The 144,179-nt window shown below is 40.9% G+C and overlaps 2 protein-coding genes across 2 annotated transcripts; one reads left to right on the forward strand and one right to left on the reverse strand.

The window, feature by feature from the left end:
• Window positions 1-1,106: 1,106 nt before the first annotated feature.
• Window positions 1,107-69,020, reverse strand: pdzd7a (PDZ domain containing 7a). Its single transcript, XM_052027686.1, has 17 exons — window positions 68,972-69,020; window positions 66,174-66,620; window positions 60,966-61,115; window positions 59,973-60,147; window positions 55,266-55,439; window positions 52,981-53,128; window positions 48,717-48,777; window positions 46,761-47,258; window positions 42,739-42,918; window positions 40,474-40,515; window positions 39,869-40,032; window positions 37,769-37,860; window positions 35,447-35,538; window positions 29,182-29,253; window positions 27,849-28,538; window positions 25,824-25,924; window positions 1,107-1,308 (listed from the first exon to the last, which is right to left on the reverse strand). Exons 2-17 carry the CDS (start codon window positions 66,352-66,354, stop codon window positions 1,165-1,167), a joined length of 2,964 nt encoding a protein of 987 aa, XP_051883646.1. The 5' UTR covers window positions 66,355-66,620; window positions 68,972-69,020; the 3' UTR covers window positions 1,107-1,164.
• Window positions 69,021-92,272: 23,252 nt separating this feature from the next.
• Window positions 92,273-131,428, forward strand: sfxn3 (sideroflexin 3). The gene is made up of 11 exons (XM_052027629.1): window positions 92,273-92,403; window positions 99,713-99,882; window positions 104,193-104,363; window positions 107,828-107,926; window positions 109,386-109,461; window positions 112,642-112,727; window positions 114,976-115,103; window positions 116,763-116,812; window positions 119,071-119,120; window positions 122,449-122,496; window positions 126,546-131,428. The coding sequence occupies exons 2-11, from the start codon at window positions 99,719-99,721 to the stop codon at window positions 126,640-126,642; spliced, it is 969 nt and encodes a 322-aa protein (XP_051883589.1). The 5' UTR covers window positions 92,273-92,403; window positions 99,713-99,718; the 3' UTR covers window positions 126,643-131,428.
• The last annotated feature ends 12,751 nt before the right edge of the window (window positions 131,429-144,179 follow it).

Genomic DNA, 144,179 nt, shown 5'->3' on the forward strand with positions numbered 1-144,179 from the left:
AAAAAGAACCCCCCAACCCCCACCACCGCCATCACCCCCTGCCTCCTAGAACCAGGCCAGTTTTGGTCCCAATTTACCAACTTGCCTTGCATTATTTAGTTATCCCTTGGGCTCTAACTTTTTGGTCCAGTCTCCCATGTGGGACCTTGCCAAAGGCCTTTTTGAAGTCCATCCATATCACATCAGCCGTATTTCCCTCATCAATATATAATCTGCATCAATAGTTAAAATCAAAAGCAATCATGTCAATATAGAAAAAGCTCACAAAACCCAAGCTGACCTCTTTCCAACAAAATACGCACTAACGCAATGGATTTCTTTTCTGTAATGGTGGTAAACTGGCCAATTTGATGGCGTCATAAAGTCTTCATTGAGATCCTGTGTGAATTACAAGGGCAAGATAAATGTGGGGAATGGGAGCTTCAACTAAGAACAACATTTCTCTTCCACTTATACTGCTGAAAGGAACATTTGCTAAATAGTGTGGGCACATGCTTCTCTGTGAGTTAATGCTTTCTGAAAAGATCAAGGTGAGGTATTAGCATCCAACTGAGATCTTTATCTTTATCCTCCTTTATCCTAAACAAGTGGAGGTACACAAACAGTCAGGTAAAATAGCTTCCTGAAGAATAAGAGCTCCTGCCAGAATTAGCAGGTAGACTTTGTGTGCATATGAACTATATCCCAGATGGAAGATTAATGGTCCCCATAAACCAAATAAACTAAGCTAATCATTAAAATCAATAGTTCATGTCCAACTTTTAAACATTTGGTGCACTGTGATGGATGTTATGCACCATTATACAGCAGATATCCAAAATTTAGCCTTAATCATGATATGAAAATTACAATACGTTTTCCACAAAATAAGTTAAAGACTGCATGCCTATAAAGGATCTGTGTAAGATACAGCTCTGGAAATTCTGTATTTTCAGAGTAATGATCCATTGACATAGTCATCAGTGTCCATTCACTGTATGGAATGTTCAACTTCCAATTGAAGTATTTAGGGTCTAAAATGGTTCACAGGTTTCAAATAAATTGAAACTCTGTAGAAAGATCGTCATTCATTTTTCATTTCCTCATTTTATCATTCACTTCTGCATTGTGCAGTAATCAGGAATTATACTCCGTGAGTCTATCATGTCCTGACAGATTTAGTCTTCAGCTGTTCTTGGGTACCTTAACCACAAACACCATCGGGTCCAGCGATTTGTTACTGAAGGATTGACGAATTATATCCACTGCTTGTCGGTGGGTGACGTTTTGTAGGCTTTCTTCATCAACTGAAACCAATTCATAACCAGCCTGCACAAAGGTAACAAAACATCACAATTACTGTTCAATACTATTTATCCAGCTGGTTCCCCATCAACAGCATCCGGACAAATGAGTGAAGAATATTCTTCCATTGAAGTATCAGGTCAAAACCAATGAGGAGCTTTGACATCACACAAACCACTGGAGGAACTCAGTGAGTCAGACAGTATCTGTGGAGGGAAATGGACAGTTGATGTTTTAGGTCAAGATCCATTCAGATGAAGGGTCTCGACCTGAAACACTGACTGTCCATTTCCCTCCACAGATACTGCCTGACCCGCTGAGTTCCTCTAGTGCTTTGTGTGTTGCTCCAGATTCCAGCATCTGCAGTCTCTTGTGACTCTAGGACCTTTAACGTGACTGTTTGAATCGGAGAAGAATAATCCTGGAAGGAATTGAGCATCTCTGGTCCCCTTGACAGGAGCTCATGGGGGCCATGCACACAATATCCACCCACCCATCATACCACCTGCTCCATTCTGCCCAGAGTCTGTGGATCCAGCATAGCCCCTACCAGCTAGATCAGTTCCCTCAGAACTAGAACTGCAATGGAAGCATGTAACCCTACCTCAAGGGTCTACTTAGAAAGGGTAAAGATAAAGATTGGCAAGCTGCGACGAATGGGATATTGCAGGGATCAGTACTTGGACTCCCTATTCATGATTTTTATCAATGATTTGGCTAAGGGAACGAAATGTCTTTTTTCCAAAGGATTCTAAGTAGGGAGGAGGATGTAAAAAGGCTTCAAGAAGACAGCAACAAGCTGACTGAGTGGGCGAGACAATACAATGTGGAAAAATGTGAAGTTATCCACTTTGCTTCTGTATTTTCTGCACCAGAATATTTTTCAAATGGCGAGAGTTATAGGAAAGACGTGGTTAAACTGGAAAGAGTGCAGTAAAGATTTACGAGGATGCTGCCAGGACTAGAGGGCCTGAGTTATAGGGAGGAGTTGGCCAGGCTAGGTCTTTATTCTTGGAACGTAGGAGATTGAGGGGGCGACCTTATAGAGGTGTTTAAAATTATAAGAGGTATAGATAAGGTGGACGGTAACAGTCTTTTCACCAGGGTAGGGAAGCCCAAAACTAGGGAGCATAGGTTTAGGGTGAGAAGGAAAGATTTAAAAGGGACCTGAGGGGCAACTTTTGTGGAATGAGCTGCCAGAGGAAGTGGTTGAGGCAGGTACAATAGTATCACTTAAGAAGCACTTGGAGGGGCGGGGCTAAGGGTGATATGGGCCGAATGCAAGAAATTGGGACTAGTTGAACATGGTCAGCATGGACTGGTTGGGCCAAAGGGCCTCTACCTGTGCTGTATTGCTCTATGACTCTAAGATCAGGTAAGGTTGCTGCTCAGAAGGACCCAGGTATCCTGAGACACTAGTCATTGAAAGCCAACATACAGGTGCAGCAGGCAATTAGGAATTAGCAAATGATAATGTTAGCCTTTATTATGAAAGGACTGGAGTATAAGAGCAAAGATATCTTACTATAATTATATACAACCTTCTGATGAGGCTGTACCTTAAGTATTGTGTGCTGCTTTGGTCTCCTTACACTTGCCCCAGAAGGAGTAGAGTGAAGGTTCATTAAACTGGTTCCAGGGATGGCAGACTTGCTGTGTGAGAACGTGATTAGACTAGGCCTGCATTCTCTAATGTAAAGAAAAATGAGAGATCTCATTGAAATTCTTACAAGGCTCAACATGGAGGATGTTTCCCTGGCTGAGAAATCTAGAAGCAGAGGTTATAGTCTCAATGCAAAGAGTAGGCTACTATGGACTGAAATGAGGACAAATTGCTTTACTCAAAGGATGGCGAATGTTTGGAGGGCTGTGGAGACTCAGGCATTGAGTTGATTCAAATCAGAATTTGGTAGATTTCTGGATATTCAGGGAATATGGGAATAGTGTAGGAAATTGGTACAGGTCCTCCCCACGTTATGAGCACCCAACTTATGTACAGCCCATGCATATGAACAGGCATTTGGGAGACCAGCGGGATGTACTTGCCGGCTGCTGCGGGGCTGCAGGCATTTGCTGCCGTGTGGAAACTCAGGTTCACAGCCGCCTTTCCGACTTGCGAAGTGTCTGGGTTACGAACAGTTCACAGGAACGGAACCCTGCCGTACGACCTGGGCAGAACTTACACCGAGGCAGAAGATCAGCCATGACCTTGATGAATGGCAGAATAGATTGAAGGGACAAATGGTGTCCTCCTGTTCCTACAGCTTTATGAAAGGAGCATTAATGGAGATTGTCTGAACATTGATGTTCTAAATGTCCTAAACATTTTCTAAACGGAGTTCAAGGAGAATTGCATTCACTGAAGTTCAATACTGCAGTTTCCAGGTGCTGCTCTAAATACCTCTGCAGGTTGAGGTCCAATAGAACTGGAGGGAGGAATCAGTCGATAAAGACACAGTGGGAAATTACCATCAGAATTTTTTGGATTAGCTTTATAATTTTTTCTGAAATTATTATTTTTAAACTGTAAGTTTCAGAAAGCTGTCGGGGCAAATCCTAATTTTCCTTCGTACTACTTTCTTACCCTTCTATCCAAATAAAATCTGGCAGTGCTTCCAACATAACAAGTGAGCTATCCTTTTTACATTATTTCAATGATTAATTCTGTCTTGGAATCTGCCATGACTTAAAGCAATGGAATACGGATACATTAGAACTAATTTCAGGTTTAAATTGGCAAGTAAATTAATATAACAGTAATGGAACAGTCAAAACATCTCATACAGGAGTTGTGAAACTTTAATCTCTTATTTGTAACTGTGTTAGTAAATCTACGAAACAATCAATTTTTAGAGAGAACAATTTTCCCTTATTTCATCATTTACATGTTTGTGTATAATATGGATCGAGAGGTGTTGTTTCTCTCAGTGCTACATGATCCACATTTGATTTTATCCAGAGTAAATTGCATCAGCAGCAAATGAAAATCCAAAAAAAAGAACTGCGGATGCTGAAAATCTGGAGGTCTTTGACCTGAAATGTTAGCTCTGTTTCTCTTTCCACAGATGTCTGAATCATAGAGTGTTTCCAGCATTTGCTGTTTTAATTTTAGATTTCCTGCATCACTTACGTGCCTAGTGTAAACTGTAATATAATACATGCTTTAGCCCTTTCTGATACACATTGGTGCTCAAACCTCCAAACAAAGACTATAGTGCAACAGTCACAGGAGAACTAGGAGCATAACTACACCTGCAATTGGTTCATTCCAGTTTGTGCATGGAATACTTCAAGCTTGCTGTTCACAGGTATTTCATATAAATTATTCCATGTTTGCAATTTCATTGCTTAGGTGCTGACTGACAGCACCCCTACAATTTTGCAACACAGTTGTGTCCCTTCTGTTATTTCAGGGAACTCCACCGTTGATTTCTAGGGGACAGTCATGTGGATCCATGCAGCAGGTTGCAAAGGTGCGATTGCCTGCAAGTGCGGGACAACCACACTGCATCAGGACCACCACTTCCCACACTGCCCCCGCTGCCCTCTGCTTACTAGATTAATTTTGTGGAGCAGCCGATGATTCTGTTCAGAGCAACCAGCTACTGACGCTGAGTTGGAGAGTGGGACAGCTTGCCAAACTAGGAGGTACATGTGTCCTCACAATCTAGGCTTAAACTTTAAAGTTAAGTCCTGGAGATGGTATTAGGGGACATCAGGACTCAATAGTATAGAAGGGCAGGTGCAAACACGTGCTAAAAGGAAGGATAAAATGAACTTCTACTGGACATATTGAGTTATTGCAGGGTCCAAACTAAAATACTTCATGTTCCTTGTGGGAGAGAACACCAATCTTGTTGTCAGAAGTCCGTTTGGTCTGCAAAAACTCAATGAAAAACTTCTATAACATACACTGTACATTCTTTTACCTTGGGCATTTACTGTGAAGTTCTATTTCTCACAATAGTACATACAGCTTTATTTGATGGAAAAGAGCTCTGGGCATTTCAAAGCACAGAGAATGGATTTTTTTTCAATCATTTGTATTTGTCAGCAGGGTATCTTTGAAAGCAGTGTGAGTTATGGCAATTATTCATACTACTGCATGAATATTACTTCACCTACTGCCCCTAAATCAACCCAAAGGCCTAACTTGGAACTTGGCCCAAACACCATTAACACATGGTTTCTTTCTCCATAAACCACTGGCTTAGCCGTCATTGTAATTCTCGAAGTTAAAAGAAATCTCATTTCCATCAATTTCATTTGTTAGTGACTCATTAAAGTGAGGGATGCAAAATTGCATTGGCAAGCACAGTGACAGATGGGCTATATTGTATGGAGCACAAAAGGAAACTGCTGGGTAAAGATGCCAATTTCCATAATCATTTCTGATTTGGAAGTAAAATCTGTTCCGTGCAATGCTATCACTTCAGTGGGGAGACCTGTCAGGGGCAATTGTGGTGGAATTATTAGATCTTCATCAAGTTAACAATTACCCAAGAATATTTTGGACTTAAATAAAAGCAGAAGAGTGCTTTTGTCAGTTATTTTTACATGAAAGTTTTATAAAGTGTAAGTTAAAATCTGTGATTATGGGTGTGCGCCAATAAGAAAGATTATTGCAATGCAACTCAGCGTGAGACCATTATTCTAACACTTGCTGAGTGATGATTCCCAAACAAAAAAAGGGGGCAGCTGTTGGTTGAAGATCAACTGTAATGCATCAAAGCAAAATCACAGCTGATGAAGTCTTGCTGTCGCTAGGTCTCTGCATCATCCATCTGAGTATGCCTGCCGCCTCTCATGTGTACTTAGGGGCAGGTAAGGTTACAAAGTGACTCTACAGGACCAAAACAAGAATCATGGATATAGAAGATATAAGATCATAAGTAGGAGCTGTAGGAGCTGATTAAGGCCATTCAGCCCATTGAGTCTGTTTCACCATTCAATCATGGGCATATCTCTTTCTCCCTGTAACCCTTAACCCAACGACTTGGCCTCCACAGCCCTCTGTGGCAACGAATTCCACAGATTCGCCACCTGCTGGCTGAAGAAATTCCTCCTCTTCTCAGTTTAAAAGGGATGTCCCTTTATTCTGAGGCTGTGCCCTCAGATCCCAGACTCTCCTACTGATGGAAGCATCCTCTCCACATCCACTCTGTCCAGACCTTTCAGTATTCGGTGGGTTTCAATGAGATCCCCCCTCAACCTTCTGATCTGCATCAAGTACAGGCCTGGAGATATCAAACACTCCTCCGCCTTTCATTTCTGGGATCATTCTTGTGAACCTCCTGTGGATCCTCTCCAGGGCCAGCACATCCTTCCTTATATGAAACTTATCTGTGATCATTTCTGTATTAACAGCAAAGTTATGGCAACATTTTTTTAGATTCCATCACTGGATGTGTCACTGCCAAGACCCATATTTAATGGCCACCCCCAATTTACCTGAGACAATGTAGACCTTGTAGAAGAGGTGCTCCCATTGTTCTGTGGGGAAGCAAGTTCCACCTTTTTGACCCAGCAACAGGAAGTTTATTTCCAACTTGCAGGTAGTGATAATCTATGATCTGTCCTTGCCCTTAAAACTATTTCTTTTGCTACAACAAAGGGCAGCAAAGTGGTGCAGTGCTGCCTCACAGTTCCAGTGACTCAGGTTCGATCCTGACCTCAGGCACTCTGTGTGTGTGTGTGTGTGTGTGTGTGTGTGTGTGTGTGTGTGTGTGTGTGTGTGTGTGCGCCTGTGTGTGTGTGTGCGCCTGTGTATAGAGTTTGCAATATTCTCTCTGTGACCATGTTGTTTTCCCCAGATGCTCCGGTTTTCTCCCACATCCCAAAGACATTAGGATTGATAGGTTATTTTGCCAGTGTAAACTGCCCCTATTGATTGGTGGGTGGTAGAATCGGGCAGTTGATGGGAATATTTGGAAATAAAATGGAATTAGTAAAGGATTTGTGGAAATGGGTACCTGGGTAATGGGATAAAGGCTTGTTTCTTTTCAAGCTGACATTACGACTCTGACTTTCCCCATCACTCTCTGCCTTGAACCAAAGAAAGTCTTGCCACAGATAGTATATTAATTTTTCCAGGGCTGAAATGGTTGGCACAAGAGGACACAGGTTTAAGCTGCTGGGGAGTAGGTACAGAGGAGATGTCAGGGGTAAGTTTTTTTACTCAAAGAGTGGTGAGTGCGTGGAATGGGCTGCCGGCAACGGTGGTGGAGGTGGATACAATAGGGTCTTTTAAGAGACTTTTGGATAGGTACATGGAGCTTTGAAAAATAGAGGGCTATGGGTAAGCCTAGTAATTTCTAAAGTAGGGACATGTTCGGCACAACTTTGTGGGCCGAAGGGCCTGAATTGTGCTGTAGGTTTTCGATGTTTTTATGTTTCTATTAATTGCTAAAGGGTTATCCCGTGCTTCTTCGCCCCCAATCAATCCACCTGATATCCTTGTTTTCTTTTTGTCCAAGTGAAGTAGCAGATGTTGTAACAACAACCAACATCAAACATCTTAGGAAATGATATCAGGTTTTGGCTGAGCAAAAAATATTAAGCAGCATCTTCCCTCCAAAGGAAGCCTCAAGTAAGATATTTGATTAAACTTGGCTTTGGAATAGCATTACATGATACTGAGATAAATCGATTAATGGCAGATAGGGATTTTTTAAAATTGAAGTGGTAAGGTATGCACATGATCAACAATATTTTTTTAACAAAGATCTCAAGGTAGAATGTTACAGACGGAACTGCAATCTGACAATGCCAAATTAAGGGGCACTACTCTTCTTGGACATAGTAATTGAAACATGCTGTCAGGTTTAATTCAACGGTTATATAGGCTTCTTTACCCAACACTAATGCTTGTGGCTTTATCCTTGTCCTTCAAGAAACCTTGGTCAGGCAGTCTCTAATATTAACAGAATTAACTGTAGGCAGCTATTACCTGCAGTTTTCAGCCTGCTTTAAGATTTTGATAATTTAAGTCATGAATCTCTGATCAGTTTTAACTGCAGCTATTTGAGGCAACTGTGGTGAGATTATCAAATTAACTAAGTAACAGCCCTGAACATCAAACAATGCAATGTAATTTTCTGCTTTCAGACAAATACATACAGTATATTGATTCTTCAAAGGGAGTTCAGGTTTCCTGACAGCCAGAGATCCCCTTGGGATCTGCAGAGTAGTTATCTTCCTTTCCCAATAGTTATAATTAGCTAACATCCACTGGCATTATCATTTTAATCTAATCTTTTAATTGTGAGCAGTGAGGTAATTTTACCTCATTGAATAGCTCTCAATTTGATTAAATTACTGCATGTGGCTGAGAGTCCTGAGAGTCCCTATTTATATAATGTGGTTACGAAAAAAAGAGCTATTTTTCATTCACACTCTGCCCTTTTCACTACTGTACCTGGACTTAGTATTTTAAACATATTAAAAATTTAGGTATTACTGCTGTCAGGTTTAATTCAATGGTTATTTAGGTTTCTTTATCTAACACAAATGCCTATGGATTTATCCCTGTCCTTCAAGAAACCTTAGTCAGACTCTGATGTTGACACAGCTTATGTTCCTTCAGGGAGTGATAACTCTGCACCTGCAAGCAAATGGGCTCACAGTAATTAAGCAATATATCTTCAACTCCAAACCTTTAAAATTACACGGCCTAAAATTATCTTCATGAATAATTGAGAAATATTTAATCATTCTTCTTTTGTTAATAAATTGTAATCTGTCATACTCACATGCAGAGTTCATTAAGCTGCAAAGACAGAAGCCAAGTGATTCAACCTACTTTCATTACTTGCAGAAATAAGGACATGTCTGGCTGTGGCTTGTATCTACTTCTAACTTTAGGACTGATGATGACAATTTGGCAGATAATCTATACCAATCAGGAATGACAATTCACAGCATTTATTCACCTCATTCACTCCATTACTGGTAATGCCTTTTCCCATCTTCATAACATCAGCCACTCTGCTTCTGCTTCTCGTTTTGGTTACCTCGAGTTGATTTCCTCAATTTATCTCTTAGTTTTGCTGATGACGTGGAATAAAGTGGGATTTGAAGCAATGAGGAAGATGCAAAGAGGCACGGTGAAGATACAGACAAGGTGGGTGACTGGGTAACAATGTGGAGAAGTGCAAGATTATTCACTTCAGCAGAAATAGGAGAAATACTGAGTGATTGTTAAATAGTGAGAGGTTTGTTAAATGAGAAATGTAGATGTTCAAAGGAACCTGGGTGTCCTTGCAGGTCATGGAAACATGCAAGTGTTGCAGGCCCTTTCGAAGGCAAATGGTACACTGATATTTATCTCTGGAGGATTTGATTACAAGACTAAAGGCGTTTTACTTTAATTATATAGAGCCTCGGTGAGTCAAAACCAAGAATCTGCAGTTTGGTTAGGCCACGCTTGGAGTATTGTGTGCAGTTCTGGTCGCCCCATTACAGGAAGGATGTGGAGGCTTTGGAGAGGGTGCAGAAGAGATTTATCAGGATGCAGCCTGGATTAGAAGGAATTAGCTATTAGGAGAGGTTGTGTTGTTTTCTCTGGAGCATCAGAGGCTGAGGGGAGACCTGACAGAAGTTTATAAAATTATGAGAAGCATTGATAGGGTAGATAGTCAAAATCTATTACCCAGGGTAGAAATGTCATAGCTTTAAGGTGAGATGGGGGAAAGTTTAAAGGAGATGTGCAGGACAAGTCTTTTTAGACAAAGAGTGGTAGGTGCCTGGAATGTGCTGCCAGGGGTAGTGATGGAAGCAGATACAATAGTGGGGTTTAAGAGGCTTTTAGATAGACACACGAATATGCAGGGAAGGGAGGGATATAGATCATGTGCGGGCAGAAGGGGCTAGTTTAAATTGGCATCGTGTTCGGTACAGATGTTGTGGGCCAAAGGGCCTGTTACTGTGCTGTACTGTTCTATGTTCTGTTCATACAATTTGGATTTCTTAGAAAGGATGTACTTGTTATAGGGGAACTTCAGCAAAGCATTAGCAGACTGGGAAGGCAGTTCTGTCTTAGGTGAGGTTAGCAGGCTAGACCTCTTATGAGTTTAGAACAATGACAGGTGACTTCATAAATTATTAGAGGGCTTGAGAAGGTAGATGCAAAGAGGATGTTTCCTCTGGATGAGGAATCCAGAGCCAGGGATCCCAGTCTCAGAATAAGGGAAAGGCCATTTTGGACTGAGAAGAGGAGGAAATGGAGTGAATTATCTACCCCTGAGGGCTGTGGAAGCTCAGTCATCGTTTGCATTCTGAACTGGGATTGGCATGGCATGGTAGTATAGTGGTTAGCGTAACGCTATTGCAGCACCAGCGACCCGGGTTCAATTCCAGCCGCTGTCTGTAAGGAGTTTGTACGTTCTCCCCATGTCTGCGTGGGTTTCCTCCGGGTGCTCCACTTTCCTCCCACATTCCAAAGACATACAGGTTAGGAAGTTGTGGGCATGCTGTTGGCGCCGGAAGCGTGGCGACACTTGCGGGCTGCCCCCCAGAACACTCTACGCCAAAGATGCATTTCGCTGTGTGTTTCTATGTACATGTGACTAGTAAAGATATCTTACATTGGTGCTTCTGCACGTTACAGCAATCAAGTCATATGGGGATAGGGCAGGAAAATGATCTTGAAGTAGAAAATCAGCCACAAGCTTGTTGAATGGCAGAGCAAGTGGGGGGAGAATGGCAGAGAGGGGTTTCAGGGTGTACTCCGGATCCTACTTTTTATGTTCCTAAGTTCATTGGCATCTCTACAAATGACACCTCTTTCAGATTGCACAACACCCACATAAAGTACTTCCAATAGTTGAGTCTTTTATGAACTCCATATCTAAACCCTGACATGCAAGAGGCATCAAAATCTTGTCTTAACCTTTCAGTGTCTCCACCACCTCACTCCATCATCTTCTTCATTTTCATGCAATCATTTTGGTTTTTATTCCCCTCTCTCCAACCCGTTTGCTCCTTTGGCAGCTATTCTTTCAAACACCAATTTTTAACACCTTCATAAAACTCCCCGTCTACTAAAAGCTTCATTGTCTTACACACCCTACCACTAATTCTATTCTACCTGATTCTTCCCTCCAAGTAGAATCAAAAAGATTCTACTTGATCTTCATTTTGTCCTTCCCCTGAATAGCTGTTCAAATAGATGTAAATTGTTATTACTTCAAAAAACCCTGGTTCATAACTTGAAGGGTGAGAGCTTCATAAATCAGAGATGGCAAAATGCAGAAGAAATTCAAAAACAGAATGTCATATTTATACCGAGCTGTTCCTATGTATTAACAAGTTCATACACTCGTAGGCAATTTATTTTATGATTAAATGCCTGGTTTAATCTTATACTGCGTCTGAGCCTATATTCTGATAGTGCTCATATTGATATAACACATTCACCAATGAACAAACTTGTTAGACGTTCAAAATAACACCATACTGACTGGAGAATAATTGTCGAATCATAAAGCAGAATTGTACTGAAGTTACGTTGGGGGATATGAGAAGTTGAATCTGATCTTCCGAAATTTCTTTAATTGATCAGGGATGTTGAAGGGAGTACGGGAAACAGATTCTTGGTGAGTTTAAAAGACCCACAGGAAACAGAACCCTGGTGAGTGAAAGGATCCTGGGAGAAAAAGTCCTGGAGAGTTTAAAAGGATTTCAGGAAGCAGAGCCCTCAGTGAGTTGAAGCAAGCATTTGGTATAAACAAGGATCTAGGGAATTAAAAGGTTTCTGCAGGGTAATTTAAGCAATAAGCAATCTAATAATAAAAGTACTTTAGTTGAAGTAATCTCATAAACAGACATGGTGGTGTATCTCATACCCATGGAATGCACATCCTATCCCATGTGGCAACTCCAGGTGGCGACTCATATCTTGGACAACTGCAGGTGTTAGAAATGCCATCAGCTGGAGGACTTTGAGCACTGGGTTTTGGACCAAGAGCAATAGCTGATGGATATATCAGGTTAAGTGTGTTGTGGACTGCACATTTCAGGAGGTGGTCAAGAGGGTACAGTCAGAGAGGGAATGGTTAACTACCAGGCAAGAATTAGCAGGGAGATGGCTAAGGCGATGCCTGAAGGTATTTTACTCTCTAACCAGTATTTACTTTTGAGGACTTATGGGGTGCGGTTTACTTTGGGGAGTGTATCCAGATGCCAAGATCAGAACACCGTAGGTGGCACAGTTAATGTTGCTGCCTTGGGTTATAAGGATGTTGACCTTGGGTGTTGCCTGCATAGAGTTTACGCCTTTTTCCTGTGACCACAAGGGTTTCCCTTGAGTGCTCTGGTTTCCTCCCACATCCCAAGGAGATGTATGTTGGTAGATTGGCTTGTGTCAATGGGTGGTGGGAGAATTGGGGGGGGGGGGGGAAATGCAGAAGTTACAATTAAATAAGTGGGGAAATAGGATTGATGGGATTTCTTGGAGAGCCAGTGATGATTTGATGGCTCCTACATCATGAGAAAGTTCGAGAAATAATGGGAAAAGGTAGGTGGCGGGGTGGTGGGGAGGGAGCAGAAAGGTCAAGAGAGCAACATGTATAGGGGATTCTGTAGTTAGGGGGGAAGACAAGCATTTCTGTAGGTGCAGGGGTGATTATAGAATGGCATTTTACTTCCCTAGCACCAGAATTAAGGCTGCAGAAAATACTGGAGCAGAAGGAAGAACAGCCAGAGGTTATGGTCCATATCAGGTTATAGAGCAGAGAAACAGGCCTTCGGCCCAGCTCGATGACAATTAAGATTCCCATCTAAGCTAGTCCCATTTGCCCACATTTGGCCCATATCCCTCTAAACCTTTCCTATCCATGTACCTGTCCAGGTACCTTTTAAATGTTGTTAATGTACCTGCCTCAACCACTTCTTCTGGCAGCTCGTTCCATATACTGACCACTCTCTGTGGAAAAAGTTGCCCCGCAGGTCCCTATTAAATCTCTCCCCTCTCACCTCAACCCTATGCCCTCTAGTTCTTGATTCCCCAAGTCAATGAAAAAATCACCCTATCTATGCCCCTTATAAATTTTATACATATCAATACCAATAACAGAGGCATTTAAAGGGGTGATATCCTGCAGGCAGATTTTAGAGAGTTAGGAAAGAAATTTAGAAGGAGAAGGTCAAAGTTCTCCAGATTACTTCCTGTCCTGTGATGACAGAAGTAGGAAACACGGTTAAATGGTGGCTGGGGAGATGGTGTAGGAAAATGGGCTATAGATTCCTGGAGCACTGGGGCAGGAAGGATCTCTACAGAGACACAAGAAATTCTGCAGACACTGGAATCTGGAGCAATACACAAAAAGTGCTGGAGGAACTCAGCAGGTCAGGCAGCATCCATGGAGGGAAATAAACGGTCGACATTTCGGGCCGAGACCCTTCATCAGGACTGGAAAGGAAGAGGGCAGAAGCCAGAATAAGATGGTAGGAGGAGGGGGAGGAGCACACGCAGGCAGGGGATAGGTGAGTCCAGGTGAGAGGGGGAAAGGAGGTGGGTGGGGGAGAGAGGGGGAAGATGTAATAAGCTGAGAGGTGATAGATAGGAGAGGCAAAGGGCTGAAGAAGGAGGAATCCGGTAGGACAGGACAGTGGACCATGGAATAAAGAATGGAGGAGGGGAGGAGAGGAGGTGGGCAGGGGGAAGCGAGCCACAGGAATAAGGAAAGACAAAGGAGTTGGGGGGGGAGTGGGGGGAAAGAAAAAGGGGAGGGGTTACCAGAAGTTAGAGAAATCAACGTTGGGGCCATCATGTTGGAGACTCCCAAGGCGGAATATGAGGTGTTGTTCCTCCAACCTGCGTCTGGCCTCAACGTGGCAGTAGAGGAGGCCGTGGATAGACGTGTCAGTGTGGGAGTGGGATGTGGAATTGAAGTGGGTGGCCGCTAGGAGGTCCTGGCTGTTGTGGTGAATAGGCTGGATGGATTGCACCTCAACAGAGCTGGGATCAATAACAACATGGGAAACTTTGCTAAACCTATGCCAATAGGTTGGGCACAGGAAGGCAGCATTGAAAAGGGAAAGGATGCAAAAAGGGTTGGGTACAAATAGCAGAACAAGAAATGGGGTTCTTCCATATTGGACCAGAGTAAAAGATCATACAAGGTCTAATATAGGTTTACACTGCCTGCATGAATTAAGTGTATTAAATAAGGTTGCTGAACTACAGCTGCAGTTAACTGCATGAAGTTACAGCATTGTGACTGTGACAGAGAGCTGGCTAATTAAGGACTGGAGTGTGTGCTAAATATTCCTAGACACAAGGTAATTGGAAAGATGGGGAAGAGAGGGAAGGAGAGGGAGTGGCAGCACTATTTGGGGAAATAACTTTTTGGTGGTTAATGAGGGAAATGTGGTCAACGTGTACATGGGCCTCCGAAAACGTGACAAAATGTCACAATACAAACTTATCATGAAGTATGAATACCATGTAATAAAAAGGGTTGTAGCAGCATGAAAAGAAAACTGGCTAATCAGCAGGAAATAGGGCTGAAAGTGAAAAAAAAAATGCAGATGTTGGAAATCTAAAATAAAAACAGGAAATGCTGGAGATACTCAGCAGGTCAGACCACAGAAGAAACAAAGGACTGCAGATGCTGGAACCCAGACGAAAAGGCAACAAGGTGCTGGAGGAACTCAGCAGGTCAGGCAGCATCCGTGGAGAAAAGCAGACGGTCAACGTTTTGGGGTCAGGACCCTTCTTCAGGACTGGCCCAAAACGTTGACCGTCTGCTTTTCTCCATGGATGCTGCCTAACCTGTTGAGTTCCTCCAGCATTTTGTTGTTTTTTCGTTCGGGTCAGACCACATCTGTGGGAAGAGAGACAGAGTTAACATTGCAGGAAGAGTCAGCGGCGTGAATCTTCAATGCTGTTCCTCTTCCCTCAGGTGCAGCCTGGTCTGATGAGTATTTCCAGCATTTTCTGTTTTTATTTTACAATAGTAGTGAAGGGTTGTTTTCCGATAGAAGTCTGCAATGGAGTTCTCCAAGGGTCAGTATTTGGACCATTGCTTTTTACTATACTAATAATTTGGACTTTACTGGGCACAATTTCCAAATCTGCAGATAACAAAACTTGGAGGCATAGTGAACTTTGAGGAAGACAATAACAGACTTCAAGGAGATGGCTGGCAGAATGGGTAGATAAGTGGCAGATGAAATTTAATGCTGAGAGATGTGAAGTGCTGCACTTTGGTACGGATAATGAGAAAAGACAGTATCATATAGAGGATGCCATTCTAAGAGAGGTACAAACATGTATTGGCAGGCCCAGTTGAGGAAGTGCACTCACACACACGGAATGCTGGAGGAACTCAGCAGGTCAGGCAGCGTCCATGGAGGGAAATAAACAGTCGACGTTTTGGGTCGAGACCCTTCATCGGGACAGGAAAGGAAGAGGGCAGAAGCCAGAATAAAAGGGTACGGGGAAGAGTACGAGCTGGCAGGTGATAGATGAGTCCAGGTGAGGGGGGGCGGGAAGGTAGGTAGGTGATGTGAGGGTAGGTAAAGGGAATGATGTGAGAAGTTGGGAGGTGATGGGTGGAAGAGGCAAAGGGCTGAAGAAGGAGGAGTTTGATAGGAGAGAACAGTAGGACAAAGAGAAGGTGGGCAGGTTGTGAGGATGGGGGAGGGGAAAGAGGGGTGAAGGGGCCACAGGAATGGAGGGGAAATCAAAGGGGGTGGAAGGAAGATAGATGGGAGTTGTTACTGGAAGTTAGAGAAATTGATGTTGATGCCGTCAGGTTGGACCAAAACAGAATATGAGGTGTTGCTCCTCAGGACTTTATTTAGTCAGGGAGTGCAAGGGTGAGAAATCCATTGTGAATCTTCATAAAACATTTGTCTGATCAATGAAATATTGTGCCCAGATCTGGTGCCACATTTCAGGAAAGGTTTACAAAACTGATTCCAGGAGTGAAGGACTGGTGAAGCTGGCTTTGTTCTTCTTTGAAGAGGAGTTGTGATGAGGTCTGGCAGAGGTATTTAAAATCATGAACTGGATTACTCACACACATTGCTGGGCTGAATGTCCTCCTTCCAGCTTTCTGTGATTCTATTTAGATAGACTGATGCCTCTGTAATGGATAGCTGGATTTTAAATGTGTTAAGCCACAAGAGGCTGGTGCATAAATTGCCCAAGGTATTGGAGGAAGTAAGTTAGCATGGATTGAAAAGTGGCTGTCACACAGAAAATAAAGAGTTGGAATAAATGGGTAAAGAAAGAAGGGACTGCAGATGCTGGAATCTAGATGAAAAACACGATGATGCTGGAGGAACTCAGCAGACCGGGCAGCGTCCGTGGAGAAAAGCAGGCAGTTAACGTTTCGGGTCAGGACCCTTCTTCAGGACTGAAGATAGGAAAAGGGGAAGCCCAATATATAGGAGGGAAAAGCAGAGCAGTGATAGGTGGACAAAAGAGGGGAGGTGGGGTGGGCACAAGGTGGTGGTAGGTAGGTGCAGGTAAGAGATAGTGATGGGCAGGTGCAGGGGAGGAGGGGAGAGCAGATCCACCGGGGGATGGGTCAAAGGGAAGGAGAGAGAAAAAAGGGGGTAGAAAAAAGAGAGGCTAGGAAAGGGCAGGAAAGAAGAGGCAAGGCTGGGGGGGGGGGGGGGGTGGTGAAGGGGCATGGGGATTACTTAAAGTGGGAGAATTCAATGTTCATGCTGTTAGGCTGCAAGGTTCCAAGACGGAAAACGAGGTGCTGGTCCTCCAGTTTGCGCTTGGAATTCTCCTGGCAGTGGAGGAGGCCGAGGACTGACATTATCAGTGATGGTGTGGGAGAGGAAGTTGAAGTGACTGGCAAATGGGTGATTGTCAGGCTGGAATTCAAATAACTAGTGGAGTACCTCAGGGATCAGTAGTTAAAAAGGCACACAGCATTTTGGCCTATATTGCAAAGGGATTGGAGTTTAAGAATAGGGAGGTTTAGTTACAGTTGTACAGAGTGTTGGCGAGGCCACACCCGGAATATGGTGTGGAGTTTTGGTCTCCTTACCTAAAAGATAGGTAGCATTGCAGGCAGTCGAGAGAAGATTCACTGGGCTAATGTCTGGGAATGAGAGGGTTGTCCTATCAGGAGAAGCTAGACAGTTTGGAGTTCAGAAGAATGAAGCTTGACCTTATTCAGACAGATAACATCCTAAGGGGGCATGATAGCATAGATGTTTTCACTAGTGGGAGAGTCACGGACAAGGTGACATAGGTACAATATAAGGGGCCAGTCATTTAAAACTGAGGTGCATTGAAATTTCTTCTCTCAAAGGGTAGTGAATCACTCGTATTCTCTGCCCTTGAGGGTGGTGGAGACCAGGTCGTTAGATATACTTAAGATGGAGATAGATGCATATTTGAAAGATTGAGGAACTGAGTTCTGAAGAGGAGTTGAGGCCAGCATGGATCAGCCATGATTATATTGAATGGTGGGACAGGCTTGAGGGACCTGGTGGCCTACTCCTGCTCCTATTTTCTTGTGTTGTGTATACCAGCCTCCTACACAGTAATTTTAATTTCACTGGAACATCAAATTGTCATATGGTTAAGAAAGCACCAACACTAACCATTAATTCTTCCAGACAAAATATTTGTTGTGCATTTTAGATTTTACAGCATTTGGTTTATATGTTTTACCTTTGGAAATTAAAGGATACAGGTAAAAGTGATTCAAGTAGAGAAAAAGCCCTTTTATACTAGTTTAAATTGTCCATTTTTAATTGTGGATCACATTTCTTTAAAGCTCTTTGTCATTGCAACTGCAATTTACAAATAAGAACCTGTGCTCTCACCCATCTAAATAAATAAATCCTTTTGCCTTTTTTTGTCTTGGACTATTGTAATATATGAAGAAAATTCTACATTTTCTCCGAGAAGCTGTTGACGTTTAGCTGTGAAACAGGAACCCTACTATTGTTGTGTCATAGACACACTTGGCAGTGTTTACATCATGTGTAAACGATCACTGATGTAAAAGTTTTCCAATTAACTTAGTATTTATTTTACACACCAATCTGTTGTGAAAATTTTTTTGGTAAACTTTAGGTTTCTTTCTAGTTTCACACAAGGTTGCCTGAGTCCTCACAGACTCTTTTCTTTCTTTACTTCTACTTTTGCCAATTTATATACTGTATACCTGTAAGTAAATTTCAATGCAGCTCCATGAGACTAATTCTTTTTTGGAAAATAACAGGTTATCTTAAATCAGGTTTTTTTCAAGATGAGACTGAATTAAAAAGACTAACTTCACTTGGATATTATTACAAATGAAGCTTCAATGATAAAGGCTATGATATCACATAGATAGTGTTATTACCAAACTGTATGGAAAAAAGTATTAAGAAAAAAACATTGGGAGAACTTCATTCAAATTATAGATAAAAATATTTTTCGTTTCTTTTCTTTATACATATTTTTAAACTATCTTTAGTAAATGCACAAAGACGGTGCAATTACATTCATGCAAATGTTTAGGAGCATCTGGACATGCAGACAGAAATGATGAAAGCTGGAAATGTTACTCATACAGATTGTGGGGCAACAATCAATCTGCTGGAGGAATACAGTGGGTTTATACAGACTGCAGATCTGTTGGGTTTTCCTGTATGTCTCAGGAAATTTGCCATTAGCCTTCCTATTTTCAGTAAATAAAATGTCTCATGTTGATGGCTGGCTAGCCTACAAAGCTGCAAAAGATGGATGTTACAGTAATTGTGAAATATCTACACTCTGTGCCTTTCCCATCTGTGTTATTAAACCTCTGAATGTCCTTGAATTTTCTTACCTTGGGACCTTTTTGTTTGGCATTAGTTTCTTGATCATAATACATTTTTTTTCAAGTACTTGGAATCCTGTCAAAGACTTTATATCAGCATGCAACTTAAACCACATTGTCTTGGTGAAGCAGCCAGCATAATCAAAGACCCCACCCACCCAGGCCATTCTCTCTTCTCTCCTCTTCCATTGGGTAGAAGATACAGGAGCCTGAGGGCATGTAACACCAGACTTAAGGACAGCTTCTACCCCACTGTGATAAGACTATTGAACGGTTCCCTTACACAATGAGATGGACTATGACCTTGCGATCTACCTTGTGACCTTGTACCTTATTGCACTGCACTTTCTCTGTAGCGGTGACACTTTGTTCTGTACTGTTATTGTTTTTACCTGTACTGCATCAATGTACTCTGTACTAACTCAATGTAACTGCACTGTGTAATGAATTGACCCGTACAATCAGTATGCAACACAAGTTTTTCACTGTACCTTGGTACAAGTGACAATAATAAACCAATACCAATACCAAAGAAAAACCATCACTGTGTCAAAGACATATTTGACATTTGATTAATTCAGCAGTAAAACAATTACTAATGTAACAGCATTCCAATTAACTATTTTAAATGCCAATCTGTTGTGAATCTTTCTTTGGTAAAGATATATATTTTAATTAGCTGAAAATAGTATTCTAAATTGGAGTTTTCTTATTAAATTTGCATGCACCCTGATATTCAATCCATCCTCATTGCTGATTCACATTTTACTGAGCTCTCAGAATGACTGTGAATTACCTCTGTTGCATTTTTAATTAAGTAACCATTCACTGTATCAGGACAGTCAGTTAGAAACTAATTATGTTGTACAAAATTTGAACAAAGGGCTCTTTACAGAACAATTATTAGTCACACTGATTCTTTCTCAGTTATTGAAAGAAGACTGAAGCTTGCAAAAAGTGACAATAACTAAGTAGTACCTGTATTCTAGGCGACATTCCTTTATTCGTGGTCACACAAGAGACTGCAGATGCTGGAATTTGAAGCTAAAATTAAACTGCTCGAGGAACTCAGCAGGTGAAACAGCATCTGGTGGAATCCAAGGGATGGTCAACATTTCAAGTCAGCCCAAACCATTGACCATCCCTTTGCCTCCATAGATGCTGCTTGACCCGTTGAGTTCCTTCAGCAGTTTGTTGTTATTCATGGCAGCCACTTGACAGTCTAACATACCATCACAGCAATCTCAAGTCACAGGTTTCATTCAAGACAGTTTTGCTATGACCTCAATCAATGTTATTTTAGTTCTTTTCATCTATGTATAAACTTTATTCTTTAAAAATTAAGTGAAAATCCCAGTTTCTTGCCAAAGACTTGGTTCTTAACTTATAGTATGTATGTAACTAGAGAGGATAGAAAACAATACTCAAACAGAATTCAAAAGAACCGTTTAAGTGCTATCATGAACCAAATCAAGGATCAAACAAATACTTACAGATGCAATCCTAACTTCATACTGTACCTTACTACAACAGGCATTCTCAACATAATATCTTTAATAGTGGATGCCCACTCTGCATTTCAACAATGTGTGTATTATTTTCATGGCCGGGTATCATTTGATAAGCTGCCAGCATTCACTGAACTTTCACAGGCAGTTTAGATGTGGTGGTCAGAGGAGTAATCTGGTAACTCCTTCATGGAGTCAAGCCAGCTTGCTGAATTAGTGGTAATTAGATGGGGTGAGGGCAAGGATGAGTGGTGGGCAGGAAAATTTCTATGGGGCTCCGACTCAGGTTGAAAAGATAGCAAACAGCCTGGTTCAGCTTGAGGAGATAATCCGGAGGGGATGTAACCAGTGGTAGGGGTCCAGTGCTTTTAATGGTTCTTGGTTTTTCAGACATTTCCAACATCCTGTTCCATATTGTCTCCTCGACTGAACCATTTCCTCCCTCCCCAACCCCTATCACCTCCATGAACATCAACTGGTCCTATCCAATATCTTCTTGACTGACCCCTACTGAACCTATTCCTGCTGATCAACTATCTCTCCTTGTTCCTGTGACAGGTTGCCCCAGTCTCTCCAGAACCGCACAATGCTTCCTGAGTTCACTCTTAGCTTTGTGGAGCTAATTTATAGAAGGAATTCCTTCATGCAGAAGATGGTTCTATTGTACTTGAGGCTTTCTTCTCCCTAAACAAAACTGGCAATGAACCCACATGCACAGAAACACTTTAATGCACATCTGAAATGCTTTATAATTTCTAGCCCCATTTGCTTTACTTTTTTTTAGAATAAGCCTTCATTAGTCGGGGTATTGAGTTCAAGAGCCACGAGGTAATGTTGCAGCTCTATAGAACTCCGGTTAGACCACACTTGGAATATTGTGTTCAGTTCTGGTCACCTCATTATCGGGAGGATGTGGAAGCTTTAGAGGGGGTGCAGAGGAGATTTACCAGGATGCTGCTTGGATTGGAGAGCATGCCTTATATGGATTGGTTGAGTAACCTAGGGCTCTTCTCTTTGGAGAGAAGGAGGATGAGAGGTGACTTGATAGAAGTGTACAAGATGATGAGGCATTGATCAAGTGGACAGTCAGAGACTTTTTCCCAGGGCGAAAATGGCTAACACGAGGGGGCATAATTTTAAGGTGATTGGAGAAAGGTATAAGGGGGATGTTAGGGTTAAGTGTTTTTTTTTTACACACAGAGAGTGGTGGGTGCATGGAATGCACTGCCGGCAGAGGGTGTGGGGGCAGATACATTAAGGACATTTAAGAGACTCTTAGATAGCCACATGAATGATAGAGAAATGGAGGGCTATGTGGGAGGGAAGGGTTAGATAGATATTAGAACAGGTTAAATGTTGGCACAACATCGTGGGCCGAAGGGCCTGTACTGTGCTATAATAGTCTATGTTAATAAATTCTTACAAATTACAAGCTGTGTTGATTCCACAAAACTGTCACTGAAAGCCATAACATACACTTTGTTATTGTCGGGTTCAGAGGAAAATAATCTTATATACTTAATACCTTTTTTTTTCCAAATTAATGATATTCCTGTGTTTTAATTATTGTATTAATTGGAACTGTTCAAGTTAATTGGAACTTTAAATACAAAATTCCCTGTTCCAACAGAAGGGATCTGCATTATCTATACTTCCAATTGTGCTTTCAATTCTCAGTTATCCAAGGATTTTCACAGGAATGGTGGGGTTGAGTTTTCCCAGTGGACTGATGTAAGTGAGCAAGACGACGTCAGCTAAGAATCACAGTGTCTGGAGTTGGGCTGCCACAAATATTGCTTCTCAAAATGATCGGGTTAAATGCTTCATGGCAATGGTCCTCCAGCTATGCAGATCATCTGTTCCTGCAGCAAGTGAACAGTCAGGTTGCAAGATGCACATTAACCTCATGCAGCCACTGATACAAGACCTGGCACAAACTTGAGAGCTAGCCAAAAACACGGTGTTGGCACCTCTCTGGAGATTGGCATTCAAAAAGCTGTAGATGGAACTGCTAGAGAAGAGCACATGGATGACCCATTGTTGCTGGGAGGCTGCAGTTATTGAACTAGAGTGTTTTCATAAGTCTATATGAAGTCAGACAGTTGGACTCACACAGAGGTGTGACTGATTAGCTGTAATAGCTGGTGGATCAAGTGGTGGGCCATCAGTCAATATTACTGACAGATGCAACATAGATTGGAGGTAAGGCATTCAAAATTCAGGACAATCAGCTGTTTAATTAGGGTGCTTCTGACCTGCCAATTTCCATTATCTTCCACATGGGCCCTCTGCAACGTGGCCAAAATTTGTTCCTGAATATTATAGGAGAAACAGAAACTGGAATGCTTGCTATTGCCTTTCAGTCTTCCTTTTGTTACTGTGTTTTATGTTTTGAGACTCACATAACATTAATGTAACGTGGCAGAACGTTGTTATCTTGTAATTGAGACAGTTATTTTTCACTTCCTTTAGAAAGGTAAAATTCAATACTAATTTAAACCCTACAGGATCAATGCCTTTCAGTTGTTCACAGGAATGCAAAAATAAGAGGCAAAATAAGCAGTGCAGTCATTTAAAAAGAAAAGAAAGACATACTAGTGGCCAATATTTCAAAGAAAACAAATCCAGGATCTAAAAATGGTCATTTATATATAAAGAGGTATCAAAGTGTTGCTGTCCGAGAAACTCATGCAAGGTACCCTCAGCAGCAGAATTCTATTCTACTGATTATGCCTTGGTAGAATGGATCAGAGGTACAAAGTCATGATTGGGAGGGACTGGAGAAAGAAAAGTCATAGGATCAAAGAGTCATACAGCACGGAAGCAGGCCCTTCAGCCCAACTGGTCCATGCTGACCAAGATTCCCATCTAAACTAGTCCCACTTGCCCGCGTTTGGCCCATATCCCTCTAAACCCTTCCTATCCATGTACCTGTTTTAAATGTTGTTAATGTACCTGCCTCAACCACTTCCACTGGCAGCTCGTTCCATCTACTGACCATTGTCTGGATGAAAAAGGTGCCCCTCAGGTTCCTATTAAATCTCTCCAGGGTTGAGTGGTTGAGAATAGGGCGGAGCAGGGATTGCTGTGTGAGGAGCAGGAGATTGGTAAAGAGGATCCTGCCAGAGTTGGAGAAGTTGGGGTAGACTGGAGAGAGGAACAGGCTGGGATTGGTTGAAGGAGGCACGAGTTTGGTGATCGGATTGGAAATGGTCAAAGTTTGGGGAATGGCAGAAATGTGACGAGATGGTCAGAGCCGATCAAGGGATGGTTGGGCTAAGATCAAAGTCTCTGAGGAAATGACAGTGAGGCGATGGACTGGGAGCTTACACAAAGAGATCCTTCTAGCAATACGGATCAGGTCTCAAACTCCTGGCAGTGGTCAGGTAAGGTCTGGCCCTCTTTAGTTAAAGCCAAAGCAGGGCTCAAACTTCCAATTAGTACTAGCTGCAGTGTCCCACACCTACACCACTTGCAGGCCATATATGTACAGAACAATTTGTGGAGGTGATGTTAAAATGTTCAATGAATACAATTCGGTGTCACTGTGCATCAAATGTTGGAGGTTTTGGAATAAGTTTACAGAAGTGTAGAACAGGCACAATAAGTACCCGAGTACATTTAGCCAGTGGTTTTATGATAAAATCTATTCACGTCACACACATGAATACTGATTGCACAAGGGAATTTCCAGGCCTAGGTTTATTTATTCCTTGAAAGTTATGAGCGACTGAAGTCTCCTTTGCAAAATAGGTCAGAGTTTGGCTAGTTCTAAACACAGTACAACCAATTTCACTAAAAATAACTGTTCAATCTGGGACTGCAACAATTTGAAGAACTTATTCCACTTCATGTTTTCCTGCACAACTGACAAAGGAGCAAAATTAATGTGCCTCATGGCAGTTTATTCATTTTAATTCTCCAAATACAACAAAACTCAAAACTTCAGATAAAGGTTAATAATTTCATTGCTTCTTGGTGGCACAGATCTTCGGCTGACTGGCAAGCTGCCCAAGCTTGCTAATCGCCTGCCCCATGAAACCTGCCCTTACCTGGGAAGCTGGCTCCCAACTGATCAGTAAGGTTGCTGCTTTTAGACCTGCTTAAGCCCTGCCCCCAGGCTTTCTGGTTGTCAAATCCACCAAAGAGATTGGACGCTGATTGAATTTGAATCAAATGCATTCAAAATTTAAAAGTATTATGACGTTTGAAAATTAAATAAAAATATTCAATTGTTAAAAAAACTTGGAAATTTTAAAACATACAAGTGACCAATATTCCAAAGAAAACAACCACCACTAGATTTAAACCAGCTTGGTTAAATAACAACATAGAAAATGACCTTGTACTCATCCTTCTGTCCACTACCATTTCATCCAGAGGAAATGAAAGGGCTCTGCAGGACTTGCACAGGTTCATTGGATGTCCTGGGAAATGTGCCAGGAAATCTATGGAAGTTTATGCCTTTTTGTTGGAATCCACGAGGAGTCCAATGGCACAATGCAGTTGTACTGGGATCCGCAATCATCTGAGTGAAAGCTTGGGACTTCTTAATTCATTTGGGAGTCCTGAATTTCTGCCTATTTCAAAGCAGAACTGCCAGCTTTTAATTGCAAAATCGAGATCATTCTGTTCCTTCAGTCTTAACTCAATACCATCTGGATTAACGTTGGGAAGATCATTTTACTTGGTTGTATCCATTGTCTAATCACATCGTCATCGGTTAAAAACTGGCCAAAAATTATGGTGATATCAAGGTCAAGACTAAATTAGAATTGAGAATTAAGTCCTTTTTTAGTAAAACATCATTTGGGATAAATTGTTGCTTTATGTGATAATGTAAAGCCTGTTTTACATTACTTTAGAGTTTTATTTCTATTGCGCCCACTTGGAAAGAATTTGAATTTGCAGTTTTGTGATCCCTTTGATGAAAAATGAATTGCAAAGGACAATTCAAATGGGGACAAGTTTTAAAATGGAAGAGTTATATAATGTTTTTCAAGTCAAATGATGATGCTACAAACAAGGTTAATATTTTACACTAAGCTATTCATCCTTTAATACATCAGCAACACATGCAAAATGTGTTTCTACTGTGGGACTATAGATTCTATGAACTTTTTAGAGATTTATTTTATCAACGCAATTGTAGACAGGCATTATCAATCTTTTAAAGAACAGTCCAACATACTTATAAGGTTTAGTTACCTCTATGCAGAGAAGCAGAACTGTTCAATAACTGTTTTACCTTAAGGGTTTCACTGACTGACGCAGCCCCTCCTGGAAAAATCTTCTCGATTTTCACCACGGGTTGAACTTTAGACTCAATGCCACCTGAAATGCTGATTCCTAAAATTAGAAGTCAAAGCAGAAGAACTGTTTTAAGTTGTAAATGTTGTACTCATGAAAATAAGCAAAATAGCTGAAAGTTCCAAGCTTTGAAATGGGCCAATCAGACCACAAATGAATTTGAACCGTTATAGCCTCATTCACTTGTATTCTCTAAGGTCTGAAGCAGAACTTTTCCAGAGAAATAGAAAGACAAACGAAGGGTTTTGCAGGAGTCAGAAAAAAATAAAAGTAAAACAACAGTTACTCTGTCAGCTTTTTAATAGGGCTAGACAAACAATGCGGGAGGGATGTTTCCCCTGGCTGGGGTGTCTAGAACAATGGATCACAGTTGCAGCTTACAGGGCAAGAGATTTAGGACTGAGATGAAAAGAAATTTCTTCACTCAAGGGACTGTGAAATAGTGGAATTCACAACCACTGAGGGAAAGTTGGAGAATATTTTTAAAGGAGATATTTAAATCTCTAGAGGCAAAAGGCATCAAGGTGTACAGGAAGAGCACTGGACTACAATATTGAGATAGGTGAACATCCAGGATCATAGTGAAGGGCAGAGCAAGCTTGAAGGGCCGAATGGCCTATGCTTGCTTTATTTTCTGTTTCTATGTCATTATCCACAGAAAAATTGAATACCACAGTAATTATATTCGCTTCCTTAGTCCTTCACACTTCTCATTCATTTCCCTAAATGCACCCAGCCAATAACAGAGAGGACAGGCTGACACTTGGATCACAGATGCTGCATCAAAATCTTTTCAGTACATAAGGGGAGTGACCATACCCACTGAGATGTGGGGCCATATCTTCTTGTAAAGATATCTAAAGAGGATGTGCATTTAACTTCACAGAAATAAATAGTTCATGGTGTTGAGTAGCTACTTGTTACACCTCTTAGAATAAATTGGGCAAGTAATTAAAAATTAAATCTGCTATTAACTTATAAAGTATGTTAACTCCCCCAGTAAAGTGCATTGCGTACAGAAATTGCTAAAACTTTTTTATTATGTTTTAAAACTAGCCATGTCACTGAAAAATACCTTCACAAAGAAACGGGCGGGATGATCATTGCCTCTGTTTCAAAACTTATTAATTTATAATTTAGCACATTGAAGTGTCATAGAGCAAAGGAGCCTATTCTTGCTTTTCCTTTATATTTAGCCAAGGTCAAAGGTTATTGCCAGATGTGATACTTGTCAATCAAGTGAAAACTCTAGAGAAGAAAGGACTAAAATAATCACTGCGCAGAAATGAACAGCTGTTTACTTTTGTTCAGCAAGTGCCCTTAAAATAACTGAAATAAGAGCTTCTTCATTTCTGTTCGGATAGATCAGCTGGCTTATGAACAGCAAGGTGTGGGTCAAAGTTATATGCCTAAGAAGATCCCAGAATTGAATTCCATTGGGGTAATAGTTAGTGCATTACATTTAGATCTGGTACTACCCAGAATAAGGAAGAACAAATAAAATTGGTGTATGTTGTTAGATGAGTATGTATTGATGAGTGTAGTATGGTGTGTATGTGTGTGCTGTGTGCAATGCAAGTGTACTCATATATAATCATCTGTATCCTCCGGACAGAGGGTCCAGATGAAGGGTCTCAACCCTAAACGTCGACTGTCCATTTCCCTCCAAAGATGCTGCCTGACCCGCTGAGTTCCTCCACCAGCACTTATGTTGCTCCAGATTCCGGCAACTGCAGTCTCTTGTCTCTACACCTATATTTTGTACCATTGAATTCTGCCCTATACCCCACAAATATTTGGTAAAGGCATGTGCTAAGGGTGGACAATGGGGTACACCAATGTTTGTGGAATGACACCTTGTCAAGTGCCTGCAGTGGAAAAATGATTAAAATACAAAACATAGGAGAGAATCAATGAAGAGTTATTTTGTCAGTTTCTGGATGATGCAAGGTGAAATCCATACCTAATGACTGTTTCATCTTGGACACTTTGACTGTCACCAGCTCAAATTCTTGAACTTTATTTTCTGTGCTTTTCACTGTTTTTGTTTTAATTCCATCATTGATGTTTTTTCTTTCTTCATGACCATTTTCCAAGAATTCCTTAATCTCTGCATAAATCGGTTCTTCCTTGAGCTCATCTTGACCATCTATGGTTGTGTTCACCCTGTGTAAGGTTCCCTTGCTACTGGGCAAAGTTTCTCCAAACACCTGATCTAAAACAGGCCTTGTTTTTTTGGATTTGTTCACCACTGAATACAATGGCAGGTCTTTATTTTTCTCAGTTTTCTCTTTTTCAGTTTTGTGATGGTTTGACTTTGTTGTTCCTCTAGTTTTGCCATTACCAGACTGTTTGTCCAACACCTCAGATTCGGTTGTATTGGCATTTTGCTTTGCAGCAGATGGTAGTTCTGCAGTCCTGTAGGACTCTGCCAACAACCAGTTTGACCTCACTGGACTGCGGGAAACAGGTTTAAATGAAGTACTATCGATGTCATACTTATCCACAGGTACATCTTCTAAAGCCGTGAATGGTTTACGGTTATTTTCTTGCCGGAGTGAAGCTGAGATCTTTAACCTCTCGATTTCCTCCATCATCATTCTTTCGTTTTCATAATCCTGAAATGGTTTCAGGTGGAAACCACCTCTATAATCTGTAAAGAAGAGAAAATATTTCAGATCAATAACTTTAAATTTTAAGAACACCAATGAGGAACCAAAAGACCATAAATTTGAAGAATATAGGACAGTAAATGGCTATAGCTCATCCACTGTTTAGTAAGGAAATGGATAGTTTAGGTTGGGAATGGGAAGGAATTGATTTATTTTCTAGGGATTTGCTGTACTCTAAAGATGCTTGCAAAATATGTGACACCATTTTGACTTGGGCCAATTTTCAAACATCCAAAGGCAGCTACTTAAAGCAAGCTTAAGCCCACTGTATATAAGTAATGAGTCCCACATCACTTAAGGACCCATCTGAGAAACTGGGCTTCTCTGTGGAGCAGGTGTTGGACCTGCACTGCTCAGGTCTGTGTGCCAGGTGTCCATAAGGACAAAAAAGGCACTGTGACCAGAACAACTAATTTTATTTTTGTACTTTGATCAGCAACCAGAAGGAACAGGAGTGGTACTGCACAGGGTTTCAGTACTAGAACTGCCAAGAGCAATCAAAATTTGTAGAACTGTGCAGCAATTTTAAATTGAGCAGTAGACATTAACAATGTATTATCTTTGACACCACAGATTGGACATTAAGTAATCGGGAACTGAAGCTACACCTCGCATGGTACTAACCTGGAATTGGTGTAATCAGGTGTCTCTTTGGGGTCAATCTATAATCAGCTTGCCTAAGCACTGGAGATCTCCCTGGAAGAAATATTTCATTGACAATAAATTAATCAACATCACAAAATATGCAGCTTATATATGGGTGATGTATTTTCACTAAGTGCAAAAGTAATTTCATGGTTGGTTAGATTGTACTTTGCTAAAGCACTGGCAATATTATGGTAATTGCCATGTGAAGATTATTTTCAGCACTGGTTCTCTTCATAACCCTGTTACAACTGCATTTTTATTGTAGTAAGCATATGTAAAATATAGCATAAAGTTTTAAAACGTAGACTCAGCAAGTTTTAACTCTAAGATTCATACTGAATTGGAGCAAAATATATTCAAGAATATAAATAAAATATATAAACGTTGCACAACATCACAGAATCTACTCTTTACTCATAATTCTTCTTATATTTTTCCAATTTCTTCTCAGAGTTGATGTTAAATCCACTCTCACCATTTGTTCACCCTCTCCAAAGCATTGATTCTCTTCCTACCTGTGGCCAGCATTAAACACAGGAGCTGAGAAAGTGGTCTGCGTTAGTTCCCATTGTTTATACACCACGTGGTCCAATTTCAACTTTACCTGGAGGAGGTCTTTCCGGAGATAATTCCTGTGTGGTATCCTGCCAGAAATGAAACTGGATCAGGCAGCACTTTCTCCCCACATATGTGGCCGTACCTTTGTTTCAATTTGTCTGTGTCATTTTGTTCCAACTGCTGGTTTTTAAAGATTTGTTAACTTGAATTTTGGTCTGCCTGGTGAGAATGGCGCAGATTGTAATGCTGGAAACGCTCAGCACGTCAGGATGTAATTGTCGAAGGTTGAGCTGAAACGTTGACTCTGTTTTTCTTCCCACAGATGCTGCCTGACCTGCTGAGTGTTTCCAGCACCACAATCTTTGCACCATTCTGCTGTTTTGCACTTCTAGTTGTATTTGTATTTATAATTACCATGTATACCATTTACTCTGTGAGCTTCATGTGAACAAGGGATGTCCTGGTTACATGACAATAACTAATCTAATCATTTTCCGATTTTATTTTAGTTATCCAGAATCTGCAGTTTTTATGATTTTCACTGGGTCTGCAGGTCATCTGTTCTCTCCACCTCTCTCTCTCTGAGACCTATAATAAGCTTGTCTTCTCACTTTTCAGTTCTGATGAAGGGTTCTCAACCTATAACATTCTCTGTATTTGCTTCAGATTTGCAACATCTGCAGTGTTTTGCTCCAACTTCCATATTCTATTGAAGACAGCAAGACCAATATTCTTCTATCATCAGACATAGCTGGGGCCCATGCGATGCCTCCCTTTTCATTGGTTATGTTGAACAGTCTCTGTTCCAAGCCTACTCTGGCCCCATTCCTCAATTCTTTCTCCACTATATTGACGACTGCATTGGTGTCACCTCTTGCGGAACTCGACAGTTTCATAAATTTCGCCACTAGTTTTCACCCAGCTCTCCAATTCACTTGGACTATCTCTGATACCTCTCTCTCTCCTTTCTCAACCTCTCTATCTCCATCTCAGGAGATTCTTTATCCACCGACATCTACAAACCCACTGATGCCCACAGCTACCTCGATTACAGCTCCTCTCACCCTGTCTCTTGCGAGGACACCATCCCTTTCTCTCAATTTCTCTGCCTCTGCTGCATCTGCTCCCACGATGAGGCTTTCCACTCTAAGACATCTGAGATGTCCAACTTCTTTACTAACTGTGGCTTCCCCCCTAATGTGGTTGAGAGAGCTCGCACCCACACCTCCGCCATTTCTCACACCTCTGTTCTCACTCCCATCCCTCCCAGACCCAACAGGGATAGAGTCCCCCTTGTCCTCACATTTCATCCCACCAGCCTATGTATCCAACACATCATTCTCTGCCACTTCCGCCATCTCCAAAGGGACCCCACCACCAAACACATCTTCCCATCCCCACGCCTTTCTGCCTTTCACAGGGACCGCTCTCTCCGCGACTCCCTAGTTCAGTCCTCCCTCCCCACCCATCCCACTCCCACCCCGGGCACTTTCCATTGCCCCCACCATAGGTGTAACACCTGCCCCTACCCACCTCCATCCAGGGACCCAAACAGTCCTTTCAGGTGAGGCAGAGATTTACCTGCACCTCCCCTACTATCGGTGCTCCAAGTGTGGCCTCCTCTACATTGGCAAGACCAAACGCAGACTACGTGACTGTTTCGTAGAACACTTGCGCTCTGTCCGTAACCACAATCTGCATCTCCCCGTTGCCAGTCACATCAATTCCCCTTCCCACTCCATCACTGATATGACAGTCCTCGGCCTCCTCCACTGCCAGGAGAATTCCAAACACAAACTGGAGGAACAGCACCTCATTTTCTGTCTTGGGACCTTTATAGCCTAGTGGTATGAACATTAAATTCTCCCACTTTAAGGGACCTAAACCCCCACTGCCGTACCCACCCCCCCCCAACCATGCCTCTTCTTTTCTTCCCTTTCCTAGACTCTCTCTCTTTTCTTTCCTCGCCTAAATCTTTATTTTCCTCTCCTCCCCACCCCCCATGGGGCACCTGCCTCCAGACCTGTGACCCATCACCCAGTGGATCTGCTCTTCCTTCCTCCCCTGCACCTGCCCATCACTCTCTTACCTGCATCTACCTATCACCACCTTGTGCCCACCCCACCTCCCCTCTTTTGTCCACCTATCACTGCTCTGTTTCTCCCCCCCTGTATATTGGGCTTCCCCTTTTCCTATCATCAGTCCTGAAGGAGGGTCCTGAGCTGAAATGTTCACTCTGTTTTTCTCCACGGATGCTGCCTGGCCTGCTGAGTTCCTCCAGCATTTTGTGTGTGTTGCTCCAGATTCCAGCTCTACAGAATCTCTTGCGTCTGGAGGAGTGGATCCTATTTTCTGCCTACTCCCATCACTCCCCCCAAAATTTACCACTCACCTACACGCTAGGGGTAATTTGCAGTTAGAAACTAACCCACCAATTTGCACTTTTTGGGATGCAGGAGGAATCTGGAGCACCCAGGTGAAACCCACATGGCCACAGGGAGAACATGCAAATGCTACATAGACAGCACTGGAGGTCAGGACTGTACCTGGGAACTCTGATTTACTATGCCTGTTAATTTTAAATTATGTATAAACTTGGTGCAGAATACTGTGCAACACTGTTAATCCCTTTCAACTACTATGAATAATTGTGCAAGGTTTCAGATGGAGTGCTTTCTTGAGTTGGAAGGTTGTGAATTCAAATCGCACTCCAAACACTGAGCTGACACACCAGCACTGTGCCAATACACTCTACCAGAGATCCCGTCTTTCAGAAGAGATCCAATCTGCTATGTGAAAGGTCCCATTGCATTATTTCACAGAGGGGTGTTATCTCCAGTGTCTGAGCCAATATTTATCCCTCAGTCAAAATCCATAAAACAGATTGGGGTTGACATTTGCCTCATTCACTGAATGTACAGCACCATGGCGGCTTCAGAAATTCAATCCCATTGACTTCACCTGTTGATGATAAACTACCAGGCATCCAGCTCCATGGAGTACCAGCTTTGTACAAGGTCATCTGGCAGTAAAATTCCATCATACCAAAGCTCTAAGCATCATACACAATAGAAAAGACATTGTATTCTTTGTAAAAAGACTAAGGCCTTTCTTCTGCTAACTCATATACATGTAGGACTCAGACTGAACTTGCAGTAGAACACTATGTGTAAATGAAGCACCTGATAATATTTAGCAAAAGTGATCAGCTAAAATTCACACGGGTAGCACACGATAACATATCACAACGCGAGAGAATTTCTAGCCCAACATCTTCTGAAAGTCACATTTTACTGCAGATAACTCCATTCAATAAATTAATTGCTTCCTTATGGAACTTTTCCAGATTTGTTAAGCCTAGTTTTCCTTTTGTGAAATCTGCAGCTCTGTACCTGATTAGTTTCTTCTTATTTAGGTAGTTAATAATTTCATCTTTAATTAAATATTCTAAACTTTTCCCCACCATGGACGTTAATCTAACTAGCCTATTTAACCTTAATTCCCTTTTTGAAAATGAGCATTACATGAGCTACTGCTCAACCATCTGGTACACAGACACACTCAATAGATCTCCTAAGTACAATGCTAAGGGCCTCAAGTTTGTGCTCTGTTCTCTTCAGGGTCTTTGAATTTATCTGATCAGATTCTGACACTGTGTTCTCTTTTAGCTGAACCTGCTTCTTCATCAATTATGTTGGACCTTTGTCTGATTTATGTTGGACTTCACTGAGAAGCATGTAAAAGGAAGCATATTCAAAAAGAGAAAAAGTGATTTGACTACGTTTCCATTAGCTTGTAATTTATGAAGAACTGTGATCTTGATGACATGTTAATTTCTTTTTGACTGTTTAATTTACATATAAATTTAAGGCATTATTTCTGAAATAGATACAAAATCTCATGCTGTTTTAGCAGCTGAGAAGATAATATTACATTAATACATAATTTGCAAAATTCATGCAGCATCATAATGAACACAAGAAAAAAAACCATACAGACTCAGTCAGAAGTATGTGTGTAGAAATATGGATTTGTGTTTAATTAGTAACTATTTTTTACCTTTTTATATTCATGTTAATACAAACTAATTGACCCAGAGAAGAGTCTGGGCCCATTTTCAGCAATAACCCACAAAATTTGATTGAAATTTGTCCTTGGGCTCCATCAATATACTAGGCTTGAGATGCCAACACTCATCATACTTCTACAGGTAGCTAGGTGAACACATCAGTGCCTTGGGCCTCAGCTAAGACCTGAGAAAAAAATGGAGGAGATGGGAATAGGACTATTCTGCTCCAGATCCTGCTGACAAATATTAAAAGGAGGCGTCATGGAGATAATTTGCATGGGAGGGGTTTGGAGGGATATGGCTCTGGGTGCAGGTAGATGGGACTAGGCAGAAGATCAGATCGGCATGGACTAGGTGGGCTGAAGGGCCTGTTTCTGTGTTGCAGTGTCTATGACTGTCCTCTGGAAGACTTTCCAACCTCTAAAACCCACAACCTGCTAGAGAACTGTTCCAAGGTCTAATCACCCAAAGATTTTGTTCCCCACCCACCTACATAGAGACACAGTCATAGAGTCATACAGCATGGAAACAGGTCCTTTGGTTCAACATCCATGCTGACTGTGTTGCCCAGCGAGCTAGTCCCATCTGCCCATGTTTGGCCCATAGCCTCTAAACCTCTCCTATCCATGTACTTATCTAGATGGCTTTTAAATGTCGCTAATGTGCCCGCCTCAACCACTATTTCTGGCAGCTCATTCCAAATACACACCACCCTTTGCATGAAGAAGCAGCCCCTGATCTTCCTTTTAAACCTCTCGCCTCTGATCTTAAACCTTTGCCCTCTTGTTTTTGCAGCCCCTCCCTGGGAAAAAGACTATGTACTTTCGCTCTGTCTATGCCCCCCATGATCTTGTATACCTCTGTCAGGTCACCCCTCAATCTCCTACATTCCAAGGAATAAAGTGTAGTTTACATAACCTCTCTTTGTAACTCAGGCCCCCAAGTCCAGGCAACATCCTGGTAAATCTTTCCTGCACTGTTACTGGTGTAATAACATCTTTCCTATAACAGGGTGACCAAAACCGTACACAATATTCCAAGTGCGGTCTTACCAATGTCTTATATAACTGCAACATAAACAATGACATAATTGCAATGACATAATCCTTCCTAACTCCAACTGGGATCTAGGTACAGTTCTTGTGAGACCTTTGAGTTAAAATCTCCAATCCCTCATGATAACTGCACATTTCAGTGCCTGCTTAGATACCAGGACACACAATCAATGCCCCAAACTTAAAACTGTTTGCTGAAACCTCTGAAATCTTCAGATCATTATCCAGATAGGAACAGCAAGGCTGTTGATGATGATCCAAAAGAACCTTAGTTATTCTCAAGTTTACTTGAAACTGCCATCATCCATCCAAATATCAGGTGACACATAAGAGTTTAGAACTCATTGAAAGATGTGTTAAACCTTCACTGTCAATGTACAGACATGTCCATGTGCACAGAAGATTCAGAATATATTAAGCCACCTTCAAATATCAAGCAAAGCTATTTTACGATGCCAGAGAATTTCTAAGTCAAGAACTCAAAATATTTCAACTGCTTTGTTGACTGTAAGCGATCGTTCTCTCATAATTTCTCACCACTCTTGTACAACTTTCCCACCTGCTCTGATCTTCAGAATATCATATGCTTCCAGTTCATAAGGCATGACCATACTGTCGAACCTCCCTAGGTCAGTTGGTCCAATGATGGTCCTTTGGAGATAGAAAAGATACAATAAAACACAGTCAGAGACAAGGATATCCATCAGGTAAATACCAGAACTTTACAGAGGTGTGAAGGTGCTTTACTTAAGAAAATGTACAGCAGAAGAATAATAATTAAACATATTAAATCATATTTATAACAGATTCAGACAATAATTACAAACATTTCTGGAGTGCTCCAACTTTTAGGATGATATTTGTCACGTATAATTGCTCCAGGTTACCAATTACTCTGCTAAATGTTTCTTTCCCAAATACAAACAGAAAGATGAAAATAGGCAAACTTAACATAAAACTCCATTTGACCCCTTTCAAATCTCTCAGTTCCCCACCTTCTGGGCCATGTAATCTTTTCGCAATACCATCAGGCAGGAGGTACAGAGCCTGACGTCCCACACCACCAGATTCAAGAACAGTTACTTCCCCTCAACCATTCTGTTCTTGAACCAGCTAGCAAAACCCTAATCACTACAGTTTAGCAACACTATGACCACTTTGTGCTAAAATGGACTTTTTTTTGTTCTAATTGCGTTCTTTCTTGTAAACATTGTGCATAATTTAAGTTTAATTTACGTTTTTCTTGTGAATGCTGCTTATGTGATGCTCTGTGCCTGTGATGCTGCTGCAAGTACAATATTTTATTGCACCTATGCACACATGTACTTGTGCAGATGACAATAAACTTGACTTTGACTGAGAGATTCTTGAAATGACTGAAGACAGGTGTCTCGGGCTATTCAATTCTCTATCATTTCATTGACAATGACATTAATCTTTTACCCAATGAGTGGTGGTTTAAATTGGAGCAATTTCACACCGCATCAGTTTTCTAGTGGAGAGAATATATCGTGCTGAAAAGAGGTAACACACCAATTTTCCCCACTGAATTAATTTCAACTACGCTTGACAAATTTTAGTGGCACACATCCCTCAGACACATGGAATCAATCAGTGCTCTATGAAGTGGGTATCTTTATTATCTGAAGCATGATTAGGAGGTAAAGCCCATCAAAATCATGAAACTATTTTGAAATAATAAATTGTTAATTTTATCTTTCACAAAATGTTTGTTTGGTCTAATAATTTGTGGTAAGTTCTTATAAATAAAGTTATTTGAATTCAAAGTTAAACATTTTCTTTAATGAAGAGGTAGTTTCAACAAAAAATTCGTCAAATTAAAAAAACTGTTAGGCATTTTGTACAGCTTGTCTCATAGAAACTATACAACACTGTAATTACCACTGCCCTTGCATAAATTGGTCTTTTATTTCCTTCATTGATGAAAGGTGCAGAGTTTATTATTTCTCGAAAAAATTCAAGACCAATAATTTTCATGTTTGTGCAAATGAGTGATGTTTAAAATAAGCCATTGGGTGAGACATATTGGTATATGAATTACTTGAATATTTAAATACTGCAGTAAATTATTCAAAGATCTTGCTGATTATCATGACCTTCGCTGAGTGGTAGCACTCGCCTCTGAGTCATAAGGTTGGGGTTCCAATTCCAATCCAAAGAGGTGCACGAAATCTGCACCAACACTGCTGAAGGAGAGCTGCACCATCAGAGGTACACAGTCTTTTAGATGAGACATTTAAGAAGAGAACATCTGATGAAAAAGATTAATGGAGATTTTTTCCCCCCATGAGTTGCTTTCTCAACCTGCACTAAAACAAATAGACTGCCACGTCTCCCCACATTACTGAAGTAACCACACTTCATTGCAAACAATTACTCTGATAGGATCTTGGAAAATCCTTCAGCTTTGAAGCAATATGAATGCAAGTTGCATTCTTCCTTAAAACCACACAGCCCTATGCATCAACCTGCAAAAGGCATTCTTTTTTCTTGGCAGGAAAGCCATTATTCCAACCTATTACAGTTGACACCTGTACATACACAAGAAAAATTCAAACCACTTCCAAAAAAAATGTATTAAAATGAACAAGAGTTCATCATATGTGGAGTTAGAGTGTAAATCCTCTCCTACCCTTATCCTGCATGGTGCATTGATACTTTATGCAACCTCTTGTGACCATTAATTCACAAACGTTTATGTGATTTAATGTAGATAAATTTGTTTGCAGTCAGTATGAAAGGTTGTCCTTGTCTCAAATAAATAATTATTCAACACTTTTGTCCTTTATTAAACATAAAGGGAACACTAAAATTGTTATGTTATTCATAGTTATATCCTGCATTGCACTTTTTCTCTTACCTGATTTCTCGCAGTATCAGCAGCTTCTCTGGTTTATCTAATATATGAAGTAGAGGTCGCACCAGATCTTCCACCCCACCACCTGAAACATACTACACGCAGAATTGATTCTAAAGTACAAATTATTGTAAATAAAATGTAAATAACTTTGCACCAGCTACAACTAGTATTTGTGTCACAAGCAACAAACAATCTGCTCGGACTCCTTTCTCACCACTTCCCTTCTCCTCTTTGTACCGGCCAACTCGCCTCTCTGCTCTCAGTCCTGATGCAGGGTTTCGACCCAAAATGTCGACAATTCCTCTCCTCCCACAGATGCTGCTCGACCCACTGAGTTCCTCCGGCAGATTGTTTGTTGCTTCAGTATCTGCAGTCTTTTGTGTGTCTCTTATTTGTATAAAAATTTTAACGTAGTAAAGCATCCCAAATTTAATCATGCAGCCCCATCAGGACAGATGTTCAAATGCAGGGTGAAAGAGATAAGGTTTTAAACAACATCCTAATAGGGGAGGTGTTCAGAGTAGGAATTCCAGAGCTCAGGCCCTGAGCAGTTGAAAACATAGGTGCCGATGGTTGAGTAATTCAATTTGAGGATGTGTTGGTTGGGATCAGACACGACACCAATTAAAATAGCTACAATCTATTCCTATACATGGCAATAAAAACCAAAATATTAAAAAAAATCGATTTGGTACAGAGACGAGGAGAAACTTTGCACTGCGCATTGTGGAACGCACCAAGGGAGTAATGCATGAAGATAGAAAGTATATTTGCTGAAAGTGCTGTTTAAGTTCTGTTTTTTACTTCACATCCAGCTACATTTGGTGGCTGAGAAGCAGCGAGTTTGTCAACAACCACAAATACGTTTGACGTGTAGTTCAAGAAAAGGGGGTTACAGGAATGCGGGGACTTGCATTTTCACGGGGCTGAATTCAGGCTAATTCCCAGCATCGTCTCTTTGGCTTGAATGGTCCATTTCTATTTTACAATTTATTCATAATGCTATGTAGAAATCCATGGAATATTATTTTAATGCCATCTAGTGGAAGGTTAGATATTAAGAAATTGTCAGTTTTTATATTTTAGCATATCCATATTTTTCAATGAGTTCCTCTGTGTACTATATGCAACGATATCACAAACCTTAACACAGAAACAGTTTATGAGTTTATTACACGCCCTTCAATGGACCTATGGTGCACTTGGGAGGGAAGGACATGTTAAAATATTTGTTTCTACTTTGAGATGGACATCCAGGCTGCTACAGAAGTACATTTTGCAGCAGACTGATTCATTGCATGAATCTAACTTTCTTGTGAAAATATTTGTAACGATTTTGTTAGCACTTTACTCAACAGTATGACACTACAATACTGATTTTATATGTGTGAATGAACAAAAATAGTCCGTTGCTGCAGTGTTTATCTGTGATTTCAGTAAAATATAGTCACAGAGAGATACAGCACAGAAACAGGCCCTTCGACCCACCGAGTCCATGCCATCAATGACCCACTAATCCTACATGAATCCCATTTTATTCTCTCCACATTCCCATTGATTCTCCCCAGATCCTACCACTCACCTACACACTAGGGGCAATTTACAGCGGCCGATTGATTGATCAACCTGCTCGTGTTTGGGGTGTGGGAGGAACGACAGCATCCAGAAGAAACCTATGCAGTCACAGGGAGAACATGCAAACTCCATACAGATAGCACCCGAGGTCAGGATTGAACCTGGGTCTTTGGCTTTATGAGACGGTGGCTCTACTAGCTGTGCCACTGTGGCAGGAGGAATTTAAAAGAGGTTGAGAACTTTTCATTTAAGATGGTAGGAGATCAGCAAGGATGGGGAGATTCAATGTAACATGGGATTGGAATTTAATGCTGATTGGAAAATGGGTAGCTGCATTCTGGGCATTTGGAATTTATGAAGGGTGAAAATGGGAGGAAAGGAGGGAGAATAGGGCAGAACCAGAGGGGTGATAGAAGGGTAGGGGAGTCAGTGGCAGGGCAGAGCAGCCAGTGGAAATATGCCTTGGTAATGGACAGGAATGGGAGCTGCAGCTTAGCTCAAGATTGCCATATTTAAAGGAATTACCTGTTTACAGTGACGCAAAATGGCATTTACTTCATCTTGATTCAGGAGTTTCCTTGCAATGTCTTCAATCACAGCTAGGCAGTGACTATATGTGTCTGTTATGGAGAGCCCATTTTGGTCTGTCTGAGAGCCCGAAATTTTAAAGCGATGGCCTCTTTCTTTATCTAAAATGAGAGATAAGCACAAACGTCTGATTACATTCATGAAGAGGGAAAACTCAATGAAACAAAGAGATTAGAATCACTCAACGATGAGCCGAAGGGATCCATGCATAAATTTAATCAATATAGATTTTGACATGCTGTGAAAAGCACACAGAAAAATCCTTGTTGAGCAAAGTTTGCTCATTCAATGTGAAAAAATTAATGAAAAATGCAATAAGAACAAAATTCCTTCATATGCAATATCTCTTAAATTTATTATATACAGGATGTGCTCCCTACTTAATGGAACCACAAGTGCTTTTATATTCTTTAAGAGAAAGAATAATGACAAAACAGAAGATTTCACAGGAACTTAAATGATCATGAAAACATTATCTATTGAATAAGTCCAGGAACAGGTCAAAATTATGATTTAACTCCAGGCATATTGCAAACATTTACCTCGCTTAAGACTTCTGATGACAAACTTTTGAACAGCAGTTACTGAAATGGAAAGAATGGCAAGTAAAACAGTCGTCTATTTGCACTGTAACAATAAAAAGAACAGTAACAATGTTCACTGGGATTACTTGTTCTTCAAGAATTTAATTTACAGGAATGCAAAAGAAGTAGAACTTTTTTTTGGAATGTATGAGCTAATTTTTGGATTATCTTCTCTAAATTCACTATAATAGTTCCAAAATGCAACAAATACTTTCTTTAGGATATTGGCTAAATCACTGAAATGAAACTCAAAATCTTTCCAACATGTTATATAGGTATTTCCATGAACCACTTGTCAATGGCTTACCATAATGCCAAAGTTTGCAATTGATAATTGCATGCTGGCTAACATTCTTGATACCAAGTCAAATGACCTTGTAATTCAGGCTACTCATTGGGTATGGAATTGCCTCTACATTTCCACTATCTTTGGCATCTTTGAAGGTGCTTTGAAGAGGGAACAGTCACTTCTGCCTTCCCCAATTCTACAGTATGTCCTATTTGGTGATGCTGCAAGTCACCAACTGGGCATCCCTGAATATCCTGTTAGTGGCTGAAGTTTGGCTAATGCTAAATACTTCTGCATAAAGCAGGTACATTTACTGGAAAGCAGCTATTAGAGGGGCCCAAATCCTCTACTCTAAAATCAATAGATCCTGGAATGACAAGGCGTTTTTTTTAAATGGCGTGGCCTGCCCTATTATACAAATAACCCCATTCTCTGGGTCAACATCAAGGTATTCTGATGCGTAGACATTTCATTCTACCACACTTCCATCAGCTTGCCCACTGAGCTCACCTAATTGCCATCAATGGTACTTCAAACAATGGTAGATTCAAAATACTAACAGAACCAGCAAACTCAGTTCTGATCAAACTTTAGAGATAAAAGTTTTAATCCATTGTTCCATAATTCTGCCGTATTTGATACATTTCACAGTTAATTACATTCATGGATATTTAAATAAAACACATAAATGAAGTAACAGCGCACTGAAAGAAAAATACATAGACACCTGAATAGCTACATTAACAGTTCAATGCACAGTGGGCCAAGCAGTATTTCTGGCAAGACCTTGCCATTGTGAAGTTTCATTGCACATAAGACCTATTGAACCGTGCACAGCAGAACAAGTCCTGCACTTCTAACATACTCGGAGGCCTTTCTTCCTCTCACTCTGCAACTGTGGAAGGAAACGGGAAGGTGGTGAGGCTAGGTTTTGGAAGTGGGTGGGGGGGGGGGGGTGCGGTGGGTAAGTGAGAAGCAGGATCTGGCTGGAGCTGCCATCAGGAATAAAATTTTTATTTCAAGTATTCCGACTTGAGGCCAGTTCACAGAGACTGACTTCAAAGGCAGGTCAAAGCATACGCCCGATGTCTTGTGAAGTCCTGTTTCTATGTGTGTGGCTAATGCTGTCCTTAAGCCAAGCATGAGACAATATTTATTTATGAAAGTGAGTCCAGGCATGTGTTGCTTGCCACCAGTTATATTACACATGTCTGGTGTTAGTGCATCATACATTCCAAAAACCCACAAGGAAACTTGTGGATTTTCGGACAGCACTGTCTAGTCAGTTTTCCAATGGAATCTCATTGTGTAACTCACATAAATGTATCTGGGCATTTCAAGAAATTCTAAAAGCACTATATTCTTCCAATGTCAAATATTCCAGGGAATATAACATCTTTCCCTTGGTAATTTTAAGAAGAGTTGCTGACATTACAAAACAACAGCTCACATTTAGCTGGTGCCTCTAACATAGAAATGTGCCCCGAAGAGATGTGCAGAGCCATGAGAGAAAAACATTCAGCCATGGAAGGCAAAACAACCAAAAACTTTAAAATAGAAAGAGTTTGGAGAAGATGTGGTGAAGCGAAGGAGTTTAGAAAGGAAATCATGAAATGATTACTGCAGAGGAGAACATTCAGCCCAATGAGTCTTTGTTGTGAATTTAAAATGTTAAGGCAAGATGACTGTTGATGCCTCCACCAATACTAGGGGATAGGGAGGGAGGAGTTGATCAATGGTTACATGATTGTAGGACTGACAGAGTTAGAAAATGACTGGGCCAGCAAAGCATTAAGAATTAAGACTACATTTTATATTCACACTCATATTTTCACTAAATGTATTGAAACAATATATTTTTAGTCATTTGTTTCGATGACTGAATTCATAAAACAGTGAATTACAAGGTGATGGTTCATTACCATTTTCCATACCTTTGTCTGACTCTGAGTGAGATGGGATCTTCAATCTGTCTTTCTCTTTTGGACTTTGCTCACTTGACTGCTTTCCAGATCGACCACTTCTAAAAAAGATGTTCACAAATGTCTTGGACCGCTGCAATTTTGTTTCTTTCTCGGAGCTCTTTTGTTTCTTTCTCTTTTTTTTCTTGTCCTCTAGCAAAGTGAGTATGATTTAAAACATAAAGAGAATTGAGACCCAAGACCAGTTGCAATTGAAATTGCAAAGTTACCCTTCCCATGCAGTGCTTGTCAGCGGGTGCAAGGTTGCCATGGGTGTGTTGTCTGATTTGCAGTGCTGGACAGTTTAGGGTCAGTAAAATCAGTAATGGGAAAACAGGGACTTCCAATGCCTCAGATTGACACTCATTCACACAGTGCCAGGATCATGTAGACAAGAAAAGAAAATGCTGGAAAAACTCAGCTGGAGGTCAGATTCAGACAGCATCTGTGGAAAGAGAAACAACACTTCAGGTCTGGCACCCTTCATAGGAACTGAGAGAAAGAGAGAGAAACCAGTTACAAAAGCAGAAATGCTGGAAGAACTCAGCCAGTCAAGCAGCATCTGAGCAAAGAGAAAGCAGTCGATGTTTCGGGTCAGCAACCCTTCCTCTGATGCTATTTGACTGGCTGAGTTCCTTCAGAATTTCTGTGTTTGTTTCAAATTCCAGCATCTGCAATTTTGTTTGTTTTCCAGAGAGACAAGTCAGTCCATGTAGCAGAGTAGGTAGGGGAGGGCAATGGGTGGTAGAAGGGAATTTCTCAGATAGGGTGAAGTAACAGGGTGGTTGAGGTAAGATTGAGCTTCGTGGTCAGTGTAATGTGTTGCTAATGTTGTGTGGTCTACATTATGCTGGACAGTCTAAATCTATGAAAAAAGGAAACGAGAAAAAAAGGTGGGCAGGCAAAAATGGCTAATTCTCATACAAACAGAAAGGAAGAGTGAATTATTTAAAATTGGAGCATTCAATATTGATTCTGCTTTGGAGAAACCCAACGCAGATTGGGTGAGCACTTCTGCTCAGTCTGCCAGAGTATCCTGGAGCTCTCAGTTGCCTGCCATTTTAATTCATCACTTCACTCCACTCCCACTCTGACCTCTCTGTCTGTGGCCTCCTGACTGTTGCAATGAAACCCAATGCAAGTTCAAGGAACAAGACCTCATCTTCCATCTGGGCACAGTTTAAGCCTGCAGGATTCAATTTTGAATTAATTTGAAATTAATTTCTTCTGCTCGTTACTACCATTGGGGAGGAGGTACAGGAGCCTGAAGACCCAAACTCAACGATTCAGGAACAACTTCTTCCCCTCTGCCATCAGATCTCTGAACAATCAATGAACCCATGAACACCATCTCATTATTCTTTTTTTGCACTATTTATTTATTTTTGTAATTTATTGATTTTTATGTCTTTGCACTACACTGCTGCTACAAAGCAATAATTTTCATGTCACATGTCAGTGATAATAAATCTGATTCTGATTCAAACACTGTCCCCCTCACCACTTATCAGCATCCTTATCCTTGCCCCAGAAACCACATTCATCCCTCTGCCCTTGTAAATTTACACCCTTTACCCAACCTTCTTTCTCTCCCTAAAGTCCCTGAATGCATCGTTGCCTCCCAAATCTGTATCATCTTCCTCACAAACCACAATGTAATCTCTCCTATAAGGTTTCCATCCCTAACCACAGCTAACAAACAACCCTACACACTCACAAATAACATTCTTTGTGATTTGCGATTGTACATTTTGCCTCCACTTTACAGTGTCTAACATGATCAACAGCAGGTTCCTCCTCTGAAATGTCCTCATACCTAGCTCACTGGAATTATCCTTAATCTGTTCCGCATTTGCCTATCCAATTTTAGCGTTGTCACTGCTTCATTCTCGTGTCTGAATATTTACTGCTTTGGCCTCCCATTGAATGCTGAACCAGAATTCTAGTCCCACTATTCCATGTTCTTTCCATCACAAGGATTCACCTAATTGTACCTCCTTAACATTTGCCTCTGCCTCAATATAACCACTGTTCATATCTGTGTATTTTTCAGCTCTAATGTAGCTTATTCTCTTGGCTGACCATACATTCAGCTCATTCTAAATCCTCCAACTCCATCTGGTCATTAACATCCACTTCTGTCCTTGTTGACTGATCCTGCTCTTGGTCTTCCAATGCCTTGAATTTTCATTCCCATGTTTACATTCCTTCATGGTCTCACTCACCATCCATCTATAACCTCTTCCATATATACAATCCTCAAAAAACAGTTACTCCAATTCTCACTTCTTGTATAACTCCCTCCATTCACTTCCCTAGTTCTAGTCATACCTCCAACCACCTTGACCCTGTGCTCTTGAATTATTTCCTTAAATCTACCTACCTCTAAAGTTTTCTTTAACGCCTCTCTCAATGACCAAGCTTCAACCCTCTTCTGCTTATATCTCCTTCTTTGACTTGGCATCTACTTTTGTGTGATTATACACCTTGGTACTTTTGTTTTAGATGGAGGTGCTACATTAATATAAATTGTTGTTAGTAATCCAAGCATCCCAGATCCTGCACTGTCCTTAATGATCCATAATTAATATCGTAAACACATTTAGCACCTTTATGCTGATCTTCCTTTGCCTTTGCTAACTTTTCAATTACTTTGCTGATGTAATGCCTCTGAGTACACATACACTTTTATTTCCCACATAATTATGTATTCTCTGCAATTTTACACATTTTCTGTCTAATCTCCTCTTCAAGGTCACCTACTGCACCTGTATTATGATTTGTAAACTGATCCCTGGGGTAACCCCCAAGACATTGAAGCCTGAAGTACAATAAAGCTCTTAAGCTTCTCTATCCTACAATGGATTCACATGCAATGGTTTTGGGTCAATCTCATAAATTCATATCACCTGACCACTAAGATGTCTGTGCTTGGGGTGACTTTGAAGCAATATGATTAAAAAATAGATTACTTCAATAAGCTATTAAAGTAATAGAATGAACACAGAACAGTACACACTTTAATCAACATTCATCATTTCATATCTACTCACTCTCCCCCATTATCCTATGCAAATACCATGACCATTTCAAGGACATCAAATTTAACTATCAGTCTTGATCTACAATACCTCATTTGCAATTTTCAAGTTAAATTTATGGTATTATTACAGCCATTCAATGTGCATTAAACAACCCTATAGTTTTAATGCAAAAAAAATACAATTTAACTTAAAAACTGATACATAAAAAATTATATAGCAGACCAATCAGCATCTGTAGAAGGAAAAGTTTAAATGTTGACGAGAAATTTATCGGTTTAGAGTTGCTGCTTTATCTGCTATTTTCAAAATATATTCTAGCTGTGTTCAATTTTAGAATAAATTGATTTATCAGTTAATAACTATAACAATTGCCTTATTTGTTTCAGTACAATTATTATGAATGAAAATTCTGACCTCTTTCTCCAAACCACTATTTCTTAGGTCATTTTAAAAAATCAATGTCTAGAATACGAGAAAACAGGAGCAGGAAAGGTTCCTGAGCCCCTCAAACTGCTCCACCATTCAATATGATCATGGCTGATCTATGCTGGCCTCAACTCCTCTTCTGTGTCAGTTCCCCACAGCCTACAATTTCCCAATTATTCAAAAAATTATCTACCTCCTCTTAAAATGTCTCCAGCTATCAAACCTTCACAACCCTCGGGATTAGAGAAGTCCAGAGTTTCACCACCCTCCAAGAGTATAAATTGCCATGACCTCATTTTTAAATCATCAACCCCTTATCTTGTAACTGGTTGTTAAGTTTATCAATATAGATTACACCCAGATAATATGAAAATGATTAAAAAATTAGTCCAGGTTAACTTAATTTTCAAAAACTGTACAGACACATATATTTAAAATACATTTCAAAATAAATATAAACAGGACAAAGAAACCTGTGGAAGCCAAAACAAAGAAATAGACTATTTGCTGCATTTGAAGACTCACCTCCGATAGTAATATAACTCTGTGATCGGCTAATTGGTTTCCTTGGCTTGCTCAGAGCCATCAGCACTGCAGTTTTTGGACAGTCCAAAAATTCATCAGCGGAATCTCCTGTGGAGTAAGTTCTTGATCTGATATGCGTTTCCTTAAAACTATCTGACCTAATGGCCGTTTCCTTCAAGAGTACAGTGCGGCCAAGCGTCCTGCTTCTTTCTCTCGCTGCCTTTCCTGGCCTTTGTTCACCTGTAACGTCAATATTTGAGGAGGGAGACAGCTGGAGGTCTGTCTGTATAGCAGTCTCTATTGTCTCTAGACGATTATACTGCAGAGATTTGGAGTCCTCTGTGGAAATACATACATCTACCATGTCAGTTGAACTGTGGGTAGTTGGGAGGAAGACCTGTAAAGAATCACTCATGGAGCTCAAAGGTGTCCCAGATGAATGAGATGAAGTGGAAGAATTTGTGTCTGAGCCAAAACGCTGAGAATGATTATTTGTCACTGAAAAAACAAAATGGCACTGCAATTTAGGATTAGGAATTGTCACCTGGAAGACTCAAGGTTGTATATAACATTAGGACGGTATCTGCAGAACAAAAATTTTAATGACTTTTCTTCACAATTCTTCTTCAGAATGCTAGCAAGATATTTATAGATATCTGCATGATCAGCCTGTTCACAACAAAAGCATATAACTTTAACAAAATCAAACGTACAGATCATCTGGTGTCCGTTTCCAGGATGATTGGATTTTCCAGGTGCAGGTCAGAAAATCAAGCGAAGGGGAGCGAAGCGGATGGAGCATGTGGGGGGAGGGGAATACACAAATAAATGGGGAGCTTTCCATCAGACGTGAATGATTTGAAACATGTAAGTGATGGAAAAGCCTTGAGGCGTCAGGAGGTCGACAGAACTTCCAAATTTCGTACCAGTTCTTGTAGCCACAGTCTTTGTGGGACTGGTTCCCAGTTCTGGGTTCATGGTGAAGGAAAGGTGTGATGAAGCAGCCAAAGATTGCAATGACTTTCTATGAAAGGAAAATTAAGTGGACTCCTTTATAAATTGCATTCAGACTCAGCTGATTTTCTAACAGCTGCTTTGCTTTGATACAAAGGCAGCATTTGACTGAGAGAGGCATCATGGAGTCCCAGCAAAATTAAAGTCAATGGGGATCAGGGGAAAATGCTTCACTGATTAGTCAAACAAATTATGAAGGAAGACAGCTATTAATTGTTAATCATCTCAGACACAGGATATCATTGCACTGTCAGGGCAGTGATTTCGGCTCAACAATCTTCAGTTACTTCATTACACCTGTCCTTTATCATAAAGCTGGAAGTGGGAACCAGTCTCACAAATACTGCAGCTAAAAGGGCTGGTGGGAAATTGGAGCAACACACAAAGTGCTGGAGGAACTCAGTGGGTCAGGCAGCATCTATGGAGGGAAATGGACAGTTGACATAATGGATCAAGACCCTTCATCTGGGAAATTGGAACCTGCAGAGTTCCCTATTTCAACTGTTGCATGAAGAAATGGAATAACCATTCAAATCAAAATAACTTGACAAAGAGAGTAAAGGTATGGATATCCATGATACTCCTAATGACTGACTGGAACAGACAGAGTAAGTGGTCCAGGTCCTTCCAATCCCAGATGGGAAAGGAGATAGACACCACAAGAAAACCTGATTGCTTATAAAAGTACAATTCTTTTTAAATTATGAATAAAGGTCTAAGGTTTTTGAAGCAAGGGAATTCTTTCAATTAGTTGTCAATAATTTACAATGAAAAATTAGTAACTTTTTTTCTTCAATACTATATCCTAGGAAGAAAATATCTCAAAATCTTACTCAATATTGATAAAGAAATGTAGCAAAACAAAAAATAAAGTCTAATTCTACACATCAGAAAATTGAGAAGCAAATTTGGATGGTAATGCTTATTCCACTTTGTACTTACATTTGGTCAGCCAGCTGTATTCTGCCAGCATTTCCTTGTATGCAGGATATCTGCCAACCTCCTGATTGGAGACATGAAATGCATCAATCATTTCACCAACTGTATTTAGAAGAGAACTTAATCTGAGAAGCTGCTAAATAATAAATTACCTGAAGCACTCTTCACAGGTGAAAAGCTAAATAGGGCACATTACATGACAACAGCACATACCGAAGCATTGCAATTACTAACAACCTATTATTCTGGGAATTTTTAATTGCCCAGAGCATCCAAGATCATTCTTGTAGTCATTACAATCATTTTGTAGCATATATCAATGATTTGCACTTAAATGTTGAGAGTATAATAAAGAGGCAGGCAAACGATCCAAAAAATGGGGTATACATTGACAAAGAATACTTTAAAGAGTGGCAAGATATAGATGATCCAGTCTGGTAATAGATGAGCAGAGAGGGAGCAAATGGAATTTAATCCAGAGAAATGTGAGATAGTTAGGGAGATGCAACAAGTCAAGGGAATACACAATTAATAGGAGGATGTTGAGAGGTGTGGAGGAATAGAGGATCTTGGAATGTATATCCATAGATCCTTAGAGATATCAGGGCTGGTCAATACAAGACATAATGCTTTCCTTTATTAGTCAACCAGTAAAGGTGTGAAATATGAGAACAGGCAGATTATGCTCGAACTGCATCCACTGTATAGATCATATGGCCAAACGAGGGAAGATGGGACTAGCTTGCTTGGCAACACAGTCAGCATGGATGAGTTGGGCCGAAGGACCTGTTTCCGTGCTGTAAGATTCTACGGCTCTACTTATGAGTTTTGCATACATTTTTGGTCACCACATAACAATAAACCTCCCTCACCACCATCCAGGGACCTAAATAACCCTTCTAGGTGAGACAAAGATTCACATGCACCTCTTCCAACCTTTACAGCATGTTGTGCTCCCAACGTGGCCTCCCCTAGATCGGTGAGACCAAGCACAGACTAGGTATCCGATTCGCAGAGCACCGTCCGCAATGGGCACCCTCACCTCCCGTTTTCGACGTCCCTTCCCATTCCCACACCGAGCTGTCCATCCTCTGCCTTCTTCACTGCCAGGGTGAGGCCCAATGCAAACCAGAGCAACAGCACCTCATATTCCGTCCGAGTAGTCTACAATCCAATGGTACGGACACTGCATTTTCCAAGTTCAGGTAGCCCTTACCTCCTGTGTTTCTCCAACCCCAACGCCAACCCTTCACCTCCTTCCCTCCCGCCACCTTTTTGATCCACCTCGATCCTCCCATTTTTGTCCCCTTTTCCATGCCCTCTCTCCAGCCCCCCATCACCCATTTTCCTTCCCCTCTCCCTCCTAGTTCCATCTACTCACTACCCACACACTTTACCCACCAGATCACCGCTCCCCGCCCCTTCCATCTGTTTGCACCTGCCCTTCACCTCTCCCCTAATAGTTCCCATTATCACCTTCCTTACTTATCAGATTCCAGCACTGGTAGCCTTCGTGTTCCCGTTTATCATCTGCCTGCCTATCTCCACCTTCACCCCTCACCCACCCCCCCCCCCCCCCACCTGGCTCCATCTGCCCATCATCCTTCATCCCTCCTCAATCCACCAATCACCTACTGGCTCCTGTCTCATCACTCCACCTCTCCACTCTCAGTTCTGATGCAGGGTCTGATGCCATGGCCAAGAAGGCTCACCAGTGCATCTACTTCCTCAGGAGGCTAAAGAAATTTGGCATGTTCCCTTTGACACTCACCAATTTTTAATCGATGCATCATGGCTTGGCTTGGCATGGCAACTGCTCTGCCCGGGACTGCAACAAACTGCAGAGTTGTGGATACAGCTCAGCACATCACGGAAACCAGCCTCCCCTCCATGGACTCTGTCTATACTTCTCACTGCCTCTGTAAAGCAGCCGGCATAATCAAAGACCCCACACACCCCAGCCATTCTCTCTTCTCCTCTCTCCCATCGAGCAGAAGATACAGGAGCCTGATGGCACATACCACCAGGCTCAAGGACAGCTTCTACCCCACTGTGATAAGACTATTGAACGGTTCCCTTATATGATGAGATGGATTCCTGACCTCACAATCTACCTCATTATGACCTTGCACTTTACTGTGTACTTGCACTGCACTTTCTCTGTAGCTGTGACACTTTATCCTGTATTCTGTATTGTCTTACCTCGTATTACCTCAATGTACTGTGTGATTTGTATGAACAGTATGCAAGACAAGTTTTTCACTGTACCTCGGTACAAATGACAATAATAAACCAATTCCAATCATTCCTAATCTAAAGTCTAATTTTTGTTTTCCATGGTGACCAAGAAAAATAGCATGCAAAATAAATGCACGAATTTCACAACAAAATTGATGATATCATAGTTTACAATTCAAGTTTATAAATTATAATACTCCAGTTATATACCATGGTATCAGTGGTTACTGATGATAGGTTACTACACTACTGGAGGTTACAATTGAACCATAACCGGCATCTTTTCTCTCTATATTGATATTTACAAGTTATAAAATCTAAATTAAAATGTGCAAAAAAATTGTTACGAATTATTTTAATATTGCCAAGAACAATACACTGCCAAGATTTTCATATGATGTAATGCAGTTTTCATGGTCTTAATAGAGCTTAAGAAGCTGCACAGATTCCTTTTTTGAGTGAAACTAATGGGGGGGGGGCAGTAAAAATCCCCAAGAATACTGACAGAGAGCAGTCAACCATCTTCCAATTTCAAACCTAACCACAATCTTCCCAGTTCCATCTTTAATGACAGAGTAATCAGCTCTCAGCAGACCTCAAGTGAGTAAATTTACAAGTATTTCATATTCTACTAATTTCCCAGCAGATAAGAGGAGAAAAAAATCATAATCTACACTGTACAGTACAATTTATCAGATGGGGTAGGAATGCTCCCTCCAGGAGAGGGTCAATTTTCATTGTCCGTAACTGAGATTGTCTAGCCGGTAAGATTGCTGATGCACTGATGCCACACCAAACCCATCCATTCTGAATCCCACCATTCTTCCCCAGACATCTTCCTCTCCACCCAACTATGATACCTATGATCTCTGATCGCTGAGCTCATGTTTTCTCCCACCCCACTGACCACAATCTTTTTGATTATAACCTCTATCCTCTGGGTATGTAATCTCTTCCAACCATAATTTTCAATTGTTTACCATATGTGCCCTAACCATAACCCTCCCCACCATAATCACTATCTTGATGATTGCTCCCTTGCTATGAACTCATCACCCTCTGACCCTGATATCAACCCAGACCTTGATCCTTACTCCTTCCTCCATTTTTCCTCCTATCCCCCAACTTTACACAGGTGTTTTCTTCCCCACGATCATTTTCCCTTCCTCATCCAGCCAAGCTTGACAGTAGTCTTCCCCTCTTCAATAAAAGCTCTTCATAAATCACAATCACACCTCCCTAAGATTTCTTACCAGTATCCCTCTCTTACCTATGCTTCTCAGTCAGCTATTCTGTTTGACAGTAGCCTGTTCATCAGAGAGGAAACTTAAAGGAAATTAAAAAGCATCCTGGTGTTAATTTCCACAAGACATTCACAAAACGCATGCTTCCTTGTTTCCTGCCCAGAAGTCCTCCCCCCTCCCTATCCAACTTCCCGTGAATGTCAGGGCCAACATTGGCGTTCCATCTGGAAGATATTCAATACAGAGTTTCAACAGCTTCCAGATTTGTGAAGTAATTTTTTTATTTGTTTTACCATCTGTTATTCTCACTGAAACATCATCAGATGAAAGCACTGTCAATTGATGTGATCTCAAGGGTATAATTACCTTCAGCAATACCGTAACAGCAAAATGATATAGCTGCATGATTCATGAAAGGATGCATTCATTTAGTTATTTGGCATATATTGTCAAGGTATTCACACTGCAGTATATATAACAATTATCATTTCAGTACAAATCATACACATAGAGTACTCTCAAACACCAGATTATTGACACTTTTTCTTAACCAGCTATTTATCAAGTTGTGTACAAACAAATCAGTTTAATGTCTCATTATCTGCTAAATACTGGCATTCAGCCAATGCATTTGCCAAATTCTAATAATTTTATGGGAATGGAATATTTTTCATGTCAATCTACTTATAAAATAAATAAAGCTAAGCTGCAGATTGCTTAGAAGTATTTTAGAAAGGGAAAATCCAATTCTGCATGAACATATTATAGTGGAAGATTTTGCTTACCTTTATTGTCAACATAATGTGTGTGTAACTCTTCAGGATTTCTACTGCTTTGCTATGGGTGATTTTCTCAAAGCTTATTCCATTGGCTGCCAGAATTTGGTCTCCAACTTTAATGCCATTCTGCTCTGCTAATCCACCAGGATCAGTTCTGCCATTAAATAATTATCTTTAATCAAAAGGGTTTCAATGAAACAAACACAAAGCAATTAGAACACCTGTGATGCCACTTCTATTTTCTTAAAATCCTGATGAGGTAGGTTGACTCACAGAGACACAAAAAATTCTGCAGATGGAGTAATACACAAAAAGTGCTGGAGGAACACAGCAGGTCAGGCAGCATCCATGGAGGGAAATGAACAGTCGATGTTTCGGGCCGAGACCCTCCATCAGGATTGGAAAGGAAGAGGGCAGAAACCAGAATAAGAAGGTGGGGGGAGGGGGAGGAGCACACGCAGGCAGGGGATAGGTGAGTTCAGGTGATAGGTGAGTCCAGGTGAGAGGGGGAAGGTAGGTGGGTGGGGGAAGGGAGGAGATGTAAGAAGCTGAGAGGTGATAGGTAGAAGAGGCAAAGGACTGAAGAAGGAGGAATCTGGTAGGAGAGGGCAGTGGACCTTGGAATAAAGGATAGAGGAGGGGAGGAGAGGAGATGGGCAGGTCATCAAGGTGAGGGAAGGGAGCCACAGGAATAAGGGAAGGCAAAGGAGTGGGTGGGTTGGCTGTATGAAATCTCGTCAGGAAAGCAGTGAGATAGCCTTGGTACCTTCGAGTTATGACGGGTAGAGTAAAAAGACGGAATTGTGACAGTGATCCTTTAATTGCTTCGGGACATGAGAGGGTCAGGTGAGGACAATCAGGTGTATTCCATGATCTGTACTCCTTGGTATGCAGGTAAATGACTACTTGGACAAGACATTGAAAAGCACCTGGTCTTCATGGAACACTTCCTATCAAGAAGTTACCACCTTCAAGAAGATAGGAATAGGTTCAAAAGTAGTTGGGAAATAAAATTATTGTTCTTATGAAAAAAAAAGTTAAGCATTAAAAGCGTAAATGGCTCTGGACTCAATCATGTCGTAAACCTTTTTAAAGTCACTATGAAGAAACAAAAAAATAGGACAGGGTTGAAATTGTCAACACCAGTCACCCAAAATAGAGCGAAGACAACTCCCACATGATTTATTTCCCAATGACTTCAAATGAAATGAATTTGGGCAAAACGTAAAACAGCTAGCCCACTTTGCACCATGGCTCTTGGCCAACTTAATCCCTGTGGTGTCTGCAGAACATTGAAGCAGAATGGATTTTGTGATGTACAAAGTGATAAAATCTGCCTTGAAGCATAAGAATGCTTTTTTTTGGACAAGCAAGCTCCACTGTAAACGGCATGTACAAAACAAGACCAAAATCTCTCTTGTTTGAGCAGCCAAGCGAATGATCACATTTACATCATCCCACTCCAAACAAGAATTTCATGTGCATCTTTTAAATTACAACTTAAACATGATTAGTTATAAAAATTGGGTATTTCAGGTGACATGAATGAAAGTGCTTCTTTTCAAAATCCAATTGCTTGTGCCTTGGTATTAATTTTCTGAAAACAGTATATTTTTTCACAACCTTGGTATTCTAAAGGTTTCTAAGGCCGATTAAACAACTCAAAAAGAACTTGTTGTTAAACGACTCAACATTCTGGAATGAATTTAAATAAATTGTTAATTCCTCCCTCTGTTATTTTGATATAAAATTAACCTTTCTCCCCACAGATTCTTAAGACATAGAAGGCCATTTGACCTATGCCAGCCCTCAAAGTATTTCCATCAGTCCCAATCCCTGATTATTTCCCTGTAATCTTTTATCAATCACCTGTAATTTTCTTGCCACCTACCTGCAGTGGGGGTAATTTACAGTAACCATCTAATCAATTAACTAGCACATCTTTGGAACACAAGAGGAAACCTGAGCACCTGGGGGGAAACTCATGCATTTACAGGGAGAATGTGCAAGCTCCACACAGATAGTGCCCGAGGTTGGCATTGAATCCCAGTTGCTGGAGCTTTGAGGCAGCAGAATTATCTGCTGTACCACTGTGCATCAATAGATTTTTTGGTAGCAAAAAAAAAACATAGACTATAACCTTGTCAACCTAGTATTTACTAGCAGTTTTGTTTGATGTTATTCCACTGAAGAAAAGGGATCAGATAACTTTTGTTTTTAAACATGAATATTCCACAAAATCGATATGGTAATTAACTTAATATACAACTTGGAAAGAAACGGGACCTTACCTGGACACATATATTCCCAAGCCAAATTCCTTTCCGCCCCTAATATTAAAACCTAGGCACACATCATCTGAACTGGTGTAAAGATGGATAATTCTCCTGGCTCCATCCTCAGATACAGCATCTGCAGAACTTTGTGTTTTCTCTGCTATTATCCTCCTTGTTGTTGTGTCAACCCTAATGGTTAAAAAACAAAAAGATTTCTAAATCTGTATCCTCAGTGAACAAGTAACAACATCTTATATGCATTAAGTCAAATGAGCCAACTTGTGGTAACATCTATCACAATTCTGACAGAAATTACTTGGAAATTACATAGGCCTTTCTGTCTAAGCATTTCTTGACGACACTTAGCTGCCACACCAGCTGTTTTCCTAATCCCATATGCCAGTGATATTCTCACAACCTTTACCCGTTGTTTTTACAATTACCCACCCAATCCCTATTTCAAGCACTATGACCTATTGCCTCAAATCTACCTTTAACACGCAGCTTAACAACCTTTATTGGAAACTGAATGAACACATGCAATTCAGAGATTTGTGCAATTGTTTCTAAAAGATGCATATGTGCAACATAACAAAGTTGATATATGGATATTAGGGCAATATTTGTTAATTAACTGAAAATCAGTTTTGCCACTTCCAGACTCCCCTGGTTCTGTCATCCTCTGTAAACTTCAGTTCTCACAAAACTCTGCTCCCTGTGATTAAGCCCTTACCAAAGCCCCTTCATGCACCCTCCTTCTGTTCTGAACTAGATTCCTTCTAGTAAGTGACCCCAATTGACTGACCAGTCGACAAGCTGCAATTTTTATGCAGATTTGCAGATCATAAGAACATCTATGATGGTTCAATTTATGTGATCTTTTAATCTGAACTATTTCCCTCCCAGGACAGAAGTTTTAAATGAATTTAGCTCTTATTTCAACTTAAACAGTTTTGGCAGCAATACAAGTGATTCTATATTTTAGTATTTTTGTTAGATATTTTTTGCCAACTTAGAAAAAAGTTCAAAAAGTATTGGATTATAGAATGAGAAAATTAAAACAGTATCAGTGGGGTAATTATAATGACTTTTAGACACAAAAGGATAAAGAACTATATGTATATACATAAAATAATATTCTAATTCTTGCAATTCTCACTGTATCTCATTGCAAATATGTCATTATAGTCAGCACAGCATCGTGGACAGAAGGGCCTATACTGTGTTGTAATGTTCTATGTTATATTACAAATACTCAACTTGGTAAAAACATTAATTAGCATATATAAATTGAATTTAATTACAGAATTATGCAATGAAGCAGAAAATAGGGTATACAGATTTAAGTTAATTGTGTCATTTGCATTTGATTCTGAGAGGATGAAAATTTGTTGCCTGCAGACTATAAATAAAATCATTAATCCATGTATAAACCAAAGTATCAACCTTTTTCTAAAATTATTTTACAGTTTAGTCAATAGGTTGTGATGAAAACATAACCTGGCATCATGTAATTTATGGACTAAATTACTGGCATGCTGTTTCAAAATGATATATTAGGTGATATTAAGTCATGCAAATAGTCTTAATGTGAATCACTAGTAAATTAATTCTCCTTACATAATTGAGTATTCATGATGATATCATTTCTATGGCAGTGTAATTTTGAAAACAATTTTCTCATTCAATGATCTCCAATTTGTTCAGATGAAGGGTTTGAGTCTAATTTCTGCTCCAATCAAACCCTTGAGCAGCCAATTAATGTCCCAAAACTGGTCAATCTTCACTTTTGGTCATAATATTAATATAAATTTCTCTCTGTAATTTCCAGCATACAGAAGTCCACATTAAAACTGGAAAATCACCATAAAGTTAAAGATGCACCTCAGCATAACTTTGGTATGAAATTCCAGACAGTGAGATTGACCAAATTCTGCAGATAGAACATAGAGCACTACAGCACAGTACGGGCCCTTCAGCTCACGGTGTTGTGCCGACTTATGTAAACCTACCCCTTGATCAATCTAACCCTTCCCTCCTACACAGCCCATAACCCTCGATTTTTCTTACATCCAAGAGTCTTTTAAATGTTCCTTTTGTATCAGCCTCTACCACCACGGCCGGCAATAAAACTATGTCTTGAAGTAGTTCTTTGTATAACCAAATAGCCGACCAACACGTCTCACATAAAATTTTATGTGAAGAATAGTAACTTCTACAAAGCATTAAAGGGTCAACAATGGAAATACACCAAACATTTGGCTCCATCTTGAGGAAAACAAAGGAGGAAAGATAATAAACCTGGGGGAAAGAATGGAATGAAGCCTGATAAAACAACACAAGTTTTCCCTCCACGAATAATGAAAGGATGTACCTATCTTCTCATTTCTTATCCTTTCCTAATGAACTCTCCCCTATTTTCTCCTCTTCTATCTTTTGCTGAAGAGATTGACTGCATGGTGGGCATGCTTTCCTCCAGTTCCTGCCTAAAATAATAATTGATGAGCATTGATAGTGACTTTTGTAGCTATTCAACTATGGAATCATCACAGCCAGCCTACTTCAGTTTTCAATGAAATCCAACCACGAGGACTCCCTGGATGAGGCAGTGGATAGCAATAAAGGAGCAGAGATTGTGAGCTGCTGAGGCTGAATTAAGCGCCCAGGGAAACCCAACTAGTTCATATCAGAACAAGGAATTTCCAGATTCACATTTTCTTTTCATTCATTTTATTTAATGTTCAACAAGAGTTTCATAATTTAGACCTAGTAACAATGAAGAATCAGTGACATATTTCCATGTCAGGATGATGTACAGCTTGAAGGGGAATCTACAGGTAGTGGTGTTCCTATACACCTGCTGCTTTGTCCTTTCTGGAGATAGAGGTCACAGGATTGGGAGGTGTTATCTGGGTAGATAGAACAAGAAACTGCAGTGCATTTTGTAGATGAGACACACTAAAGCCACCGTGTGTCAGAAACAGAGGGTATGAATGTTCAGGGTGACTGATGGGTGCCTTTGATATTGTCAACTTGGACATTGTCAACTTGTGCCTTGGATATTGAGAACTGTAGGCACTACACTCATCCAGGCAAGCAGAGAGTGTTCCATCTTATGGGTTGTGGGAGGAAACTGGAGTACCTGGCAGAAATCCATGTAGTCACAGGGAGAACATGCAAACTGCATGGAGACAGCAGCCCAAACTGCTGCACCGCCATGCCAGAATTTAAGGCAGGAAATGGAGGAAAAGGTGTCCTTCAGCAGTCAGTCTCATCATCAAAGAGTAAAAGGGGAAACTCGGGAGTCTGGGTTTATCTCCATAACATGTGCCTTTTAGCCTTGACCGTGTCGTAATTGAGAGGCCTGTCTTCCAAGTTATACAGAGAATGGTTACACAGGAGTCTACAGGACTGGGTAAATCCTATCTTGATCCTAATTGGGGCTCCAATCATTGACCAGTCAGTGTTTGTACAGTACAGGGGGCTCTGACAAGAAGCTCAGGAATCCAGGAAGAAGCATTCCTGCTCCTCCAGGCCCACATTTGCTACGTATTCACTTATTTGCTCTCTCCCTGACCCTTTTCTCATCTCCACAGGCTGCCATAGTGACTGGCCAGAGTAAAACTTGCAAATAAGATGCTCCTGGTCTAATTAACACATATAAAATGGCAATCTGACTCCCAGAAGCAGATTGGCTGCCCACCGTTGCCCCATTTTTGGAAAACCCCAGGAAGTCACTTGGTTCGTAGCTACCCAAATACTTTGAATTTTTCTTAATTTAACCACACCTACCACTTTTTCAACATGTTCACCAACATTAAATTTACCTCCACATATACTTTTGTCTTTGATATGCGACAGATTCAGAGCAACTTTGTAAACTTTTCTCTCCAGCTAAATCATAAAGGGTATCACAAAAAGCTTCATCAAGTCTCAAATGTATAGCCTCTCTCTTCATTCTTCACCACCATGCATACAAAACTACTTGGAATGTAGTGAAAGGTATTGGAAGAGTGTTATAATTTATTCTTTACTGCTAAGTGAACAACATTGCATGGAACTTTCACACAAAAATGCTTGTAGTTCCTGTCAGGGCTGGCATTAGTAACAAGTGCAGAGGCAGGCTTAATTTGTACTTCAGATGGTTATAAAATGAAAAGCAGATCGAACAAAGTAACGGCATTCCAAAACATTAACTCTGTTCCTCTCTCCATTGATGCTGCCTACCTGCAGAGATTTTCCAACTTCTCAGTTTTCATTTCAGATTCCCAACCTCTGCAGTAGTTTGCTTTTACCACAGGGAATTTTTCCTGATTAGGTTAACATTTGGGAATGAAATGAAAAACAAAATGTTCTCCTCTGCATTTTTAAGGGATATTAAAATAATTCAAATATGATGTTGACCATCTCAAAGCCTCACCAAGTCACTGCTGGTAAATGACATTCCTTCCATTCACAACTTTAGGAATAAAAACATTGACAGTGCAGAATATAATTTTATGTTTGAACTCTTGATGAATATTGTGTTACAATCATGATAAGTTTAAACCCAGAATTTCTGACAATTCAACAACAACATAAATCCCCTGTGCAATTTAAAATTTCCCATTGTATCACTTAAGCTTTAAGTTAAAAAGAGTTTGCTCAAACACTCGCCTGTATCAAACCCAGAACAAAACAGATTGCACTGATTCCGGTTGTTAAAACATACTGTTGACTTACCATGTGGTAAGTTCTTTAGAATATTTGATTCCTGGCACTTTTCCCAAGCGTCTGACCACCAAACGTAAGCGATTGCTCCCAGTGAGTACGGTGACAGCACTTCCCATGGTGATATTCTCAAAGCTGATCCCATTAACCTCCATAATTTTATCACCTAAGCAGAGGCCACTTTGGTCTAAGCAGAACAACAAAGCAAGATTAAACATATGGTAGTTCAACATTTGTATTATATTGTTTCCTCTCAGTAACAGATTCACTACTTTACATTCAAGCCTGGTACCAATATCTTAAAGAATTGTAGGGAGACATGGGGTGGTAACAGATAACATCTTAAGGTATAAGATCACGGCTTGGTACGGCAACTGCTCTGCTCAGGACCGCAAGAAACTGCAGAGTTGTGGACACAGCCCAGCGTATCACGGAAACCAGCCTCCCCTCCATGGACTCTGTCTATACCTCTCGTTGCATTGGTGAAGCAGCCAGCATAATCAAAGACCCCACCCACCCGGGTCATTCTCTCTTCTCTCCTCTACCATCAGGCAGAAGATACAGGAGCCTTAGGGCACGTACCACCAGGCTCAAGGACAGCTTCTATCCCACTGTGATAAGACCTTTGAACGGTTCCCTTATATGATGAGATGGACTCTTGACCTCACAATCTACCTTGTTTGACCTTGCACCTTATTGTCTACCTGAAATGTACTTCCCTGTAGCTGTGACACTTTACTCTGCATTCTGTTATTGTTTTTACCCTTTACTACCTCAATGCACTCTGTACTAACTCAATGTATCTGCACTGTGTAATGAATTGATCTGTATGAACGGTATGCAAGACAAGTTTTTCACTGTACCTCAGTACAAGTGACAATAATAAACCAATACCAATTTCTAGGATGGACAACTTGAGCCCAAGCCAAAATCAATCAGTACATTTAAATTAATGCAATTCAATTCTTAATTTATTAAGATATAGTTTAGAAAGACATAACTTACCAGCTGCACTTCCCTCTTCTACTCTGCTAACAAATATTCCAAGACCATGCTCAGAGCCTCCACGGACACTGAATCCCAGCTTCCCATCAAGGCTTTTCCCCACAGTGATGTTGTGGATTGCCTCAGCTGAATCACAGTCTTCAATACCAGCTGTGGAAAAAGAGGTTAATTTATTTCACTGCAAAAATCTGATCTCAGTCTGGATCGCACATAACAGGTGAAGGACTGGTATCTCCATACTGAACACAGATTAAGTGATCACTGTGCAGTACACCTATCTTCACTTCATGTTAACTTATGTTTGTAATGTGCTGCTGTGGCAAAAAGCTAATTTTAATGGCATTTATACCCTGTGTATAAATAAACTTGAACTTAGAACTTAGTCCATATGTGTAAACTTGAGCTTCCATTTGTCTGTCACATTAATTCATTATCCCACACCCACTCTGACCTGTCTGTGGCCTCCTATATTGTAAAAACAAGGTCCAATGTATGCTTGAGCAACAACACTTCATTTTCTGTATGGGTACAATGCAGCCTTCCGGACTTGCCATCTAATGCTCCAACATCATGTAACTCATTCTTTCTTTCTGTCTGTATCAGAGTTTGCCATTTCTGCCTATCATCATTTTGGCTCAGTTTTCCTTTTCGATTAGCATAGTCTGGCCTTCAGGGCACGTCCCACAACCCTCAATATTAACAACACATTACACAGACAAAGAAGTGTAACGTGCTTGTGACTGCCCCCATTAATCCATTTGGTTTTACCCAATCAGAGATATTCCCTTTGTTCTACCCATTCCTTACCCACCTTCTCTGCAACTGAAAACTAGTTTTTTTTCTCTCTCCCAGTCCTCACAAAGAGTCCTGGATATGATGCGTTTCCCATTTCTCCTTCCACAGATGCCGCCTGACCTGCTGAGTATTTCAGCACTTTCTTTATTTAGTTTAGATTTTCAGCATCTGCAGTTTTTGCTCATCTTTCATCTTCCTATGAGAATCAGAATGGGGAAATGCAGGTGCAGCTAGTAGGGCTCCACTCAGACAGCACTGGAGGTCAGGATTGAACATAAGTCACTGGAACCTTACAGACAGCAGCGGGAATTGAACCCGGGTCACTGGCACTGCAATAGCGTTACGCTAACTGTTACACCACATAACAATGGAATAAACACAATAAAACATGTGCATAATCTATCTACATAAATGCATAAAAAATTTTCAATGGGCATTTAAGATTCAGAACATCCACTGTGGTAAATCATGGCATAAATGTTGAGTGAGTCTGCAGATGATAATGCTCTTTTCTTACCATCACTGATAATATGAATCTGACAAAGAACATTCTACATTTGCACTGGTTATGGGCGTTGCCAACAACGTTAAAGTAGTACCGGTTAATTCTGGCACCTGTGCATGCTGTTCATATCACAAATGCTGTAACATCCAGGTCTGTAGGGGCTGGAGTTAGTATGTATTCCACGAACTGGCTCTGCAGTAACTCTAGCTCCAAGCAAACAGTTAAAGATTAATGTGTATATAAAGATTCTGGAAAACTGCTCCTTAATGTGAAGAAAAGCCTCATTGGGAAGCTGGGATTCAGTGTATCCGTGGAGGCTCTGAGCATAGTCTTGGAATATTTATTACCAGGGTAGAAGGAAGAGTAGCTGGTAGCTATGCCTTACATTATACTTAAGACAAGAATTTACTTGCATTAACCTGAAACAGTAATGCCTCATTGAAGTATCTTGTTATTTTCATATTTTCTTATAAAACAAAAGGCTATTTGCCCCTATGAGTCCATACTGGCTCTCAGAGCATCCCTATCAATCCAATTCCCCTAATTCCTTTCCTTATAAATTAAGCTCTCCTACATGCTAACCACTAATCTTATAACCATCCCACTCTTTATTCTCCTTCCACCCACCAACATTTGGGTCACTTTTTGAAAGTGTTGAGAATATTTTCAAGCAACATGGCTAAAGACAGGAAATTGCACACTTACGTAGTTTCTTTACCAGCCTTACAGTACACTCCTCATTTTTGTTCTCTGCATCACTGTTTACAAATAAGAACTTTAAACATGGTTTGCCATGTATCACAGTACTTTCATCAAGCTAATGATATTTTTATTGCCCCTCACTCCAAATGATTGGAATGCACCTTATGAAATTACAAAAGCCTCTGGCAAATACTTGGTGTAAAGTTAGTGTGCCCATGGCAGAGATTTCATTGTGGGAACTGTTTTGTGAAACAGCTTTCTGAGCAGTCCATTGGCTTGATTCAATGTAGCCCTGAATGTTCCATTGCTCTGAAAATTTATGAAATTGCTATTGCTCCAGACATTGAGATTTGGAATTTGGAATTGGATATGCAAAGCACTGTAGAGATGCTCCAAAATCCAACTGATGCTTCCAACAAACAGACCGCAATCAGTGAGGATAGGCAACAATACCTCCAGCACAATTATTCTCAATACTGGTGCCCCACAAGGCTGTGTCCTCAGCCCTCTACTCTACTCCCTATACACTCATGACTGCGTGGCCAGATTCTGCTCTAACTCCATCTACAAGTTTGCAGATGATACCACCACTGTAGGCCGTATCTCAAACAGTGATGAGTCGGAGTACAGGAAGGAGATAGATAACAGTGGAATGGTGTCATGACAACAACCTTGCCCTCAAATATCAACAAAACAAGAGCTGGTCATTGACTTCAGGAAAAGGGGCAGTGTACATGCACCTGTCTACATCAATGGTGCTGAGGAGGGGAGGGTTGAGAGATTCAAGTTCCTGGGAGTGAACATCACCAACAGCCTATCCTGGTCAAATCACATAGAAGCCACGGCCAAGAAAGCTCACCAGTGCCTCTACTTCCTCAGGAGGCTAAAGAAATTTGGTTTGTCCCCTTTGACTCTCACCAACTTTTACAGATACACCATAGAAAGCATCCTATCTGGATGTATCATGGCTTGGTACGGCAACTGCTCTGCCCGGGACCGCAAGAAACTACAGAGAGTTGTGGACACAGCCCAGTGCATTACAGACACCAGTCTCCTCTCCTTGGACTCTGTCTTTACCTCTCGCTATCTTGGTGAAGCAGCCAGCATAATCAAAGACCCCACCCACCCGGAACATTCTCTCTTCTCTACTCTTCCATTGGGTAGAAGATACAGGAGCCTGAAGGCACGTACCACCAGACTTAAGGACAGCTTCTACCCCACTGTGATAAGACTATTGAACAGTTCCCTTATACAATGAGATGGACTATGACCTCACGATCTACCTCGTTGTGACCTCGCACCTTATTGCACTGCACTCTCTCTGTAGCTGTGACACTTTACTCTGTAATGTTATTGTTTTTACCTGTACTACATCAATGCACTCTGTACTGACTCAATGTAACTGCACTGTGTAATGAATTGACCTGTACGATCGTTTTGTAAGACAAGTTTTTCACTGTACCTTGGTACAAGTGACAATAATAAACCAATACCAATCCAGAAACCAGAGAAATGACAACTCTACACTACCATAATACATCATATTACAAATCCCCACATAATGAAAAACTGTAGCAAAGCCCCTCCTGGAGCCTCTTTCCTTTTTTTGTAACAAAACACTCCTATTATACAATTTCCTTCTGCAATGGAATTTTGTATAAAAGGAATTTACAGGAATGCATCCTCTTTGCAATAAGAGACATCCCTGTATTTACAGGACTAGTTAGAGCATTCTTTTAATTACTTAAACAAAATCTTCACTTTCTTTCACATAATCACAAACACCTTTTAATTTTTTGCCCCATTTCTGCCTGTGCTTTTATTCTTCATCTCCTTTTCCCCCCCTCGGTTACCATCACCGACTGCAACATCCCACAATCAATGGGCTTGATTGGTAGTTTACATACACAATTTCTGCATTTTAAAAGCTATACATGTAGCATTCTTGAAACAAAAATAAAAATGTAAATTCTGCATGGATTTTTTTTTGTTTCCGGCATGTCGATGTTGCTGGCATTTACTGTCCATCACAACTGCCACTGAACTGAGTGGGTAATTAAGACCCAACCGCATTGGTGGACCTGCCCCACTAGTTTAATCTCATCACAACTCAAGCATAATATTTTATTGTTGAAATAAAACAAAGTTACTAATCTTTGGAATTCACCTTAAAAACCAGTAAATGCTCAGTTATTGAATATATTCAAGGATACGTTTGGCTGATTTTTGGATTTTTAAGGGAATCATGGGATGTGTCAGAAACAGCAGCTAAATCAACTGCAACCGTGGAGCAATATTGTTTCAATGCACACATTTCAATGTTATTTGTTCTATGAATGAACCCCAACCTTGAAAATAAAGTAGAAGTAGAAGTAATACAAGTAGGTTTATTTAGATGACCAAGCCAAATGTAGAACCCCACAATACATTTTGATAAGCCATTTGCCACTGAAGTGCATCAACGGACAGACTCAGTCTTGATTAAACAAGTTCCTCTCACAATCATCTTAGGAATTTATTTTTCCCCCCATGATGTAATCTTTGAATAATATTACCAAGTTATTGCCAATTAATATCAAATGACAGGGAGCTTTGTTCTTACCTCCACTAGATATCAGAGGAAAGTTTTTTACCCAGAGAGTGGTTGGGGCATGGAATGCACTGCCTGGGGCGGTGGTGGAGGCAGGTACATCGGTCAAATTCAAGAGATTACTAGATAAACACATGGAGGAATTTAAAATATAGGGATATGTGGGAGGAAGGGGTTAGGTAGTCTAAGGCGAGGTTTAAAGGTCGGCACAACATTGTGGGCTGTAGGGCCTATATGGTGCTGTACTGTTCTATGTTCTAAAAAATGAGATTGCTAAAACTCACCCCCCAAAGGGAAATAACTCTCCATATCATAATTTTCAGCTGGATTCACCCCAGAACTAGAAATAAAGGACACAAGCTGAGAACGAGAAAATGGAATTAAAGTCAAAAGCTCTTTTTCAGAGGGTATGGAAGGATGGGCTGAATCTTCTGGTCTGAAGTATATTTCAATTTCAAAAGATAGCTCCAATCCATTGGGCTGGTGTTAAAAAGCTTCAAGACAGCTAAGATACTAATTAACTGTGTAACCAGATCCAACGTAAAACAGGATGTGAAGTGAACATGATTGCAATGTTATAATGCACATATGCTCTTACCTTCAATCGGAGAAGTACCAGTGATAAGGATCACCCTGCCCATGGGTGAATTAGATCGGGTTGCTCGAGGCTGTCCATTTATTTGCTTGTACTGCTTCTTCAGCAGGTACTTTGTTGCTGTGTTTGCACTACCAGCATGATTGCTGGGGTGTATTGCATCTGTCATCTCTCTTCTTGCTGAGTCAAATGAATGAGCCATGCTGGTGTAGTCCACCAACAATTCATCAACAATCAGGACGGTATCAATTCATGTGATGTTATCAGGCAATTTCTTTCATATTGAAGTCCAAAACAGTACAAAGGAACCTTTACCTTGCATCTTTTTTCCCCAAGGAACTGCTGATAGCTCCATGTAAAATATAGAGGTCAGAAATGGGTGTACTGAGATGATAAATACTTGCCAAACTTTCTGCCATTTTGCTCAGTGATCAGTAGAAAGTTATTTGTCAATAAATTCAAGAATTCCTGCAAATCAAATTAAACAGTGCATTACTTCTACCAACCTAGATAAGGCAGAGCTAAGGTGTTACGTGCACTGCACAAAAATCAAAAGGGATAGGTTAAAAAGTATTATTTATTTAATTTCAGATTTCATTAACAGAAACAATTTTCTTTTGGAACAAAACAATATTTGATTCTGTATCTAAATGGGAGATGACTTCTCTAATGAAAAATATTTTTGAAAAGGAGGCAGAAGTCTTAATGGCATAACATTGATTAGATATCTTTATTAGTCACATGTACATCAAAACACACAGTGAAATGCATCTTTTGCATAGAGTGTTCCGGGGTCAGCCCGCAAGTGTCGTCACCCTTCCAGCGACAACATAGCATGCCCACAACTTCCTAACCCATACGTCTTTGGAATGTGGGAGGAAACCGGAGCACCCGGAGGAAACCCACACAGACATGGGGAGAACGTACAAACTCCTTACAGACAGCGGCTGGAATTGAACCTGGGTTGCTGGTGCTGTGATAGCATTATGCTAACCGCTACACTATCGTGCCTGCCCCTTACAGACTTGTTTAATAAATGGCTAAACAATGGAAAGCTCATGCACATATTGGTGGCGGGGCAGGGGGCGATGAGTAGATCTCCTGTGCATTGTGCTTGGTAGGTATGAAATCCATCTTTAAAATGTTTCATTTAATAATTCATGCATTTTCTTTAAGTCTCAGTGATAGTTAAAGAGTTATGCTAAAGCTATTATTTTACTTGAATATTTCTTAGTTTGTACATATCATTTCCAAAATGACGAAAAAATACTTAAAATGGATAACATATTGAACTCAGTGGAACCAGATGTGTGTCAGGGAGTGTGATCAGTGGCTGACATTCCTGCACCTGTTAAATGAGTGAATGTGGAGATGGGATTCTGTCTCCACCAGTAAATTCAGGGCAATTGGGAGGTTGGGGAGGGGGCTCAGGAAATTACAGGTGGGCCTTAAATGTTTAGAGCCAATGCGATTCATCTTCACCCCTTCCCACTGTTGGGCAACCCCTCTGTGGCATCCCATCACTGTAGCACCAATGCAATTCATCTTAAGAGTCATAGAGTTACAGAGCAATACAGCATGGATACAGGCCCTTTGGCCCAATGAGTCCATGCCAACCATGGTGCCCATCCATCTCATCCCAATTTCCTGAATTCGGCAGATATCCCTCTAAGCCCTGCCCCTGCATGTACCTATGCAGGGGCGGAGCTTAGGTACTTCATCCCTTCCCACTGCTGGGCAACCCCTCTGTGACATCCTAACACTGCAGCACTAATGCAATTCATCTTCACCCCTTCCCAGTGCTGGGGAACCTTTCTGAGGCATCCCATCACTGCAGGACCAATGCAATTCATCTTCACCCCTTCCCAGTGCTGGGCAAACCCTTCTGAGACATCCCATCATTGCATGACCAATGCAACTCATCTTCACCCCTTCCCAGTGCTGGGCAAACCTTTCTGAGGCATCCCATCACTGCAGAACCAATGCAATTCATCTTCACCCCTTCCCAGTGCTGGGGAACCTTTCTGAGGCATCCCATCACTGCAGGACCAATGCAAATCATCTTCACCCCTTCCCAGTGCTAGGGAACCTTTCTGAGACTTCCCATCACTGCATGACCAATGCAATTCATCTTCACCCCTTCCCAGTGCTGGGCAAACCTTTCTGAGGCATTCCATCACTGCAGGATCAATGCAATTCATCTTCGCCCCTTCCCAGTGCTGGGCAAACCTTTCTGAGACATCCCATCACTGCATGACCAATGCAATTCATCTTCACCCCTTCCCAGTGCTGGGCAAACCTTTCTGAGACATCCCATCACTGCATGACCATTGCAATTCATCTTCACCCCTTCCCAGTGCTGGGCAAACCTTTCCGAGGCATCCCATCACTGCAACACTAATGCAATTGATCTTCACCCCTTCCCAGCGCTGGGCAACCCCTCTGACATCCCATCACTGAGCACCAATGCGCATGCGCCGCGGGGCAGACGGCGACCGTCCGAAGTTGCCGGTGGTCCCGGCGACGGAGGAAGGCGGGGGAGGGGGCGGGGGGAGTGAGGGGGTAAAATCCGCCCACCTCCCCACACACAGAGGAGATAACTGGGGCAACTTCCGAAGCACATCCGAATTCGTCAACAACGAGGTAAAGTGCAGCCGTCGCCGGGCGGGTTTCTGGAGTTTTCTCCCTCCACCTCAGACACCTCACTGGGCCCCAAAAGTAGGCCTGGGATCCCCCAGCGGTCGGCAGATCCGTGGGCAAGGGGGTCAAACACCGTCCCCCCTCCTCTTCCCGTCCACTCACCGGCCGCTGTCAGGTACCTTCAGGTCTCCACCACCCGTTCAAGGGAGGACGACAGGTCGCGCTGCCTCAGGCGCTGCCCTCGGCGGCCCAAGGCCCCGCCCTCTCCTCCCCATTGGAGCGCATCGCCGTCAGGGCAGCTGCCGCCCATTGGTCGACCCGTCCGTCAATCATCCAACTCTTCCCTCGCCCTCACAAGTGCCGGTTGGAGTTGAACAGTTCCACCCAGGTATCGATGTTGATTCGCTCTGGGTGCAAGCGATTAGGTAGAGAAGTTTCATTTTTTTTATAAAAAAGCAATGAATGCAGTAAATTGTTGGCCCTGCACGCCAAACATGTGAAAGTTTTCATGCATTCTAATGGAGGAACTGCATTAAATGTGCATACGAGACAAGATGTCTTTATTAGTCACACGCACATCGAAACACACCGTGAAATGCATCTTTTGCGTAGAGTGTTCTGGGGGCAGCCCGCAAGTAGCATTCGTTATTTCCTAGGTAACTACATTTCCCTCATTTGAAGGGCACTGTGCAATAATGTTGCCATACTGACCGCCAACCATTAATAGTATTGTTAATAAACAATATGCTGGAGGAACTCCAGATTCCAGCAACTGCACTCTCTTGTGTCTCTGTGGTATTATTAATAATTGAATAAATGGTTAACTTCTTGATGATCTAATGCTAATGACTAATTTCATTTGATAAATCTGTTTTATTGGGTTCCTGGGAATGTAGAATTGCAATTCTTGAAGATATGCATATAACATGCATTGATATTTTGTAAAGCTATTCTTTATTGAGGTATCGTTGTTATAACGCAAAAATGCACCAGAAAATAAGTTACTAAATGTAATTCGGATTGCTTTAGTTTTAAACAGTCGATTTCCTGACAAGAGTTTGGTTCGTCAGCGGATAAAGCACTTAGATTTCGCAACAAGTGATTAAGTTCTTCATATTACAGTAGAGCCTTTGAGTGGCCAAATAAATTTTTGTCAATTCTCATTCCAGATGTTTTGAAAAAACGCGGTGGCTTTGATAAAGCCACATTAAGGAAAGTGATGATGCCGTTTAGCTAAAGAAAGGGGGTACTCGAAGTAGTGACTTGGAACTCGCTGTCTGTGAAGCTGGTGGAAGGGGAAATCCGTCAATGATTTCCAATGGCAATTGGGCAGGCACTTGAGGCAAGCAGACTTGCAGAGCTGCGGGAAAAGAGCGTTAGGAATGGTACTGACAGGAGTTCTCCTGTCCCGTTATGACTCGAGAAATGCGAGCCGCCTTCGAAGTTAAATGCTGAGCTCAATGATCGGCCTTTGTTGAAATGGGCGAATGGTGCAGCTTAAAATGAAGTTAAATCAGCACCATGGACAGTTCACAAGCTTGAGGATCGCAGTATCGTGACGGGCTGCAGAAAGTCAGCGGCAAATAAATAGACAAAATGAAAATTAGTTTTTATTATCTCACTCCGATATATCTCACTGTGAGACGTGAGCATTGTCAAATTTCTGCGAATAAATCAGTGTTTAGATGCGTCAGTTTGCAAAAGGAATAATATGCAACGAGTCATCTGAGAACTGAGACAGTGCGTCATTGTGAGAGGCCAGACATTCCGATTGCTATGGCAAATATCCCGTAGAAGAAGGAAGCCCAGATCAAATTCCAGTGTAAGGTGGCAGCGCGAAAGATGCATTGGATATGTCGTGATACAAAGGGAAGTTAGCTTAGTTATTTGCAAGAATATAGGGGAAATTATCACGAGAGAAAAGCATGGTGATAAAAAGTTGCAAGAAAAAATGCTTTAGAAAATTGTGGACACAGATTGACTTTAAGAAAAAGTCATTTGGGTATCAAGCCATATATGCCAAGGAGAATGCAAATAGTGTAGATAACCAAATGTCATCATTGTACTGGTCTTTTGAAACAGGAGTATACCTATTTTTTTGACTCACTGGTTATGGGTTTGAATGACATGGCTATTGCCCATCCCCAGTTACACTTGATGACCCTCTCTCTTGAACTCCTGCGGTCAATATGGTGAAGGTGCACTACAGCATAAGAGCGTGAGTAAGTTATGCGTTTTTGACTTGGCAATGATGGAGACATGACAAATGTTCATATCAGGAGATATGCAGAGGAATTTCTAAATGGTGGTCTTTCCAAGAGCTTTCTTCCTTCTTCTACATGTAAGCAGTTCTAGGTTTGGGATATATAAAGCAGCCAGAGTGTGCAAGTGATGGAGTGAGTTTTTAGGATGGGTGGATGGGATTTTAACTGGTTTGGCCCAGATGACATTGAGCTTGTTATGTTGTTAGAGCTGTGTTCATCTCAGCATATCCATCATACTCCTGGTGTTTATATGAAAGGTCGTAGAATTGTTTTGGGGAATCAGGTAGTGAATCCCCATGGAATGCCTGGTATCTAACTTCTCTTGGAGCCACAGTATTTATGTGGTGTGTCCAGTTAAATTTCTGGCCTACATTGATAGTGGTAGATAAAGCCATTTAATGCTAAGTGGAGATAGTGATGCTTTTGGTGCAGATGGTCATTACACAGCACCAGAGCAGCACAAATGTTATTTGTCACATTTCAATCCTTTTAAGAGTTATAGAGTTATACAGCGTATAAGCAGACAATCGGCCCAACTTGTCTATGCCAACCAAGTTGTCTTTTTGAGTCTATTTCCCCAAGACTATCAGTTGCTTTAAAAATAGACACCCATTTCTCACAGTTTAGTTCCTGTTGTTTCAGAATTGTGAGAAACGTGTCAGTACTTCTCCCCCATTTGGCAGGTTTCACAGTGCAGTATGTCTACATATCGAAGTGATCAGAAAAGAGAAGATGAACCACACACATCAGAACATACATATCAGGATTTATTTTCCTTTGATGTACTTTACAATGGAGTCATTGATTGGATACTTCTGATAACTAGAGCACATAACACTCATTGCTGATTAGATAATTGTAGTTTGTTTACCAATTCCCATTTAATTTAACCAGTTAACATGCCTACAAACACAACACTGTAAAACTCTCAAGAATGTGATATTTTTCTCCAAGGCTATCTTAATGCAGTAAATCATTTCAGCATTTTTGTTGATTTTAATGTTAATTTTTGTAATTGAAAATAGGAAACAATTGTTGTAATTCCAAAACCATTAGCCAACTTTTTCACCTATCAGTTCAATATTATAAAGGAGCCACACTGTCTTCTGATTGGGGAAAGGACATAGCTTTGCAAGTATAGCTGTAGATTATTTTTGTTGTGTACTACATTAGAGTATTGAAACTACTATAAGAACATGGAACAGTACAGCACAGGAACAGGCCCTTTGGTCCTCAATGTCTGCACTGAACACGATGCCGAATTAAACTAAATCTCTTTTGCCTACACATGATCCAAATCCCTCCAATCCCTACAAATTCATGTGTCTATCTAACAGCCTCTTAAACTCCACTATTGTATCTGCTTCCACTATGACCCCTGGCAGCCCATTCCAAATGCCTACCACTCTCTGTATAAAACAACTTGTCCCACACATTTCCTTTAAACTTTCCCCCTCTCATCTTAAATGCCTGATCTCTAGTACTTGACATTTCTACCCTGGGAAAAAGATTCTGACTGTCTACCCTATCTAAGCCTCTCATAATCTTATAAACTTCTATCAGGTCCCCCCTCAGCCTCCAACTGTTCAGAGAAAATAACCCAAGTTTGTCCAACCTCTCCTTATTAGCTCATACCCGCTAATCCAGGCAGCATCCTAGTAAACCTCTTCTGCACCCTTTCCAAAGTGTCTACATTCTTTGTGTAATCGGGTGACCAGAATTGCACACAATACTCCAAGTGCGGCCCAACCAAAGTTTTGTATAGCTGCAACATGACTTCCTGAATGAAGGCAAGCATGCCATATGCCTGCTTTACCACCCTATCTACTTGTGTGGCCACTTTCAGTGAGCTTATGGACTTGGACCCAAGATCCCTCTGTACATATAACATGAAATACTTGTATTAACATTTTCCAAAAAAACATCAGTTGATTAATTTTTCATATGCTTTTAATAATTATGAAACCTTTTGGTGTGGGTGTCATTGTACATCACTAACACTCAAATTACTAATGTTTGCAGCATGCTGCTGTCAGTTACAACTGCTGAATACCACCAGTGAAATTCTTGGCATATACATTTTTGTAGACCATAAGCTTATCTCAGAGTCCTGTTGTTGTTAATGTAACCACTTAATCACCTAGGTTATTATATTGTTTATATCAAAATAAGGCTTGGGAATTAAAGGTCCCTCAAATTTAGTTGCATACTATGTGAGAGTAAAAATAACAAAGTATGAAAATCATTTTAGATGCACTTCTTGCATTACTTTGCAAAACTAATCAACTGATAGTCATCACAAAATGGAGAAGCAGTGCTGGTTCTAGTGATTTCAATACCCTACAGAATATATAATACACTTGATCTGCATTTGTAATAATATGCTGATCGTTATGATAACTGAAAGAGCCTTGAGAGTGTAGGGGATCCTATAAAATTGTACAATACAATTTTGTGAAAAAGAGTTCAGAAATAAGCCATGTGAATGAATAATTTCTGGAGAAAATTACATTACCTTTCCCAGTAACCATTTGAATTGAACATAAGAATCATTTTTTTTTCGGAAGAAGATAAGAAATTTTTATATCTCAGGATTTAAGAAATAAGCTAAATAAATGGCAAACAGCACCATTCCTGTCAAAAATATTGCATTTAAAATAATCTCCCCCCCCCCCCAACCAACTGATAATTATCATAGCCCAATGCAAGCAGATAAGCTTTGGAATGCAAAAGATGGGAATTTCAATATTAATAACAAAATTTCACAAAGCCATTGACTATCACAATGATGGCTTGTATGTTGATGCAGTTGCTCCGTGTTTTATAGGTTAAATATTGATCATTTTGTGTAAAAATTCAAATACGTCTGAAGAAGTATTAAATTCGTTGATTCCACAGTCTAGGCTGTTTTTTACTATTTTGATATTGTGTCAAGCTGAAAAGATTGACTGCAACAAAATTATTCAGAATTAAATTGTCTTTTAAGGAGGAAAATTACTGCTAGTGATGATTTAGCTAGTTAAAGAAGTGTGGACATCTTGTCATGAATAGAAGTGACATAGTGGCCCCTTTGCAGTCACCAACTAAATGATTGATACAAGCTGCTACATTTGACGTGTTCACTTTTCCCCAGTTCTGGCACATAAACGCAATAACTTTCAACACTGCTGTTGGAAAGCTACCAGCACCAACTATTTAAGGTTTATTACTGTTTAATGTCTCCTAATGTTTGTTACACAGGGAAATAAACTCTCCTCCAACTCAGTCCCCAACAAAACTGGAAATAATTAAGGGTCCTTTCAAATAACAGATTTGTGGGATTTCTTATTGCTGTTCAATGCTGAAAGGTTAGTTAAAATGTGATCTGAAATACATTATCTCTTGCTATTGTGATGTGTGGTCTGTATTGCATTACTAGGACAGCCTAGGTTTAGTTTGTGTTCAAGTCTCCAGAGCTGACCAAAAACCAACAATCTTCCAATTAAGAGCGAGAGTGCAGGTTGACACATGTTCTAAGAAGAAATGAGAAGGGAAATACTCCCCCATGTGCTTTTTGTGCTGAAAAAGTAAATGTTTAATTTTGCTGCCATTTAAAATAAAGGAGGAAACCCTCTCTAGCATGAGGTCTTTAACCCAGAGAGAAGGGACAAAAATTAAGAAAATGGATTAAAATGGACATATTCCCATCCAAAGAATTTCTATCTGTTAACTTTAAAGGATGGAAGATATCAGATTAATCATCTACAGTTTATACTGTGCACCTCTGTAATAGATTCCAGGCAGATGAACAAGGCTGACCCCAGATAATTTGCCCTGTTATTCTTTTGGAAAAATCCTTCAGCTCCAATCTCATGCTAATGATGGGCAAAATTGAGTTCTTTAGGAGTGAAGTTAGTCTTTGACGATATTCCCTGATGGGTGATAGAGAACTGCCAGCCTATTTTACAGCACGTCAATTATTTCTCTCCAAAATCAGCTTCAATAAAAGAGAAAAAATAGATCAGGTGTGAAAAAATTGCTAGTTTGCTATAGCCCATTCCGTTCTATGGATTCTCACTAATTTCGCTCCCCTTTTATCTGTTTGAGATATCAAGCGAGATTTTCTCACTTGAAAGACAGGCAGGTTCTTTCTTGTAAAAATTGTGTATAATTTATGTATAATTTGTGTTTTTCTTGCGAATGCTGCTTATCTGATGCTCCGTGCCTGTGATGCTGTTGCAAGTAAGTTTTTTTCATTGCACCTGTGCATACATATACTTGTGTATATGACAATGAACTCGAGTTTGGAGTTCGGACGTTGGGTTTCGTCTTGATAAAAGTAGCAAAGGGTACTTAGCCACATATTTAATGCTACTTATAGGAAGACTTGCCAATGAGTGACCAGTATACCTATTTCTGATCAGTAAATATGCTCCCTTGCCATTTGTGTCCTGCAGGTTTAAATGCTTCCCCACCCTCACTCCACCTTCCCCCACCCACAGAGAGTGCTGAAGCCATTCTGAAAATAGTAGAAGTTATTCCACTCTGCTTTCAATCTCTTTCCACAACAATAAAATCTCCAGACCTTCTCCAATACAAACATGCATGTTTCGAGAACCGGTGTTGTACAGTCACCACTCTAACCTGCCAGTTGGTTCAGCATGGGATCAGCCTCACTTCCCACCTTCTTACATCAGGTGAACTGGAGTTGTGCTCCTGACTGAGTGAAAAGCTGAAGATCAAACCTAGTTTTTTTGCTATTCAATGCGTTACACTGCAATGCCACAATTTATTCTGTTGCATATATGTAAAGATGTGTGTGTGTGTGTGTGTGTGTGTGTGTGTGTGTGTGTGTGCGTGTATTGACCAGAATTACAGTGAATATGACATAATACATTTGTTAGAAAGTCATAAGATGTGGAATACCTTCAGAATAAAAGCAGTTAATGTAGATAATGCTAATTGACCTCTAAGCATATAGTCTTGTAGTCTTTACCTGCTTTGTGCTCAATACAACTGGTGATAATTAATTGACTCAGTGTTACCAAGAAATTCATGTATACCATTCAGTGTTAGATTTATTCAAGAACATATAGGGAGATGAATATCTTGCATGCACAGCCACTTCTCATCATTGTGGAGACAGGACAAAATATGATGCCATTTGCTGGAAAATCTACAACGTCAAACTTTTGTTCAGATTCCTCACCAACAAATACCTTCAATCCTCTTGTCAAGACAATGCACTGATGTTTCAGCCTTCATGCAGACTTCAACCATTCTATCATTAGCTGCTGTCACAGAGACGATGACAGACACAAAGTGATATGTGGCAATAGCACCGAGCCATTTCAAGCCTCATTTAAAAAAATAACAAGTACTCCTTGAGTGGACAGATCTGGGTGAACCTCATTTAGATGACGAGTGCTACTGCAACAAACCGTGTGACTATTTTGTTTTGTTTGAGGTGGCTCTGTTATATCTGTAACTTCAGGCCAATCATTTCTCACTTATTTCAAGTGACAGCAGTTACTTTTTTTTACAATAAGTTTAGGAATGTACAGCAGAAACTATCAATTCTTACTTATTTCCAGTGACAGCAGTTACTTTGTTTACAATAAGTATAGCAACGTGCAGCAGATTGAGAGATTGAGCTAGTTCCAGGCTGTCAAAACTTTGGTAGACCAGCCCAAGTGTAGTTTGACATATGTAATTTGTGGAAGTGAGTGTTGCCAAGGCACCAAAATTAACCAGTGAGGCTCAGTTAATAGGACTCTTGCCACCATCAAGGACATCTTCAAGAGGCGGTGCCTCAAGAAGGTGGCATCTATCATTAGGGACCCTCACCATCTGGGACACGCCCTCTTCTCGTTACCATCAGGGAGGAGGTACAGGAGCCTGAAGACCTAAACTCAATGATTCAGGAACAGCTTCTTCCCCTCCACCATCAGATTTCAGAATGATCCATGAACCTGTGAACACTACCTCGTTATTCATTTTTTGCACCATTTATTTATTTTTGTAATTTATAGATTTTATGCCTTTGTACAGTACTGCTGCCACAAGACAACAAATTTCATGTCGTATGTCAGTGATAATAATTCTGATTCTGAGTCAAAAGGTTGCCTGATCTGCAACAAAAATCAGTGCTGACCCAATAATGAGGTACTGAGGGAATGCTGCACTGTCAAAGGGTCCCACTGCTATTGTAAGTGGGCCCAATGGTACAATCTTGAGGAAAGTAAGGAAAGTCATCCTCAGTCCTGGTCAGTATTTATCAGTCAATCAACATCACAAAAACAGATTATTTTGTTTTTATCATATTGCTGGTTGTGGAGTTTGAAGATATGTTGCAACTGGATAGCCAGGGTACACTTGAAGTAAGGAGACGGAATGATGATTTCAGGATGGAGACACGGAGGACTGCAGATGTTGGAATCTGGAGCAACCATCTGCTGGAGGAACTCAGCGGGTCGAGCAGCATCTCGTCGTCTGGGAGAACGAGGAAGTCCAGATGGATCTTCGACTGCCTGGAGCTGGGTGGGAGAGCGAGAAAGTCCAGGTGGATCTTTGCCCTGGAGATGGGCAAGTTTCTGATCCCTCGTGGAGGTCAGGAACCGAAGAGCCGCTGGTTGAAGGAATGGATCCGGAGGAGGATGAAGAAGAATTGTGGACCGTGGCACATTTAGGAAAGTGAGTTCTGGAGCTGTGGGAGAGAAAGAGAGAGGGCCAGAAGGGATTGATGCATGGTGGGGACAGTGGAGCATACGACACAGAGATAAAACTGTAGGGAGAAGTGGTGAATTGGTATTGGTATCGGTTTATTATTGTCACTTGTACAAAGGTACAATGAAAAACTTGTCTTGCATACCGTTCGTACAGATCAATATATTACACAGTGCACTGAGGTAGTACAGGGTAAAAACAATAACAGAATACAGAGTAAAGTGTCACAGCTACAGGGAAGTGCATTGCAGGTAGACAATAAGGAGCAAAGTCAAACAATGTAGACTGTGAGGTCAAGAGTCCATCTCATCGTATAAGGGAACTGTTCAATAGTCTTATCACCATGGGATAGAAGCTGTCCTTGGTTGCACGTACCTGAGATCCTGGCTGGGGCCGAACTAGGAGGCTTGGAGACAGAGCAGGAAGCCACGTGGGACAAGGTGGCGGCAAAGGAATGTACTGAGGAAGGATACATGGCTTTCGTAGCGAGTCTTGGTAAGAATGTGCTTGAAGAGCCAGAGAGCAGTTGAAACCGCAGCTGGGGAGCAGTGAGAGAGGGTCTCACAGAACTCCCATCAGAGAGAGGAGGAAACCTTCTTCAAAGTCGGCATACCTTGAAGAGACTTCACAGTGGAGTAGTGGAATGGAGACACAAGAGGCTGCAGATGCTGGAATCTGGAGCAACACACAATCTGCTGGAGGAACTCAGCGGGTCGAGCAGCATCACTGCATGACCCGCTGAGTTCCTCCAGCAGATTGTTTGTTGCTGATGATTTCAAGATGATTAGTGACTTGCTTAATGGTGAACTGGCCATCTGATAGTTTGTAGGAGATTTTTCATTTCTGGGAGTATTGTCCATGCTAACGATTGCCATCCCGTAATGAATTAGCTGGTACAGAGTGACTGACTGGAAGCCTATAAGGATTACGAATTACCCTTAACAATTTTTAGAGATAACCAATAGTGTGAGGTTCAACAAAGATCATGGCCTAGTGATGCTAATACATGTAAAATTGCACTTTAAAGTATCACTATATGCTAGTTATATGATGGTCAATAGGGAACATCATTCAATCTTTTGGTAACCGGAAAAGATTCACAGTAGATGCAGCCCGAGTTTTATTAATGTCGTAAGTATCGTTATAGCTACAGCTTATTTCCTTTACAGGGAGGCTGTTCCAATCATTTGTTCTCAGTGAACACTGGCTCCAAATATCACAGAACAAGCAGTCTGTCTCAGATTGTTACATTTCACACGAATTAATTGAATGGTTTAACACACAAATCCTTTTTGTCCCAATAAACATATAACACCTTGTGCATAAACTCCTCAGAGCTATATTTTCAACACCAGTGATTATCTCTTTGTTGGTAGTGGTACAACTAATTGTGATTAGAGTAGAAATATATGATGTTGTTTTCAAAAAATAATTGATAAATACATGTAATATTATTCAGGGCCTGTGACATTCTGGTTTGTAATATAACATCAATTAAGTACAGTAATTTAAATAGATGCAAATTAGTATATTTCACTATTTATATTTTCTAATTGTTGATAAAAAGATCAAATTTATATTGAGGGTCTTTTTTGTTCTTTTAATTCATGACACCTCAAACCACTGCTTTTATATTGGTTTAAATTGTTACTAATGCACTTTAGAAGGTAAATTTTAATTTTACTGTGTGGAAACCTACGACTTTTCCAGCTGTATTGGATATCATATTCTACTCTGGAACACTCTTCAGTTTCCTGAGTTTCTTCTTCTGGCTGTTTCCTGTCAGTACTTTCCAACTAGTCACATTACTGCAGTTTCTATTCTTCAAGTGATATCAGCTGATGCTTTTCCTTTTAGTTTCACTCACTGTAAAAAAGTTGACTCTCCTTTTGCATCCAGATCCCTGAAGTTACTGATTAATGCACAATTATAAATATTTGAAACAAATAAAAGATAAGTCAGCGCTTTTAGGCTGAAAGTGAAAACCTCTTCTTTCTCTTTTCGGATGTTTCATGAGGGGCTGCATTTTTCAGGCTTTTTTCAGTTTAGATTTCCAGCTAGACATATTGATTTTGCTGCTTATCACTTTAAAAGTTACTTCACTTTCTGTTCTTAAGCAGGTAGTTAAATCTAGAAATTTACGATAAATTTGTCCTCTATATTGCCTTATGAACATTAGGATCTAATTCTGCTTAATAGTTTCTATGAAGTACAGTGGGAGATTTTACTACTGCAGTATATAAATGCAAGTTGTTGATGAATCAATGCTTGGAATAGTTTAGAAACTTACAACCCTGGAAAGACATTGCTGAATAAATGAAGGCTTTACAATGTGGGAAAATAAATGCTAAAAGTGAGGAAGTTTTGAATCCATGAAAACATATGTACTTGGTTAAAAATAGAATGTTTTGATTAGGACTATTTTCTTTGTTTTTATATAATTTTTATATATTTCCTTTATGCTAATTATTCCTGCAATCATACGTAAGCAATCAAAATGCCTTGTGTGGTTACATGAACTCTATCGGCCTCAGCAGAATGTTTGAGGGAAAGACACAATCGGTTACCATTTATCAACTAACAATACAAAATACCTTCACCTTTCTTGGTGCAATGCAACATGTGAAATATTTTCACTGAACAATATTGTGCTGTTTGCTTATTATAAACTCAGCTTTTGAATAGAAATTAGCTTTAGTCAAAGCATTACTAGAGAATCTATAACCAAAAAACAATCTTATTACTGGTTAACTTGGATATTGTTGTGAGCTGATGATACTTCTTGATCTCAGCGACTGTAATTGTTCAAATTCTTTGTGGAATTCTATCCAGACCTCCAGTGTCTCCCAGTCATTTTATTTTTATCATTATCCTTTGATTATTCCCAACTCAAATTCTTCAGAAATGATGACTAAATCTTGTCAATTTATATCTGAATGCAGCTAGCTTTCTTGTTGGCATTTAACCTCATTCCTTCAATGGTTCACAATGGTGTGCCTCAGGGAAGCACAAGGTACTCGACGGTGGAATAAATGGCCAGAAGCTTTTGACGTCCAGCTTGATGATCATTCTAATTCCATGCAGAGCATGCAGCTTCCTCTGACAAATCATTTTACATCATGCAACTTTACATACAATAATTTGTCGACATTGAGGATACATATCAGATAACCTGCTCCACAGCTTCTGAAATAAATCTCTTCATGTAAACAATTATATTTGTTTACTCCAAAGCTACTTCACTTGAAGACACCTTGCCTTAGCTTTCTAATTAGTTTTGAAACTAATGAACTGTTTAAAGAACTGTTATTTTTCTTATGAATTATTCTACCTTTGTTTATATTCTGAGCCATTAAAATTGGAGTTTGGTCAAATGAGTATAATTTCATTTCTGCCATTTATTTCTACCCAGAGAAATTTACTGTATAAAACTCATGCCCAGAAATTCTACCAAGAAGCATAATGTAAATGTGAAATGCATGACTGAATTTTCATGGAAAATATTTTTTAATCAGGGCGTCAACATCTCAGAGGATCTACCTTGGGTCCAACACATTGACGCAATCACGAAGAAGGCACGCTAGTGGCTCTACTTCATTAGGAGTTTGAGGAGATTTGGTATGTCACCAAAGACTCTTGCAAATTTCTACAGATTTACAGTGGAGAGCATTCTGACTGGTTGCATCACCGTCTGGTAAGGAGGCTCCAATGCACAGGATTGAAAGAGGCTGCAGAGGGTTGTAGACTCGGCCAGCTCCATCATGGACACAATCCTAAGAGGTGGTACCTCAAGAAGGCGGCATCCATCATTAAAGAGCCTCACCACCCGGGACATGCCCTCTTCACGTTACTACCATCGAGAAGGAGGTACAGGAGCCTGAAGATCCTCGCCCAATGTTTCAGGAACAACTTCTTCCCCTCCACCATCAGATTTCTGAGCAATCTATGAACCCATGAACACTACCGCGTTATTCCTCTTTTACACTATTTATTTATTAATCTATTTAGTAATTTTTATGTCTTTATGTCTTGCACTGTACTGCTGCCACAAAACAACAAATTTCACGACATATGTCAGTGATAATAAACCTGATTCTGATTCTGACTTGCTGTATGGATCACAAAGTCTCAGATTTTTTTCTCGCAGGCCTTCCATTATGCTCTGATGCACAGATGTGCCCAGACGTGTGCAGCGGCATTTAGTGGAGTGCAACGTGCAACAATGGATACCATTACTATGATTTTTATTCATGTCTGCATTACCACAGAGTGCCCTGGCCACTCATGTAGAAAAGTGACTTCACAGCATCTTTGAGGCTTGCTTTTTCATTAGTTAAAGGTGACGTGCTTAGGAGTTCCCAGCCAATGGAGTCAAGTACTGGGACTCCACTTTGGCAGGATCCTTCTACCTTAACTTATCCCTCAGGTCTGCTAGGACCTGAGTCCTCCAAAGTGACTGCAACACTGAACTTGTCAACCAGATCACAAAGGCAAACTTCCCCTACCCCTACTTAACTGTGAAGTTGACAGCCCACCATGGATACTTACACTTAATGGAAGGTCATTTAGAGAGGTGGTCTGAATGTGGGTTAGGTAGCAAAAGGAGTCTAGGAAAAAGTGTAGCTTGTGTTTTAGCTCCCCATGGCAAATTCACATTTGAGTTCTGTTGCTCAGGACTCACAGAAGGGCTGTGATGAGAACACTGAGATGCCTGGATATTTCCAGGTTGCCAGAAAGCTGGGATGAGATGTCAAGGTGAATGGAGGAATCCAACCTTGCACAATGCTTCAAGTGGAAATTGGAACCCATCCTTTCTAGAACTGAAGTGATGGCCAGCTCCATCACATCACACGGATCCAACCATGGTGCATCCCCTGATGGTAGAGGTCTCTGCTATCATTACAGCACCATCTACTAAATCTACCAGAATCTACCAAAAGCATGAGAGGAAGCTTAGACTTCTAGCTCCATATTCCAGTGTCCAAAGATGCTTTGAGTGGGTCATGGCTATCCATCAATCTCTTTTCGACATATATTTGAGCTGCAGAAGCACAGCCTTGTGGAGTGGCAGCAGTTCTGTGAAATATGAATTGGTTGTCATCTTTCAGGATATCAGTACTCATGATCCTCTGGTTTTGTGTATAGGGTAGGTTGGGGTGGTCCATCCATCTGATCAGACCTGATTTCTTGTGCTTCAGGAGTGTATATGTAACCCATTTACCTGGGCTGCCCCCAAATCACAATTGCACAAGGAAGGATGTCACTAGCTACCAAAATGGCATGCAAATAGTATAGAACTACAAGATTCAATTTGATAATTAAAATCCATGCAGAGTATAAGGCTGTAATCCTATTCACAACTCCGAAATTCTGACTATTTCATGACATGTTGGGTTAATTAGAAACAGACCTGTCCGATTCAATTTCTCAATCCATGTTAGCAGGCTAATAGGAGTTTTCTCCTCTCTACTAGACTTTTATCGCTTTTCTCCCAATATGCTCTTCCACTATTACCATTTACAACTCCTCTAGACCCATCTTTTGTTACCTAGGGTCACTCCCTTTCGGTGTATATGTCATCACTTTAATCATCAAACACTCCTGGCCTCCATTCCATCACCAATGTTCCCTTTTATTCCCTTCCTGCTTCAACTTACTCTTGCAATTATCCTCTAACATTGAAAGTTCTGCTAAATGGTCATTGATTTGAAAGATTAACTCTGTTTCTCTTTCCACTGCTACTGCCTGACCTGCTGATTGTTTACAGTATTAATGTTTTTATTTCAGATTTCAAGTACGTGCAGTACCTTGCCATGTCTTAGTTCATATGCTAAGAGAGAGTTTGGAATTTTAATCTTTCAAAGCATATGAAAATGGGAAATGAAGGAAAAAATGATCTGTATGGATGACAAGAAAAACAAAGTTTTTCACTGTACCTCTGTACATGTGACAATAATAAACCAATTTACCAATTTACAAAAATCTCAGATACTGTGAAACTATTTGATGAAAATACAAGATGTCTCCATCTTAAGTAGAATTAGTTTAATAACAATAGGTTGTCCCATTCTTTTTCAGTGTTTGAAAGCAACATTGTAGATGAGGAAATAATTCCAGGTGAACCTAAATCCCCTCACTTGTAATGGACAGTGAGGAATTCAGTGAAATAGAAGTTTATGAATTAAAGTATCTGTTAGAAGTTACAAGTTGATAAATTATTTTGAAAGCATACTGATAAAGGACTCTACAAAAATGTTTGGTGCAAATTTTGGAGTTTACAATGTGCAGCTAAGTGTGGCATTTCTCAAGGATCTGAAGCAATATTTGGCATTTCATAATGCAACATTTATCTCCATAACAAACCCATTAAATTCACCAACAGTTTTATCCAAATGTGCACAATGTTATAGTCCAGTGTACTACACACAATTTCCTTTCTTGCATCCAGTATTTGCATGGACATGGTATTCCTCTGCTAATCTGCAACTTCTGATTAATGATCTGAAGGTCATACTCACTGAAATCTCTTGGGAACCTTCCGATTATTGCCTGTGAAATCCCTTCTTCTTTTAGGATGTGTTCTAATTTCGGAACTGGTTACACCGCCTCCTCCAGGCAGAGTAGAAGGCACAGCAAGTGCCTGATGTGAAGATCTTGACAAGAGCTGGACATGGCGGTCATTGCATCGTGGGAGGTTGGGAGAAAGAACTTGTAAGTGGTAATTTGGGGAGTCTGTGTGCCCCAGCGCAGTTTTAGTATGACAGCATGGTCAGACATAGCAACCAACTATCTGCTGGAGGAAATCATCGGATTGAACAGCATCTGTGGGAGGAAAGGAATTATCAACGTTTCAGGTAGAATCCTTCCATCAGGACTCCCACAGATGCTGCTCGACCTGCTGAATTCCTCCAGCAGATTGTTCGATGCTGCAGATTCCAGCATCTGCAGCCTCTTGTGTCTTCATGGTCTGACATTGATAGTACAACCCTTGATCACTCCCAGCAAAATTGCACAACAGACACAGAGCCCGGTAATATGGCCTCACAACCCCTTTAGTGGGCCAGGCTTGGTCTGCTTTGTGATATTAATCCTGACTGTTGTATGATTGGTTCCTTGTGATATAAATCTGGAAACAATTTTCAGCCCCTGGGAACACGTGATCTATTGAGTTACTTGGGAGTTGTGACCTCCACTGTGAGTGACTGTAACCACATAACTAAGGGAATGGAAAGTGAGACAGTATTTAATATTAGAATAAATGATGCATCAAAATCCATTCATTGCAAATATTTAAATATTAATATATTAAAATGGAATGTAATTATACTGGCTAAAACAGTCACAGTAGATCCTATTTTAATCACTTTTAGATGAAAATGTTCTTAAAGCAAATGTGTTAAGAAGGTTATGAATCATCATGACTTTGATTGTGCTAAGTGTGCAATATATAGCAATGAATGGATATTTATCCTGCTTCCAAAATTCGCAATTGAGACAAATTTTGGAAATGGAGTGCAACATGTAGCAGCCATTATAACGTATATTTAGAACAATTTCCTCCCCTAAAATCATTGTGCACACATTCTGCAGTATGGCAGTAGAAGCAATTAATTTGCAACATTCATATCAATAATCTTCAGAACACATTGGAATTTTTAATAAAGATAAGAGCACAGTATATTACTTCCCTCAACCACATTTAACCTCATGGGAGTGACCTGGCTCAGCCTGCAGTCTACAAAAGGACTTCCCTCTACATTTTTAATTTATTTGGGTGGTCAACCAACTTTTGTTATTTGAAGCTGGAGATCAAACAGTAATTACCAAAGTTTTCTGAAAGTGCCAATCAAGATGGAAATAAATACTGCCAGGAAGAATCTGACATATTAAAGACAGCCTGAAAGAAGATAAGTAACAGATAGTTTTGTATAGAAAAATATGAGAACATGAATAAAGAAATGTACTTAAATGATGAACTGGCTAATGTGCTTGAGCATGTTGAGGTTAAGAAAGAGGTAGTGTTGGAGCTTCTGAAAAACATTAGGATAGATAAGTCCCTGGGGCTGGACATGATATACCCCAGGTTACTATGGAAAGTGAGGGAAGAGGTTGCTGGGGTGTTGACGATGATATTTATGTCCTTCCTGGCCACAGGAGTGGTACCAGAGGATTGGAGGATGGCAAATGTTGTCCCCTTGTTCAAGGAAGGTAATAGGTATAGTCCTGGGAATTATAGACCAGTGAGTCTTGCGTCAGTAGTGGGCAAGCTATTGGAGAGGATTCTTAGGGACAGGATTTATGAGCATTTGGAGAAGCATAGTCTTAATTAGGGATAGTCAGCATGGCTTTGTGAGGGGCAGGTTGTGCCTCATGAGCCTAATTGAGTTTTTTGAGGAGGTGACAAATTGATGAAGGTAGAGCAGTGGATATGGTTATATGGATTTTAGTAAGGCGTTTGACAAGGTTCCCCATGGTAGGCTCATCAAGAAAGTCATGAGGCATGGGATCCATGGAGACTTGGCTGCGTGGATTCAGAATTGGCTTGCCCACAGAAGGCAGAGGGTGGTAGTAGATGGAGCGTATTCTGCCTGGAGGTTGGTGAGTAGTGGTGTTCTGCAGGGATCTGTTCTAGGACCTTTGCTGTTCGTGATTTTTATAAATGACTTGGACGAGAAAGTGGAGAGATGGGTTTGTAAGTTTGCAGATGACACAAAGGTTGGAGGTGTTGTGGATAGTGTAGAAGGTTGTCGTAGGTTACAACAGGATATAGTCAGGATGCAGAGTTGGGCAGAGAAGTGGCAGATGGAGCTCAATCCAGAAAAGTGTGAAGTGATACACCTTGAAAGAACAAACTTGAAGGTGGAGTTTAATGGCGGGATCCTTAGTAGTGTGGACGAACAGAGGAATCTTGGTGTCCAAGTCCATAGATCCCTCAAAGTCACTGCACAAGTTGATAGGGTGGTTAAGAAGGCATATGGTGTGCTGGCCTTCATTAGTCAGGGGATTGAGTTTAAGAGCTGCTAGGTAATGTTGCAGCTCTATAAAACTCTGGTTAGACCACACTTATTGTGTTCAGTTCTAATCACCTTGTTATAGGAAGGACATGGAAGCTTTAGAGAGGGTGCAGAGGAGATTTACCAGGATGCAGCGTGGATTAGAGAACATGTCTTATAAGGAAAGGTTGAGCAAGCTAGGGCTTTTCTCTTTGGAGCGACGGAGGATGAGGGGCGACTTGATAGAGGTGTGTAAGATTATGAGAGGTATAGATCAAGTGGACAGCCAGCACCTTTTCCTAGGGCAGCAATGGCCAATACCAGAGGACATTAGTTTAAAATGAGTGGAGGAAAGTTTAGGGGAGATGTCAGAGGTAGGTTTTTCACAGACAGTTGTGGGTGCCTGGAACGCACTGCTGGGGGTGGTGGTGGAGGCTGAGACAATAGGGACATTTAAAAGAGTGTTAGATAGACACATGGATGTAGGAAAAGTGGAGGGTTGTGGGCTGTATAGAAGGGAAGGGTTAGATTGATCATGGAGTAGGTGTTCATATCGGTCGGCATAACATCGTGGGCCGAAGGGCCTGTGCTGTGCTGTACTGTTCTATGTTCTATGAACCCTGAAGTGCGATGTGATCTAAATGTTAGAATACATCATTCTTAGTAGTGTATGGTTTAAAATGATTTAGAATGTCATCTTCACTTGGATTCCTCTCTTTACATAGTGGTTAGCGCAATGCTATTACAGCGCCAGCGATCGGGGTTCAATTCCTGTCCCTGTCTGTAAGGAGTTTGTACGTTCTCCCGTGTCTGCGTGGGTTTCCGCCGGGTGCTCTGGTTTCCTCCCACATTCTAAAGATGTACGGGTAGGTTAATTTGGGGTTTAAAACGGGCGGTGCGGACTCGTTGGGCTGGAAGGGCCTGTTACCACGCTGTAAATAAAATTAAAAAGAAAATTAAATTAAAAATTAAGTATTGTTAATAGTGGAGCAAATGTAAGAGACAGGAGAACTTAATCGAGTGTTGATACAATCAAAAGATCCTTATTTGGCCTAATCATTTATTGCACTATAAATAACTCCTGTAACACAAATGCAAATGCAAAAGAAGTTCTAAACTATTGTTTTGGCTATTATTCAATTTGCCTATTAAGTGCACACAGGGTGTGAATGCAATATCAAATAAGAACAGAACAAGGCCCACTTAACCTTGGGAGAGATGAAGAGGCACAGAGGGCCTGCAGGTAAAGTTGTGCTGGGACCTGTGTGGTGATTTACCACTGTTAGCAACTGTGGGATCTGGTTTTGCAAACTCAGCCTGAGATTTTTCAAACCAGACTATAATTTTGCATATGTATTCTCCTAAATTTGGGTGTGCACATTCCAATTGAAGCCATTGCCCTGATGCACATGTGTAGGCCAGAATTTGTGATCCAAAGTTCCTGACTAAGTCCCCAGAGACTGAAGATACCAAATCAAACCAGACAGTTCCCAGATATCGGCTGCAGGTTTAAACTTGAAACTCTTCAAGGACTTGGGCACATGGTCTGGCTGGCACTTCAGTGCAGTGTTGAAGGATGGTTACACAGTTGGTTGTGCATGGCTACACTGTCGATATGCTGTCTTCCACGTGAGACATTAAACCAGGCCTCTCAGGCGGATATCCAAAGATTCTATCACTAAAAATAATCAGGTTACTCTCTGTGGACTTTGCTGCCTACTGCTGTGAACCCTTCAATGGTAAAAATAAATACTTTCAAAGTACTTTTTGGATGCTTTTGGAGGTCCATAGATTATGATAGATGGATTTTTAAAAATTTATTGCATAATTTATCTCACCTTTGTTAATGGAACCTGCTGGATGGTAATGATCCCGTTTTTATTGGGACAAATTGTCCCATATTTTCTGACCAAAGTCTATTGCATTTCACAATAAACCTAAATTAGATTTTCTCAAAATGACTACATTCCTGAAACTTACCCAGTGCATGAATTCTGCTGTACCACAAAAAAAATCTTGTTATGCTCACAATAGCAGAAGTCAATTTTACAACATGTAGTGGAGCTGACCATTGCATTGAGCAACTGTGTAAATGCCATAAAAACAGGAATCGTAGAGTTTACTTCTCCTCTGCACAAAATACCTGACACAATGTGAACTTCTTCATCAGCTGATCAAAAAGATCATTTCCGTGAAAAACTTGTTGGATTTTGTGCAGACTATACCAATACAAATTTTGCTGGTGTTAAATAAACTGGAGAAAATAATGTATGGTGTAAAACTGCAAGTCAAACCAGGGAAAGAGAGATCTGGTATTAGTTGTGGTGCTCACGTTGTTTATAACTGTCTGCAGGCAACAGCTGACTGTCTTCCACTTTACATGGAGGCTTCTGCTGTGAAAATTTATAAATGCTTTCACATTTGCACCAGAGAAGAACTGAAAGACCTCTGTGATTTACAAGCCTTAAATATTCTGCATCGATAAAAGACAGCAGCACCAGATTCCTTTCTCTTGGGCCAGTGCCATGTAGAATTTTGCTGATTTTTAAGGCATAGATATATTTTTTTATTGGGACATAGTGCCCAACACTGTTATGTAACATCTTTCACAAGCCTCGTGCCAATCTGCTTGCTCTTGCTGGTAAACAAATAGCCACCTTTCAGAAGACGGGAGAGGCTGTTGGGGAAACTGAATTGTTGGTGGTTGAAGGCAAATCCATGGTCTTTTAGCAGACAGACCCAGAGAAAGGTTTGTCACTTTAGACACAAAGGTACTGTACATTCTCAGCATTTGATTGAGGAAGGGGAAATGAGTAAATTCTATAATGCAATCAAGAATATTTTTCTCAAAAACCACGTCATAAAGACATGGAGGTGTACAGCACAGAAACGGGCCCTTCTGCCCAACTCATCCATGCCGACCGTGATGCCCCAAAAACACTAAACAACTGGCCTGAGTGCTCAGTACGGCTTGAGTGGCCCTTGCTTAGGAAAGTGCTGGAATGGAATAATGTACAAAGCAGCCTCGCCACTTGCAAACAAGAATTTCCATCTTGAGTTTAACAGGTGAGAATTGTCTTTTTGATGAATGAGCAAATACACAACCAATAATCTCCTGGATGAGGTCTGCTTAGAGTGCACAGAAGGTTTCCAAAAGGTGGTGCAGTGTTTTTCAGGAGAAGCATGGTGTAATATCAGATTTGGCAAAAGCAATTCAGTTCATATTGTGTCCACCTGGCAGCACAGACTCCGGAATAAATCTTTTTTAATCATACCTTCTATTCATCTGAAAAGTCATGTCTCAGTGTCTTAATGAAAGGTATTTTTACTTGTGACCTTGACTTCACAGCCTTCTATGATGAACTATTGAAACACAAAGGGGCCCTACAAAAGATTCTTTCAGAAGAAAACTGCAACACACTGGAAACATTGAACTGCGGACGGCACAACTATGGCAAGGCAAGCCCTTCTAAAGAGCAATAGCTACCTAATTGTCAGTGTTGCTATTTTTTATTTTACTGACTGTTAACTTTTTTATAAGATATCTTTATTAATTACATGTACATCGAAACACACAATGAAATGCATCTTTTGCATAGTGTTCTGGGGGAAGCCCGCAAGTGTCGCCACGCTTCCGGCGCCAACATAGCATGCCCACAACTTCCTAACCTGTATGTCTTTGGAATGTGGGAGGAAACCGGAGCACCCGGAGGAAACCCATACAGACATGGGGAGAATGTACAAGCTCCTTACAGACAGTGGCCGGAATTGAACCTGGGTCGCTGGCGCTGTAATAGCGTTATGCTAACCGCTACACTACTGTGTAATAGTATTTTTTTGAGTTTTGATGTTACTGAACAATATACAGACATATGAATTAGGAGCAAACAGTAGGTAACTCAGTCCCCTGAGCCTGCCAGTCTGAATGTAACCTCAACTGTGCATTCCTGTCAACCCACAGTATCATTTCACCCTCATGCTCGTCAACAAACTCTCTACTATATCAAAAACCTACCAACTTTGATGAAGTGTGTTCCAAAGACTCTGAGTAAAGAAATATTGGATGGATGATTTGGTAATTGATTTGTTATTGTCATATGTACTGAAGTACAGTGAAAAACTTTGCCATCCATACAGATCATTTCACAACATCAATGCATTGAGGTAGTACAAGGGAAAACAATAACTGAATGCAGAATATAGTTACATAGATAGTGCAGTACAGGCAGACAATAGGTGCAAGGGCCATGACGAGGTAGATTGTGAGGTCATGAGTCTATCTTATTGTACAAGGGGCCTGTTCAACAGTCTTATAACAGTGGGATAGAAACTGTCCTTGAGGCTGGTGCTTTCAGACTTTTGTCTCTGCCGTGTTTCGTTTCTGTGCTGTGTAGCAATTTGGTGGGGTTATGGTTGGGTTTTCAGTTGAGGTACTCGCTCCTGGATGTCAAAAGTTAGTGTCCTGCATAAGACAATGGAAAAATGGTCATTCCTGCAAATTGGTTGCAATGAAAGCATGTGGAGCTGACAATGAACCGTCTTGTAATCCCTTTACCTTATTTCATGTACAAGGTCGATATGTGGTAGTCCAGATTGACACTCCCTGGGACCCTACTATTCATGGTGTATGCCCTCACCTCATTTGTGCTCCCAAAATGCATCACTTCACATTTATCAGAATTAGGCTCCAGCTGCCATTTCTCAGCCCATTTCACCAACACATCGATATCACCCTGGATCATCAGACTACCCTCCACACTATCAACAACTCCATTAATCTTTGTGTCATCTGTGAACTCACTGATAGTGCCTCCTGCATCCACATACAAATCATTCATGTATTTTACAAACAGGAAGGGTCTCATCACCGATCCCTGTGGAACATCACTAGACACAGGAATCCAGTTAACAAAAACTACCATCACCGTCTATCTCAAGGTTGGCTTGGCAAACGGCAGTTGGTGGGTAGTTTGAGGTGGTCCAATGCTTGAAGTACAATGTTCACAACACTGCACTGATGAAACATTTCAGAAGCACTTTCTAGGCTGCAAAATTGTGATCATGTTTTTTCTTGTAAAAATTGTGTATAGCATGCTTAAGTTACATTTTTCTTGTGAATGCTGCTTATCTGATGCTAAGTGCCTGTGATGCTGCTATAAGTTTTTCATTGCACTTATGCATACCTGTATATGTGCAAATGACAAAAAACTCGACTTTGAAATTGCTAGCAGTAGGTAAAGTGCTGCATTCAATGCAAAGCCTTGCAAATGTTAAGGACTCCTTTCTGCCAATCCTCTTTAGCAGCTCGCACTGAACAGCCTCCAAATCCACTCTCTTTGATCTGCTCCTCCTCCAGGGTCACAAGCCAGCATCCGATCACCGCGCAAGCTCCTCGTTACCCTTGGTGACGCTTACACTGCCGGCCAACCCGCCCCGCCTGAATGGGCGCGCCCTGGACCCGCCCTTTCCCCCGCCCTGATTGGCCGGCGCTGCCCCGCCCGCCGCACGCTAAGTGGCTGGAGCGGCCTGCCAGTCAGACGGTCGGTGGGTCCGGGTTAGCTGGACTCATAGTTGGTTTAAGGGCCGTGGGGGTGAAGCTGGAGGCTCTGCAGCGCGTCCGTCCTCAGGGGCTTCAATAGGCAGCCACAGGTGAGTCGGAAATCCACCTAGCACCTGGATGTTCTGTAGTAGACAGCCCAGGCCCGCAGCAGGAGCTCCTTTAACTGGGCGGGGCCTGCTGATCTCCTGCAGTCTTTTGACTGCAGTATCGGGAAATGTGCATCCTCCCCAAACTTTCGAAACCGCATCGTTTAGGCTGGGGTCTGCAACTTTCTGTTTCTCTTGAATGGCTTTGTTGAAAGCGCACTGTAAACCCGTCTTGCCTCCTACTCGAGGTTCAAGGTCATGAGTATTATCATGACAGCTAATGCATTGCAGGAGGGCAAACGGTGTTGGGGAAATAGGCAATGAATCTTTGCCTCTAATTGCTTTTTTTATTGTTCTTATTCAATATTTCGAACATGTATGTAATCATGGAGTGCTGGATTTCTAATGGTGTCTGTGCAAAAAGGAGTACGCATTAAATTCAGTGTTGCCCATGAAATTAAAAAAAATCTTATAGAACAGTACAGCACAATACAGGCCCTTTGGCCCACAATGCTGTGCTGACCTTTAAACCTCGCCTAAGACTATCTAACCCCTTCCTCCCACATATCCCTCTATTTTAAATTCCTCCATATGCTTATCTAGCAATCTCTTGAATTTGACCAATGTACCTGCCTCTACCACTGCCCCAGGCAGTGCATACCATGCCCCAACCACTCCCTGGGTTAAAAAAAACCTTCCCCTGATATCTCCCTTGAACTTCCCACCCATTACTTTAAAGCCATGCCCTCTTGTATTGAGCATTGGGAAAGAGGCACTGGCTGTCTATCTATTCCTGTTAATATTTTGTATACCTCTATCATGTATCCTCTCATCCTCCTCCTCTCCAAAGAGTAAAGCCCCAGTCTCTCCTCATAACGCATACTCTCTAATCCTGGTAAATCTCCCCTGCACCCTTTCCAACGCTTCCACATCCTTCCTATAATGTCGTGACCAGAATGGAATACAATACTCTTAAGTGTTCTTCTTCCACTAACACCCAGCAATTAAGCAGTTTAGGAGCTAGCAACTCTCTGATGTTGGCTCCTGCTCAGCTCACTTGGGGCTTGCAGACTTGGATTTCAAGAAAATGTCTCATCGCCTTGAACACCTTTCTACATGTGTATGAACATCCGAGGATGTTGTTGGTAGGCATTTTGGTGGTGATACTGTTAATGAACGTTAGGAGAGACCGATAGCCTTTCTTGTTGGGTACGGGCATTGAGTGGCTCCTGCAGGGAACAAGTGTTACTTGCTGCTCTTCTCCCCAAATCTATGTTCTCCAGATCTTGCTGCTGTATTGTCTGAAGAATTAACAATACAGGTAAAGACTGCAGTAGTCAACAGACATATTCTCTTCTTACATGATAGAGGGAAGGGCATTATTGAAGCTGCTGAAGATAACTGGGCAAGGAATCCTGTACTTTGGAACTCCTACAATGATGTCTTCAGGCTGAGATGACTTGCCTTCAACAGTTGCAAACATCTTTTGTGACTTCAGCCAGTTTTGCTGCTGATGCCAATCGACATCAAATTTTTGGGAAAACTTGGTGCCTCCTGACAGTAAAGGTCACTCTTACCTTACTTCAGTAATTCAGCTCTTGTGCCTATTTTTGGAACTGAATGGTCCTGATAGAGCCTGGACTGAATGACAATGAGCATCTTTAGCACCGCTGACCTTGCCTTCCATTACTTCGACCAAAATAGCGGTGACTGGCCAGGTGCATTTATCGTCCTTTTTGTGGGCAGGATCTTAAACTGTTTTACATCATCGGATAAACAATTGTTACGGAAGGTTTGGAACAGTTTGGCTGGAGACTGGACCAATTCTGGAATAAGGTAATGTCACGAACCAGCAACAAAAGAAAGACACTGAGCATGATTCAGTGTTAAAAACTATTTTATTAATCACTACTTATGATAATACGTAAAATAAAAGTAAAAATGTTAGTATGTTAGAATTCAAAAATGTTAAACCTCGAACGTTAACCCCAAAACTAAACTCGTTGTGTGTGTGGGTGGCAAAGTCCAAAACTCCCAGTTCAGGAATGGTTCTTAAAGTTCAGTTCTGCAAGCCATAAGGTGAAACATGAGCAAGGGCTTCTTCAACAGCCACTCTTGTCTGAAGATAAGACGTAGACGTAGAGAAACATAGAGAGAGTACATACGAAATCCAAATGTTCCACGATGGAACCCAAACGACACTTCAGTGTTTACTCGGTAGTGACTTCCTCACCCTGAAAAGCATCCGAATTGTCGTCGTCCACACACAAATACCTGTTTCCTTCTACAGGTCAGCAACAAAGTGAACTCCACCGGATTACTTCCAACTTCCATACATGGATTTCAGTGGCAGACACAGTTATAGTTTCTCATCCATCGATAGAGAAAACTGGCAGGCTGGTCTCGCTCTCGCTCTCGCTCTCGCTCTCCTGACTTCTTCAACGTCATTACGTCCTTTATCTTCTATTGACGTAAGCACGCCCCACACACACATACACACACACTCTCTATCTTAAAGGGACTTTCACTGAGTCTGTAACAGTCATCACTGTTGCATGTTGGGTAGTTAACTTTCGTTGTGCCCAGGATACTCAGTGCTTATTGACGTCGTGTGGACTGAATCAATGTGGGTGAAGGTAAACATCAGTAATGGTGATCTTTAATAACTCCTTAAGTGAAACACTTCTGGTGGAAGATGGCTGCAAACCACTCAGCCTTGTTCTTTCCAGAGCTACTGGTCTCTACTATCGTTGAGGATGGAGCTACTGAATGACCTCCTCTACCCATTAATTGCTTGATTGTCTACCAGTCCTGACTGGCAGTGGCAGGACCTGATGAATATTGACCCGATGAGCTGGGTAATGAGAATTATTTGCGGTCTTGTTCTGGTGCACCTTCAGCTGACTGTCGTGCATGCAGTCCTGTCCATGCTGTAGCCTCACCAACCTGGCTGTATTTGGAATCTGCTTCTACATTTCTGCATTGAACCAGGATTGGTCATTCAGTTTGAAGGTGAAGAAGGAACGAGAAGTACCTTGGGCCTTGAAATGGTTGTGCCACACAGCGTGATTTACAGTGTGAAGAATGAGATGTAGTCTCTCTAGTAGGACTCTATAGTGGCTCTTCTTAGAGCACAATCATGTACAGGTGCATTCATGATGGTAGGTTGGTGATAATAAGAGTTAATGTATGTGCTATATGTCCTATAGTGACTCTCAGTTATGTAAGAATATGCAAGGCTTATATCTAGGAATTGCATCATGCAGATTTTTTTGTGACAATAAAACCTAATAACAACCACTTCTAGATCAGTTCATGGAAATTTTACCAGGAGCTTCTGTCAGTAGCCAACTTTGCAAACCTGATGCGATTTCTGTGTCGGCTGCACAGGATAACAAACTCTCAATCCAATACTCCTTTCTCACTCCTGTGATGATGTCCTGGGAGGCCTATGAGATAATTAAACTATATTCCTGGTGCTTCCCACAACTCCTGTTCCTCCCTCTCACCCTGCCGTCCTGATTAAATCAATCAGCAGTACTCTAACGGCTTTGAGGAGATAAACATGCTTTTCATGTCATTTAGCTATTTCATAGTGAAATTCTGGTACATATTTACTGTAAAGATATTGTACTTGGTAGTTGAGAACCAAAGAGCAGTCTGCTACTTTTGAAAGGGATTGATGTGGCCTCGGCCTAATCTTTCTTTGGTCCCATCAGGGAGAAGCATTTGTGGCCAGTTTCACCCAACATTTGCTCATAGATCTTAAAATTCGTAAACACCATTGGCGCGTGTACTCTCAACTCAGCACTAGAGTAGGAAATGTGCTTCATTGTTGATAATACTAGCTGTGCATTTACTACTCTTAACAACTTCTGTATCAGGTCAAATGTGTTGACACCACACATGATCATATCTTATACTGATGGAAGTTGAAGTCCACCAGAGGGCAATATTACATTTGCCACCCTCAAGCGTTGTTCCAAATGGAAGACTGAAAATTCGGCATCTTGTGTGATAGGGGTGCTCGGGAAGTGGTCTAGCCCAGCAGATGGAGTTTGATAGATGCTAATACGATCTCAATCAATTTAGATGAAATAAAGGAAGTTAAAGTTAGCACATGATCAAAATGCAGCATATTAGCATTTATCAAAAAGTATTTGAAATACAGAAATGAGGAAATGATGCTTTTCTTATTCAGAATCATAGTCCTGGGTGTTGTTCACTTTTGAGCATGAATATCATTATTAATCTTGGAGTGGGTACAACATCATGTTGGCTCCTAGTGGTGACTGGAGGTGCTTTTCTGTTCCTTTGCGTTCTGGGGTTCTTCTAGCCGTGGTTCCACTCACTAGCAGTTTTGGCTCATGTCCTTGTCATCCACAGTACAAAATTGCTGCCATTGGATCAGAGTGAGACAAAGCCCTGTTCTGCTTCTAAAAGGGAGTTAAAATTGAGGCCCTGGTCTCACTGCACATCCTCAGTTCCTTTGAAGTGAGGTCAATTAAATTGCTCACTATCTCCTGCTATCAAAAAGATGAGTTCCCCCAAGGTATTGAGCATGTTGAAAAGAAAATTCATGCATCATTTCTCTAGTCATGTACCGGAGTTTGTTAGTTTTGGGAAGAGGTCTCAATGGACGTATCTTTAAGAGAGTCGAAATTTCATTGGGATTAAGAATAGTAACGATAGAATGAACTGTCATTGTGTAATGAAATCTTCGGGCATAAAAATTTAATTTGACTCAGGCCATTAATAGCAGAAGCAAAGATGTCAGTTGTTAACATGGAAGAATTAAGAGGATGTTCCTATAAATAATACATATACCATGCTAGCATTTGTGAAAATCTGTTTCCAACTGAAGAATGTTTTTGGAAGAGTGAATTCAATGGGATAAATAAAGGCATGACAGGATATATTAATCTCCAGTTGGACCTCCAATGTGAAATTGCCACTGAGTCCACACCCATCAAGACAGCTTTAGTATTTTCATTGCTGTTACTCTGGACATGCTGCCCCCTCCCATCCCTCCCTTAATCAAAGGTTTCAAATGTCTTATTGCCACTGTACGTACAAATTACAATCTCTTCTGTCCTGTGTGTGTATTTGTAATCCTGCAGATGCTGCAGTCATCCACAATTACTGGTTTCAATAAGTCTTCCTTTATTGGCATATTATTGTAGTTGACCTAATGGACTAGGTATCAGTATCAATAACGCTGAGGTGCAGCGATTGTGTTGTTGTGGTCATTTCTTGTGACAGACTGGAGCGGACACAATATTGAATGATTTCACACTAGCTGCTGCAGAAGAGTATAGGATAAGATATCTTTATTAGTCACATGTACATTGAAACACACAATGAAATGCATCTTTTGCTTAGTGTTATGGGGGCAGCCTGCAAGTGTCACCACGCTTCCGGCGCCAACATAGCCAACCTGGAGGAAACCCACACAGACATGGGGAGAACGTACAAACTCCTCACAGACAGTGGCTGGAATTGAACCCGGGTCGCTGGCGCTGTAAAGCGTTATGCTAACTGCTACACGACCGTGCCTGCCCTATACAGGGCAGAGTTAATTTGAGATTTATTGCATTCTCCAAATTTTTAGCCATTTTCTGTTTTTTCAGATTTCTTTCAGCCAAGTTATATTTTAATTCTGTTTATTTTGATATCCACCCATAAGGAAGTGGCTGTCATTTTAAATTTTGGTCACTGGCTTATTCAGTGTTCATCTTAGACGTATAGTAGCTGCTCATGTCTTTCCCTTTCTTTCTAATCTCCGCCAGTCCTATAATCCTTTCAGATCTCTGCAGTTTCCTAGTTGTGAACTCTTAAGCATCTCAGAATTTAATCACTTCACCTATGGGAGTCACACCTTCAGCTGCCGAGCCCCAAAGCAGTGGAACTTTCTCCCAAACTTGGCCATTCTACTACCCACTTTTCTTCCTTAAATATTTATCTGCTTGATCAATCCTTTGCCTTATTATGTTGCTTGATATGAATTATTATTTTTGGTAATGAAAGTTTTTTTTAACTACATTGAATGGTGATATCTAAATGGAAGTTTATTGAACCATTTGAGATGCTATTGATAAACCTCGATTTATCTTGATATTCTGTCTCTGACAGTACATTTAATTGCAGAATTCACTGAGATATGATGTGTTAGAGCTATTTTGCATAATAGCATGCTTTTTCCTGGAGATGGTGCATTAATCCAAAATTTGCATCTGAGAGACTTTCTTTGACTGCAGTATCCTCATATGTATTTGCCTGTTGTATTTGGTTTTTGAGAGCTGTGTTCTTGATCTGGTCAAGTTTCTAAGGCTATAAAACCCATATCTCTGAGCGCACACAGTTATCATTACCTGATCGTATCTTGATTGCATTTCAGTATCAGGATAGGAATATCTATTATTCTCTTTATTTGAGGGGCAGTGTTTACATTAGATATGCTACCCTAGATCTGCTGTTTTGGTTTTGTTGCTACTTACTTTTCTTAATAAATCTGCATCATAGTACATAGTCCACTTCCTGGTTTAATAGTGTTTGTCCTGCTGCTTTCAGAAGTATTGGAAACCCTGCCTGGGCATATGGTTTAACCAGTAACATACTTACTATTTCTGTTGAGTCTTTGACCTTGCTATATTGTTCAACCGTTGGGTTGATAAAGGCAGACCTCACTTCTGGGAATTCTCTTTAACACTGAACACAGAAAGCATATGATGATTGCATTTTTGTACAATGGTATTGATTTATGATTGTCACATGTACCGAGATACAGTGAAAAGCTTTTGTTTGTATGTCATCCAGACAGATCTTGCTATACGTAAGTATATTGAGGCAGTAAAAAGAAAAACAGAATGCCGAATATAGTATTGCAGTTACAGAGAACGTGCAGTGCAGCTAGACAAATAAAGGGTAAGGGCCACAGTGAGGTAGACTGAGAGATCAAGAGTTCATCTTTTAGGGTATGAGGGGGGCCTTTCAAGAGTCTGATAACAGCGGGATAGAAGCTGTCTTTGAGTCTGGTGGTACGTGCTCTCAAGCTTTTGTATCTTCTGTCCACTGGGAGAGGGAATTAATAGTGTATAAAATGTTAATCTTGTATTTCTAATTAAGAATTTTCCTGTTTGAAAATCTGAACAAAATTTAGATAATGTTAAATTAATTCCACTATTATTTAGTAATTGTAGCACACAAAAGCAAAACAATCCAAATTTCTAAGCATCTTGCGAGAAAGTAATTCTGCATTCATTGTCCTTGTGGCAATTCACCATTAGTCTTTTGTTATATTTTCTTTCTTTAGTGTAAAATGACTGGACAGTTGAGATCTGACATCAATTTAAATGAGCCACGATGGGACCAGGGGACCTTCATAGGAAGAGCCAAGCACTTCTTCATGGTGACTGACCCTCGCAACGTTCTGGCCTCTAGTGAAGCGCTGGAGGCAGCCAAGACTATTATCAAGAACTATAAGTAAGGAATATAAGACTATATAGACTATGTAAGACTATAAGGTTATAAGCAGGCCTGTAGGCAATGTAAACAGGATAATGTCATGTAAACTCATCTCTTTATCAACTACAGACAGGGCTGATGAAGTCCTGATGAAGGGTCTCAGCCTGAAACGTCGACTGTTTATTTCCCTCCAGGGATGCTGCCTGACCTGCTGAGTTCCTCCAGCACTTTTTACGTATTGCTCCAGATTCCAGCATCTGCAGAATTTTTTGTGTCTCAATGGGGCGCAATGTTACATTTGATAATTATTTCTAAGATATTCTCTGATTTTCTTTCTAATGGAATTTTTCTTTTGTTCCTCTCCTTCATAGGGTTAAGGTGAGAGGGATGAGGTTTAAAGGGAATCTGAGGGGTAAATTTTTCACACAATGAGTAGTTGGTATCTGGAATGAGCTGCCAGAGGGGGTGGTGGAGGCAGGAACAGTAACAGCATTTAAGAGGCATCTGGACAGGTACTTGAATGAGCAGGGCATAGACAGAGACGGAATTAATGTAGGTGTGGGATTAGTATAAATAGGTCTGATGGTTGGCATGGACATGGTGGGCTGAAGGGCCTGTTTCCATGCTGTACAACTGACTTCTGCACCTCCATCTAGATGAACTCATTGTAATAGTCAATATGCACATAAGGTTTCGCCAGCAGGAATTCAGTAAACGTTCAGCTTGGTGGCATTAGCTGGGAATAAAGATATGGATGGGGCACCAAAATAATTCCCCTTGGTTTCTCTTCATGCCATGTCATCTTTTACATTCACGTGAATGGACCCATGACAATTAAGAACAGAGCAATGCAAAAAGCTCTGGAGGAACTCAGCAGATCTGGAGATGAAGGGTCTCAACTTGAAACGTCGACTGTCCATTTCCCTGCATAGATGCTGCCTGACCCTCCTGAGTTCCTCCAGCACCTTTTGTGTTGCTGCAGATTCCAGCATCTGCAGTCCCTTGTATCTGCCACAGTTAAGAACTTTTGCAGTACCTCACAATGTGTGAGCCTAGATTATGGGTTTAAATTGAGCTGGGATAGGTCATGAACCCATGGCTCACGTATTTGATTTTGGTTTATTATTGTCACATGTACCTAGGTCCAGTGAAAAACTTGTCTGGCATTGCATTCATACAGATTAATTCATTACACAGTGCACTGAGGTAGTACAAGGTAAAACAATGACAGAATGCAGAATGAAGTGTAGCAGCTACAGAGAAAGTGCAGTGCAGATAGACAATAAGGTGCAAGGTCACAATGAGATAGGCTGTGAGGTCAAGAGTCTATCTTATCATAATAGACCTTGTGAGAGATACTACTGAGATATAAGGTGGCAATAATTGGTTAAGAGGAATGAAATTACCTCCCCGCCTCAATACTGCAGCATTAAAACATGGTAAATAGTTAAAAATGGACAGACTGCAAGGAGACCTTGTGTGGTAAACTGTGGCGAATGACCAGAGCACTCCATTGTCCATTTCAAAAAAAAAGGCTCAGCATTCCTGCTTCTGTTGTCTGTCCAAAGATTTGTGCTGAATAATTGGATTCAGGGTTTTAATTCCCATATCCAAATTGACTGCCAACGCTTCCTGTCTAGACTTGCATAGCTCCTTGGCTAAGAGCCAGAGGGCATCTAGTACTTGTTAAGGAAAAATGTTTGATATGGATATGAGTTACCTTGATGACTGACTATCTGTTGGCCTGATGGTATACCTGCTAACACAGCTTTTGAAACTGTTTCACTCTGCTCCAGCACTAAACTCTGATAATTTTTATATGATAAAATAACACAATACGACTTCTGATCCAATGTTACCATGATGTCAGCTGACTAGAATGCACCTTTGGAAAATGTGGAACCAAATATTTGATTGCACAGTTGCTTTCCTCTACTGGCTAACAACGAGAAATTTGACAAAGTGACTATCTATCATTTTGCTAATTGTCCACTATTTACAGCTAAAAATGCTAATGTCTGGCCATGGGCTTAAGGGAGGAATCCAATCTTCTGGTTCTTTTTAAAGCAGTCAAACTGATTAAGAATCTTGAACCTACCTGTAGTCACTCTTTCCCTATGGTGCAGCAGTGTAAATTAATAAAGTTAATTGATTGGTAGAAACTTTCCATTCTTTGTGGAGGATGTGGGCTGACATTTATTACTGTAGGGTGAAATTTAAAACATTTACCAAGACGTTACCATGACCTGAATACCTGCATTTAGTATGGCATGCTGCAGTATTACGTAAACTATCCAATTTTTTTAATTATCTGTCACTTGGTTCAGTTTCAGTAATCATATTCTTTAATAGATTTTTTTTAAAAAAGGGGTCTGATTGTGTTTTGAAATCTTAAAGTAAAACATAAGGCTACTATACTGTTTCATTTTCCGTGAAAACTCTTGAATAAAGCTACACTTTATCTTGCTGCCAAATGAAAAATTGATGAGGTATTGCCTACCATGTAATTTGATATAATATTAAGAGCTCATGTTATTTCATTCTGCTGTAAGAGAGGCAATGACTGTTTTTGTTTATTCCACTTGCAATAGTATATCCTCATTAACTTACAGTCTGAAGGAGAAAGCAGGGTAAACAACAGCTGAGAGGTTGGGAGCGGTATGCCTCTAGTGGTTGGCAGACTCCTCACAACCATTTTTCCATGAAAAAAAACTGGGCTGAATTGAGGCCTCAGTGATGAGTAAGCCTCAGGTTTCATACAAAAAGGTCCAGTCTCTGGAATGCCATGATGGTCTTTGTAGGGAGAGTTGGACGTTCAGTAACATCTTATAACCTGTTAAAATTGCTTTAAATAAAGAAAGAAAATAAAAGTAATTAAAGAGCACTAAAACACTGGTAAATTCAAAAGTCCATCAAAATAAAGTCCAATGGATAAAAAGAAACGTATACCTTTGGCTCTGTCATACCATTCCCCTTCTCCTCTTAATACTGGCCGTCTCCCCTCGCCGTTTTCAGTCTCGATACAGGGTTTTGACCCAAAATGTCAACAATTCCTTTCCCCTCTACAGATGCTACTCGACCTGCTGAGTTCTTCCAGCAGATTGTTTGTTGCTATACGTTCTTGCATACCTTTTCGCAACTGATCTACCCTACACGGAACCCCCATTCAAATTGATAGAGTTGCTACCATTTTGCCAGACTTGGTGGGCATGAAATTACACCAGCAGATTCCCCAACATAATACTGGAGAACCTCGGCATGTTCAGGCTCTGTTGTTGGACTTGTTTTGGAGTGGTGCAACAGGTTCATTGGCATCTGCCTGTCTATGCATCCCAGACATGTGATGGGCCTGCATTTGTCTGGGGTTTGTCACCTGGAAATTTCTGAACGTGGTGGACCTTTCACAACTACTAGACATAGCCAGGTTGACTCAGCCCATATATTGAAGGACTGGAGCACCTATCTGAAGATATGGATGCAAAAATTTGAAGTCTCAGTGCCTGGTTTTCAGGCACCTTTTTCCAATAAGGTGGGTGCAAAGCATGTGTTATTTCAAGCCAGGAGTACATTTCCTGCCTTATTGATCTTGATCTGAATCCAGAGCCCATTCCAATAATAGACATTGGACCCTTTGCTACACAGTAAGGGGCTCTGAGCACCTATTTAATGTATCCTGCAGCTGACAAGTGTCAGTATCCAGGTAAAACAAGGTTACAGGCGACCTGTAAAGTGAATGTTGCAGTTCAGAACTAACATATTGAGCATGAAGCTGCTCACCCTCGCAACCAACAATCTGCTGGAGGAATTCAACGGGTTGAGCAGCATCTGTGGGAGGAAAGGAATTTTTGATGTTTTGGCTTGAAGCCCTGCATCAGGTGTGGACAATTCCTCCCACCACCCCCCCCCCCCCCCCCCCCCCCCCACAGATGCTGCTCGACCTGCTGAGTTCCTCCAGCAGATTGTTTGTTGCTCCAAACTCCAGCATCCGCAGTCTCTCGTGTCTCCATGTTGAGCATGGAGTTCTGAGCCGTGAAGTGCAGGATTGCTCTTCCTGACCCCACGTTAAAAGACAGTTGCCCACACCCATTACTTTCATGCAAGCATGCTTGCACAAAGCATTTGAAAACTGAGTGCAAAATGTGGAACTTGTGTTAGTTGTCAGGAAGTGACTTTTTTTTTGACACTTGTGACCAGCATCTAAATTAAAATGTTTCATTTACTTAATGAGAATTAAATCCTTAAGAAAATTGTCTTTGTTATTATATTATCTGTAGCTTTTGTTTTGTACTGCATGCATACAATTCCAGCTTTTTTTTGATTTTCCTCAGGCATGGCAAGATCCAGCCAGGACTGACTGAAGATGAGCTCTGGCAAGCAAAGTACCTCTATGATTCCGCTTTTCATCCAGACACAGGGGAGAAAATGATTCTGATTGGCCGTATGTCTGCGCAGGTTCCGATGAATATGTCGATAACTGGCTGCATGCTGACATTTTACAGGTAAGTTTCAAAAGTAACTTGTTTTCGCTTCTCCCCAGTTCTGATGAAGGGCCTTCGACCTGAAGCCATAACTTTGCTTCTCATTCTGCAGATGCTGCCTGATCTGCTGGGTGTTTCCAGCATTCTCTGCTTTTTCAGATTTTCAGCCTGCAGTTATTTGATTTGCCATGCCAGTCTTGTACAGCTGTGTGTTCACAAGCTGCTTATAATTATATCCATCCATTGAAGGCATAACACTAGAATCAAACAAGCCCAGTTGATATTGTAGAATGGGGTGTATGTTTCCACTCTGACCTTCCTTGCTACATTGTTCACCTTGGGGACATCAAACTCTTCTGCCAATTGGACTAAAATATGATACAGCTGGTTATGACAAATAAGTCACAAATGACTTCTGGACAAATGACCTTATAGAGGTATATAAAGGGCATAGATGAGGTGAATAGTCACAAGTCTTTTTCCAAGCGTAAGGGAGTCTAAAACTAGAGGGCATAGATTTAAGGTGCAAGAGGAAAAATTTAAAGAGGAACTGAGGGGCAAGTTTTTGACACAAAGGATGGTAGGTATGTGGGATGAGCTGCCAGAGGAAGTGGAAGAGGTGGGTACAATTTTGTTTAAAAGCCATTTAGACAGGTATATGGATAAGCTTCAGAGAGATATGGACCAAATGCAGGCAACTTGGTCAGCATGGAAGAGTTGAGCCGAAGGGCCTGTTGTCCATGCTGTATGCATCTGATTCTAAGTAATCTGGAATTTGCTGATGTAATGACCACAAAGCTGTCAGTGCTCATTATGATTGCTATAAAATCGATAGCAACTTCTGCACATGCATTGTTAAACGTAGAAACTGGTCAGTAACAATTGCTCCTCCACAGAGTGCACGTACACAGAATCAGTGATCTGAACTGCATCGTTGTATACTATTCTCACTGTAAAAACCATTGTGGGTTTTATTTTGAAGGAGTTGTAACAATGTTTTCAATCACATGCAAAGAGGTAAAATAAGATTTCTTTATTAGTCACATGTACATCGACACACACAGCGAAATGCATCATTTGCGTAGAGTGTTCTGGGGGCAGCCCGCAAGTGTCGCCACGCTTCCGGCGCCAACATAGCATGCCCACAACTTCCTAACCCGTACATCTTTGGAATGTGGGAGGAAACCGGGGCACCCGGAGGAAACCCACGCAGAAGCAGGGAGAACGTACAAGCTCCTTACAGACAGTGGCCGGAATTGAACCTGGGTCGCTTGAACCAGGAATTGAACCCGGATAATTACTGCTGAACCACCTCTCTGGCCCTGAAAGGCTGTTTATAAGCATGGAGTTTCCTTCTCCCCTTCCATGATAAGAACAACATAAGCAGTTACCATTTTCCTCACCAACCACGTTTTATTTTTGAAGTTTGGTGACATGATGGTGCAGCAGTTAGTCCCATTGCTGCCACACAGCTCCAACAACCTGGCTTCCATTCCAACCTGGGTGGAGTTTGCATGTTCTTCTTGTGACCACTTGGGTTTTCCTTATTTTCTCTGTTCTTTCTCCCCACACATCCCAAAGCTGCTTGGGAAGTTAATTGGCTGCAATAAATTGCCCCTCGACTTGGTTGGTGACAGGAGAATTGGGTGGGGGTGAAATTGATGAGCATGTGAGAGAGAATTGATTACCGGGCAATAAGTGGGGGAGTAGCACTGATGGGGATGTCCAGAGAGCTGGCGTAGACTTGATGGGCTGAAAAACTTCCTTCTGTGTCATAAGAAAATATGCAAATAACATGAAGTGTAAGGGCTGCTAGTATCCCACTTTAATGTGTCATTTCAAAGATGATAACTCCAATAATGAAACACTCGTCCCGAGTCACTCCTTGGACAGGAATGGAAAACATCTTTTCTCCCACATACACCCAACTGAGAAAGATCCTTGAAGCCAGCATCATATTAATTAAAAGTTGCTTCTTGTATGTCATACCTTGATGGAAGGGAGTTATTTTCTTTATGGTCGAAAGTCAACTTAGTATTGTCTGATAAAAGTAGGACTGCATTTGGACAGGTAGGAACAAGATAGATGACACATTACAAGCTGGTGATTGCTGATTTCCTGCTCTGTAAGGATTCAGAACTATGCTTATCCTTGTTGGGAAAAGTAAAGTGGGTTTCCTTGAAGTTGACTTCATAAGGACATAAGAAAAAGGATCAGGAGTAGGCCATCCAACCCTTCAAGTCTGGTGCACTATTCGTCAAAATCATCGCTCATCATCCACCTCATCACCATATTCCAGCACAATCCATAACTCCTGATTTCCTCACTATGTTTTGAATGTACACAATGACTTGAGACTCCATATCCCTTTGGAATAGAGAAGGTAAACCACCCTCTAAGAGTAGAAATTTCTCCTCATCTCAGACCTAGATGGCCCTTCCCGATTCTGAAACTGTGCCAGCTGGTCCTGGGTTCCTCAGCCATGGGAAACATCATCTTTCCTGCATCTAGTCTATCAAGCCCCTAAAGAATTTTGTATGCTTTGATGAGACCTCCTTTCATTCATCTGAATCTAGTCCCAGTCTACTCAATCTCTCCTCAACAGCAAACCCACTGTCCCTGAAACCAGCCTCGTGGATCTCTATTGAACATCCCTTCTCAGGTAAGGAGACCAAAACTCTCGGCAATATTCCAGGTGTGGTTCAGCCAATTGCAGTAAGATTTCAATATTCCAGTATGCAGTTCCTGTTGTAATTAAGGCTTACCTAACATTTGCCCTTTGAATCACCTGCTGCCTCTGCATGTTGGCTTTAGGCATAAACACACTTGGATCCCTTTGCACAACAACACTTAATCTTTCACCACTTTACAAGTACTCTGACTTTCTGTCACCTACACCAAAGCGGACAGTCTCACAGTTTTTGACAGTGTATTCCATTTTCCATGTTTTTGCTGCCTCACTTAGTTTGTCCGTAGCCCCTTGAAGCCTCCTTACTTCCTTGTTCAGTATCATAATGATCACAAGTCAGTGATGGAAATTGTGACCAAACCAATCCCTCATTACGTCAGGACATGCTGGCTGGCTGTATCCTGACAAGTAATATGAAGCTTATTAATAGTGTCTGCTTGAGGACTATGCAGTTTTAATTTGGAGACCCATAATCTTAGTCTGATCTGCAGTCAAGCAGTCATAATTTAACTGATTGGGTTTTATCCTTGTGTGAACAGAAAATGCTCTCTTGGATATTTCGCAGTACCCTGCTGGGATCTCTTAAACAAGATAAATTTTAGTGCATTTCAGACCCCTAGCAAACAAATCTATCAAGGTAATAGGACTGAAAAATAATTATGTTATCGTATCTATCAAAACAAGTAAGTCATGAAGAGAATGGAGCATATAATAGCTGACATCCTGCACATATTTATGGATGATGACAAGCTGCTGTGCTCAGAGTGTGATTCATTTGATTATTGTTTGTTGACAGGACAACCCCAGCAGTAGTCTTTTGGCAATGGGCCAACCAGTCCTTCAATGCAATCGTTAACTACACCAACAGAAGTGGAGACGCACCGCTGACAGTAGGGTAGGCAACTCTGGAATAATTCCAGTAAAGTTAAAGCTGCAGATGTGATTCAATTTTACATTAAAGCTCTTCCTTCATTTGCGTTTTTCCCATCTGCATTCTTGCTATTTTCTTTCAGTGATAAATCGCAGCCTTGCTCCATGGTTGCTGTGCTTGGTAAATATTTGTGGATTGCTGTAAATGGAGGGGAGAAAAAACTATATGGTTCTTTATATTCAATGATGTTGCATAGAAAATGCCAATACTTGCTGGAAATAACATTGATGATCGCATACTTCTAGGGTTCATTTATAATCCTAACCTCAAAAGATATTTGTTTCTGTGTAACACACTAGGAAATAAGTGTGCATGTGCAAATATGTGAAAATAGCTTCTATGAAGAATCATAATCAATTTGATATTAAAAAGTGTCTGAGCAGGCGACTGATCTATCAATACAGTAGTATTTTGAGATTTTTACAGAAGGAAAAGTAAGTGTCATTTGATTTACGGTGAACATTTTCTGCTACTTTTTGATCTCACTGGCAGATGCCAGTGGTTCCAAATGTGGAAGACTTGTACTTACTGAATGGCACTGCGAAGTCTGACAGTGTGCTCCGTCTCTGGACTCTGCGTGGAGTTTAAAGGCAGAGCTCTGTCTTTCTGAGCTTCTCCAAGGTTTGCACAGGGGTATCGCCTCCTGGATCCTGTACTGGGTTGGACCTTGTGCAGAATCTGTGACCCCATTGATTTCAACAGTCCTTGTGGCATTGAGGATGTTAAGTGGAAGACACATTCCTTTTGCTTTTAATCATTCATTGCATTTTGACCCAATTATTTAAAAATAATTTAAAGAAGTTAAAGATCATTATTTATTACACTATTAATAGTTTTTAAATGTCTCTGAATGCTAGTGACATTTTAAAAACTATTTAAAAATCCTTCAAAGTTTTTACAGTTTTCAAAGCTTGGGTGTTTGCTGGCTGTTAAAGCTTTCTGTAGGTTTTGAGCTCAATCAGTGTGGTGTTGGATGCACTGCTGCTTTTCAAACCACACAACTTTAGGCCAAAAAAGAGGATGCACATCATTTGCAAACAGGCACTAGATCACCATGGGTTTAAGGTCAGTAATATTTGGTTCATTATGTAGGTCTCTATGTAGGTTATACATAGAGTTGAATATATTGTTGTACAATTTGATGTATAACTTTCATTCCGAAATTGCCGGCTACTGCTGATTGTGTTCTGTTTCTGGACTGGATTTGCACTTTTCATATTCATTTTTATTTTGGGCCCTTGATATAAAGAAACAAGAAAATAATACCTACTGTCTTATTCTGGTTTAAGTTAAAAGCCAGGTCCTAAGGTTTGGAGCTCCAAACACTAAACCTAATTTAAGATAATTCTTGGCTAGAGGAGCTTATTACTTGAAAAAGTAGTTTGTATTCACTCTAAATGTCTTTTCCTTTAACCCAATATAGCCAACTGGGCACGGCATACATCAGTGCAACTACAGGGGCAGTGGTCACAGCTCTTGGGCTGAAGTCTCTCACTAAGGTAATATCAAGTTCAAGTTTATTATCATGGGCATACATACCCAGGGTCTAAATGCCATGAAAATTAGCCTTTTGCAGCAGAGAAACAGTACATTACAAACATAAGTTAACATAAACTTAAATGAACATAAATTATACATAACTTGCACAACACAATCAAAATATACATAATGACAGTAGTACAAGTTTTGAGAGAGAGAGCAAAGAAATATAGTCTGAGGTAGTGTTAGGGTTTTTCAGGTTGGTTTAAGAACCTGATGGCAGTGGGGAAGAAGCTGTTGTTGAACCTTGAGGTGGGGTCTTCAGGCTCCTGTACCTCCTGCCTGATGACAGCATGGAGAAGAGGGCATGGTCCGGATGGTGGAAGTCCTTAATGATGGATGTCACCTTCCTGAGACACTGCCTCTTGTAGATGTCCTCGATGGTGGGGAGAGCTGTACCCGTGATGGAACTGGCTGAGTCCACTGCTCTCTGTAGCCTCTTTCATTCTTGTGCATTGGAGTTTCCACACCAGGCCGTGATGCAACCATTCAGAATGCCTTTCACTGTACATCTGTAGAAGTTTGTCAGAATCTAAAATTAGTAAGTGTATTTGTTTACCTTGTTAGTATTGGCAGATTCAGCCAAAAAGAGAGAATTTTCATCTTTGCAGAAATTTTAGCACATTATCATTTTTAGATGAATTGCTTATTGTTTGTGTTCTTGATCTCTGGGTTAAAGAGCTGGAACCTGCTACTTGTCTCAAAAGTGGGGTTTACTGAGGATGGTCAAGACTGGCAAACATTGCACATGTCCTGAAAATAAATGCTGCTGGAAGAAATTTGAAAGCATCAAGACAATTATGATACATGTTAATTTTCTGCCAGTTTGGTACAGATAAGAGGATTTAATATTTACAAAGGATCATAAATGGATTTAATAGAATCTATTAACCTTTGACAACATTATTGGTGATCAAGAGGATTTAATTTCAGAGTTACAGGCATGCCTTTACTAATTGCCTCACACAAACAATTGTGTAAAGGCAAGCAATGATTCTTCTTGGAAAATCAGAAAAAACTGCATCTGCTGGAAACCTGAAACGAAAATTTCAGGTGAAGGATCCTTCATCAGAAGTGTGTCACCTTCTCAGTTTGACGAGGGGTCTTCCACCTGAAACGTTGCCTCTTGTTTCTCTTCCCACAGATGTGGCCTGACCTCCTGAGTATTTCCAGCATTTTCTGTTTTTTTTTAATTATGTGATTCTTTTTTCCTTTTGACCAGTGAAGGGAGAGAAAGAAAGCTGCAGCACAGGTGTGGTTGGTTGTTGTCTTGTACAATTACATTGCCTTGTGCATGCATAAGAACAGCTAATACAGCACAGGAGACAGCCCCCCGTCCCAGTGTCTGTGCCGACTAGGAATCAGATCCAAATTGATCCCATCTGCCCCCACGTGGTCTATATCCCTCCATTCCCTGCCTAGTCATGTGCCTGTCTAAGTACCTCTTTTAAAAAAAAGGTAGTAAGAGTTGGCCGCAGGGCCCTGGAAATCCAATGTTCAATAAGATCAACTTTCCTGCCTAATACCCAACTCCTTTAGTACCCAAAAATCTGTTCATCATCGTGTTGAAAAGTCCCTCGTTAATTGTGGTTGCTACGCACAGCCTTCTGCTTGGAGAATTTCAAAGATTTACAATACTCTGAGTTAAGAAATTTATCCTCATCTGTATTTTAAATGACTTGCTGCTCTTCCTGAGACTATTTTTAGCTTCCCTAGCTCGACAGAACAGCCTGTGGCATCCATTACATCAGCTTGAAAGGTTTCAATGAAATCATTAAGTTTACTCGATCTTTCCTCGTCTGACAGCCTCAAGCCAAGTATTCGCTCAGGCATAGTTTCATCTTTAAAAGTAACCACTTCACGGTCAGGATGTATTGTTTTTTTTAAAGGAGACCCCCTTGATATTGTTACTTGGTATTGCTTTTAATATTGGTCAGATTTTATCCTGCATGAAACTAGAATTTCTCCTTTTTAATGATTTCCTCTAAAATTTGTGATCAAAACCAAAGTCTGCATCCTTGAAGCTTTTAGTTGGTGTGGATTTGATTTTGTTAAAGAGTTGCTGAATAGAGGAAGTTCTGCCCAGTTGTATTAGAAAATGTCCTTTGAAAATTATTGAGTTGAAGCTCATCCCTTTCTCATGAAGTAGGAAGATTGGAACAAAAAACCAGATGTTGGGAATTCTGAAATAACAGAAGGTGCTGAAAACTCTCAGCATCTGGCCATATATTATCTGTGGAAAGGTAAATAGAGTTGGTTTTTCTGATCTGTGACCCTTCATGAGAACTGAAGTGAGAAAACAAGTACATTTTAAGTTTCAGAGGGTCTTCCTGACTCAACGTGAATTGGAGGTTCATTCAGAGAATTGGCACAGGTACGATGGCAGAATAATCTCTTTCCCCGGTATGTGTTAAGAATAAATTGGATAGATACATGGATGGGAGAGGTCTGGAAGGTTATGGACTGGGTTCAGGTAAATGGGACTAGCGGAATAAAGTTTCGGCACAGACTAGAAGGGCTGAATGGCCTGATTTCCGTGCTGTAGTGTTCTATGGTTCTATGGTGTTCCTAACTGTTGAAGGAATGATGTGAAGGTTACGGTGCTAGCAGAACTGTGAGCCATTTTACCTCTCATGAGACCATGTAACGTATGAGGTTTCAAGTCAAGTCGAGTCGAGTCAAGTTTATTGTCATGTGCACAAGAATATATGTATGCAATGAGAAACTTACTTGCAGCAGTATCACAGGCATATAGCATTTGAGATGCAACATTCACAAGAAAACCATAAATTAAACATAAATTATACAAGAAAGAACACAATTAGAACAAAACAAAGAGTCCATTGTAGTGCAAAGTGGTCATAGTGTTGCTATATTGAGGTGGTGATTAGGGTTGTTCAGGTTGGTTCAAGAACCGAATGGTTGAAGGGAAGTCGCTGTTCTTGAACCTGGTGGTGTGGGACTTGATCTGGTTTGTACTAAAGCAAACAATCTAAAAGCAGGAAATACTCAACAGGTTTGAAAGTATTAGTAAAAATACAGCTATTGTTTTGGGTAACTGACTGTTCAGCAGAAAGATTAATTTTGTCCATAATCATTGAAGGTTAACCATGTGCACTTTTTCTTTTTCTTTCCTGAAGCATTTGCCTTCCCTGATTTCTCGTTTTGTGCCCTTTGCTGCAGTAGCTGCTGCCAACTGCATCAATATCCCTCTCATGCGACAGAGGTAAGACTGCTGCAAAATAGACCTAGTGATAGTGTTGTTGGGAGAGGGGTGGGTAGCAAATGTTGGAAAATCTGATACAAATATGTAAAATGTGTGGAAATACGGATATCCATCAGCATGGAAAATGAGGTGCAACTTAAAGAATAAAACACTTTGTTACTGAAATGCAGTAAAGAGAAGGGTGGAAATTGGGGATCCAGAATTGCCAGCAGTTATCACACTGATATAGTTTAATAGTTAGATAATTATTTAGTTAACAAAGCAGAAAGCGGTGACAAATTAATGTAGGTGGAGAAAATTGGACTAAGAAATTCAATCCAAAATTAGAACAATGGAAGACATTTTTAGGAGATAAAGTAATTTTTGGAGTCAAAAACAAATGGCTTTTTTGATGTCAAAAACTGATGTTATTTTGGATGTCCAACATTAATGAAAAGACTAGTATTTATTTTTCAGCCCACTATTACATTTCTCAAGATTCTTGTAACCTTGAAGTGCAAAATAGCCGGGTGCAAATCTTTCACACCCGTGCAAGATCTCAGCAGTGGCAGAGGAAAGTGTGATCAATTAATCTATTTTTTCAAGGCTTTGCTTGAAGGTTGAATATTGATCAGATGCACATGGATTAATGACATTGATCTGGACTAGGGCTGTCAATTAATCACAGTTAAGATGCAATTCGTGAAGTGGGATATGATCCCACAGCTTTCTGTGCAGCAAGATTGATACCAAAAGGTTCACAAGATGAGCAAAATTAAATTGCTTTTAACTTTGGTTATAGTGTAGAAGTTAACATTTTTAAAAAAATTTGATCAGTTTCTAAAACATTTGGGAGTATGTTGGGATATCTTTTTCTAATCCAAATTTAGGGAATAGAATTTTGTCAAGGGTTTCCAGTCATCTGTAAACCTCAGTGGAACCGCTGTTTCTGCCTAGTTTTCCTCTAAAGAACTTTGGCTGTGGAAATTGTGGCAAATCAATCAGAGAATGGTAGCTTTGGTGATTAAGCAGAAACCCTTTTCATTAGTTCTTAATGCTTTTCCATGTTTTTAATCTTTGATTTGAATTAAAGTCATTTGTAAATTTTTCAGATTATATGATACATTTAGTTGCTGATCACATCTCAAGAGAAGTGGCTTGCAATAGTTTCCTGAAGTGTTATATCAATGCTAGGGAACTGAATTAACTTAGAATCTTTTTAATAAAGAATAATTGAGTAAAAGTTTAGCAACACACTCTGAAAGAAACTAAGAGAATGGAAGCTCAGCTGGATAACATTTCAATCCACATTTAAAGTGGATGATTTGTTAGTCTTTTTTATTTCAGTTGGCTATTGCTTTACCTACCCTGCAGCAGTGTCTACACTTCAGATGCACATCCTTGGCTTGTAGAGTGGCTGGGATGTCCTGAAGTTGCAAAAGGCACTGTATGAATGCAAATCTTTCTGCCTGAGAGCAAACCTGTTTAGATAAATTTATCAATAGCATCTTTTAAAACCTGATTTTTGCATCTTTCAAACTCAGCTTATCCCTAGTGAGATACAATCCAGTACTTGCTGAGTCACTTCACTAGGTGCTGGTACATGTGTTTCACAATTGTCTACTCGTGCAAGGCCACGTATCAGATAGTAGCTGCAATCTTATTCCATATTCCCTTTGACTCATAGAGTTTTACAGCATGGAAATAGGCCCTTCAGCCCAACTTGTCCATGCTGACCAAATGGCCTAACTGAGCTAGCCCCATTTGCCTGCATTTGGCCCATATCCCATTCCTATCCATGTACCTTTCCAAATGTTGTAATTGTACCTGCCTCTACCACTTCCTCTGGCAGCTCGTTCCATCTACGCACAGCACTTTGTATGAAAATGTTGCCCCTCTGTTCCCTTTTAAATCTTTCTCCTCTCACTTCAAAACCTAGTTTTGGACTCCCCTACCCTAGGCAAAAGACTGTGGCTATTCACCTTATCTATGGCCCCTCATGATTTCAAAAACCTCTGTAAGGTCACCCCTCAGCCTCCTACACTCCAGGAGACAAACGTCCTAGCCTATGCAGCCTCTCCTATTAACTCAAACCCTCCAGTCCCAGTAACACCCTTGTAAACCATATTTTGCACTCTTTCCAATTTAATGACATCCTTCCTATAACGTGACTGGAACAATACGCAGTACTCCAAATATGGCCTTCTCAATGTCTTGCAAAACCATTAGTAAACCATTAGCTCTGGAGTAACTCTATCTTCTTTTGCAGAGAACTTAAGTATGGGATACCAATCACAGACGTCAATGGAAATCGACTTGGGGAGTCAGTCAAGGCAGCACAGCAAGCCATTGTCCAGGTTGTGGTGTCTCGGATTGGTATGGCGATACCTGCCATGGGTAAGTCAGGACTTTGTTGTGAGTTCTGTTGCTTTAGTTGTGTAGTCAATAGTTGGGCCTTTGGTCATTCTCTCTTCTTCCCCTTTCTATTGGGCAGAAGATACAAAAACTTGAGAACACACACCACCAGGACAGCTTCTATCCTGCTGTTATAAGACTCTTGAACGAACCTCTTATAGGATAAAGATGAACTCTTGATCTCTGTCTCCCTTGTCATGGCTCTTGCACCTTATTTGTCTCCCTACACTGTAACTATCTGTAACTATAACACTATATTCTGCATTCTGTTATTGTTTTCCTTTTGTACTACCTCAATGTACTTACATATGGAATGATCTGCATGGATTCTCTTATTATTGTCACTTGTTCTGAGGGACAGTGGAAAAACTTGTCTTGCATACCATTCGTACAGATCAATTCATTACACAGTGCATTGAGGTAGTACAGGGTAAAAACAAACAGAATACAGAGTAAAGTGTCACAGCTACAGGAAGTGCATTGCAGGTAGACAATAAGGTTCAAGGTCAAACAAGGTAGATTGTGAGGTCAAAAGTCTATCTCGTCGTATAAGTAACCATTCAGTAGTCTTATCACCGTGGGATAGAAGCTGTCTTTGATGGCATGCAAACAAAAGTTTTTCACTGTATCTCGGTACATGTGACAATAATAAACCAATTACCAATTGTGCGACTGATTTCTGGTCAGGTTTAGGCACTTGGGGAGGGGGATAATATTGGGGACAAACGTACTTTGTTTATTGAAGTGTTGGGAGTTTCTCTTCCAGCCTAGAAAATGGATCGCTCTATGTATGTCACACACAATGCTTAGTTGCAATCAGAGTTGAGAAAGTGACTTCAAACCAGTATTCAGCTCAATGTTTGCATTGAAAGTAAGGTGACTACTAGTCTCAAGCCTTGCGCACTAGAAATCTCTGGCTGCTCTCATTAATTTGACACACACAGCTCTTTGGAAATGGAGTAGGCCTAAGCAAGCTACAATCCATGTTGCATCTGTCAGTGCTTGCACTTCATCCTTAAAATAGAGGACAAGAACTGAGATCACACTGCCCTTTTCCTACGTTCTGCCATGAACACTGTCGTTTCATGATGATTTGGCAAACATTCGCAAATCAATTGCTTTTGGCTTTCGTTGAAGTATTTTATGAGAAGGACACAAAAGTCTAGAAAATGCTTTGCTGCATTTTAATGGGACTAAATCAGATGGGTAAGTAATAAATTGTTATTGGCCACCTTTTGTTTTCCCTGAAGCCTGAGTAACTTTGTTTTAGGGCAAGAAAATGGACTGTACCATGGAGGTCACATAGACTGGTAGGTTGAAAGAACCATAAACAGACCAGGATTAAATTACAAGATTCCCAATTCCCACTGTTTACAGCTGTCCTACTGCAGTGTGTGATTGTTTTGCCTTTCAACTTGGGATTCTGATATTGTATTTTTACTTAAAGAAAATGAAAGATGCTTCTTTGAAGTTCCTGCATCCAAATCAGCCTCAATGCATTTGGATTAATGGGATTGGTTGTAAATTAAACCACCAGAAAAAAGCTATAGTTCATTAATAATTGCATTGATATTTGGTTAAAATGAACTTTAAATCGTTTCTGAGTCACCGGTTACTAATCCTTATATTTCTCATCTCTAGCAATACCCCCAGTTATCATGAATGCTTTGGAAAAGAGAGCATTTTTAAAGGTAATGTACTGTGTGTGTGTGTGTGTGTTTGTGTAAGTAAATGCCAAATAGGATTTTGTTTCAAAGAAAGGGCTGAATTTATGAATTGTACCATGACAGCAAGAATATTCTGCTGAGCTGCTGTATCAGTCAAGGGGCTTCTGACACATGTTGTGATACAAGTTCCACACTGTTCTTAGAAGTTTTTTATTAGGTTAAAATCCAGCTGTAAACACAGTTGAAGTTCTGGCAATCCAAAACTTGGCAATAGTAACTCGGATATTGTTCAGATTCCCTTCCCATGGATTAGATATAATCTCCTATAAGACAATGTTACCAGAGCTATTATGAAGGTCTCTGTTTTAGGGAGTTGTGACAAAGTTGAGAAGTTTTTGTGGGGTATGTATGGAGTGTCTTACTCTGGGAATATCTGCCAGTCTCAAACATGCTGTTTGCAGTTGGCACTTCGCTTACAATCATTCCTTATAGATTTGTTTGTCTGGATGTGACCCTGTGGCATCAGGAAGATTGGTCCAAAGCACAACTCCTTATGATTTTTTATTCCCTCCCCCCTTGTTAAGGGGCTGATGGGGAAGGACCAGAACACCTGGTGCCTGTTGTTCTCTGTTTAAGGTGACCTGGTTGAAATCTTTTCTTTAATCTCTCGTCTGACACAAAGGTACTAATATATACAAAGATTTTACACCACAAAAATAGGCTGGTGGCACCTGGTTTCTTTCCCCACTAGCACCCCCCCCCCCCCCACCCCCCCCACTCCACCTGTCCATCACCCACACACTCCTCCCACTAGGTCCTTGCTCCCCACTGGTCGCACCTGCCCTCTATCCCTCCCTTATCTGGTCCCACTCATCACCTTCTTTATCAGACTCCATCATCTCCAGCCTCTGTCACTGTCTCCGCTCTCCCCTCCCCCACCTGACTCCACCTGCCAATCAACCCCTTCCTACCTGGATCCACCTATCACTTGCCAGCTCTTGCCCCACCCCCTCCCCCTCACATAGAACATCGAACATTACGGCACAGTACAGGCCCTTCGGCCCACGATGTTGTGCCGACATTTTATCCTGCTCTAAGATCTATCTAACCCTTCCCTCCCACATAGCCCCCCATTTCTCTATCATTCATGTGGCTATCTTAAGAGTCTCTTAAATATCTCTAATGTATCTGCCCCCACAACCTCTGCCGGCAGTGTGTTCCACGCACCCACCACTCTCTGTATAAAGAAAAAACTTAGCTCTGACGTCCCCCTTATATCTTTCTCCAATCACCTTAAAATTATGCCCCCTTGTGTTGGCCATTGCCTTTATGCTGTTTAATCTGTGGTTATGTTTGAGATGCAAACTGTGAATCTTAACAAAACATAGGGATTTTCATGGTGGGATGTAATTTACCCCGAGGATATTTTGCAGTTCATTGTCCCCTACTGACCAGCATGTGCAGTTCCTACCAAATATTTAAATAACCATTGCAGGACTAAAGGAGCAATGGAGCGACCTCTCGACTGTACTACGGTCCCTGGAATATATCACATGTATTCATTCCATATACCTCTAGATTAGGGAGCATTCTGTTTGCATTTATTCCACATATGTGGTATGCAGACGTCCACGGAGACGCCACAGCCAAGAAAGCTCACCGGCACCTCTACTTCCTCAGGAGGCTAAAGAAATTTGGTATGTCCCCTTTGACACTCACCAACTTTTATCGATGCACCATAGGAAGCATCCTATCTGGATGCATCACAGCTTGGTGTGGCAACTGCTCTGCCTGGGACCGCAAGAAACTGCAGGGAGTTGTGGACACAGCCCAGCACATCACAGAAACCCGCCTCCCCTCCATGGACTCTGTCTTTACCTCTCGCTGCCTTGGTGAAGCAGCCAGCATAATCAAAGACCCCACCCACCTGGGTCATTCTCTCTTCTCCCCTCTCCCATCAGGCAGAAGGTACAGGAGCCTGAGGGCACATACCACCAGGCTTAAGGACAGCTTCTACCCCACTGTTATAAGACTATTGAATGGTTCCCTTATACGATGAGATGGACTATCTTGTTATGGCCTTGCACCTTATTGTCTACCTGCAATGCACTTCCTCTGTAGTTGTGACACTTTGCTCTGTATTCCGTTATTGTTTTTATCCTGTACTACCTCAATACACTGTGTAATGAATTGATTTGTATGAACGGTATGCAAGACAGGTTTTTCACTGTACCTCGTTACAAGTGACAATAATATACCAATACCAACTTTTTTTGTTCCAGCGTTTCCCAGTGTTCAATGCCCCAACTCAAGTCGGTCTGGTGGGCCTTTGGTGAGTCACATTCCTATTGTTTTGCTGATCTTGATATTTCCAAGTATAAACGTGGAAGTGGTTGGATGGGCAGTGGGACTAACCTTGGATAGCTCCAGTTAATAGCTGGTGCAGACGCAGTGGGTCAACTGAGGTGCTTGTGGGGTTTCAATAGCGAATGGTTGCTGGAGCACAGACACACAGAGGGACCTCTGAGTTAGCTTGGTTCCCCATGGATTTGTGATTCCCGCTCTGTGGTTTGCAGGACCCCTAACCAATATTAGATTAGATTGGATTTCTTTATTAGTCACATGTACATCGAAACACACAGTGAAATACATATTTTGCCTAGAGTGTTTTGGGGGCAGCCCACAAGTGTTGCCACACTTCCGGTGCCAACGTAGCATGCCCACAACTTCCTAACCCGTATGTCTTTGGAATGTGGGAGGAAACCAGAGCACCCGGAGGAAACCCACGCAGACACGTGAGAATGTACAAACTCCGTACAGACAGTGGCTGGAATTGAACCCGGGTCGCTGGTGCTGTAATAGCGTTACGCTAACCACTACAATACTGTTTCTAGAATGTATTACTCTATAACCCATGGTTTGCAGCATGGATTATTCTTCTTAAATAATACACCCAGTAATTTAATGAGGATCTGGTAAAGTTACTTCCTTTATTGCTTTATTGATATGCAAATCCTAATATCCAGTGTTAGCATTTATTAAATCTATTACTGGATGTAATTATTCTTTGAATTATTACTTTGCAGGGTTCACCGTACAATTGATCATCGATAAGCCCATATGCTTTACCCCAGTGCTTTAAGTTTTTATTATATTCTGTTTAGTAACTGGGAAGCAGTAATACTGAAATGATATTTGCAGGATCACAGGAGTGATTGGTAGTGCGCATGGAGCATCATTCAACAATTTTAATAGACTTGCTTGAGAAAGCAGACGGTATTCGTGTTATATTTATATAACATTGTCACCATTAGCAGCACATTAAACACTCGGGGAAACTGCATGTGTAACACATTAACATGCAAGAGGAGACAGTGGCATATCAAACGCTGAAGAAGCTGATAAATTATAGGCAAGTGTTGTATTGCAGATTAAACCGGTGATTCCCTCTAAAGGAAATTAAAAGAGGTGGCGGTGAACACCGTAACTGAGTATACACAAGGGGCAGAGAAAAAAGTCTCACAGTCACAGCAAATGAAGGCCTTACAGTACATTGGAGGGCATTTAATGATCCTGTCTGTGTAGGTTCTTTGAGAGAACTGTCCATTTAGTTCCACTTGCTTGTCCTTTCCCCATTCAAATCATTGCTTTCCCCAAGTCCCCTTTCAAAATGTGCAAGTATTCTGCTTCTACTACTCGTTAGTCTGTGCAGCTGCATGTGTTAGTACCTTTCTGACCTCTGTTGTCTCCCCTTTCAAGACTATTTAGGTAGGTTAGAGTTAGAGTAACTGACTTGTTATCAAAATAACCTGTAGTTTGATTTTTATCCAATATAATGGTTGTTAGATAACAAACATAATTGTTGATCATAAAAATTCATAGGTGCATTTAAAGATACAGCACCAAATTCTTATCCTAATCAACCAAAAGACTTTTTAAGCTATAATTTTGAGTTCATTAAGCAATTAACAATAGAGGTAAGGCAACATTTGGAAACCAAAGCTCAAAATGAGAAGTTGCCTAAACAAAAACAATAGTCGTTTTAGATCTTGTGCTGATTTTTCCTGGATGGATTCTGTGGAAGTTTGTTAATGCTGTAATGTTAACTGGTAGATGTAATCCCAAATCAAAGCACCAAGAATTATTGGCATTATCCACTTCAGCTCTCTGTATTGTAGCCTAGATTTAATTCTTCGTCCAGAAGAGACGAAGAACTTGAGTGCTTCTTGATTGTAGCTTCTTCCAGGAATAAATAGTGATTGCATCCAGCCATTAGCAAGAATAATTAACAGCGTCCTGTGGTCAGTCATTAGCTTTTCACTTAATAATCTCTGTTGCAAGCAACTTGCATTAAAATGCAGACACATGGAGATAGGATTACTGAATTAATGAGGTAATACTGATGATGATCTATATATGTACATCACAAACCTCTTTGCTGTTGCTTGGGTTTCCTGCCTTGTGTTAAGTTCTGAAATACATATACTACAATTTCTGAGCAATCTGTCAGTACAAACATCCCATTGTAGGTGACATAACTAACGAATGTAAAAGACTTAATGGCCCATACAAAAATACTCTTGCCTCAGGTTCTCTCTAGTTCTGATCTTTTGTGCAACCCTGATATTCATCTCTCCAGCATTCATGCCTGTGCTTTCAGCTGCTTCAGCCCGTGTTTAGAAGGGCCTCCCTTAGCTTCTCTGTTTCTCCTTCTGTTAACATTTTCCCTTAAAGCCTGCCTGTTTGAACATCTATCTTAATATCTCCACTGTGAAAGGCTATGTAACAAAACCTTCCCATGAAGCCCCTTGGGACATTTTACTTTGTTAACAGCATTTGGTAAATGGAAATTGTTGTTGTAGGAGACGGTAGAGCTAATTTATTTCTTTGTCTGAAGAAAATTGGTCGGCTTTTTCACTCATTTCATTGACCTGCTCCTTTTCAATAGGGCATCAACTAGAGCAGGTTGACCATTAAACAGTTAATAGTTATCAAAAAGTTTTTTAAAAAAAACAAGCTGCAGGTTCTGGAACTCTGAAATAAAACCAGAAAATGCTGGAAATACTCAGCAAGTCAGGCAACATCTGTGGAGGGAGAAAGAGAGTGGCCATATCTCTCTGTACAAATGCTACCTGACGAGCTGAGTATTTCCAGCCGGTCTAGATGAAGGGTCTCGACATGAACAGTCGACTGCCCATTTCCCTCCACAGATGCTGCCTGACCTGCGGAGTTCCTCCAGCGCTTTGTGTGTTGCTCCAGATTTCCATCATCTGCAGTCTTGTGCCTTCTCACAGTAGTGTAGCAGTTAGCATAATGTTATTACAGAGCCAGCGACCCGGGTTCAATTCTGGCCACTGTCTGTAAAGAGTTTGTACGTTCTCCCCGTGTCTGCGTGGGTTTCCTCCGGGTGTTCTGGTTTCCTCCCACATTCCAAAGACGTACGGGTTAGGAAGTTGTGGGCATGCTATGTTGGCGCCGGAAGCGTGGCGACACTTGCGGGCTGCCCCCCCAGAACACTCTACGCAAAAGATGCATTTCACTGTGTGTTTCGATGTACATGTGACAAAAAAGAAATCTTATTTCCAGCATTGTTTTTAATAATTTAACGTGGAGATTCAGAATAATGTTGTTGACCAGTCTTCTTTTCTTCCAATCTTTAGCTTGGTCTTCGCTACTCCTCTGTGCTGTGCACTTTTTCCACAAAAAAGGTATGTAACCTTTCGCTGTCCCCCATGATGGTTGTTTCCTTTTGTAAATAAACATTAACTAGAATGTAATCTAAATACAAATGCTAATTGCTGTGATGTAACAGGTGTTGATTTTTCGTGCTGGTGTGTGACGTTACGTCATGGCTGCTGTCCAGTGTCACTGCCCACTTGGATGCATCAGGCATCACCCTGTGTTTCTCTGTTTTAGCCAAGCCTGCTGGACTGTGCAGTACCTCCCTGGGAAGGACAAGCCCCTAAGCATTCTTTAAAATTGTGCTTTCTCGCCATTGGAGGACAAAGTATCCCCACCTGCCTCGCCTTACCATACATTAACATCGATGCGCAGGAATGCAGTATTCCTACTTAAAATCCATTGGGAACTCCTGTGTCAGGTTCTTGAGGGTTCAGTGTGAAGGGTCAGTCTGGAAGGATGGAGCACTTCCATTGTCAGTATCACAATACAGCCAGAAGAAAACCAGAAAACAAAATGCTGAAGAGACTTGCGATGTGAGATAGAGGTGCTAGATGTACTGCACACCAGCAGCATGTGTGGAGGGGAGGGGGGGGGGGGGGGGGGGGGAGGGAAATGAGTGTTGTTTCAGGACAAAGATCTGATGTTATAGCCAGACTAATCCAGTATTTCGATGTTGTAAATAAATTGGTGGGTCTTCCTGCAGTTAGTCAATGTGGCCACCTGGTGGTGCTGCATTAGCCTGGTCCATCAGCTGCCTGTGTTACGTTGTTGAGTCCTGCAAGGATCTTTTTTAATATTTCAAAATAAGCTTTATTCATAATAAAAAAATATATGTAAAAGAAGAAATGGTGCAAAACTTTTACATTCATGGTCATTACATTCAGTAATGTTAACTTGTATTTTAAAAACACAGCACCAACACTACTTATGTGGCCCCCTGGGGTGATGCAGCATTTCATTGTTTGAGGGGCTTCCCCACCAGACTCAGCCCCTCCATGTGAGGCAGTGGAAGGAGCCCAGACTGTGGTCCTTCCCCACAGAGCCTTTATGTTGGCCGCACTGAGCTTCAGTGCGTCCCTCAGCACGGACTCCTGCAGACTGGAATGTGCCAGTCAGCAGTGTTCCCTTACGGACATCTCACTGTACTGGAAGACCGACAAGTTTCTGGCAGACCAAAGGGCTTTCACTGAATAAGTCCTGCAAGGATCAATATCGTGAAACTCTGATCAGCTATCTGATTATTTGGAAATTCTAGCATTTAGCTCACAGGGGTCTCATTTCCTGCACACCCTTTAAAGTCAGCGGGTTCACTAGAAAACTCATTAAACTACTGTGTAACATTTTTTTTAAGAATAGTGAATTTAAAATGTTTTGGGCTATTAATAGGAATAACATCCAAGAGTCTGGAAAATCTGCTGATTCGGCACAACCAGTCTGAACGGTGCTGGATTACTGGAGTTCTACTGTCATCAAGCTGCTACTGTTCCCCAAATTTGTAAATAATTTGAACGATGGCATAGAAAGCCACAGGGCCAAGGTTGTGAAGGCACAGAGATGGGCAGCATTTCTAAACCACAGCATTGTGGCCCCCTGGGGTGATACAGCGCAGATGAAAGCATAAAATTGTGCTGGGAGTTGTGGCTCAGATCTTACTGAGAAATGCTGGCAGTTCCCTCAGTAACCATGAGGAAGCCTGGCACTTCTGCACACAAGCGTGCACCACTGGAGAAGTACAGAGCTCTCTGAGAGATGTTGGCCAGTGATTTTCTCAGCTGCACTCTGATGTTGTCTGGAGTCCAGTGGCTGAACAGCAAGGTCCCGCAGTTTCCCAGATGGGAATTTTACCTGTGGAGAATGTGGCCTGGAGCAGGTTCACTCACCACATTCATTGCAGTGGAGCAACACCAAGGCAGAGTGACAAGTTGAAGTTCTATTCCTTAAATTAATTGCTTTTTATAGAGATTTCTGTTGGTATTTTAATTTTGTAAATTTTCTAATCATTTTTAATTTTTTGAACAACATGATTAATTTTGAATACTTCATGAATGTTTTTATTTAATACTTGTGAAGTAGAAACATTCACAAGCATTAAACCCATTTGACAACTAGTTAAGCCCGGGGCTGTGGCTTAGCCAGCAGTCAAATCATATCAATGGAGGAGAGTTTACCTGGTTCTAGGAATGATGCTGGTTACAGCCAAGAGGTCCTGTGTTGCCCAGAGCCTTACAGAACAGCTGAGAGACAAAGTTTCAGGTTGATCTGTATAAGTTAAGTGTGGACCAAGTGCTTAAGGGAAGTAGCAAGGAAATTCCAGGCCATTAATAGATTAAGCAAATGGATTCTGATATAGTTAAGTGCATTAAGGAGAAAACATGAGTGACGTTGACACATCGTAAGGGAATGTGTTGAATTGATGGTACAGTGAGTGTAGAGAAAGATACAGACCGATTGCATTTCCTCCTGCTATTATGAATGATATTTATGTAATATTTCTGATGTTGGCAGGTGTGAGGTCATCTACTCTGGACTTAAAAATGTTAGGAGTACTTTGTAAATGGTGAAAAACTAGTGCCAGTGGCAGGGCCTAGAGATTGAGTGATCCATGTGCTTGGGTCATTACAAACTCATGTACAGAAAATAAGCAGCAAGGTTGATGAAATGCTGAAGGACTGCAGTGCAAGGCAATGGAAGCCGTAGCTATGCGAAGCCGTACTTAGTTAACACCTGCAGTATGGGAACAGTTCAGGAACAGACATACTCGTCTCGAAGGGAGTGCAGCGTGTGGAGTCATAGTTTGGCCCAACTTGTCCATGCCAACCAAGTTGTCTATCCAAGCAAGTCCCATTTGCCTGGGTTTCGCCAAATCCCTCCAAACCTTTTCTATCTATATTCTTGCCTAAATGTCTTTTAAACATTGTAATTGTAGCTGCCTCTACCTCTTTGTCTGGCAGCTTGTTCCATATACACACCGCCCTCCGTGTCCCCCAGTGAGGGTCAGTGTGTGTGGGACACATCCCCCCCGATGAGGGTCTGTGTGTGTGTGAGACTGTCCCCCAGTGAGGATTGATGTGTGTGTGTGACTGGACCCCAGTGAGGGTCAGTGTGTGTGAGACTATCCCCCAGTGAGGGTCAGTGTGTGTGTGAGACTGTCCCCAGATCCTTTTTAAATCTTTCCCCTCTCACCTTAACCTATACCTTTTAGTTTTAGACTCCCGTACCCTGGGAATGAAACCTGGACTCCAGGGATTAAATTACAAGAGATTTCACAATCTGGGGTTATAACCATTGGAAGTGAGAAGGTTAAGGGGTGATTTGATCAAAATTTTCAATATATTGGAAAGAAGCTACTTCTATTGGTTAAGAAGTTTGGAGTTGGAGATGTAGACTTTCAGTAAGGAGAAAACAGTTTAACAGGTCGAACTTTGGAATGCCTGCGCAATTAATGCAAGATCAATTGTTAACTTAAAACTTGATAGCTTTTTAACTCAAGATGTTAAGTATTTGAGCAAGGATGGGTATAAGGAGTTATGTCACAGATTGGTGATGACCTCATTAACATAGTAGTACATGAATGGCCTACTGCTGTTCTTGTATTCCTAGTTGATTAACATTCTACTTCCATAGTCTTGAAGTAAGTTATCCCAGGGATACATGAGCCAAAAGATAATTAAATTCTTGAACTTCATCAGTAATCCAGTTGGAAAAACTTTTGTTGGTGAGCTGGACCTTGTTCATGGGGACATTTTTCAACCCCATTCACACCTGCCTGGTTACCACTAGCTTTAAATGGTTATCCCAATAGCCTTGCCCAATGTCTCTCGCTCTCTCTCTCATTCTCTCACTCTGTCTTTCCATCAGGAAGAGGAAGAAGTTGAGAGGGACAGTCCCTCAGAACATCTTTGGCACTTTGCGATATTGCTTGAGGCTGCTTGAGCAAGACTGAAGCCAGAGCAATTTGCTCAAGTGCCTACCTGATTAGCTAGTTGCATGTCACAAGATCCATCTGTAGACAGATGGAGGGAAAGAAAACTTTGTCGCCATTAACCTGTGTTGTCTTTTATTTTCCATTTCACAGCTCCATGAAGGTTTCCAGGCTTGAACCAGAACTTCAGGCTCAGATTCAGGCGAGAGATTCCACTATTAAAGTTGTGTACTTCAACAAAGGCTTATAGGTCATTGTCACATCAGCAACCTGGCCAAGACAGTCAACATTTCACCTCAGAAGCAACAGTAACTGTCCCTTCAATTGTCTGAAATGAGCATCCTGCAACCTGTCCATCCTAGAAGCTGCTTGTAAGTCACCCCAGGAGGGTGTAGGGAAGTATCCTTGCCCAAGACAAGGATGCTGTTATGCTAAAAGGGGAAACAAATTATTTATATCATTGACCACTGTAAATTTCACTCTCATTTTAAATGACTGACTAGAACCTGACAGATGTTTAAATATTATGTAGGATGACGTGGAAATTAATGCTTCCCTGGAGACCAGGAAACCTTGAATTTCCAAATGGAATTGTTAACTTTTAAATTACTAGGAGTGGGAATAAATAATTAATACCAAACTGCACTAGTTATCATGACGAATACACATCTGCCAACCTCTCCAACCGCTCAGGGAATCCATAATTCATCCAGTCCAATTCCTGCTTATGTAGTTTAAACTTAGAACCTTCCATATCCATTTCTTCCAAGATTGTCCACAGCAAACTCAATGAAAGGTTCACAAATGCACAAAGCAGTCTGTTGGGTTTTTTTGGGTTTTTTTTGTTCATCATTTAAAATACTGCTTTGTTACAGTTTGTTTACTTTGGTTCACTGCCCTCCTTCCATCCTCGCCTTTTCAGAATTTGAGATTACTTGCCATGGACAATAGGGAAGTATCTTCCATTCAAGAGAGCGCCCCTTGCGTCTGCATTTAATCAGCTTTACAGTCTGTTCTGGTAGGAATCTTCATTCTGCACCGGCACACAGTTCTGTTTGGATTGCAACTTCCCATCAAACAATACTGTTCAATTCTGAATCTCTGAAGAAGAGTCTTCAGACAGTCTCCCCCTCTCCTGTCATTTAGCAGTCACCAGACAAGGTTTCTCACTGTCTGTGTCCCACATTCAAATCTCTCCAGAATAAAAAAACTTGTAATCTTACTAAATAGTAAACTGAAATTTGGGCATTTCTCTCTCTTGTTATCCCTTAATTCTTTAATCCCTAATTTGAAATTATGTGAGGAGAATTAGCAGATCCTGATGGTGTGTGAAACTCAGTCACGACAACTCCCTAATAGTTCTGCTGCTCCGGTGATAATATATACTGTTTATCAAAGTCAGTCGCATCATGAATGGGAAATTAAGTGTAAAACTGATCATTATAATAGCTGTTATAACATCCTAAATTTTAATCTGATGCACGTTGCATTTGAAGTGCAGTCACTGTTGCTACACATGAGCAAACTCAGCAGCCAGATTGTGCACAGAATGGTTTTGTTTTTGACTAGATGGGTAATGATAGAAATCTAAACGTCCACCGGAACATGTGATTGTGAGGCTGGCGCACATATCTGACAGTGACCTTTGGAATATTTTGTATGTGGAAATCTTTTGACAAGTCTGAAGCCTCAAAACACTGCCTGATTTCTCTCACTGCAAATAGGAGTATCTGTGTGAAAATCACTCCACTTGGGGCAAGAAGGAATTTGTTGCTATTGTTTCTCAGATGCATGGCATGACAGTGCTGTGTGTCACAATGGACCAGGTACCTGTTCCTCTTGGGGATCTCAAATATCCAAGGACGCTAAAATGACGATTATACAAAAGCACTGTGTGGCCCCACACGTTTGAATGAGGCTACACAAAGACCTTGTGAAGTGCACTCTAGTTTCTGGTGAAGTTGCTGGCCGTAGCCCAATGTATTTGAAGTACCTTGAATATATTCAAGTTCTGATAGTCAAAACTATAAAAGGAATAGAAATATTGTGTGATTTTTAAAAAAACAAATTCTCTGTGTAATAAGTGACTTGCAGATGGTTGATTATTGGTGCTTCAGTTTTTCTCATGTTCAGGTCTGAGTGAGGAAGTTGTAACATTAATTAGTAGACATTAGAAGTTTTTTTTTTAGAGTAATTGTCAATAGAATCAAATGTATTGTAACCGGGTTTTTCTTGGGGTAATGACTCAAGATGCTCATAGTGGAACCAATGACTTTGAAACCAGGTGCTTCATATTTAACTAACGCCCCCAAGTTAATAAAAGAGACCGCCTTAAAGCCTTTGAATGAAATAAGCACTACTGCATCTGAAAATAGCAACATCTGCTATAGCACCAACCTAAGTTAAGAACAACTGAGCATAAGAAATAGGACCAGGCCTGGACCATGTTACCCTCTGAGCCTGTTCTGCCATTCAGTAAGATGACTGATCTGATCTCCTGACTTCACTTTTTTTGCTTGCTGCCCATGATCCAGAAATGCATCTGGACAAGAGCCAAACATGTGGAAAAAGACCAAAGACTGCTTATTTATATATTCTTGACCTTGGGTCGCTTGAATTGCACACTTTCCATGTTCTGTATAAGGGTATTTACAAAGTTTTTCTTATTTCAGTAAGCCCAGTATTCTAACATGGCATACTTTTATGAGTCTTTAAGGGAAAAACTTCAAGAATCATTAAATTAATAGGTTTTCAACCAAAACCTTTTCTGATGTAGGATCTATCTAAGTTCCAGTGGGTCTCGGTCAATACATGCTGGGTCCACACTGAAAAGCAAGGGGCTTCCATGTATAACAATTGGCAGGGTTGTCTTTGCCAGCTGTAACAAAGTGCCTCCCTCCACAGTAGATTTCTGCAGACTTCTGTAAGCATGTGCCTGTATGATCTATGGGACAACTCCCAATCAGGATCACCCACTGTTATTCAACCTTGGTTTGGAACTGGGGGCTCTCAATACATTTGCACTTACCTCTCCCCAATGCTCAGTGGAAAATGTTACCAGAGAGGGTTAGGATCCACCAAACCAGCTGAAGCTCAGGGACCATGAGAAAAGAAGTTGTTAGAACTGTTTAACGTGTATCTCAATGTAAGCACAACCATGCCAAAAAAAATCCTACTGCTTTAATCATATAAGCATTGTAAAATCAAAATCTGTATTGGGATGGAATTCTGAAAATACCATTGAAGGTATTGGGGATTTAAAGTTACTGCCTAATGAAAGTGACGCTGTGTAAAACTGTCCAGAAGGTGTTCAATAGTCATCAGTGTCCCCAGTGCAAAGCCTGACTCCAAACAGCTGGAAAATCACAAGAGCTGCAAATCAAGTGCTTTCCTGATTTCTCCATTTATGCTCTCAGCAGGAAGCTCTCTATTCCTAATTATTTTGTGAGCCTAAGCTGAAATGTAAACAAAAGTTCCCTTGGAGAAAGTGCAGCAAACAGATAATTGGTAGAACATTAATGCCCTGCTCAGTGGAACATTTATAATAGTTCCATTAATGCTTCATGTAGAAATTGTTAAAAACAGATACTGTTGCATCACCACAACCATTAACTGGAGCACTAAGGACCACTTTGAAGACCTCTAGCAGGGACGGGTAATAAACAGTCAGTGATTAGATTGAGGGTTTTCTTGACAACATTGGTTTGGGTTCCCAGTGTTAGCATGAGAAGTCCCTGGGACGGTGACTGGGTTTTGCATTCCTGGTGAAAGAGGACAAAGCTTCTCATGTACTCGACCACGACATTTAGTCAAGAGCTTGATCCTGCAGGTTATAATAGTGAATTTCAAAGGGAACCCCGAAAGCCAAATTAATGGCAACATTTTGGCCATTGAGAAGAAAAGATGAACTAGACCCTGCATAAGCTGGCTGCTTTTTGTGATGCTATTTCCAAAGCTAAAGTATGTTTCTTTTTGTGATGCTGTTTCCAAAGCTAGAGTATGTTTCCTTATGTGAATTTTGTTGCCTGTATAATATCATTCATTCACTCCTGCTAGTGACAATTCAAAATCAGTCCTGTGATGTTTCAAACAATACTGAAAACAACCACCTCACAGAAAGCTCTCCCTTTGCAGTACAAATTCCACCCAATTTTAAAGTTCAAAGTTAATCCTTGATATATTCTATCTTGTTCTATGAGGATAATCACAGACTTGGCCACCAGTTCATTGAAGCTCAGATGCCATTTTGTTTGCAGAATTAGGTGTGGGTTTCATCCTGAGGATTGGATGCAAGGGCACCAAGGGCTTTGATCTTTAAAGTTGGTGTGTTTTGGAAAATTCATTATCTGGCTGTGAGTATCACTGACGAGATCCCCTAGTTACCCTGCTAGGCAACAGAGGGACGCAATTAATAATCAACAGTGATACTTAATGAGGTTAATACTTTGTATATGATGCCATCAGAACCTTTACTGGAAAACCTCAAGTTATAATGTCTAAAACAATGCACACCCAAAAAAAACACTGTAGAATACATGTTAGTGTACTTATTAAACCATTTTCTATTTAAATTGTTCCACCAAAGCGCAGATGATTAAAGAGAAATATTATCAACTATGGGTTTATTATTTAAAAGTGTTAGAACTATTCTGAATATGAGCTATCAAAGTAGCCAGTGGCTCAGGGACAGTTCTCCCTCTGGTTTTCCTCTATCAGATTGGTCTTGATCTCCACTCCACACTTTTTTTGGATCAGGAACAAGATGATTTGGGAGAACTGTGGCAGAAACACCAGACATGACTGACTTGTTTGTTCTATTATGTATTCTGAGACTAGTATGTGTTCCCACTTATTAAGCTATGCACTACCATGGTAGAAATGAGTTTTGTATGTGGGTTTATATGTTGTGGATGGCCTGTGATTTATTTTATACAACTGTTATGGTACATCCGTGCAGTTGGTGCAATTAACTGTCTGTGTTAGTGTGGAGTCATTGTTACTGGAAAAAATGGGAAATAAACCCTATTTTAAAATTGGTTGTGCTTGTTTACGTTCCTTTTCTCTCCTTTCTTGAAGGCAGCAACTTATGCCGGATTGTAGTTCGTATGCAGCAGCACCAGCCCTTATGCTAAGTGGGCCTCTTCAGGTTGCAGCCTTGAAGAATTTTGCATAAATTACCAGAAGGCTCATCTGCTGTTAGTTTTTTTTTCTCTGGTTTGAGTTTTGAGTGACTAGCCAATCCTGTTCAGCTAGCAGTACTCTGCTACGTTCCCTTTATCAGAAAGGTACAAGAACGTTTCTGTGACGTTATGTGTTGGTGGACCTAATGAAGTGTCAAACTTGTCTCTTTAACCTCAAAAGTAGGCGTTATGGATTTCTTTTCAGGGGTCATTTATGAAGCATACCTCACGTTGTTAATACAAGCAAATATTTTGCTGGTGTATTGATTTAAGATTTACCACCTATTGAACCAACAGGAAGAAAAGATGATATATGTTCGATCCCAGAGCTGTTTCCAGCCATTGACATATTCCAAATAACTGTTGCAGTATATGAAGCAAGCAGCCAAACTTTGCTTCCCAGGGTGATAATGACCAAGTAGTCACTATGTTCAGGTCTTGGTTGAGGGTTTATGAATGGTTTGGATACAGGTAACTTCTTCGAAATAGGTCAATGGGATCCTTTGCTTCTACCTGAAAGAGCAGACAGACCAGTGTCTGGCCCATTTGGCTGTGGGACAGTTCCTCAGCCCTGCATTGAAATGTCAGCCTGGACTTTGTGCTCAAGCCTCCAGTGTGGGGCTTAAATCCACAGCCTTCTGCCTCAGAGGAAGGGATGCTATTACCCCAGCCACTGCTGATGTGTTTGCCGGAGCACCCGCGATCAGAATAGTTCCTACCAAAGCATCAGATCTATAATATTCACACTGGACTGTTGAACAAAAGAGAAATAGGAAGGCACTTACAAACTGTTGTCTGCATTACCAAGGTTTGAACTATATTAAAGCATCTGAATAAAGAGTATCCGTCAGAACATAGAACAGTACAGCACAGGAACAGGCCCTTCTGCCCGTCATGCCTGTGCCAAACATGATGCCGAATTAAACTAATTCCTTCTGCATGTACGTGGCCCATATTAGGAAGCAAGCAGAATAGAATCCATCTTCTACATTAAACATTGCCTTAACTGATTACCAATGGGGGCCTTTTGTAATGAACCATTGCTACCAGTTGGATTGTTTTAATTTAAGCTACTGACATGGAAACTGAATTGTTAGTATTGGCTTAATTTGCAAAACGAGTGAATTGTAAAGTGTTCTTGGAATGACTGAGTTGTAGGGAACATTACTGCCCAGTTTCATGGAGGGCTGAAGTCCATGGGTGAAGTTGTTGTCTTGAGTGTGGCTGAAATAGCATTTATAAATTGAGCTTGAAACTCATAAGCTGCTGTATGGCCTCTTTGGAAAGGGCATTTATGTCATTTAACTCCACTGAATTTGGAGCACATCATCAGACCCTGCCCTAGATCCACTGTTACTTGCGAGTTACCATATTTGAAGGAAGAGCGGGGTTTGATTTGCCACATTGTTTACGCCCAGCATAGATCTTCCCCTATAGATCTTCACCCAAATCCCCCGAGGCCGAAGAGAAGTAGCAGGCCTTAAGTTTCGGGTGGAAACCCTTCATCAGGGTTGTTTATTTCCCTCCATAGATGCTGCCTGACCTGCTGAGTTCCTCCAGCACTTTGTGTATGTTGCTCTAGATTCCAGCATCTGCAGAATCCCTTGTGTCTAGGTTTATGACAAGCAGTCTGCCAAGTAGCACCAGTGAAATATTTTGCTCTGTATGTTCAGCCCTTGCATTTGGTTGCATGTATCAAGCTGGTCATACCCATACAGAACATGTTGGGTTGTATATCTTGCAGAATATTGCCCCTTCGAATGAAGACTTCATTGGACAGACACTTTGAGAGTATTGCCAGAATGGGAAAAAAAAACTCTACCAGAGAGGTAATAACATAACTTTAATTGGTTGCACTGGTATTCTGGGATGCCTAGTGACCATCAGTAATCAAGTGGGGTTATATTCAACAACTGTAATGTGCAGGTTATACATTAACAGTCTCTGTTAGCCACCTTGGGTAATATTTACACAATTCAACGTATTCTAGAAACATAACCAGGTGGTTACGCAGCAACGAAAGATACAGGTGTCTCCATGCTATCCATGTTAAAGCTGAAGTACAATTACATAAAGTTCCAGAACTATTTTTTGCCTTTATTGACTTAGTTTTCAAGGGTTTTATTCTCCACTATTGCCCTTGGAAAGATCCTGTTGGGAGTTCAGCACAAGGGGAGAGAATGTCTGAAACCTTGAAGTGAGTGAATTGTAAATTAACTGCACAAAGCACAGTTTTATGACCCTAATCTCCGGAAGTTCAAACATCTGTTCTGTATTCGATATGAAAGCTTGGATTATAATCCTTCATCATTAATTAAGCTGTGCAATATTTCTCAGTGTTTTTTCCTTTGACGTCCAACAGTTCAGTGACCCCTATCCCTTAAGACTTGGAACTCAATGATTGTACAGCTGAGCAAATGATATAAAGATAATGTGGCAGACAATCAGTTTTATGAACTGAGTGTCAGGTGTAGCCTGCCTTGTTGTATTGCAGAACCAGGAATAGCAATAAAGATTTATATCGACTGAAAACATTGTGAAAGTTGGAAGACATTCTAATGATGTAAAGTACAGAGCACACCCAATGGCATTAAATATGTTAGTAGGATATTGGTACACTTTGGAAAATGCTCAATGCCTATGCCCATACATATATTCATTAAGTATCACACTTGGTGATCTGATCAGGCAACTACTGGCCAGCATAATAATGACTGTGAGCAATATTAACTTTTAACTGGGACAGGGAAGTAAGTTTTTTTTCTATTCAAACAGCGGTTTTTACAACCTCAAGATGCCCCATGTTTGTGATATCTTCTGTCTTTGGACATCAAACTAAAGAGACTCCATGTGGTTTCTGTGTTCTAACATTGTGGCAGGAAGAGAGAAAAAAATGTGAGGAAACTTTAATCAAACTTCCACTCTTCCACTGAGGTGGAAGGGTCAGTGTGTGAGTGCACTTCATTCCCTATACATTAGACACAATGATTACCCTGACTGCTGGTCGGGAAGAAGCATGCTCCCTTTTAGTAGGGTTTCTCTTGAATAACAATGCTCCTGCTATTATGCACCTTCTGCATTAATTCCACTGAAGCAGGCCTTAGTCAGGAAGATCATTGCCCATCAGCTGGGTATAACTGCTGTTAGATACTCTCATTGCTGTTGTCTTCAGTTCATTAAGCCTACAAGGAAAGCTCCTTTCCTGAGAGCGCCTGCACTGAAAGCTTTGTTCCAGTCTCTTTATTTTGGCTCCCATACTAGTTGATGTTGAATCACAAATATTTTTTATCTTTCCCAGAGAGAATCCTGCTTTTGGGGAGCAGAGAAGAAGGAACTGTTCACCCACAGACCTCCAGCCATCATCTTGTGGGGACAGGCTTGAAGGACCAATTGGCCTTCACCGACCTGTTCATCATGAAGCCCAGTTGCACGTCATGTGAATATAGAGAGATGATGGAGCTCTGGAGCAGAAAACAATTACTTCTTGCCTGTGATACTCTGCACCATGGATATGGGCCAACTCTAGGTTGGGGGGAGGAGGAACGATGCTTGCCTGAAACTCTTCATTAACTTGAAATGATATTGACTGATGAGTGATGTCACACTGGTTTCGATTTCCTACTGTAACATCGCCCCATGAAGCACTCTCAAAAAGGAAAGACTTGCATTTATATAGCACCTTTCATGGCCTCTGATCATCCCATGAGTTTTTAATTAAGTACTTTTGAAATGTATTTTCCGTTCTAGGAAACAAGGCAGCCAATTTGTGCCCTGGAATATCTAACAAACATCGATGTGATCACAACCAGAAAAGTAATCTTTGAGATGTCGCTTTGAAGAGAAGATATTTTAAAATAACTATCTACAATGACATCAGGGATAACTTCTCTGTTTCCCTCTAACATTCACCCAAAGAACCAGCTGGGATCAGAAGTCAGCTTTTCTGGCAGTGCAGCACTGCCTCAGTACCGCTCTTCAGTAGCAGCCTAGATTTTGTTTGTCTTCAAGTCTCTGAAGTAGGACTTGAACTGGCAACCTTCTGATTAAGACAAGTGCTGGCAACCGAGAAGCCCAACATTTTAGTGTCACATTGCTATAGAAGCACATATCAGACAAAAACCTGATTAGGTGCTGTATTTAATGTCAACATTTTTAATCAGACAAAAACAATATCTTAAGAGGAAGCCAATTTCTTAAATGATGTCAATGCAAGGGAAGTTCTGCATCCTTCTAGGAGCAACTCCACGGATTTTTTTTGTACTGAATATAATTTTTTCATTATTCATGTGCATGTCATGTATATGATGGGTAGAATTATTGTTCATGCTTATTGCGCCCTCAACTGAATGCTTGCTAGACAAGCTGAGAGACAATTACATTGGTGTCTGAAGTCACGCGTAAACTAGACGAGGTAAAGGTGGCACATTACCCTCATTGAAGGACAGTGTTGAACCAGATGGCTTTTTACAACACTTTGATCATTTCAGCATCACTATTGCTGATGCAAGCATTTGTTGTTCATTTAATTTTGATTTTACCATTGCTATGATGTGACTCAACCTTGCATTTCTGGGTAAAGGGTTCGTGACTCCAGATCACTTAACCACTACAGTATCCATGATACTAATGTGTTTCGTTCAATGCCAACTTGAGGATATCCTTGACACAGACTCCAATATGAGGAATGTGGAATTCTGTCGTCCGTTTAGCTCACAGGACTATCCTGGCAATCCTGGTCCATCCCAGTCTTTTCCTGTCTCTGTTGATCCCACACCATCAACATGTCCTTCTATTCCCTTCTCCCTTTTACTCTCAACAAGCTTTCCCTTTAAGGATACTGCCTTTCAGATTAATTCAGGTCATGCATCAGCTTCGGCTTGTCCTGAGTTTTGGCCTGAAATAACACAAACACAAGTGTACTGATGACTTTCCATTTGTTCCTCTGTACCCACATTGCCCGTGATGCTGCTGCAAGCAAGTGTTTCATTGTACCTGTACCTCACCATACTTGCGCATACGGCAATAAACTCATTATGACGTGAAAAGTTGAGCCTGCACTACTGTTGGCATTAACAGTTAATGGCCCTGAATCAAAAGGTTGTGAGTTCAAGTCCCACTCCAGACACTGGACCTCAGAAATCTAGGCTGGTAATTCGGTGAAGTACCAAAGGAGTGCCGCACTACTGGGCTTGCCATCTATCTGTTGGATTACATGGAATGTTAAGCAAAGGCCTGTCCCTCTCCCTCAGGTGGATATGGAAGATCCCATGGTACTATTTTAAGGGAAGGCAGTGAAATTTTCCCTCATGTCCACGATGGTATTCATTTCTCAATCAGTATTTTTAAAACAGACCATCTGGCTGTTGTGGGGGCTTGCTGCTTTTTCCTACGTGACAGTGATTTCATTTGCTGTATGGTGCCGTAGGACATTCCCGCAGCAGTGAAAGTGGCAATGTAAACACAGGTCTTTCTAAAACCACACCGCATTTAGAAGGCAGATCAACTGCTCCTCTGTTTTTTAAAAGTGGAAATGCTATCATCTGAAACCAATTATTCTACATCCATGACAGCTTGATTAAACAACTGAAGGAAGGTTTCACTCAATGTAGCCCATTAAATATTAAATTATGCACTTAGCTCTCCTAATGAAATAAGCTTTGCTTGGCATCCTTGATGAAATAATAACTTTGTAATGGATTTCTAATTCCCTTTCCAGAAGAAATGCAATTAAAAACAGAAAATGACTTCAAACAAGAAAAAAGAAACAATTAAAATGGCTGTGGGAAACTGACAAGTCACTGCTGATAACTTTCTAACTTAATTTTCCCCCATTAAACCGGTTCCCTGCTGAAGGCAGAATAAACAAGTGTGGACATACATTTTAATATCTGGGGTTGTGATTCTAAAACCAGCCTCAATGTACATTGAAAGCAGAGCATGTGTAAAACCACTGTGAGTTAGCCCTATACAATGCAAGAAAGACAATGAAACACAGTATTCATGTTACTAACTGGTAGGACTTTCATGCAGTTTCCTGCTTCAAACGTTAAGATGCCAATTAGTGCCCTTGAAGCAGCTTTGTCACGATTTTCTTGGCTTCCTTTAAACTTGTGCTTGTGCCATTTTCCTGGGAGGAACGTTTCAGAATCACATTCTTCGTGGCGGAACCTGCCATATCGGGAAGACAGAGAGTCACAGAGTCTTACAGCACGGAAACAGGCCCGTCGGCCCAACTTGTCCGTACCGATTGTGTTGCCCAGTGAGCTAGTCCCATCTGCCCGCGTTTGGCCCATAGCCCTCTAAACCTCTCCTATTCATGTACTTTTAAATGTTGCTGATGTGCCCGCCTCAATCACTATTTCTGGCAGCTCATTCCAAATACGCACCACCCTTTGTGTGAAGAAGCTGCCCCTGATGTCCCTTTTAAGTCTCTTGCCTCTGATCTTAAACCTATGCCCTCTTGTTTTTAAGCACCTGGGAAAACAACTATGTACTTTCACCCTGTTTATGCCCCTCAAGATCTTATATACTTCCATCAGGTCACCCCTCAATCTCTTATGTTCCTGGGAATAAAATGCTTTATCTTCATCATAATTTCAAGTGGTATAGCAGTGGCAAAGACAATGCGGTGTGCAGTACTGCAGGACTGAACTCCTAGATCTTAGTTACCAAAAAATGAGGCAGTTCCAGAATTCGTGAGCTGGATGAGCCATTTTCCTTGGTTGTTTTGAGTTTTTAGGACACGCCACTCATTTTGTGTCACAGAAACACACAGCCTAGGGATGAGAGAGGTTACAGGACTGGATAGGGTAGGACTAAGAAGAAGCAATAAAGCAGTAATTACTTTTACTGTTGTGCACCCCCTCTCTAGATTGAGTGCTGAGTCTAAGGCAGGGTCTTGAGTTCCATTGAGTCCAGAGGGGGGGGGTCCTGATCTTGCTGAACTTAGAGGGCAGGTGCACTTCATATCGATTCCCTCATCTTTACACCAATAACAACTGGTAAATCTTCCACAGCTCCATTCACTTAAACAAGGTTGTTGCTCTTCATTAACAGAGTGTGAAGCTAAGAGGTTCAATTCCTTCCCATTCACGTTACATAAATTAAAATCATTATTATTAATTACTTCAGATTTATTTTTGTTTGTTTTTTAAGTATTTAAATGTATTTCAATTATTTCCAGGCAGGCACGGTAGTGTAGCGGTTAGCGTAACACTTTACAGCGTCAGCGACCTGGATTCAATTCCCGCCACTGTCTGTAAGGAGTTTGTACGTTCTCCCCATGTCTGCGTGGGTTTCCTCCGGGTGCTCCGGTTTCCTCCCACATTCCAAAGATGTACAGGTTAGGAAGTTGTGGGCATGCTATGTTGGCGCTGCAAGCGTGGCAACACTTGCGGGCTGCCCCCAGAACACTCTGCAAAAGATGTATTTCACTGTGTGTTTCAATGTACATGTGACTAATAAATATATCAAATGTCTCTGAGCACTGGCTGTTTGCAGGCCATCAATGTGGTCTGGGAGAGTGAGGGACTGTAACCTCGGTTTGGACTGCTTGAAGCCCAGTTGGCACTTGTGGATCACTTGTGGATCACACTCATGAGATGGCCAAGGCAGCAAGACCACCACCTCAATGAGACCTGTGTGGTCACTAAAGGTGAGTACAACTGCAGGCATCCTAGGCGTTTGCTCAAGCATGGATCAGCCCAGTAACTTGGAAACAGGATAAGGATCTGAAGCAGGGGAAAGATATTGCAGGGCTCCTGCGGAAAGCTGGGAAGTCAGCCTACTCGGACAGAAGGTGAGATGGACTGAAAGGCTTCACTCTGGGCTTTATCATTCAGTGATTCAATGGTTTCCTTTCATTTGTGTCAACGGTGTAAATAAGAATATAAAGCAAATATGCTTAAAAAGAATGCATGAAGGAGATAGCTACCCAGGGGAAAGAAGTGAATTACTCCACAGACAGTACAGAACCATTCAATTATTTACCTAAAATAGATTGGCTCTTCTGCCTGGCTACAGGAGGATGTATTTAATCTACATTGGCCAAGATTGATCGGGGAAGCTCAAGACAGAAATGGCATAAAAAGAAATGATGCAGGTAATGAGTCAAATTAAGCATCCACTCTGTGGCTGCTGGTGAAGGTTAAGGATAAATTCAATAAGTTTAAATGCTCAATAACTATTAACAATAAATTGCAAAAAAATTAAATTCAGCAGCCTCAGCCTAAAAAAAAATCTGAAGTAACTAAAACATGTCTCATCCTACATTCTAAAATGCTTTAAGCTAATTGAATTCATGTCATTTATCTTTAATAAGCTCCATCCTTCATGTTTCCTGTAAGGTCCATCACTAAAGTCTTTTCTCTAATACAGAGTCATCTAAAAGTTAAGCAGCAAGTCATTGATTATTCTTACAGGACTGAAACTAAAAATTCTTAAAAGTTTAAAAAAAGAATCAATCATTAAAAATTAAGGCTTTCACACATTTCGCTCTCTAGAAATCAATCTGTCTGGAACCAATATCAAAATGGCCCATTCTGAATCACACACTGGTGAATTTTAGGGAGTAATTTAAATGAAAATACAGCCTTCAACCCGAAATGCTAACTCTGTTTTTCTTCCCACAGATGCTGTTTGACTTGCTGAGTCTTTCCAGCTTTTTCTGTTTTTATTTGAGATTTGCACCATTTGCAGCATTTTTGATTTTTCATTTTGATTTTTCATTTACAATCATGGAATAGAATCATAGAAACAGCTCTTTCAGCTCACCTCGTCTATACCGACTGTGATGCCTAGCTATGCTAATCCCATGTGCCTGCATTAGATCTGTATCCTTTTACCTGGGTCAGCATGAACAAGAATTAAATAGTTATTTTACCTCATGTAGGTTTAATTAGGATTTGATTAGTGTTGTATACTTTCAGTATAAAACCTGGAAGAATATACCCCATGGATTTAATAAATAAAGAGCTATATTGCTAATGAGTAAACTAATTTTGTTCTGGGTTCAAACAATTGGTACACACTGAAACTATTACTTTCCAACTCATTAACTCCATGGTACTGAATATTTAACACAGAGTTAGTAAAGGCTTACATCATAGATTTCATCTGGATCTGTTTCCATAGGCGTGCTGGGTATATTCAAGCAGAGGGAAGCAGGAACAGCGTATGTTGAATCCAAAGATGCATTATCTGCATTAAAAAAATGAACAACATTCAAGAAACCCAGTGGTATCCAGGATAATGCAACATACTTGGTTTACAGTCCAATTGTTCCCTTGATTATTCATTTGCTTCAACAGTAGTACACTACGGTCGCAGTGTCCATCCTGTCCAAAATATACTGCACCGACTTGCCAAGGCTTCTTCAACAGAAGCTCCTGATCTCTTCCACAGGAAAGGACAACGGCAGCAATGGAAAGGCCCATTATCTGAACATTTCCTTCCAGATGGCACATCAATCAGATAAGGAAAATATATTGTCATTCATTCATCAATGCCGCATCAAAACCCTGGAATTCCTAATCTTACAACTCACTGGAAGTGCCTTCAGCAGGACTGCATTGGTTCAAGGTCATCATCTTAAGGAACAATAGTGAATAGGCAACAAGTGGTGGCCTGGACACCTGCATCCCGGGGAGAATAAAATATATGAGGAAATCAGTGGATGAATTTGCATTAAATCATAACAAATGCCCTTGAAGAAGTGACTGGCATTTGCAAGTCTGAAAAAATAACCCACAAAGTTAATGAAATGCTAGTCTTAATCTCAAAGGGACAAGACTACAAAATCATGAATATAATGTTATAATTACCCAAAGCTTTGGTTAGACCCTATTTGGAGTACTGCATTCATTTCCATGTACCACACTGGGGGAAGAATGTTTTGGTCTTTGAGGGGCTGCAGTGGAGATGCACCAGCACTATATAATAGCTAAAAGGCTTAAGTTATAAGGACAATTTGCATAGAGTTGTATTTCCTTGAGCATTGAAGATTTAAAGTGTGTTTGATTCTGAATGAGGTGTTTGAGATGATTGGAGTTTTGGGAGATTGAGAAAGTATTTCCTCTGATGAGGTGCACAGATCAAGGGCACTTAACCAAATTTGAATAAATAACAAGCTGCATGTCTCTACAGAAAGGGGAGGAAGGATCTGGAACACACTCTCCCAAAGCTGTTGAGAATGGCAATCAATTGAAAATGTAAAGTCTGAGACTGACAGATAAGAGGATTAAGGTGGTTATATAGGCTAGAGATCTAGACTGGCCATGATCTAATGGAAAGATAGAATTGGGTCAAGCGGCTGAATGGCCAACTGTTCTCGTGTTCTTAAACCTTTTCCAATCATACACGTGTCATTTCCTTTGGTGATTTAAGTTAATATTTTGCATCATTTTCTCTAACACCAGTGCAGACTCCTTCAGTTGGGACACTGGCCACAAATCCTTGAAGATTTCTTTCTTTCCTTAGGTGTGGCTCTGGTTTGGCTCCTGAGCACCCATCAGTCGTAAGTAATCCTTGGTGAGAAGCATTGCTGAGCCACTTGTTAGTGAAAGTCTTTCGAAGCTGGCCTTGCTGTCTGATCTCAGCACTCTACTCCTCACATCAGACTGCCACCCAGAGAACTGGAAGAGACATCCAGACTGACTCAGGGCACCCACTGGATATGCACCACCTGGGGTGCACAATAAGTGTAACCACGGTAAAAATATTTGTTGAACATAGAACATAGAACGGTACAGCACAGAACAGGCCCTTCTGCCCACAATGTTGTGCTAACATATCTATTCCCTCCTACCTACAGAATGCCCATATCCCTCTATTTTCCTCTCATTCATGTGCCCATCCAAGCCCCTCTTAAAAGCCCCCAATGAATTTGCCTCCACCACCCTATCAGGCAACGCATTCCAGGCATCCACCACTATCTCAGTAAAAGACATACCCCTCACGTCTGTTCTGAACCTACCCCCTCGCACTTTAAATGCATGCCCTCTGGTATTGGATCACTTAATAGTGGGGAAAAAGATATTGGTTGTCCACCCTATCTATGCCCCTCATAACCTTATACACTTCCAACAGATCACCCCTCAGCCTCCGCCGCTCTAGGGAAAAGAGCCCAAGTTTGTCCAGCCTCTCCTGGTAGCACATGCCCTCTAATCCAGGCAGCATCCTAGTAAACCTCCTCTGCCTCTGTCTCTAAAGCCTCGACATCCTTCCTATAATGAGGTGACCAGAGTTGCATGCAATACTCTAAATGTGGCCTAACCAGAGTTCTATAGAGATGTGGTATTCTGTATCTTCCCTCCCTCTCTAATATTGCCCCCGCAACAATTTCTGCTGCTTTCTGCCATTCTCTCACCTTTCCCTATGTCCTCTCACTTCTTTCTCTCCTCCACATTGCTTCCCTTTCCTTCCCTCTCTGTCGTCTCTGTTTCCTCCCTACTTTGACCCTCTTTTTCACTCATCCTCTCTCTTTTGCCTTGCCTCATCTTTCCCTTTTCAATTAGTCCTCTAATTCAGCACTTGGACTTGACTCCCTTTGTGCAACTTCAACTCACCAATAGGAAACTGAAGATTAATTACCAAAAACAACCACTTAAACTGTTTACCCATCTTTAATGTAGCAAATCAGCCCAAGGCTCAGCAATGTTAGAGTAAAATTACTTATGACTCTTCCAAGTCTTAGTTGCCTATAATCATCTCACGTCCTTTAATTTGTCAATTAAAGACCCTGAGGAAATCAGAGCAATTTAAATTCTCTGCTTTCCTGTAAATTAATCTGTAATTTAAGATACATTGACTGTCCATTTCCCTTCATAGATGCTGCCTGACCCTCAGCCTTGGGCTGATTTGCTACATTGAAGATGGCTAAACAGTTCAAGTAGTTGTTTTTCAAGCATGTTGTGTGTTGCTCCAGATTCCCAGCATTTGCAGTCTCTCTTGTGTTTCTAATTTAAGTTCTAACAGAATTTGTATTTTACTCACCTGCCTTGACCTTACAATGTATTTCAGTTCGAGGAAGCCCTGGGGCAGGTCTTCACTAAGATTCAAGGATGAGCTAAACTGCCCTGATGCCATACATCTAGGCCTCAGTTGCAAGAATTATTTAGCCATTTTTTTCTTTCAGGAGATGGTCTCGCTTACCTACTTCTTTGATGCATGGTTTGGGCTTTGGTATTACGTATGGTTGTACAAGGTCACTTGTGTATTTCTGGCTTTCATTCATCCGAAGTACATTGTACTGATAATTCCTGTGTGGAGGAAATGGAGGAAACATGATAAATGTCAAAATCCGCAGTAGGTAGACCACCGGTGGGGCTAGCCTTCCTGAAACACACTTAACATTTGATTAAGGACTTCAGAGAATAGCATGGACCTCAAGAAATTTATGAAGAGTGTACAGCCATTGATAGTCTATAACCATCAGTGGGGCAGCAGCTTACTTCCCAAACTGGAGATATAACAGTAGAGTTCATAAGCTGTAAAGGACAAGAGTGAGAACTTGACAGTGATGTGAAGATACTGTCCTTATGTTGATCATAATATAAACTATCTCCCCCTCACTATTGCCCTACATTCTTGCATCCTCTGCTTTCAGTGG

The sequence above is a fragment of the Pristis pectinata genome, chromosome 12 (genome assembly GCF_009764475.1).
Source record: "Pristis pectinata isolate sPriPec2 chromosome 12, sPriPec2.1.pri, whole genome shotgun sequence".
Taxonomy (NCBI): Eukaryota; Metazoa; Chordata; class Chondrichthyes; order Rhinopristiformes; family Pristidae; genus Pristis; species Pristis pectinata.

What these genes read in the sequence shown, in the direction of transcription:
- pdzd7a (XM_052027686.1), bottom strand. Translation starts at nt 66,354, where the DNA reads ATGGCTCATTCATTTGACTCAGCAAGAAGAGAGATGACAGATGCAATA. An exon ending in CAGGGTGATCCTTATCACTG is followed by an intron (nt 61,116 to 66,173) that starts GTACTTCTCCGA and finishes CTTTTTCCACAG; the next exon opens with CTGGTATTGAAGACTGTGAT. An exon ending in ACATTATGTTGACAATAAAG is followed by an intron (nt 48,778 to 52,980) that starts GTAAGCAAAATC and finishes GTCTCCAATCAG; the next exon opens with GAGGTTGGCAGATATCCTGC.
- sfxn3 (XM_052027629.1), top strand. Translation starts at nt 99,719, where the DNA reads ATGACTGGACAGTTGAGATCTGACATCAATTTAAATGAGCCACGATGG. An exon ending in ACTATTATCAAGAACTATAA is followed by an intron (nt 99,883 to 104,192) that starts GTAAGGAATATA and finishes GATTTTCCTCAG; the next exon opens with GCATGGCAAGATCCAGCCAG. An exon ending in ATCCCTCTCATGCGACAGAG is followed by an intron (nt 112,728 to 114,975) that starts GTAAGACTGCTG and finishes CTTCTTTTGCAG; the next exon opens with AGAACTTAAGTATGGGATAC.